The 144,179-nt window shown below is 42.1% G+C and overlaps 1 protein-coding gene across 1 annotated transcript; it reads right to left on the reverse strand.

Annotated features, from left to right (window-relative positions):
• Positions 1-5,193: 5,193 nt before the first annotated feature.
• LOC141114447 (proton channel OTOP2-like) lies at positions 5,194-118,567 on the reverse strand. Its single transcript, XM_073608122.1, has 6 exons — positions 117,915-118,567; positions 78,982-79,118; positions 61,083-61,141; positions 54,893-55,041; positions 16,083-16,942; positions 5,194-8,229 (listed from the first exon to the last, which is right to left on the reverse strand). The coding sequence occupies exons 1-6, from the start codon at positions 118,240-118,242 to the stop codon at positions 8,059-8,061; spliced, it is 1,704 nt and encodes a 567-aa protein (XP_073464223.1). The 5' UTR covers positions 118,243-118,567; the 3' UTR covers positions 5,194-8,058.
• Positions 118,568-144,179: the final 25,612 nt, after the last annotated feature.

Raw genomic sequence — 144,179 nt, forward strand, 5'->3', positions numbered from 1 at the left:
TTCAGTCTTGTCTCCCGCCCTATCACAATCTCTGTCGTTATGGGACACTCTCAGAAAGAACCCCTCCCTAGTATCGCAAAGCAAACCCCTATCCCACCTGTTCCGTAATCCCGCCTTCCCACCGGGTATGGACATAAAAGCATTTCAGTGGTGGCTGGACAGGGGAATGTACCGGATCGGGAACTATTTTACCGCAGCTGGGCCAATATCCCTTAACCATTGTGTAAAACATCTGGATCTCCCCAATTCGGAGCGGTTCAGATTCTTTCAAATTTCGCATTTTCTACAATCAGCCTGGGTTGAGAAACCGGAACCTCCGAAATTCACCCCATACGAATTATGGTGTGGGGGTCTCATGGAGCAGAGGGGGGGCATCTCCTTAATCTACTCTTCGCTTGCTACCACTGATAGGAAAGCAACATTTATGCTGGCTTGGGAGAGGGATTTACAGGACACATGGGACCTAGACCACTGGCACACAACCTTCTTCCGATCCTTCAAGGGCATTTATAATATCTCCTTGATTGAAGCTAGCCTTAAGGTAATCACCAGGTGGTACTTAACCCCATCCTGGCTTTCTTTGATGCATCCCTCGATCTCCCCCCTATGCTTTCGCGGATGTCACATGAAAGGCTTCATGATACATATATGGTGGGAATGCCCGAAAATCAGGATCTTTTGGCAAAAAATATTTTACACCATTTCCAAAGTAACAGGTAAGACCGTTCCCAAGTCTCCTCTAATTGCTCTTCTCAATCACCCCATACCGGGGATCTCAAAATCTTCACAAAAATTAGTATTTTTTATTCTTCTGGGAGCTAAAATTACCCTAGCTAAAGCATGGAAGTAGACATCAATTTCTATCTTAGCGGCAAAACGGAAAGTGTCATGGATAATGACACAGGAAAAATTAGTAAGCTCTATCCTAGACACCTCAGCTCAGTATGAGAAGACTTGGGAACCATGGTCCAAATATATAGGAATGGGGGAACACCCAAATTCTTAGAAATAGCACTCTAATAGAGGTGGGTTTGCCCAGCAGACGGCCACATTCCTACATTATCTAGACACTACAGCAATACTTCACCTCTCTCCTCTTCGTTCCTCTTTCTTCTCCTTCTCCTCATCCCATCTTTTCATCACCTCTGGCTGGTTATAAAGGGAATCAACCCCTTCAGTTGGTTTACACTGGAGGGATCAATAGTAGAATACTTCACTAAGTAGAATGTCCCTATGTTCAAAATACACAGATTAGCATATATATTTATGTTTCTTGACTAAGCAACGCCTCCGCCAGAGGGATAGTCAGTATAAGGTTGAAATGTTTTTAGAATAGCATGCTTTTGTTTCTACCAAGGTTTAATTGGTCCGTATACTTACTTTGTTTTTACATTGCTCAGTCATTAGGCCTTTAGAGGATGGACCCCATTCCTCTCTCCGGCACAGTGTGAACCCATATAGGGGTGCTGGCGGAGGAATTGGATAGTAACTCTAAGTCAAATCACAAAAGCCGGTTTAGACACGGACGAGTTAATATCAGACCCGAGGTATCACCAATTTCACCTAATGTTTGATGTAACTCAAGTTTACAAGATGTCACCAAGCTACAACATACCATGGTTATGTCTATTTTTGGCTTGTTAACATTTATGATGTGTAACTACAGCTTGCAAATGTATTTTATTTCTTTTCAAAAACCAATAAAAATCTTTTACAACAGAAATATAATAAGTAGTCAGGAAATTGGATGCGCAATTTATACTCCTTGAAAATCCAAAGGTGATCCTTGGATTTTGGGCCACTCTATATGGCTAGACTGTGATAAAGCATCCCCATACTCAGGAGGAGTAACAGAATGTGTTTTGGGATGTAATTGTATGTCTATGCTATGTGTGAGAAATAACAAAAAAAAATACTTTGTGAACAAAAAGAAATGATCTAATTTCTTAAATTTACAAATAAATTGTGGCAAAAAAATACAACTTTAAAAATTCACCATATCTCTTACTAAATACCTTGTACTGTCTACTTTCGAAAAAAAAGGGGTCATTTGGGGGGTATCTGTACTGTCCTGGCATTTTAGGACCTCACAAAATCATATAGGCAGTCAGTACATCAGAACGGATAAATTCAAATATATATACCATAGTTTGTGGACTCTATAACTTTCACAAACTAAAATAATATAAGTAATATACATTGATATACATTGATTTATTTTTTTGGTTTTTTTTTCACCAGAAATGTAGCAGAATAACTTTAGCCTAAACTGTATGAAGAACAATTTTTTATTTGCAAAGTTTTATAACAGAAACTAAGAAAAACTTTTTTTTTTTCAAAATATTTTTGTCAGAAAGTGGTTAATGTGTCCCTTGTTCCTTATTCTAACCCTTTGCTTCCTTATAATGTTGTGGCCCAGTCTGCTCCTGTTCTTTACCCTTATGTGACCTCCCATGTCAGAATTGACAGTGAAGTTAAGGTGGATATACTGGATTTGGGCACATTCCTCTTATGTAATGGCACATCTTACAAGAGAAATGTTCCTCTGCTGATAGTCTGGACCGGTACACTTATGAAGCAGTTTCTGTCGGCTTTAGCTGTTTTTTTGGCTTGGCTGATGGTGTGCTTCTGTTTGGCATGAATCTTGGTTTAAGCATGTAGCTACAAAAACATGTTCTTCTGGAATTGTTCCCTGAGGTTGTGTCTATTGTTATTTGCGTTTGTCATTTTTGCAACAAAATGATCTTGCTGCACACGGATAATAAAGGTGTTTTGTATTCGGTTAATTGTTTATCCAAGACCCTTCCTATTTTCAGGTTACTTTGTCATTTGGTTTTGTGCTGTTTGCAATTCAATATTTGGCCAAAGGCCTGTTACCTTCATGGCAGTTCTAACTCTAATTGCTGATGCTTTGTCTTGCCAACAATTTTCAGTCTTCAGGAACCTGGCCAGATTATTTGTGGCACCTGATCTGGTCTGTGATGTCTTCTTTTATTGACTGTTCAGTCTCCAAATCTGTTTATAGTTTCTCTTCTTCCTATTTTTCCTCACTTTTTGCTGCTTTACCTGAACTTGCATTTACCTTTGACTTGTCACTTTCTACAAAGTGAATGCTCACACTAAGGCCCCTTTCACACTGGGGCGGTAGGGGGCGTCGGCGGTAAAACAGCGATATTTTTATTTTCCCCCGCTGGCGGCCGAAAAAGGGTTAAAACCCCTCGTATACCGCGGTATAGCCGCGCTGTCCCATTGATTTCAATGGGCAGGAGCGGTTTAGGAGCGGTGAATACACCGCTCCTTCACCGTTCCAAAGATGCGGCTGACAGGAGATTTTTTCTTCTCCTGCCAGCGCACCGCTTCAGTGTGAAAGCCCTCGGGCTTTCACACTGAACAAACAGCGGAGGCTGTTTAGGGGCAGTTTGCAGGTGCTATTTTTAGCGCAATAACGCCTGCAAACCGCCCCAGTGTGAAAGGGGCCTTACACTACACAAATGCTTGCTTGGTCCTTTTTCAGAAAAATGCACCCAGCCCCCTCCTTGCTTAATTATGTTGCTGTCAAATCCATTAGGTCCTTAAAGTAAGGGCTAGTTCACCTTTTCAGAAAAAATCAAAAGGTGAACTAACACTGTACACCTGCTCTATCCCTCCTTGTCCCCACTGTACTTACCACCATGGTTGCTGAGCTGTCAATGCCCACACAGCCAGTTCAGCAGTCCGGGGATTTGAAATCCCCACTCTTCTCACTCTTCTCTCTGCAGGGCTTCCAAGACAGATCAGAGCAATGTACTGTGCCGTTACTGACCAACCCTTTTTTTACACAAAGAGAATTTTTCATCTCATTGATAATTTATACTTTATGGCATTTATTCAAGGGGGTAGGTCTGTGCAGTCCCATTAGAAGGGGACACTGACAGTAATTATGTGATGGACCAACATAAAGTGGCACATATAATTGTGAAGTGGAAGGAAAATGATAAATGGTTTTCAACATTTTTTACAAATAAATATCTGAAAAGTGTGGTGTGCATTTATTCAGCCCATCTAGAGAGAATTTTTTGCCCGTTCTTCTTTGAAAAATAGCTCAAGCTCTGTCAGATTGGATGGAGCAGCAATCTTTGAACAGCAATTTTCAAGTCTTGCCACAGATTCTCGATTGGATTTAGGTCTGGACTTTGACTGGGCCATTCTAACATGAATATATAACATCTAACACGTGAATATGCTTTGATCTAAACTATTCCATTGTAGCTCTGGCTGTATGTTTAGAGTCTTGTTCTGCTGGAAGTTGAACCTCTGCCCCAGTCTTAAGTCTTTTGCTCGAACAGGTTTTCTTGTAAGATTGCCCTGTATTTGGCTCCATCCATTTCCCATCAACTCTGACCAGCTTCCCTGTCCCTGCTGAAGAAAAGCATCCCCACAACATGATGCTGCCACCACCATGTTTCATAGTGCGGATGATGTGTTCTGGGTGATGTACAGTGTTAGTTTTCCACCACACATAGCGTTTTGCTTTTAGGCCAAAAAGTTCAATTTTGGCCTCATCTGACCAGAGCACCTTCTTCCACGTGTTTGCTGTGTCCCTCACGTGGCTTCTTACAAACTGCAAACAGGACTTCTTATGGCTTTCTTTCAACAATGGCTTTCTTCTTGCCACTCTTCCATAAAGGCCAGATTTGTGGAGTGCACGACTAATAGTTGTCTTGTGGACAGATTCTCCCACCTGAGCTGTGGATCTCTGCAGCTCCTCCAGGTTACCATGGGCCACTTGGCTGCTTCTCTGGTTAATGCTCTCCTTGCCCGGCCGGTCAGTTTAGGTGGCCATGTCTTGGTAAGTTTGCAGCTGTGTCCTACTTAGGGCCGGGAGATTTTCTAAAGAAAAAAAATCTTTGATTCTCTTAAAAAAAACTCGATTCACAATTCGAATCGAGTTTTTTTTTCTTTGGAAACCGCGCCGGTCCCGAGGCGCTGCGGGCATGAGCTCTTAGGCGAGGCCGCGGCTTTGGCTTAGTCCACGTCCTCCGGCTCCGTGGACCAGGCCGAAGCCGCGGCCTCACCTAAAAAATCCAAAAAAACGATTTGCTTACATTTTGAATCGATTTGACCTCTCAACTCGATTCAAGATTTAAATCGATTTTTTCCCCAGCCCTAGTCATACTCTTTCCATTTCATACTCTTTCCAAATTTAGGATGATGGATTGAACAGTGCTCCAAGAGATGTTTAAAGCTCGAGCTAGTTTTTTTTATAATCTAGCCCTGCTTTAAACTCCTCCACAACTTTATCCATGACCTGTCTGGTGTGTTCCCTGGCCTTCATGATACTGTTTGTTCACTAAGGTTCTCTAACAAACCTCTGAGGGCTTCACAGAACAGCTGTATTTATACTGAGATTAAATTACACACAGGTGGACTCTATATACTAATTAGGTGACTGAAGGCAATTGGTCCAGCTAGATTTTAGTTAGGGCTATCAGAGTAAAGAAGGATAAATAGAAATGCATGCCACACTTTTCAGATATTTATTTGTAAAAAAATTTTGAAAACCATTTATCATTTTCCTTCCACATCACAATTATGTGCCACTTTGTGATGGTCTATTACATTAAATCCATTTATGTTTTTGGTTGTAACATGACAAAACGTGGAAAATTTCAAGGGGTATGAATACTTTTTCAAGGCACTGTATGTAATAACACATAAAAAGACACCTAAATATTTAATGATACCTTAGACAGGCATATATATTATTTTTTTTTTTTAGATTGCCAGCCCAGTATTCAGGGTAAAACACTCATCTTAACCCTGATCTCCCCTTTCCCTTCCCAACCAGGGTTTTATATCCCTCTCTGTCTATATGTCCCAAGCAGTAGGAGTCGGCCACATGAGTTCCTCTCATTGAGACATACTGTACATCTGACTATTAACCACTTGCCGCCCGCCCTATTACAAAATGACGGCGGCAAAGTGGTTTGATATTCCTGACCGGACATCATATGATGTGATCAGGAATATCGAGCCGCCGCGTGCCCCCGGGGGTGCGCATCATGGCGATCGTTGTTGCGGGGTGTCAGTCTGACACCCCGCAACACCGATCTAGGTAAAGAGTCTCTGACGGAGACTCTTTACCACGTGATCAGCCGTGTCCAATCACGACTGATCACGATGTAAATAGGAAGAGCCAGTAATCAGCTTTTCCTCACTCACGTCTGACAGACGCAAGTAGAGGAGAGCCGATCGGCTGCTCTCCTGACAGGGGGGATCTGTGCTGATTGTTTATCAGCACAGTCCCCCCTCGGATCCTGCCCAGGACCACCAGGGAAGCCATCCACACTGGACCACCAGGTATGCCCCTAGACCCCCAGGGAAATACCACTATGTGCCCAGGCAGCTGCCAATCAGTGCCCACTCCAATGCCTACCACTGCCAGTGCCACCAGGGATGCCTATCAGTGCCTCATATCAGTGCCGCGTATCAGTGCCCATCAGTGCCACGTATCAGTGCCCAGCAGTGCCGCCCATCAGTGCCTATCAGTGCCGCCTATCAGTGCCACCCTATCAGTGCCCAGCAGTGCCGCCTTTCAGTGCCCAGCAGTGTTGCCTATCAGTGCAAAGCAGTGCCAACCAGTGCCACCCAGTGCCGCCCATCAGTGCTGCCTATCAATGCCCATCAGTGCTGCATATCAGTGCCACCCATCAGTGCCGCCTACCAGTGCCCATCATCAGTGCCCGCTCATTGGTGCCACCTCATCGGTGCCGCCGTATCAGTGCCTGTCAGTGCCGCCTTATCAGTGCTCATCAGTGAAAGAGAAAACTTATTTATTTACAAATTTTTTTAAAAGAAACAAAAGCAAAACTTTTATTTTTTTCAAAATTTTCGGTCTTTTTTTATTTGTTTAGCAAAAAATAAAAACCGCAGAGGTGATCAAATACCACCAAAAGAAAGCTCTATTTGTGGGAACAAAATGATAAAAATTTAGTTTGGGTACAGTGATGGATGACCGCGCAATTGTCATCCAAACTGCGACAGCACTGAAAGCTAAAAATTGGTCTGTGCAGGAAGGTGTCTAAGTGCCCTGTATTGCAGTGGTTAAAATCAATGCATGTCAAATCACTAATTTTTTGGAATTATCATGCATTTTTATGCATATTGAGTAATTGGTTATTTTTTTATGTTGTAGACACACACATAAGATGATCCACATTTTCCTGATGAAGCAGGTAGAAAACCTGTACAATGCATTGCAGATTACCACACCCTCACCCAAGAGCTGAATCTGGCAAATGTACAAGGGAGGATTAAATCCTCATTCCATTAGGGATGTATCTATTTACACTCTGGTGTAACACTTGGAATTTGTTTGTGGATTATCTATATTAATTGATTGGATTATATGAATTCATTGCTATATATATATATATATATATATATATATATATATATATATATATATATATAAATTGATGTTACGTTTTTGCGATATAGGATTGATACACATGTTGAGATGTTCAGGGTTTTATGAATTTCTGTAGAACTATATGTTATGGACTTAAAAGTTCCATATTTTCCTTGCCTTCCTGATTTACTTTACAATTGGGGATGTAGTGCATGCACAGTATAGTTACCCCTAGTAGTTCTCAATCAAAAAAAAAAGTTTTGCCTATATACTGTATATCAACTTTGAAAAACTTCAGAACAGATTATAATATTCTTTATTAATATCAAACTTCTAATGAAATAAATTGGTATATGTAAAGGATGCAAAAAAAAATCCACTATTCCCTAAACCTTCTAGACAGTTGATATTAAAGCTAACATTATAGTAAGAAGTTAGAGAAAATATGGAAAAATGTGCGCAAGAGAAGAGAACAATTTGCTCTAGATTCATGATAACTCAACCAGTGGCTCTAAAATACTTCAAACAAGGTCCATATTTTTATAAGCCCTTTTCATCTCAGCAGGTTCTTCTCCTTTGAAACTCCAAGGTCTGTTGACACATTACCCATTCAAGTTGTTGTATAGAAAAGTCTTGTGTTTCAGACAGCAGAAAATATTGCAGACCTTCTAGGCCGTGCTATATAGTTCCAGCAGACTGGCAGCAGCGTGCATTCGGTAAAAAATTCCAAAGGGAAGGCAAATATTGGTAATTATAGCCCACATAGAAAATCCATAAAAATCCACCTCCAGTCCTGTGTCAAACCTGATCCGAGCTCCAAAGGCTGGCATAATCCAGAACTGTGGGAATAGGACAAGTATGTCAATAAATAACTCTATAGGCAATGACTGCTATAAAAAGTCATATATAATATCCCATGTAATGACTTTGACTGGGACATAATACTGACATTTACAAGACCTCCATATCTTCAAGAGCACAAGAGCGTAACTATAAGATCCTCGCCAGGTGGTATCACTGCCCTACTACCTTACATAAAATAGACCTGTCCATTCCAAACATCTGCTGGAGATGTTTTTAAGGCACCATGACTCACATTTGGAGAACTTGCCCGCTCATAACTCCTTTCTGCAACAAAATACTTCACCTCTGCTATGATTTAATTGGGGACAAAATTGTTAGATCTCCTCTCATTACATTGCTTTCGATGATGCCTGGATCCTATAAACAAAATTTAAAAAGTCTTCTCCAACACTTCTTGACTTCCGCATGTACTGTTATTGCCAGGGCTTCGCAAAAACCACAGCCCCTGTCCTTTGTGGATTGGGCCTGTGAAATGGATTCTATTGGCCATCTAGAAAGGTTGATCTCTTGGAAGACAGATAAAACTGTTGATTATACCTTGACTTGGTACGTCTGAAATCACTTTCAATATTCCTCTAAATTCGCCTCCTACCTTTGATCTCCCTGGCATAATATTTGTTATCTTTCTTGGATCCCTGGTTTTGTCTTCCTTCACAGTGCTTGGGTCACACCCTTCTTCTCTCCCCACCCCCTTTTCTCTCCTCCCTTCTCATTTTAATTTTTTCTCTTTCTCTACCCTCTCTTTTCTCCCCTCATTTGTGCTTGTCTACCCATGTTTCCTGGTTATTATGTCATTCACACTTTTATACGTTTGTCTGGTTATAACCATACAGTTATTATGTAAACACCTTGGGAGGGTTTCTTTATTGTTTTGGTTGTTGAAAGCCCTCTTCTGATGAATATTCTTCAGGGCCTTCTATGTTGTTGGTACAGGCATTCTGTTGAAATCTCACTTTACGCAAATTTTGGATGATTACTCACGGCCCACTTACTAGGGTGGATATGCTCCTTTGTTATCTACCTATCAGGAGATTACCATGCTGTACTTTGACATGCTTTATGTACTAGTATATACTGTGTTTCCCCAAAAATAAGAACTACCCTGGAAATAAGACCTACTGTGATTTTCAGGGAGGGCTGCAATATAAGCCCTACCCCGAAAAAAAAAAAAGCCCTAGTTTTAAAATCCTAGAATCCACTCTATTACAATATTATATAATGTAAGCTGTGTATGTTTCTGTAATCTAATTGTGCCAAATACCTTCAGTACAGCTCAGCTGACCTCCCGCTGCTCACCTCCTCTTCTCCCAGCTATCAGCGGGGGATGAGCTCAGGTGGGTCACGGAAGCACAGAGCGGTATTTTCCACCACTTTTACTTGGTTCCACTGGGGATTCCTCACAGCTAGAGAGTGAGAGGGGGAGAGAAGACAGCACATGACATGACCTACCCCGAAAATAAGCCCTACTGTGTCTTTTGCTGCCAAAGTTAATATAAGACCAGGGCTTATTTTCGCTTATATCCTACTGTTACTGCTATATGTGCTGTACTGAATACGGATCTCATCCTGAACAAAACTCAATAAACAAAGATTAAACATAAAAAGTCATATATAGCTATTCGGGATGATTTCCCTCACTTCTTGTCCCTGTGACACCTGCAAAAATATTTGGGAACACCAGGACAAGGAGGCACAGACATCAATAAAAACAAACAATCCTTCCCGCTTTACTAAAAGAGTGTTTTTGTTACCGTCCCCATTGGAAAAAATTTCTATCACAGGGATGCTCACAGTAAAGTGTAAATCCTTCCCTGCTATACCAAAAAAATGCCTTGAGCTTGGATTTAAACTTTTTCACATTACAGCTGAATTGCTTGTTGGGAAAACTGAATACTTGTGCAGACTTTTGTCAAAAGAGAGAGTTTCACCATATCACGTGTCATCACCGGGTGACCCCGCCCCCCTCTGACGCATGGGGACATCCCTATGGCTTCCCCTGTAGCGTCAAAGGGGGGCGGGGCCACCCGGTCCGCCCCCCTCTGATGCACGGGGACATTCCTATGGCTTCCCCATAGCGTCTGAGGGGGCGGGGCCACCCAGTCCACCCCCTCTTACTCACAGGGACATCCTTATGGCTTCCCCCGTAGTGTCCAAGGGGGCGGGGCCACCTGGTCCGCCCCCCTCTGACGCTACGGGAACCGGGCAAGGGTTGTGGGGATGAAGCCATTCTCCCCATCAACATGGGGGCAAGGTGCTTTGGGGGGTTACCCCAAAGCACCCTCCCAATGTTGAGGGCATGTGGCCTGGTACGGTTCAGGAGGGGGGCGCTCTCTCGTCCCCCCTCTTCTCCTACGGCCTGCCAGGTTGCGTGCTCGGATAAGAGTCTGGTGTGGATTTTTGGGGGGACCCCAAACCATTTTTTTTTTAAATTTTGGCGCGGGGTTCCCCTTAAAATCCATACCAGATCTAAAGGGCCTGGTATGGAATTTAGGGGGAACCCCACCCATTTTTTTTTTTCATTTTGGTTCGGGGTTCCCCTGTGGGGGAATCCCATGCCGTTTTTATCAATGAACTTTTATGTGTATAGCCGTGAGTAGTTTTAAATGACTTTTTTCCTTTAGAAATGTCATTTTGCTGTCAGACTGTTCTAAACACGGGAAACATGCGCCACTTTACAGGCATACTATAGACACCCCCCAGGTACGAAATTTAAAGGAATATTACACTTTTATTGTTTCACTTTAAGCATTATTAAAATCACTGCTCTTGAAAAAATGTCCGTTTTTAAAACTTTTTTTTGCATTGATACATGTCCCCTGGGGCAGGACACAGGTCCCCAAACACTTTTCATGACAATAACTTGCATATTAACCTTTAAAATTAGCACTTTTGATTTCTCCCATAGACTTTTAAAGGGTGTTCCGTGGCTTTCGAATTTGCCGCGAACACCCCAAATTGTTTGCTATTCGGCGAACAGCCAATGTTCAAGTTGAACTCATGTTCAACCTGAACATAAAGCCCATCCCTAGTCCACAGCTATTCCTGCCAGAGCCCCAGCATCAGGCATGGAGTAATTAGTGGAGTTATTTGAACACAGTGTCAGCCACTTGCTCCTTGACGAAGCACAGCCATTACTCGATTCAGATGTTGGTTCTGAGTCTGAGGTTGAAGAAGGCAGGAACATGAGCCTGCAGAGAGGGGAGAACACTGGTACACAAATTGGCAGTCATGTTCCCCCAGCCGCAGCATATTGCCAAGTTGTCTCCAGTGGTAATGAGGATGGAGGAGATGATAATGATGAGGTCACTGACTCAACTTGGGTGCCGGATAGAGCAGAGGAGGAAAGTGAGAGTGAGGCACAACCCCAACGAGGCAGCCATCGTGGAAGAGTAGAGAGCAGACACCTTATTCCATCACATTGTGGAGCTGTTATCTCCCGGCCCACTTCCCACAGCTCAGCTGTCTGGGCCTTTTTTAGTACATGTGCAGCCGATTGCACTGTTGCTATTTGCAAACTTTGTCTCAAGCGCATCACGCGTGGCAAAAACACCAACCATTTGGGTACCCCATGCTTGACATGGCATTTAACTTCCCACCTCTCAGCCCATTGGCAAAAGCATCTAAAAGCCACACAAAAGGGGCACAAATCTGTCCCTCCTCCTTACTCACCTAAGTCTGTTCTTGCTATACCTCTCAACAGCCTCCACTGACAGGGATGATGGTATAGCACAGGGTGTCCCAGGTCCTTGCAGCACATCAGCCAGCAGCACACCACCAGCTGTAGACTATAGCTGTCAAATTTCTCTGCCCCATTTCCTGCAGCAGAAAAAAAATACAGTCCCTGCCACTCACATGCCCAGCATCTAAATGCAAGCTTGTCAAAGTTGCTGGCTCTACAACTTCAGCCTTTCCGCCTTTCTGGTGGCAGGTTCCCAGTCCATGTCACTTTTCAGGTAAGGCCAATCCATCTTTCTACCATCATGTGAAAGGCAATGTTGTGGCATCGTTGGGCAAGGCAGTCAGCTGCAATGTCCACGTTACTTCTGACACGTGGTCAAGCAAGCATGGGCAGGGAGGATATATTACATTCAGAGCACACTAGGTAACTCTGCTTGCAACTCAGAAGGATGCAGGACAGGGCTCAGTGCTGCAGCTTGTTGTGCCCCCACATATCCATACAGCTGGTGATGATGCTAGATTTGTCAGCTCTACCCCCTTCTCCTCCTCCATGCCCTCCTCTGCTGAATTGTCCTATGAACCTCCAGTACCCCCTTAGCATTCAAAGGGCTATTCAATGAGTCAGGCTAAAAGGTGCCATAAAGTGCTTCAGCTGGGGTGTCTAGGGGACAGGAACCACACCGGAGTAGAGATTCTTGCAGCTCTCCAGGGACAGGCCCAGAAGTGGTTCATGCCACACCAGCTGGAGCCAGGAATGGTGGTGTGTGATAATGGCACAAACCTCCTGTCTGCCCATAGACAGGGAAAGTTGACACGTGCCATGCCTGGCACACGTCCTCAGTTTGGTGGTACAACGTTTCCTAAATAGGTACCCAGGGTTGGAAGATCTAGTAAAGCAGGCCAGAAGAGTGTGTAGCCATTTTAGGCAGTCATGCACAGCCAGTGCTCAGTTGGCTGAAATTCAGCGGGAATTCCACCTGCCGGTAAACCTCCTGATTTGTGACATGCCCACCAGGTGGAACTTGACTTTGGCAATGCTGCAGTGGCTGCACATGCAGCAGAGGGCTGTCAAGGAGTACCTGTGAGAATATGGCAGGCTCAGGCCCGCTCGGCTTTTTTTTCCCTACGCCAATGTCTGCTCATAAAGGATGCATGCACTGTACTGTCACCATCTGAGGAGGCCACAAGGATGGTGAGCCGTGACAATGCATGCATCAGTGACACAATCCCTGTTGTATTCCTGCTGGAGCAGACTCTGCATGGCATTATGGAGAGGGCACTCAAGGCAGAGCAGTGGGAGGAAGAGTAGGACTTCCTTTCCTCACAAGGCCCACTTTATGCAGACGCCATTGTTCCTATGCCACAGAACACACAAGAGGAGAGAGAAGAGGAGGAGGCGGAGGAGGATTCTGTCAGTTTCAGGGGTATTGAGGCAGAGGAAGACATACGTCCAGCAGTAAGAGATGGTTTTCCATCCGCAGAACCCTTGGGAGTAGTACGTGGCTGGGAGGAGGCAGTTCCAGATACTCTAATTCTCAGTGACTCAGAGAAATCTGCTTCTCATGCCTCTGCAAATTTGTGGTGCATGGGCTCCCTCATGTTTCAAAGCCTGCAAAAGGACCCAAGAATACGTGCTGTAAAGGAGAAAGATCACTATTGGTTGGCAACACACCTTGACCACCTTTATAAGGGGAAAATTTCAGAACTCATCCCGTCCCCACAGAGAGTGCAGAGGATGAAGTCTTTGGAGGACACCTTAAAGAGAAGTTTATCAAACACTTTTCCCTACTCTGGTAGGTTACAGTTACGTCATTTTGAGGCTTCTGTTGGTCAAGAGAGGAGCGGTGGAAAATGCTAAGTGATGCATTTCTCATTTTTTTTTAGTCCTCGCCACCCAGGGCTGTCAGCTTCCACATCCCATTGGCAGCGTCTGCATGATATGGTTGACTATTATCTAGGGTCGAAAACTGAGATGGAGAGCTTTCCAGTCGACGATCCACTGGCTTACTGGGTCATGAGAATAGACCACTGCCTGGAACTTGACCAGTATGCTATTGAGCTGCTGGGCTGCCCTGCATCCAGTGTGCTTTCCGAATGGGCATTCAGTGCTGCTGGAGGTTTTGTTTCTGATCACAGAATGCGTCTGTCCACAGACTCGGTGGACCGTCTGACTTTTATCAAAATGAATCAGTCCTGGATTACCAGCAGCTATGAAGCCCCTGTTGCCAATGTCGCCGATTAAGTGTTTTTGGGATGTGCAGGAATCTCTGCAGGACTTCTAGGCTGCCTAGTGTTGTGGGTGTTGATTTCATCTGGAAGAATGCTTTTGGTGTAGGCTTTATTGGCACAATTAACACCCTAAGACCAATTTTTCCGCACCTGTTTGATAGGTTCACATCATTACAATGTTTGACAGCAAGGCCAATTCTTGCTTTCATTAAGAGTACCTCTATAGGGTTACGGTGTGAAGGCACCACAGACACCCAAAGAACAATCTTTCCACACCCATTACAGAAGTAGAAATCCAAAGTCTGTGGTAAAGACACCAGAATTTATCCAAAAAATCTCTCATCTTGTTCCCCGTGAACTACATTGAGGCCTCATCAAACAGACTGGCTCCCCAAGCCGTTGCTTAAAAAATAAAGAAAGCTTGCTGGAAAAATATCATCATTTTGGGCTTTATAAATGCATTTATTGCTGCAGCAGCTTCTATACAGGTGTTTTAAAAAAAGGGCAGAGACTGCTTAGCTATATGAAGCAGCCCTGGGTATGGCAGTGGTCTGCACTCATAGGGCAGTGCCATCTGGTGAAATAGGAAAGCTGGGACATCATAGTCAATTGCTGCTCCCTGCATGATGTGCCCTCTCTCTCTAGGCTTCTGCCACTCTCTTGCTCAAAAATGTAAAAAATAAGAAATATAAAAATGTGAAAAAAACAAACACAATAAAAAAAAAACTACAAGGTGGGCCCAGCAGTAAAGTTCTAGCTGACACACAAAAAGCTAGTCCTAAAAAGGACTGTTGGTTCTATGCACTGTGAACATAGGGAGTTAAACAGTAATATGTAATACACAACACTACAATTTAAGATAACATAGCACAATACAGCACTTTGTATAGCGCTGTATATAACACTATATACCAATTTATAGCATAACTATATCTCCCTAATCACACACTCTCAGCTCTCCCTATCTATTCTGACACACAGAGGCAAAGGCTACTTGGAACCTTGCCTTTTTAAAATGTTACTAAACCCACAACAGTAAAATCAGTCTGTATATGCAGTAAAGAAAGCTTGTTATAAACACTGTGGAACCTAAGAAGTTAATCCTCTGCATTGTGTAAAAAGGCTGTTTGATTCTGTCCTCTCTGATCCTCCCCTTCTTCCACAGTCCCCAATCTATCTCCTGATAGTACAGAGCCTTGGAGGCACTCTACACACTTTCAGTTTGGTGTGTATTGCTAGAGAGTTTTTTTTCTTGGGAGTGCTTGTGATCAGCACAGCAATCAGCACTGTCCAGAAAGAGGGTTAGGAGTCCTCACAGGACAGTCAGAGTAGATTGAAATCTCCTCCTACAAGCTTTAACCAGACACTCTTGGAAGTCATAAGACTGCTATGAGAAAAGGTATTTAGCAGTTTATATTTACTAAAATAATTGCATTTCCATGTTCTGTGTGCTGTGGGATACCAGATATAGTGAATGCAGGGTCCTTGGTTTAGAATTATTATTATACAAGCTTTATATAGCGCCAACAGTTTGCGCAGCCCTTTACAATGTTAGGGCAAACAGTAACGCTTTTAGGGAGGAGACTTGAGAGTGGCAGTAAAAGAAATTTTGGGCTGGAGATGCAAAAAGTATAAATCTGACGTTTCCTAAAGGAGTAGAGGATGTTCACTTAGTAAAGTTCATATTGAATACCCAATCATGCCAGAAAACAAAATAATTGCATTGGACATGATTGGATGAATAAAGCTTCACCTTATGCACCAAGCAAAGTGAACATTCGGTTTGCAAAGTGAAAGTTCTCTATTCCTTTAATAAATCAGTTTCTGTGGTTCCAGCAGGAAATATATTTTAAATAACATCTTTACTACTGAATGAAATTAGCCTATTTATGGCTAGGATACAAAGACATGAATTACTTACAATAAGGTTACAGAGGAAGAGAAACAAGTAAACATCCTTCATTGTTTTTCTTTTTTTCAGATGCCTCTTAATGTGCTGAGTCAGGGTTTCTCTTCTTGGTGTGCTCGGTTTTTCTGGAGGGCTTGTTAGGGACAATCTGCTTTCCTTCTCTGGACTTCTACCTCTCATAGAATCATGTTGTTCCACAGCCCTGGGGTGACTTGTTCCCTGGAGAGCATTAAGTAAGTTGGGAGGCGGAAGTCGGTGCAGGCCTTCTATTATAAAAACATTTTGAAGAGAGTGTTGAATAATCATGAGTACAGAATAGGAAAGGGTTAAACCACACAGAAGGATAAAGGGAACCGTGGATGCCATGGCTATAATAGAATAGTAAGAAATTGCATATTGGCCTAATGTTGCCAACAAGAGTAGAACTGTATCTAAGGTCCGACTTGGGTTCTTCTGATTGTCCATGTTTCTCTTATCGAGCCTGAAAATTACAATTCCCACCACATTGGCCAGACACATAAGAACAAGGCTAATCACATGAAAGTAGTAGAAAGCAGTCAATGATAGCCATTTTTTTTGAGAATTCCCTCTACCCAGTTCATATAAGATAAACATTACTAGGCCTGTAATAAGAACGCCCAAACCAGAAAAGAGGCCTAGAAGCGGGATGTGTTGACGAACCCCTGGCCCCAGTCCATGGTGAAAAGAAGCATTTTCATCAATCTGGCGTCCGACATTCTTCCACATGATATAGATCATTGCTGCAGCAAAAAGGTTGTACTCGATATTGAGGGGGTACAGGTAAATATAAACTGTTTTGTCAACTCCACATTTGTACAAACATTCACATCTCTTCTCATGTTCATTTACATCTGTTGAGAAAAGTAGCATGGAATTGTAAGAAAACACATGTCCAGTTTCATAGAGAAAACCTAGTATTCAAAATTAGACAAAATACTTTACGTTGGGTTCACACTTATGTCAATTGGATGTTGGTTTCCCTGCATCCAATTCACACGACAGGCGACTGTGACCGGCTCTCAACGGAGCTGGTTCACACATCTCCGGGCGGTCGCAGCCCACACTGGAAAAGGGTTCTGTGCGTCTTTGGCTCAGTTTCACATTCAGACCTGATTCACACCTGAAACAAGAACCGGGATGCACCGGACCCCTACTGCGATCCGCGGCCACAGCTATTGTGAACCTAGACTAATACACAGAGAATTCATCTCATTTCTTGACCCTTTGACAGCAGGACAGGAAATTAACCGTGGTTGTCACTAGCACAGGAAATCAGAGACAGAAATAATAAAGATGGAGCAGAGATAGGCAACCAAACACAAGTGCCAGGGCAGTCACACAATGTCGTTTTCAGCGGCACCTGGAAGATTGTCCTGTGCCATATGTACAGGCTTAGACTGGCCAATCTGAGGACCGGAGCATCATCTGGGCCCATGCTCTCTACAAATACAAATATCTAAAAAGGGTGGAATTAACAGCTGACTAGGATCTCAATTACAGTGCTTGACCTGCCCCTCTGTGCTTGCCCCCCCCCCCCACCCCCATAATGTTTCAGAGAAGCCCACCTTATATCACTGACATTCAGGCCCTGACCCTCCTCCCAGTACCAGTTTGGGCCTGCCTGTGGCTGCTGGTGTAATTAAAGTGGGGTTCCACCCAAAAAAACAAACATACCTGAAAAATTCTAAAAAAAAAAAAAACAAAAAAAAATTGGATATTTTTTTTTTTTTTTACTTACCTCTAAATGCCTGTTGCTAGGTGGTCCCTCGTAGTCTGCCTCTTCCTTTACCTGGGCTGGTGACATCACTTCCCCCTCGGCACAGGAAGGGCTCCGCTCTGTTCCCTTCCTCCTGTTAATCATCTTTTTTTTTTTTTTTTAACAGAGAAACTGTTAATCATCTTTGACCCATTACAGGTCCCAGGTGATTGAGCGGCCAATCACGGCGCGCGCGCCGCTCGCGCATGCGCAGTGGGTGCCAGGCTGTGAAGCCACAGCCCGGCGCCCACAGTTGAAATGCCGGCGCCGACGAGCGGAGGGGGGGGGACGAGCGGGGCTTCGATCCCCCGCATCGCTAGACCCAGGGACAGGTAAGTGTCCAATTAAAAGTCAGCAGCTGCAGTATTTGTAGCTGCTGACTTTTAATTTTTTTTTTTTTTAATAGACCCCCTGGGTGGAACCCCACTTTAAGCAGGAATTAATGTAAAATGACTGTGATTCTAATGGTGCAGAAACTGAGGCTGTTCTGAGGTCACAATGTACAAGAATGGAGGGGAAACTGAGATCTTAAAGTAATTGTAAATGATCACCTTGTAAAACAACTCATTCAGTTTAACCACTTGCATAGCTCCCAACTGTCACTGATTTGGAGGGACTATCCCTGATTTGGAACAAAGTCCCTCTGTCCCTCATTCCTCCTCATTTGTCCCTCATTTTGGTCTGATCTATATATTTGTATATAAAATGCACTTTTTATCTTTCAAAAAGTGTTTCCCAGTGCTAAACCTTTCATCCAGTTTCTAAATTGCTGCATTTGTAAATTTCAAAAGCCAAAATAAAGGAATAGTGGTGGTAACAAAAAAGCACTTGTGGGTTTCACTAATCATTTTTTTTTCATATAACTCTCCTTTAAGGGGGTGTGTCCTATGCCTACATACTTTTGGTAATAGGTGTCCCTCGTTCCCATCTCAATAAGTTGGGAGGTATGTACTTGCCCTCCAGAAGATTTACCCCCCTTTCACGACCGGGCCATTTTTTGCAATATGGCACTGTGTTACTTTAACTGACAATTGGGTGGTCGTGCGACAATGTTTCTCTACAAATAGAGCTTTCTTTTGGTGGTATTTGATCACCTCTGCGGTTTTAATTATTTGCGCTATAAACAAAAAAAGACCGACGATTTTGAAAAAAAAACAATATTTTTTACCTTTTGCTATAAAACATATCCAATGAAAAAATCTAATTTCTTCATAAATTTCGGCCAAAATGTATTCTGCTATATGTTTTTGATTTAAAAAAAAGTCCAGATAAGAGTATATTGGTTTGCGCAAAAGACTGTGGGATATTTATTTTGATTTTATGTTTTTTTACTAGTAATGGTGGTAATCAGCGACTTACAGCAGGACTGTGATACTGCTGCGGACAAATCAGACACTGACTTTTTGGGGCTCAGTGACACTAATACAGTGATCAGTGCTAAAAAATATGCACTGTCACTGTACTAATGACACTGGCTGGGAAGGGGTTAACATTTGGGGCAATCAAAGGGTTAAATGTGTTCCTAGCCAGTGATTGTGTACTGTGTGGGAGATGTTTTTACTAAGGGAAGACAAAGATCCATGTCTCTACTTTGCAAGAACACAGAATCAATGCCTTCCCTTGTCACAGAACGGCAATCAGCTTTGTTTGTATACTGAATAATCGTCGGGTGCTGGCAGACATCAAGTCGTTGCTACCCGCCGCTGAGCTCCCGCTGTGTGTGATCACAGTGAGAGCGAGCCACCGTCGGCGAACATTTGTGCCCCAGACCCGGAAGTGTCAGGTCACGTACTAGGTACGTGATCTGACACAGAGCGCCCTGCTGCAGTATATTTACGATGGATGGTCCACAAGTGGTTAAAATAGAAATGAAAAGCAAAACATTTGTGTATACATCCCCCTTTTTATATAAGTAATTGCATTTCCTCTGTTCTCAGTTGCATAATGGCTGGGGAGGAAAAACAGCAGAGAAAAATGTCAGTCCCATTAGCGGTAACCCCGAGCCACACTCGGGATTACATTGCAGGATCCTGCTGCGGTGTTACTTACCTTGTCCCCAGGATCCTGCGATGTCCCCCGCTGTGTCTGCGGGCTCTGTCTCCTCCGAAGCCTCTCCGTGCCAGGCTCTGTTCCCTGCGAGAGTTGCGACGCACGGGGGCGGAGCCTGGCGGCAAATTCAAAAAAATGTACAGACCATAACACATACAGTACTGTAATCTTACAGATTACAGTACTGTATGAAATTATTTCACATCCCTTTTATCCCCAGTGCTTTGGCCCATGCCCTGCATGCAGTTTTATATGATATATATTGTTCTTTTTGCCTGGAAACTGGAGATTGTCCATAGCAACCAAAAAGTGTCCCTTTATGTCAAAAGTGGCTTTAGACCAGCTAGAAAACAGCGATAGTAAATTAGAACACTTGCAGAATTGAGCGATAGTGAATCGTGGGGAAATTTATTTTATTATTATTATATTATTATTTTTTTAAATTATTTATATTTATTTATTATATTATAATTTATGTTTTTGTGTTTCAAACTTCATCATACCCGGGATATCTACTAGACTCTTGTTTGGACAGATCTAAGTGTGTTATTGTGAAGAATTACAGGCCTACAATATAAAACGCCAAATTTCCATGCAAAATAATTGTACTGCTTTCAGTACCCAAAATCCGAAATAATCATACCGCCAGGGAGGTTAAAGGGGTTGTAAACCCTCATGTTTTTTCACCTTAATGCATTCTATGCATTAAGGTGAAAAAACACCTGGCAGTGACTGGCCCCCCAGCCCTCCCCCCCCCCCATTTTACTTACCTGAGCCCTGTAATTTTCCACGCCGGAGACGCGCTTTTCCTCTGCCCAGGTTTCTCGGCTCTTGATTGGATAGATTGATAGCAGCGCAGCCATTGGCTCCCGCTGCTGTCAATCAAATCCAATGACGAGTGCACCGGAGGCAGGGCCGAGTCCTACATTCGGAGTCTATGAACACTGAATGCTGGACTCGGGAGCGCACCCAAGATAACCCCCGGGAGAACGCTTCTCCTAGGGGGTTATCTGATGTGGGGAGGAGCTGCGAGAGCTGCCGAGAGACCCCAGAAGTCGAGTATTGGGGTCACTCTGTGCAAAATGAACTGCACAGTGGAGGTAAGTAGAACATGTTTGTTTTTTTTTTTTTTAATCGAAGCTTTACAATCACTTTAAGCTTCCCATTAAAAGGCTGTGCAGGGGTGGGGGGTGTAAGGACATGTCTGACCATTGGAGGAGAGCAGGCTGAGTTCTCAGCATAGCTAGAGAACTGACCAGGGTGTATTCTCCTGCTTAGTGTGGTCAGTTTTTAATAGGAAAGCAGAGGGACTGGCAGCAACACGAGGGATTTCACACAAAGGAAGCAATACAAAGAGAACAGGATATTTTTTCATACAAGTACATATGAAATTCTGTGGTAACATATTCTTTAAGGTGCAAGAATTGGGAGAGATCTGTGGTCTGAAAGTGCAGGTATTGGGTCTGATCTGAGGTATAATGGTACAGGAATTGGGGCCAATCTGAGGTATAATGGTACAGGAATTGGGGCCGATCTGAGGTATAATGGTACAGGAATTTGGACCGATCTGAGGTCTACTGAGTGCTATTGTTCACTGACATGTTGGTTTTCTAATTCTTTTAAACTGGCAGAACGGGCTCTGAGGAATGCAGGGCAGGGAGCTAGGAGCATCTTCAGGCTCTTTCATGCAGGTTCCAGTCCACACAAGAGATGTATATTCACCGCTGTTTTATGAAAGACAAATTATGTTTTTTCTTTCCTTCCTGAAAAGTGTAGGCTCTGTTAAAATCTCATGCTTTGCTCCAATATTTGGTATTTCAAGAGTATGGTATAGATGTTAATTGGGGACCCAAAGTAGAAAAAAACAAAAAACAAAAAAAAAACAGGATGGAGCCCCTCAGATTTCAGACCTTTATTCGAACATGCAGCCTAGCAGGCCAAAGCACCTTGACCCCATGTCGACGAGGACAAGGGCCTCTTCCCCACAACCCTGACTTAGTGGTGGTGGGGGTCTGGAGGTATGGAGCTAATCGGAATCTGGTGCAATAAGGGGAGAAAAAGATAAGCCCCCCCATGTGAATGAGTAAAGGATACATAGAACCCCTACTCATTCACAAAAAAGTGAACAATAAATAAAAACACACCCAGTTCATAAAAAAATATCCCACAATGTACATCAATCTTCAGTCGAGTCATCCTGCAACGCAGTTCCAAGTCAATCATGATAAATCATGCTCACCTACCTGCCAAAAAAGACAACCAATTGTCCATGAATGACAGCTCTGGTGGATGACAACTAAGCAAGAACAAAGAGGCGTGGTCTCCAGGATGACATCATTGACTAAACTTAGACGTGAGCATATTTGGACAGTGATGTCACCCAGAAGACCACACCCCATTGCTTATACTTAGCTGTCATCCGCTGGAGTTGTCATGTGAGATCAAACAGTCGCCAGGGTTGGACATGTTGGCAATCAACAGATTTTTTCACTTTCAGCCAGTTGGTGGGCATCATTGATCATGACTAAAATGAATCTGCATCACTGAATATGATTGACAGTGGTCCTTGCACTTTTTGTCAAAATTTGTATGTGTTTTTATTTGCTTTTCTCTTCTCTTGTGAATGAGTAAGGTAGGGGTATTATGTACTTACTCATTCACATGAGGAGGCCGGTAAAGGGTGCCCCTTTATTGTTTATTCCAGTAAGCCCCCCAAACACAGGAATCCCCACAATCACTGGGCCCATCAGGTCCCGTACAGTATAACGTTTTTCATATATACCGTATTTATCGACGTATAACACGCACCGGCGTATAACACGCACCCCAATTTAGGAGGGAATTTTAAGGAAAAAAAAACTTTTAGGAGGGAAGTTGAAGGGAAAAAAACTTACATTTAAATGCCCATCATTACAGCCTTCTCAGTGCAGCCTTGCCAGTGCAGCCATGTCAGTGCAACCTTGTCAGTGCAGCCTTCCCCACTGCAGCCCTGTCAGTGCAGCCATGTCAGTGCAGCCATGTCAGTGCAGCCTTGTCAGTGCAGCCTTCCCCAGTGTCCATTGCAGCCTTGCCCCAGTGCAGCCTTGCCCCAGTGCAGCTTTGCCCCAGTCCAGCCTTGCCCCAGTCCAGCCTTGCCCCAGTCCAGCCTTGCAGCTCGCTGAGCTTCAAAATCGCCGACCGCGATTTGAAAATGGCGCCGCCGGTGCCGAAATACACAGAGCCGGTCCTCGGCTCTTCTCGGCGGCTCTCATTCACTTTCGGCTCCACTCGGGATGGGCGTGACAGTGAGCGGAGCTATCTGAACCTAGCCGAGTACACTCGGCTAGGTTCGGGCGGCGCTCAAGTGAAGCCGAAAGTGGCCGAGAAGAGCCGAGGACCGCACCGTGTATTTCGGCGCCGGCGGCGCCATTTTCAAATCGCGATCGGCGATTTTTTTAGATCTGACAGCGGGGGATCGCAGGGGATCGGCGTATAACACGCACCCGCGATTTTCCCCTGATTTTAAGGGGAAAAAAGTGCGTGTTATACGCCGATAAATACGGTATATATATACACACAGCACTGTGCAAACGTTTTAGGCAGGTGTGAAGAAATGGTAAGTAGGAATGCTTTCAAAAATATGTATTTTATTGTTTATTTTTATCAATTTACAAAATGCAAAGTGAGGGAACAGAAGAAAAATCTAAATCAAATTAATATTTGGTGTAACTACCCTTTGGCGTGAAACCAGCATCTTACCCTTCGAAGGCTTTGTACTTTTGGCATACAGGTGAAAGAATATATATTGCGCTACTGGAATAGAAAGAAAATATTGTCAGGATCCAGGGCCGCCATCGAGGGGGTACAGCTGATACACATGTACCGGGACCCTAGCATCTGGAGGGGCCCGGGGCCCGGCAACCAGGAAGTGTGCAGGAGAGAGGAGCTGCAGGAGACATAGTGCAGGAGAGGTGCCGGAGGCTAAGCACAGTAAGCTGGCAGGGCTGGGACTCGGGAGATGTTATGAGGCAGGGACTTAAAAGCCTTTCAGTTGCTCAATGGCTGAGGAGGCAGGCTGCTCCGCCTCATGCTGCCTCCTTAGCCAATAGGTACACAAGGTGGACTGTCCATCACTGCAGAGCCTCGTGCTTCCCGTGTTGGCGGGACAGATTTCCTCTGCAAAGAAGCTGCTGCAGAGATCGAGGCGAGTGAAAAAAACTTTCCCTGAAGCTGCTAGAAGACATGTACAGTACACAGCCTGTGCTCCCCTGTTAATATCAATCTCTGTATTGCCAGCCCTATTGCTGTCCTTTTAGCAGAGTGAAAGTAACTTCACACATGTGTAGCATAGGTGTCAGCTAATGTCACCATGGTAAAAGGACAGCAATATGGGTAGCATCACAGTGACTGTTATTAGTCCAGGTTCACTAAACTAGTCAATGCCCTAAAAAACAATCCATACGTATTGTTTTTCAGGCCCCTTTCACATGAGTGGCCTGATCGGGTCCCCCCTGTCTTGTTTTTGAGGCAAACTTGATCGGACCAAAAACTGTGTAAGGGGCTCCAAAATATTTGATGGCGGCCCTGTCAGGATCACTTAGTGCTCCTGCTCCTCATTCCAGCATCCGTGTGTTGGCTGTTGCATTCCCCCTGTCTGTGTTCACCTGCAAGCTGATTGATCTGGTTAGTCACCTGATATAAGCATACTGAACACTCTATCCCTTGCATGTGATAGAGACAGAGTTACCTGCATTGAGATAGTTGTGACATTCGTGACATTATCACAAGCCTTTAACAAAAAATTTCTGTCAAGATGAACACTACACAGGCCCATTTATTTGCTGAGGAAATTTGCAAACTGACTCACCAAGTCCAGGAACTGTCTGTGCGTGTAAATGCACCTCCAGCTGTAACGCAGGAGCCAGAGCCCAAAGTTAACCCGCCTGACCGTTTTTCTGGTGATCCCCATGTGTTTTCTAACTTTAAGCTCAAGCCACACTCCTCTGGTTCTGAAGCACAGCGGGTCAGCGTGATTATTACATGGTTGCAATGGGATCCCCAGTCTTGGACGTTTAGTCTCCCCGCAGGTGACCCAGTCAGAGGGTCAGTTGAAACCTTTTTCAAAGCCTTAGGATTACTCTATGATGATCCTGATCGTGCCCATTCAGCTGAAGCTAACCTTAGGTCTCTACGTCAGGATAAACACACCGCTGAACAATACAGTTCTGATTTGCGTCGCTGGGCACCTGAGGGTGGAATGACTGAGCTCTGAGAAGCCAGTTCAGGTTAGGTTTATCAGACTCTATCAAAGACTCCTTAGTACACTACCCTGAACCAAAGTCATTGAATGAAGCCATGCAAGTAGCCATCTTTATTGACAGGCGTTTACCGGAAAAGCGTACAGAGAGGTTTGTTTCTTTGCCCCCCAGTACGCTGCCCACCTTTTCTTCATTTTCTGAGCCCTCGCAACCTCCCCAGGAGAATGAGCCCATGCAAATTAGCGCTACCCATTTATCCTCTGGGGAAAAGACTAGAAGGAGATCTCAAGGTCTCTGCTTATATTGTGGCAACCAGGGCCACTTTGTCGCCAGCTGTCCTAATAAGCTGAGAAACACCAAGAGTCTAGTGCGGGTGGGGCCTGCTTCCATAGACCATACTGTGTGTTCCTCCCAGAGATGGCTTATTTGTTCCTGCACAACTTAGTTCTGCCAAGTTTTCTTACCACCTCGCCGCTTTCATTGATTCTGGTGCTGGTAGCAACTTCATTGATAGGGACCTAGCACACAGTCTACAGATTACGGTGACTAAAGTGCACAAACCCTTCTCAGTCTTAGCCATTGATAATTCTCCCATGTCCATGGGCCTGGTGATCTTGTGTACGGTACCTATTACACTGACCATTGGTGAATTTCACAGGGAGACAATCAGCTTCTCTCTGATCTCCTCTCCTGCTTATCCCCTTATCTTGGGGTATCCCTGGCTTAAACTTCACAACCTGCACATAGACTGGGCTGCAGAGGAGGTTGGTTCCTGGTCCCAGACCTGCAGCCAGATTTGCATAAACCGCTGACCAGTTGCCCATGTATAACTCTTGTGTGGCCAGTACCAGTCACGTGCCTTTATTACAGTCCTATTCAGATCCTGATCATGACAACGTTTCCAAATGTGACTACAGTTTACATAATTATGTGCCTTTATATGACTCTGTTAAAACAAAAGATGCTAACAAGTCTATTGAATTTTCTACATGTCACCTCTCCAGCCAATTGCCACAGCCTGAATCCTCTCCTCCTAGAAACCAAGCTTGAAACCAGCATCCTACCCATCCTTACCTACCCATCCGTTGTCTCGTAGCCTTGAGCACTGTTTGGAAACTTCCTCAGAAGTCAAGTCACCTGGAATACCCCTACCTTTGCCTATCACTAAACTCCCTTGGACGCACAGCCAAGCTAACTTATCCGCAAATTCCACTGTCGCTACACCTGGTGATGTGATTCAGACAGTCGCTACACCTGGCGATGCGGCCCAGACGGCCACTGCATCAGTTATGCCAGTCCAGCCCATGCTCATTGAGCTTCCTTTTTTTCTTATTCAGGACTTTCTGGTGATGCGATTCAGACAGTGGCTACGCTTAGCGATGCAGCTCAGTCGGCCACTGCAGCAATTGTGCAGGTCCGGCCCATGCCCAATGAGTGTCATGCTTTTGCTTATTCAGGGCTTTCTGAAACCTGGCCTCACTCTACTTCTACTACACCCATTCTGACCGGTCTAAGAGGTTCAAACCACCCTTTGGATAAACTGCCTCATTCGGCCAGGTGGGGCTTTCAAATTTTTTTTCAGGGCTCTCTGTGTTCTGCTCATGTTTCAGCTGTCCAGCTTGACCCCTGTGACACACCCCCTGCTAACCAGCCTGACCTCGTGGATCCACGGACCTCTGCCCAGTCTGATGGTCTTGTGCTGGATGTCCAGCTTGTCTTTGAGGGTTCGGGGGCCCCTCCTCAGAGGGGGGTAATGTCATTATCACTTAGTGCCCCTGCTCCTCATTCCAGCATCTGGGTGTTGGCTGTTGCATTCCCCCTGTCTGTGTTTACCTGCAAGGTGATTGATCTGGTCAGTCACCTGATACAAGCAAACCGAACACTCTATCCCTTGCTTGTGATAGAGACAGAGTTGTCTGCATTGAGGTAGACGTGACATTCGTGATATTTATAAAGTACCTTTGTCCAAAATGCTAATGGGACAGCTAGAAAAATGGAGACAACCTTGGACTTTCATGGTACGGTATAGACTTACAATGCTGAAGCAGCTTTTATAAAAATACTAATTTATTGAAAAAAACATAAAGAAGAAATTCTTAAAAAGATACCCACAGAGGTAGAAATGTAACATACAAAAAGTACAGAGTATCCCATAACAAGCGACACCCTCAAAACAATCAAATTCCTCTGAAAAGAACTGGAAAAGGCATAGATGTATCATCCCATTGAGGGAAATTGAGTATTCATCTTTATCCACTTGTAGACTCTACATGTTTCATGCTAAACTGCTTCTTCAGGAGTATAGTTCAGAGGAATATTTTTTTTTTAAAAAGAAAACATACATATAAAAAATCTTCATATTGTAAAACAAGGTAATACAATAGAGCTGGAGGATTAGAGGACCACCAAGTAACTGCCACAATGGAATAGACTGGAATATGGTAAAGGAAACACCACAGCTAAGGATCTGGTTATAACTAGGGATGAGCCCACATTGGGTGTTCGCCGAACAGTGAACATTATGCGGTGTTCGCGGCAAATTCGAAAAGCCGTATAACACCGTTAAAGTCTATGGGACACTAACATAAAGGCTTATATGCAAGTTATTGCCATAAAAAGTGTATGGGAACCCGGGTCCTGCCCCAGGGGACATGTATCAATGCAAAAGAAAGTTTTAAAAACGGACGTTTTTTCGGGAGCAGTGATTTTAATAATGCTTAAAGTGTAACTTTAAAAATAAAAAAATACTTCCTTTAAATATCATGCCTGGGGGTTGTCCTTAGTATGCCTGTAAAGTAGCACATTTTTCCTGTGTTTAGAACAGTACCGCAGCACAATTACGTTTCTAAAGGAAAAAAAGTAATTTAAACTGCTTGAGGCTGTAATGAATTGTCGGATCCCGGTATAGATAAAAATCATTGAAAAAGATGGCATGGGGACCCGGGTCCTGCCCCAGGGGACATGTATCAATGCAAAAAAAAGTTTTAAAAATGGCCAATTTTTCAGGAGCAGTGATTTTAATAATGCTTAAAGTGAAACAATAAAAATGAAATATTCCTTATCAGAATCTGGAAGCCCCCTTTAACAAGGGGACCCCCAGATCCTGGCCCCCCCCATGTGAATGGGTATGGGGTACGTTGTACCCCTACTAATTCACCAAAAAAAAGTGTCACAATAGTAAAAATGACACTTTGGGACAAGTCCTTTATTAAAAAATAAAAAAATCCATCTTCGACTACAGCGCACGATGGACCAAAAAAATGTTAAAAAATAAAATAAATAAAAAACAACTGCGCCTCCATGGGAGGCTCCCGCTGACTGACACTTCTTCCCAATGACAGCTGCTATATAGCTAAGAGCGGGGCCACCCGCTGATGTAAACGGGTGACCCCGCCTTCCTCTGGCGATACGTGGCGTCCGAGGGGGGCGGGGTCATCCATTTAGGTTACTGGGTGGCCCCGCCTTCCTCTGACATCACGTGGCGTCAGAGGGGGGTCATCCATTTACGTCACAGGGTGGCCCTGCCCTCAGCTATATAACAGCTGTCATCAGGAAGAAGCGTCAGTCGGCGGGAGCCTCCCATGGAGGCGGAGTTGTTGTGTTTTTTTTTTTCCTTTTTTCGGTCTGTTGGTTACTGCAATCGGAGATGGATTTACATCGCGGGGCATTTTTATTTTTTCATTATTTTATAGAGGACTTGTCCCAAAATGTCTCCTGTCATTTTTACTATTTTTGACACTTTTTTTGGTGAATTAGTAGGGGTAAAATGTACCCCATACCCATTCACATAGGGGGGGCAGGATCTAGGTGTTAAAGGGGGCTTCCATATTCTGATAAGCCCCCCGCCCACAGACCCCCGCAACCACCGGGCACAACATCCTCCCCATGTTGAGGGCACGTGGCCTGGTATGCTTCAGGAGGGGGGGCGCTCTCATCCCCCCCTCTTTTCCTGTGGCCTGCCAGGCTGCGTGCTCAGCAAAGGGTCTGGTATGGATTTTGGGGGGACCCCTACGCCATTTAAAAAAAAAAAATGGCGCAGAGTTCCTCTTAATATTAATACCAGACCCAAAGGTCCTGGTAATGGACTGAGGGGAGGGGGACCCATGCCGTTTTTTCCAATGAATTATTTCTATATTGCTGGAATCCAACAATACATTACAGCCGCGATCAGTTTTAAATGACTTTTTTTCCTTTAGAAATGTAATTTTGCTGTGGTATTGTTCTAAACAAGGGAAAAATTTTCTACTTTACAGGCATACTAAGGACACCCCCCAGGCATGATATTTAAAGGAATATTTCATTTTTATTGTTTCGCTTTAAGCATTATTAAAATCACTGCTCCTGAAAAAACTGCAGTTTTTGAAACTGTTTTTTGCATTAATACATGTCCCCTGGGGCAGGACCCGGGTCCCCATGCCGTTTCCTTCAATGATTTTTATCTATATTGCCTGGATCCAGCAATACATTACAGCTGCGATCAGTTTTTAAATACTTTTTTTTCCTTTAGAAATGTCATTTTGCTGTGGTACTGCTCTAAACACGGGGAAAATGCGCTACTTTACAGGCATACTAAGGACAACCCCCAGGCACGATATTTGGTATAAGAAAAAGACTCACCAGGATGCCTGTTCAATAGGTACACATCACCACCATGAAAACCGCAGCTCACAGACCAGGGGAAACAAGTTATAGTATACAGACAGGCGCCAGGTGAATGAAAGTATTGGTGCTTTTTGACTGTGGTTGTGAGACCTTCCACCATTGTGGCAGTTACATGGTGGTCTGCCTCTAATCCTGTAGCTCTATTGTATTACCTTGTTTTACAAAATGAAGATTTTTGATATGTATGTTTTCTTTTAGAAAAAATATTTCTCGGAACTATACTCCTGAAAAAGTGGTTTACGGCGAAACATGTAGAGTCTACAACTGGATAAAGATGAATACTCAATTTCCCTCAATGGATTGATCAAGCTATGCCTTTTCCAGTTCTTATCAGAGGAATTTGATTGTTTTGAAAGTATTGCTTGTTATGGGATAATCTGTACTTTTTATATGTTACATGTCTGCCCCGGTGGGTATCTTTTTAAGAATTTCTTCTTTATGTTTTTTTCAATACATTTTTATTTTTATAAAAGCTGCTTCAGCATTGCAAGTCTATACTGTTCCATGAAAGTCCAAGGTTGCCTCCATTTTCTATTTGTCCCATTAGCATTTAGGACGAAGGTACTTTATATTTTCTCTCTATTCCAGTAGTGCAATATATATTCTTTGATATCTTGGGCGGATAATACACCCAGAGGCGCATTTATACTCTAGCTACTGTTATGTTGTCTTATATTCTATAAATGTTTTTATACCACTTCTTGTCTGTGTGTATACATAGTGTCCCTCTTAGAGAAAATAAATAATTGGTTTGACCCTGCTGATACCTGTGGGTACAGGACCGTTTGGTTAGGATGGACCTTCTTGGCATGGCCTGGACGGTCTTTATGTCCACTATTCAATCAAATTGTGAATCATATAAAAAGGATGATGGTGATCTTACTCTCTATTTAGGTAGTCTCCTGAAATGTAAATCACACCTCCATTGGCACATAGGTTACTTTCAGCAATATATTAGAGCCCTTGCACACTAGGGCGGTTTGCAGGCGCTATTGCGCTAATAATAGCGCCTGCAAACCGCCCCAAAAGTGCCGCTGCATGTATTCCTGTGTGAAAGCCCCGAGGGCTTGCACACTGGAGCGATGCTCTGGCAGGACGGTAATAAAAGTCCTGCTAGCAGCATCTTCGGAGCGGTGAAGGATATACCGCTCCTTTACCGCTCCTGCCCATTGAAATCAATGGGACGGCGCGGCTATACCGCCGGCAATGCGCCTCTGCAGAGGCGCTTTGCGGTGGTTTTTAACCCTTTCTCGGCCGCTAGCGGGGGGTAAAACCGCCCCGCTAGCGGCCGCATACCGACGGTAAAACGCCGCTATTAATAGCGGCGTTTTACCGCCGATGCCGCCCCCGCCCCAGTGTGCAAGGGCTCTTAGGGAGGATATTAACCCCCAGGGGCTACATCTCCAAACTTTCCCAACTATCAAAAATCCTACGGAGGTATTCAAGAAATCATGGGAACAGGTCCTGACAGCTAGAAGTAAGGAACTTATGATATTATTAGTTAAACATTATACCTTGGATATGAATCTCCTGGATAAAGAGGTTGACTCCCTCACTATCAGCATGTTTTTGAATTACATAATTTCAGTGCCAAATGGAAAGAGATTAGAGAACATTTGGAAACAATGAATAAAGACATTGTCATAAAAAAAAAAATACATTTATTATGGACAAACTGGCCTTTTCACAGGACTATGCATATAAGTGGGCTAATAGAGGTGGGGGGGAGGGGTCATGGCAGGAAATTCAATACACCTGCTCAATCACAGATGGATGAAACTACCAAATCTGACTCATCACAGTCTATGTTTTCTCTTCCACGGGCACACAGTCGTCCTTCAGGAGGACAGGCATCACATCCTTATAAGTGCATTCGGCGCGGTGGTGGGTACTCACTTTCTGATCCCAAGCACAAAAAATGTCCCGAGGTATCTTCTCACTCGAGGGAACAGGCTACTAGTAGCAATTTAACACCAGTTCTGCAGGGCATCCTGTCCAAGGGTGCCTCTAACACTAGCTGCCAGAATAGATCACCTACACCTACAGGTAATTTTTTAGATCCAGCCATAGCATTACAGGAGGCTAAAAAACAAGGAAATCTGAGCACCTTTGTCTTTCGTCCATCCAATTCTCAGGACCCACAGGCCAACCTGAGCTAAATATCATTAATTTAACCACCATTCAACTCAGTCTGGTACAAATGTCCGTATTACAACTTGGTCTGGGGTTTTGTCCAGCGCAACCCATTCATAGATCAGAAACTATCAAAGATTTATATTTATTTGCATGCAGATTAACCTAGAAATTTATGTTTGATTCAGAATGCAATCAGAAGAAATTAGAAAAAGAATTTACCGAACAAATCAAACACTTTACAATAAATGAGTTTAGAGCACTCAGGGATCTGATGCTCCTGTATTAGGAAAGCTCTGGTGAGGCACCTGTTCCCCCCTGAGATCTCGGATAACGTTAAACACATGTCTACCACAGTCACTGGCACTCGTTTTAAACCCAAATCCTGTCACTTCCCAGATTTGTTGACATGGCCCAATGTTTGGGCATTTGTTCAGCTCACGATTAGGGATTTGAAATCTAAACAGTGGTGTAGGCCGGAAACCAACCTTACTACTGATCAGTCTCAAGCACTGAAGATGCTTCACTCTCAGGATGATATTGTAATTAAACCCTCTGATAAGGGTGGGAATATTGTTCTCATGTCCCACCCTCAATATCAAAAGATGTGTGTAAACGTTCTCAGGAATCATGAGTGGTACTATTGGATAGGGAGTTAGCAAATCCCCATTTATGTTAACGAATTACGTGTATTATGCACCAATGCCTATTTTGAGTGGTTGATTGATCAAAAAACCTTAGATTAGATTCCCAAATTTCCACGTTTGGCAATTTTCTATGCTCTCCCTAAGGTGCAAAAGGACCTCTCCAACCCTCTGGGTAGACCTATCACTTCTGGGAATGAATCCCTTGCTGAAAAAGCCAGTAGATACGTTGATTCCTTTCTAATGCCTCATGTGATTTGTCTACCTTCCTATATCCATGATACATTGGATCTTTTGAAACATATAGAGGGGACTCATGTTCCCCCGGAGGCCTCTATAGATATAGAGGCCTTGTACTCTAGTATCCTGCACAAGCAGTGCATCTGGGTAAATGAGTCCTTTCTTATGGAGCAGGATAGGACTAGTTGGCGTCACAACCATTTTGTACTGGATCTACTCACATTCATATTAACCAGAAATCATTTTACTTTCATGGATAAGATCTACTTGCAATTGCAAGGAGTGGCAATGGGCACTTGCTGTGCCCCATCTTATGCAAATCTACCTTGGAGTCTGGGAAAGGTGGATCTTTGCCAATGACAACTTTGGATTTTGGTTGACAAAGGTACTATACTGGTTTCACTATACTGATGATCTGATAATTATTTGGACAGGATCCAGGGAAGGGCTCCTATGCTTTCTGGAGGCTCTTAACACAAATGAATTTAACCTTAGATTCACACATACCTTCAATACGCATCAGGTGTCCTTTCTGGATCTAACCATTACCATCGATGAGAATTGATACATTGTGACTGACCTATATCGTAAGCCGAGTTCAGGTAATGCATGCATCCAGTTCGCACCCTGCCCCACTAATTAGGAGCATACCTTTTGCGCATTATTTGCGCCTCCATATAAATTGTTCCTCGGATGAGGATTTTTTCTATCAATCTGGGTTGTTACAAAATAGGTTACTAGCTAGGGGTTATTGAAAATCCCTATTGTGAAGCCTTTAACAAAGCCAGACTAGGACCCAGATCGCAACTGCTTTACAAGAGTGCTCCTAAGATTATGGCCAACACGGTCAAATTTATTACACTTTTTTAACCCCCTCTACAATCTCTACGTTCATCCATTTCTTGACACTGGCACCTATTGGCTGAAGACCATACGCTATCAACCTCCAAATTATTTTTAAGGTGGGCTATCTCTTTGCACGACAGCCTAACAACGAGTCACTATCAAAATAGAACTGATTCTCCTTCCTGCCCTCATAGGGGGACTTATGCCCTGTATACACGATCAGACTTTCCGACGGAAAATGTGCGATCGGAGCTTGTTGTCAGAAATTCCGACCTTATATGGGCTCCATCGGACTTTTTACCATTGGAATTTCCGACACACAAAGTTTGAGAGCTGGCTTTAAAATTTTCTGACAACAAAATCCGTTTGCGTAAATTCTGATCGTGTGTAGACAATTCCGACACACAAAGTTCCACGCATGCTCGGAATCAAGCAGAAGAGCAGCACTGGCTATTGAACTTCATTTTTCTCAGCTCGTCATATGTGTTGTACGTCACCATGTTCTTGACGTTCGGAATTTCCAACCAACTTTGTGTGACCATGTGTATACGAGTTTGAGCCAACATCCGTCGGAAAAAATTCGATGGATTTTGTTGTCAGAATGTGCAATCGTGTGTACAGTGCATAATCGTTGTGGGATTTGTAGTCGTTGCCTCTGGGTAATGGAAGGCAGAGGTATCCGTTTAGCTAATGTTCAACAAGGGGACCCCCAGATCCCACCCCCCCCCCCTGTGTGAAATGGTAAGGTGGTACAAAAGTACCCCTACCATTTCACTAAAAAACTGTCAAAAATGTTAAAAATGACAAGAGACAGTTTTTGACAATTCCTTTATTTAAATGCTTCTTCTTTCTTCTATCTTCCTTCATCTTCTTCTTCTTCTTCTTCTTCTGGTTCTTCTGGCTCTTCTGGATCTTCCTCCGGCGTTCTCGTCCAGCATCTCCCCTGCGGCGTCTTCTATCTTCTTCTCCTCGGGCCGCTCCGCACCCATGGCATGGGGGAGGCTTCCGCTCTTCTCTTCATCTTCTTCTTCATCTTCATCTTCTTCTTTCCTTCTTCTTTTCTTCTTTTCTTCTTTTCTTCTTCTTCTCTTCTTTTCTTCTTTTCTTCTTCTCTTCTTCTCTTCTTCATTTTCTTCTCCGGGCCACTCCGCATCCATGCTGGCATGGAGGGAGGCTCCCGCTGTGTGACGGCGTCTCCTCGTCTGACGGTTCTTAAATAACGGGGGGCGGGCCACCCGGTGACCCTGCCCCCCTCTGACGCACGAGACATGACAGGACTTCCCTGTGGCATTCCCCGTGACATCACAGGGAAGTCCCGTCAAGTCACCGTGCGTCAGAGGGAGAGGGGTCACCGGGTGGCCCCGCCCCCGTTATTTAAGAACCGTCAGATGAAGAGACGCCGTCACACAGCGGGAGCCTCCCTCCATGCCAGCATGGATCCGGAGCGGCCTGGAGAAGAAAATGAAGACGAGAAGAAAAGAAAAAGATGAAGAAGACGATGAAGAAGATGAAGAGAAGAGCGGGAGCCTCCCCCCATGCCATGGGTGTGGAGCGGCCCAAGGAGAAGAAGATAGAAGACGCCGCGGAGCAGATGCTGGACGAGAACGCCGGAGGAAGAACCAGAAGAGCCAGAAGAACCAGAAGAAGAAGAAGATGAAGGAAGATAGAAGAAAGAAGAAGCATTTAAATAAAGGAATTGTCAAAAACTGTCTCTTGTCATTTTTAACATTTTTGACAGCTTTTTAGTGAAATGGTAGGGGTACTTTTGTACCTCCTTCCCATTTCACACAGGGGGGGGCCGGGATCTGGGGGTCCCCTTGTTAAAGGGGGCTTCCAGATTCCGAAAAGCCCCCCGCCCGCAGACCCCCACAACCACCGGCCAGGGTTGTGGGGATGAGGCCCTTGTCCTCATCAACATGGGGACAAGGTGTTTTGGGGGGCTACCCCAAAGCACCCTCCCAATGTTGAGGGCATGTGGCCTGGTACGGTTCAGGAGGGGGGGCGCTCTCTCGTCCCCCCCTCTTTTCCTGCGGCCTGCCAGGTTGCGTGCTCGGATAAGGATCTGGTAGTTTTAAATGGCTTTTTTCCTTCGAAATGTCATTTTGCTGTCAGACTGTTCTAAACACGGGAAACATGCGTCCCTTTACAGGCATATTATAGACACCCCCCAGGTACGAAACTTAAAGGGATATTACACTTTTATTGTTTGACTTTAAGCATTATTAAAATCACTGCTCCTGAAAAAACGGCCGTTTTTAAAACTTTTTTTTGCATTGATCCATGTCCCCTGGGGCAGGACCCAGGTCCCCAAACACTTTTTATGACAATAACTTTCATATAAGCCTTTAAAATTAGCACTTTTGATTATTCATGTTCGTGTCCCATAGACTTTAACGGCGTTCGCGTGTTCGAACGAACTTTTTTCCTGTTCGCATGTTCTGGTGCGAACCAAACAGTGGGGTATTCGGCTCATCTATGATGAAAAAGGACCTGGGGGTCCTTGTAGATGATAGGCTCAGCAATGGCATGCAATGCCAAGCTGCTGCTAACAAAGCAAACAGAATATTGGCATACATTAAAAAGGGGATCAACTCCAGAGAAAAAAACGATAATTCTCCCACTCTACAAGACTCTGGTCCGGCCTCACCTAGAATAAGCTGTCCAGTTCTGGGCACCAGTCCTCAGGAAGGATGTACTGGAAATGGAGCGAGTACAACGAAGGGCAACAAAGCTAATAAAGGGTCTGGAGGATCATAGTTATGAGGAAAGGTTGCGAGCACTGAACTTATTCTCTCTGGAGAAGAGAGGCTTGAGAGGGGATATGATTTCAATATACAAATACCGTACTGGTGACCCCACAATAGAAATAAAACATTTTCGCAGAGGACAGTTTAACAAGACTCGTGGCCACTCATTAAAATTAGAAGAAAAGAGGTTTAACCTTAAACTACGTAGAGGGTTCTTTACTGTAAGAGCGGCAAGGATGTGGAATTCCCTTCCACAGGCGGTGGTCTCAGCGGGGAGCATCGATAGCTTCAAGAAACTATTAGATAAGCACCTGAATGACCGCAACATACAGGGATATACAATGTAATACTGACACATAATCACACATAGGTTGGACTTCATGGACTTGTTTCTTTTTTCAACCTCACCTACTATGTAACTATGTGTATTTTTCATAAATTTTTACTCTTATGTAGCTTGATTCACCAGATATGGGCCTCCATTTCCTCTGTTGGGTTGTCCGGCCCTTGAGTGTCTCCCGTTTTCCGGGCGAGTGTGTGATTCCCCATCCTGATGGTCATCTTCGGTTTGTCCACTAGATGGCACCAATAGATTTCCGTTCCATGTGGGGATGGGCGCACAGCGTCATTCCAGGGAATACCTCTGGGATGCGCCATGCTGCGGTACTGCGCATGCTCTGTCTGAGATTGTGTCCAGTGACGTCATTCATTGGCGCCTCTGCGCCATGCTGACGTCATTAACTGGACAGATGCCAGGTGTCTATATAATGGGAACTTGTTTCCCATGGTCTGTGAGCGGCGGTTTTCATGGCGGTGACGTGTACCTATTGAACAGGCATCCTGGTGAGTGTTTTTCTTATACCACTCAGCTATCTCTGGTTGATTTCATAGGGTCAGTGGTGGTTAGGTCCTTCAGTTGATCTTGAACTGTATGTTTTGCCTTTCTAGGGATTGATGGTAGGCTTATGTTTGGTATAACCAGATCCTTAACCGTAGTGTTTCCTTCACTATATTCCAGTCTATTCCTGTGCTGCTTGATCCCTGGTCGAACATATGTTTTTTGAATTGGATGTTCTATGGCCTAAGTGGGCTGACTGATTCCTTTGAGTCAGGTGAGTGGGAGGTGTACTTCATAGGTTCCTCCTGTATACATGTTGACTTATGTGTCACTATATTCGTTTGTGTATCTTATATGGCCGTTTCAACTTGGCTAGTGAACAGTTCACCATTAGCCCGGAGCCCTCTATTTTAGGAGTATACTTTCTCCCTCACCCCGCCATACCGCCTGCTACCCTATGAAGATTATTGTAGGTGTGTATTGCCATGTGTATCAATTTTCTTATGTGTTTAATTGGCCTTATTATATGAGCTGGGTCCAGGGAATGATGGAACTCCCCCGTCCCTGTTATAGACCACTTTTGAAACAGCTACAGTGGGGACGGAAAGTATTCAGACCCCCTTAAATTTTTCACTCTTGGTTATATTGCAACCATTTGCTAAAATCATTTAAGTTCATTTTTTTCCTCATTAATGTACACACAGCACCCCATATTGACAGAAAAACACAGAATTGTTGACATTTTTGCAGATTTATTAAAAAAGCAAAACTGAAATATCACATGGTCCTAAGAATGCAGACCCTTTGCTCAGCATTTAGTAGAAGCACCCTTTTGATCTAATACAGCCATGAGTCTTTTTGGGAAAGATGCAACAAGTTTTTCACACCTGGATTTGGGGATCCTCTGCCATTCCTCCTTGCAGATCCTCTCCAGTTCTGTCAGGTTGGATGGTAAATGTTGGTGGACAGCCATTTTTAGGTCTCTCCAGAGATGCTCAATTGGGTTTAAGTCAGGGCTCTGGCTGGGCCATTCAAAAACAGTCACGGAGTTGTTGTGAAGCCACTCCTTCCTTATTTTAGCTGTGTGCTTAGGGTCATTGTCTTGTTGGAAGGTAAACCTTCGGCCCAGTCTGAGGTCCTGAGCACTCTGGAGAAGGTTTTCGTCCAGCCCTGTACTTGGCCGCATTCATCTTTCCCTTGATTGCAACCAATCGTTCTGTCCATGCAGCTGAAAAACACCCCCACAGCATGATGCTGCCACCACCATGCTTCACTGTTGGGACTGTATTGGACAGGTGATGAGCAGTGCCTGGTTTTCTCCACACATACCACGTAGAATTAAGCCCAAAAAGTTCTATCTTGGTCTCATCAGACCAGAGAATCTTATTTCTCACCATCTTGAAGTGCTTCAGGTGTTTTTTAGCAAACTCCATGCGGGCTTTCATGTGTCTTGCACAGAGGAGAGGCTTCTGTCAGGCCATTCTGCCACAAAGCCCTGACTGGTGGAGGGCCGCAGTGATGGTTGACTTTCTACAACTTTCTCCCATCTCCCGACTGCATCTCTGGAGCTCAACCACAGTGATCTTTGGGTTCTTCTTTACCTCTCTCACCAAGGCTCTTCTCCCCCGTTAGCTCAGTTTGGCCGGACGGCCAGCTCTAGGAAGGGTTCTGGTCATCCCAAATGTCTTCCATTTTTAGGATTATGGAGGCCACTGTGCTCTTAGGAACCTTAAGTGCAGCAGAAATTTTTTTGTAACCTTGGCCAGATCTGTACCTTGCCACAATTCTGTCTCTGAGCTCTTCAGGCAGTTCCTTTGATCTCATGATTCTCATTTGCTCTGACATGCACTGTGAGCTGTAAGGTCATATATAGAAAGGTGTGTGGCTTTCCTAATCAAGTCCAATCAGTATAATCAAACACAGCTGGACTCAAATGAAGGTGTAGAACCATCTCAAGGATGATCAGAAGAAAAGGACAGCACCTGAGTTAAATATATGACTATCACAGCAAAGGGTCTGAATACTTAGGACCATGTGATATTTCAGTTTTTCTTTTTTAATAAATCTGCAAAAATGGCAACAATTCTGTGTTTTTCTGTCAAAATGGGGTGCTGTGTGTACATTAATGAGGAAAAAAAATCAACAAATGATTTTAGCAAATGGTTGCAATATAACAAAGAGTGAAAAATGTAAGGGGGTCTGAATACTTTCCGCCCCCACTGTATATTGGTGCTTTGGCCTTATGCTATAATTTTCTTTTTTCTTTATTAAACAGCTTTTTAAATCTTTTCTATCTTCACCTGGCTCCCACACTCGCCTGGGAGACTGCTGGCCTTCACGGCCTTTGAGATGTCCAATGTGCTGGTGCCGGCCCTGCTGGTGAGTATCAGGGCCCATAGGACCTTTTCCTTCTGGTGATCACATCATTTGGGTATTAATGAATGTATTTATCATCTGTGGTGCTTTTTGACTGTGGTTGTGAGACCTTCCACCATTGTGGCAGTTACTTGGTGGTCCGCCTCTAATCCTGCAGCTCTGCTGTATTACCTTATTTTACAATATAAAGATTTTTGATATGTATGTTTTCTTTTAGAAAAAAAATTCCTCTGAACTTTTCTCCTGAAGAAGCCATTTACTGCAAAACATGTAGAGTCTACAACTGGATAAAGATGAATACTTAATTTCCCTCAATGGGCTGATACATCTATGCCCTTTCCAGTTCTTATCAGAGGAAATTGATTGTTTCGAGGGTGCTGCTTGTTATGGAATACTCCATACTTTTTATGTTACATGTCTGCCCCTGTGGGTATCTTTTTAAGAATTTCTTCTTTATGTTTTTTTCAATAAATGTTTCTTTTTATAAAAGCTGCTCAGCATTGTAAGTCTATACTGTATGTAAAAATGTGGAGAGGGTGTAAAAAACCTTCTCTTCTCAGACACATGTTATGTCAACAGTGTCTTAGGCGTTTTGTTCAAAAGTTCAGTAGCCAGACTGTCTTTAAACAAAGTGTGAGTTTATTTGGTCACACTTGGCAATTACTTGAAAATATATACAAAGTTAAATTCTTCTTACAGCTTGATGTAGTAAAACAAAAATAATAATAGGAACAAAAACTTGTATCAAGAAGGTTCAAGAGATGTCTCAGCTCCGTTGGTGCTTTTCTATGTCAGAGAGATGTCCACTCTAGCAGCTGTTTGTGAGGTAGGCTGTATTTAGGCCTAATGTAAACAATATGTCTTCTGTAGAGTAAGAATGCGTGTGTCCTTCTTCTTTATGTGTGTGAAAAAGTAGCGAAGTCCTTCTGTGTGTGAGTATAGGACATGTGTTGTGTTGTGTCGTGTAGTGAAGTGTAGTGAAGTGTGTGGTGCGTCCTGAAGTGAAGTGTCACTCTGTTTTTATACTATTTCAAATCAACTAGTCAGCAGACTAAAGTCATAGCCATATACGGCTAGAACTAAAAATGAAATGATCATATTCGTGATTATTCTAAATATTCTCTTTGCCAACAGCTGACACGTCTCTTAAACCTCTTTGATTGTCAGTAACACACAACAGTTTCTTATAAAAAACTCAAGGTGAATGACCTTTCCAAATGGCCAAATTCTTGTAATGGATATCTTTTAAACTACAGAAATGCAATTCTGTACCAAACCTTACAAATGCATATTAAACTATAATTGGATACATATATAAATATATACTACTTCACACAAACTCAATCTAACTAACTAATTAAATAACTATATCAAATAACTAACTATATTATGGATAATATGTTTTTACCTTTAAAAAGATCTTTACAATAAAGTTTATGACAGATATACTGAGTATATTCTTATCTGTGAAATCACTGACCTACTGACCTTAGTCATTAACTCAGTACATGTAGAACAACTGTTACAAAAATGACATGCACACAACCTAGCTATTTCAAGATTTGTCTTATGCTGAGCTGAGTGAGCTTTTTCAAAGTCAAAGCATAAAAGGGAACCCAGACTGCATACTTACAGATCTTGATTATAAAGCCAAATTAATATAATTATTCTACAATCCCCCCTGAATATAATTTATTATATTAACTAAATCACGCACACTCCATTTATGGCCCTTTCATACACATTTTGAATCAGTTGCTCCAGATGTACCACAGCTCATCATAGCATCAGATAAGCCAGAAGTAATTTTCCGACTAAAAATACCTGTCATAATTTTTTCACCTTTTTTCATTTCTTCCTTAATCAATTCATAAAATTGTTTCATTCTAACCATAATACAGATTTGAAATAAAATACATAATATCATGATAATAAATATAATAACTATAGGATGCAATAATATATTTCCGGCAGCTGTTGTCACTGAGGTATTTCCTCAAACTAAAACATTCCTGCTGATTACATCCTACCCATTTAGTTCTTATTTTTACCAATTATTTTTATTTATTTTATTACCAATTCTTTAGAAACAAAAAGTATAATTCCAATGTACCTTAAAAATAACAAAATAATCTTTCCAATTGGCATTCCAATTGACATCTCTGTTTGCATCCCTGGTACCTTCAGATCTTTAATTCTTAACCATAACTTTAGCTACTGGAATAAATTACTAAACATACTCATAAGAAGTAGAAATCTCATTCAAGACATCATTTCTATTTCAATTTAGCAAAGGCCTAGCCATAATTTGTGAACAAACTTCTGAAATACCTGTACCTGTTTGCAAAGTTTGCAACCACACTTCTTTCTATACAACAGATTATATAAAAATAATCTCAAAAGACATCCTGTCATTAACTCAAAAAGTTAACAAACCTTGTGTTTAAAAAATAATAAAGTTTTTAAACTAAGACTATAACAGGTAAATAAGTCACCCAATCTTTACCTTATTCTTGAATCATCTTACCCTATTTAGACTTTATAATACTAATCATACGTACTACAATACCTGAGTACTTAAGATGATAAGAAACAAAATCTTTACTAAATACCTAAAATTGCATACATGTCCTGCAAAATTTTAAATCATTATCTGATTCCATGGTTTGAAATCCAACCCCAATGGAATATGACATCAGTTCACAACAACTTAGCTTTTGTTAAAAATATTATTTTTTCTAGAATAACCTCAATTAATTTATCAAAAAGAAACATTAACTAAAAAAAACAACATCCTAATATCCTCCTTTAGTAGGTGGAAAAAACTAATATAATCAATCTATATAGATTTGCCAAATCCCTCAATACTTTGTAGTATCAGGTTACTCTTTCCTATTGGATTGCTCTATAAACAAATAAAACACTATTCAGAAGTTTGATGACAAAGTGTTCTAAAATGAGTAGTTCAGAATTTCTTTCATTAGCTTAAACAAAAAAATCAATCAATCAGTCAGTCAGGTACCTGGATATGCAAAAAGAAATATTTTCATTTAAAAATAACTCTATCCATTATTGTTGAAATCAATTATTTTTTTTTTTTTACAATAAATTTTATCTCCATAATCAATCTGTACTGACTCTAAGACAAAATTTCATAGTCCCCCTCTTTATCCTGTGACTAATATTAAATCTTGTAAAAGAATAATCTTACCAGATTATTGTATTTTTTCCTTTACACTGACAATTTAGGTTGGGCTTTCCCAAATATTCTATTTCTGAAAGAAATGTGATCATGTTGAAATTTATTTTCAGAACTAAAAACATCCCTCTCATACAGTATGATTGAATGAACCACACATGCCTGTCACTCTGACTGCTAAACAAACACATGGCAGTCTTAAGATCAGCTTTCAATGCAGACACCTACAGAAAGTTTAATATTGTCATTCCATTGTGCCAATATTTGGATCCATCTATAGAAGCACAAGAAATTCTTTCCCAATAAATGTCCACTAAAAGTTGACAAAGTGACTTTTTCATGATTAATTTACACAACTGTGGTTCTATCCCTCACACTGCATCTATTTATTCCCCATGTATTTTTAAATACCACTACAACTGATCTTTTTAACATCCAATTGCCACTAGACAAAGCTGTGTGCATTGACACCTTCTGTTTTCCTTGTAATAACACCTTTAGTGTAACATAAGATGTTTTCAAAACAAATGGTGCAAAACCCACAATGTCTCTGATCTGTAGCATTGGACAATGCACTTCTAACACATTTTTTATACATACCAATGAAATTGTCTCATCACCCACATACACTTAAATGTAAAATGGCTGAGAGAGATCTCTATATTAATCAAAAATACTAAATTAATAAGGGCTTTCTTTAGATCTTCAAATTATTGTATACAAGTTCTCTCTTGTAATTAAAAATATTTGCCCTACAGTAAGCCTATATAATTCATTAAAATTTACTCAGACAAATACTTTGTCTAGAAAAATCTCAATGAACTCTTGAGAAAAGTTATTAAGACCCAAAAAATCTTATTTTTTTAAAAACAATTACTTTAATAAGTAATAATACCTTTTAAAAATGTATTTTTTCTCATCCATGAACCCTCTTCCAGATATTTGGAAGACTTTGATCCACAGAAGTGAAAACTGTCATGACATGATGACTAGTCTGTGTAACTTGATCTGCATTTCTCTGTTGGCAATACACTCCTCGCATGTCACAAACTCTTCAGAGAATGATCTGTTACAATCAGTTTAGCTATCATGCTTTGTATACAATACACTGTACAATTCGGTAACAATCTAGTTTTTCGTTTTTAAAATGTTTAACCTTTTTACCACTTTTTTAAACATATTTTGTTTGTACATCTGCCAAAAATCATGTACACTACGTTATATGACTTTCCTGATTATAGTAATGACAAAAAAATTGTATAGAGGACAATCTCGTGAAACTCACAGATTGGATCCTGCCCAAAAACTGCGATTGGCCATATCCCCGAGAAAACTCCTCCCTCAATCAAAGTCCTTACTTTTACCAGAAATACTAATTTACAAAGACTATTAACAATTGCTATTTTTACAATTTTTTTAGATTGAACAAAACTTTCATATTTTTATATTTTCTCTGGGTAGTTTTAAATAAATTAGAACAATCTACTACTTTTAATTTAATAACCAAATCCAAGTTTGGAATTTTTGTAAAAATTGTTCAATCCTTAACTTATTATTTCCTACAACCAAATCTATAGGATTTTTGTAAGACACTAAACACCATGTTAATTTCCATAATCTCAATTTCATACAGTTCTTTCCACAATCTTAATCAATACTTTTTCTCTGAAAACTTTTTCTGCCCCCTATTTATATGTTTTAAAATGACCACGTGTAATAACACACATTTTCTGTTGTTCAGGGCTAAAATATTCATAAACATCATAAACATTTACATGCAGCATTAAACTTAGTTTCCTTATTTAATAACTTCTTTACACTCTGGCATTAATTAATTACCTTACTACTGCATGTATTCCTGATGGTACAGGAAAATACTTCTGAGCCTTGAGATGTTAACCATCCCATGTTACCCTTTTTATATAAACAAACACACTCACCCCTTGTTAGTATGATAGTCCTTGTGTGCACTTAAAAAAAACAAGAGATGAATAATGTCCTTTAAATTTGTTGTTCGTTGCCTTTTCTTTCGTTTGTTGCTTTTTCTTTCTTTTGTTGCGTTTTCTTTCTTTCGTTGCTTCTTCTTTCCTTTGTTGCCTTTTCTTGGAAGAATCATTTTCTTGTAGCTTTTTGCCTTGTTCCTTGTATTGTGTGCTGTAGTGTGCTTTAGTGTGCTTTAGTGTTCTTGCCTGTTGATTTTTCTTTACCTGCTTCTTGGACTTTCCATCTTCAAACATCAAAATCCGACTTTCATCTTAGCTCACCCAAATAGTACATACATTTGCCTGTTGTACCTCAATGGTAGCTTTTTCAAATAACGTGAAGTCTCAGTTCCTGATTCAACATTTTTTCTTATTGGGCAACTACCCAATATTTTCTTATGTGAGACTTTCTCACCTTCTTAGGAACTAACCTTGGCAGAAATCTTCACGTACGTAACGTTACGTTTTCACAAACAAAGTCTTGGATTTCCAAACAATAGCTTGAAGCATACCGTCCAAATGGCCTTGTCAATCAACTTCGTAGGCTGGGTCTTCCTTTTTTTTTTTTTTCTTCAAAGTTACAAACTTTGGCTAGAGGTGAGAAAACAGACATAGAAAAACTCACCCGCGACTTTTATTGAACTGTTGTCCACATCTGACGCAAACGCCTCCTTCTAGGTTCTTTACTTAGTTTCTTCTTGGAGCTTGTTCTTCCTCCATATTTGATTATCAGATGCCATATCTTATTTAGAAGAATTTCTTGTCTTTAGCTGGCTCAGTTCCTTGGACCTTGCATCCTTGTCTGATGGAACACAAACGCCGCTTTCTAGGTTCTTTGATCGTTTTTTCCCGAGACTTGATCAATCATGAAAATGTGTGAGTCTCCCCCCTTTGTCAAGGAGCAGGGAAAAAAACTGGACTGGCTGGCAATCGCCAATGTAAAAATGTGGAGAGGGTGTAAAAAACCTTCTCTTCTCAGACACATGTTATGTCAACAGTGTCTTAGGCGTTTTGTTCAAAAGTTCAGTAGCCAGACTGTCTTTAAACAAAGTGTGAGTTTATTTGGTCACACTTGGCAATTACTTGAAAATATATACAAAGTTAAATTCTTCTTACAGCTTGATGTAGTAAAACAAAAATAATAATAGGAACAAAAACTTGTATCAAGAAGGTTCAAGAGATGTCTCAGCTCCGTTGGTGCTTTTCTATGTCAGAGAGATGTCCACTCTAGCAGCTGTTTGTGAGGTAGGCTGTATTTAGGCCTAATGTAAACAATATGTCTTCTGTAGAGTAAGAATGCGTGTGTCCTTCTTCTTTATGTGTGTGAAAAAGTAGCGAAGTCCTTCTGTGTGTGAGTATAGGACATGTGTTGTGTTGTGTCGTGTAGTGAAGTGTAGTGAAGTGTGTGGTGCGTCCTGAAGTGAAGTGTCACTCTGTTTTTATACTATTTCAAATCAACTAGTCAGCAGACTAAAGTCATAGCCATATACGGCTAGAACTAAAAATGAAATGATCATATTCGTGATTATTCTAAATATTCTCTTTGCCAACAGCTGACACGTCTCTTAAACCTCTTTGATTGTCAGTAACACACAACAGTTTCTTATAAAAAACTCAAGGTGAATGACCTTTCCAAATGGCCAAATTCTTGTAATGGATATCTTTTAAACTACAGAAATGCAATTCTGTACCAAACCTTACAAATGCATATTAAACTATAATTGGATACATATATAAATATATACTACTTCACACAAACTCAATCTAACTAACTAATTAAATAACTATATCAAATAACTAACTATATTATGGATAATATGTTTTTACCTTTAAAAAGATCTTTACAATAAAGTTTATGACAGATATACTGAGTATATTCTTATCTGTGAAATCACTGACCTACTGACCTTAGTCATTAACTCAGCACATGTAGAACAACTGTTACAAAAATGACATGCACACAACCTAGCTATTTCAAGATTTGTCTTATGCTGAGCTGAGTGAGCTTTTTCAAAGTCAAAGCATAAAAGGGAACCCAGACTGCATACTTACAGATCTTGATTATAAAGCCAAATTAATATAATTATTCTACACTGTACCATGAAAGTCCAAGGTTGCCTCCATTTTTCTAGTTGTCCCATTTTCATACAGGTGTATTAGCGTGTGCTAATGGGCATCAATTTCATATGTAGGTTGAAACAGAGCCATTAACTGAAAGAGAAACAGCTGTGTAGGAGACTTAAAACTGGGTCAGGTACAGCCAAACTCTGCTACTAAAGTAAGGTTGCGGAGGCCAGTTTCATGTCACAGGTCATGCACCATGGCAAGACTGAGCACAGCAACAAGACACAAGGCAGTTATACTGCATAAGCAAGGTCTTTTCCAGGCAAAGATTTCAAAGCAGACTGGGGTTTCAAGATGTGCTGTTCAAGCTCTTTTGAAGAAGCACAAAGAAATGGGCAATGTTGAGGTCTGTAGATGCAGTGATCAGCCAAGGAAACGTAATGCAGCAGATGAAAGACACACCATACTTACTTTCCTTCGACATCGGAAGATGTCCAGCAGTACCATCAGCACAGAACTGGCGGAAACCAGTGGGACCCAGGTACACCCATCTACTGTCCAGAGAAGTCTGGCCAGAAGTTGTCTTTATGGAAGAGTTGCAGCCAAAAAGCCAAACCTCTGACATGGAAACAAGGCTAAGTGACTCAACTATACATGAAAACATAGGAACTGGGGTGCAGAAAAATGGTAGAGGGTGCTCTGGACTGATGAGTCAAAATATGAAATATTTGGCTGCAACAGGAGGCAGTTTGTTCACTGAATGGCTGGAGAGTGGTACAATAATGAGTGTCTGCAGGCAACAGTGATACATGGTGGAGGTTCCTTGCAAGTTTGGGGCTGCATTTCTATAATTGGGGTTGGAAATTTGGTCAGGATCAATGGTATCCTCAATGCTGAGAAATACAGATACTTATCAATCATGCCATACCACCAGGGAGGCATGTGATTGGCCCCAAATTTATTCTGCTGCAGTCCTGGAAGTGATAGTTTGGCCCCCAAAGAGCCCTTATCTCAGTCTGTGTGGAATTACATGAAGAGACAGAAGGATTTAAGGCAGCTTAAATCCATAGAAGGTCTGTGGTTAGTTCTCCAAAATGTTTGGAACAACGTACCTGCCGAGTTCCTTCAAAAACTGTGTGCAAATGTACCTAGAAAAATTTATGCTGGTTTGAAGGCAAAGGGTGGTCACCCCAAATATTGATTTTCTTTGGATTTCTCTTCTATTCATTTACTTTAAATTTTGTTAATTGGGGGGGACCCCTACACCATTTATTTTAAAACTTTGGCGCAAGGTTCCCCTTAAAATCCATACTAGACCTGAAGGGTCCGGTATGGATTTTGGGCGGAACCCCTATGCCATTTTTTTTTTAATTTGGTGCAGGGTTCCCCTTAATTTCCATATCACTAAGGGTCTGGTATGGATTTTAGGGGGACCCCCTCGCAATTTCTTTTTTAAATTTTGATTCGGGGTTCCCCTTGATATTCATACCAAACCCAAAGGGCCTGGTAATGGACTGGGGGGGATCCCATGCTCTTTTTTTCAATTATCTATATCTATATTGCCGAGACTCGACAATTCATTACAGCCACGATCAGTTTTAAATGACAATTTTTCCTTTAGAAATGTCATTTTGCTGTGTTACTGTTCTAAACACGGGAAAAATGTGCCACTTTACAGGCATACTATAGACACCCCCCAGGCACGATATTTAAAGGGATATTTCATTTTTATTGTTTTACTTTAAGCATTAAAAAAATCACTGCTCCCGAAAAAACGGCTGTTTTTTAAAAACATTTTTGGGGCAGGACCCGGGTACCAAAACACTTTTTATGACAATAACTTGCATAAAAGCCTTTTAAATTAGCACTTTTGATTTTTCATGTTAGCGTCCCATAGACTTTAACGGTGTTCCGGCAGCTTTCGAATTTGCCGCGAACACCTCATATTGTTAGACTTGAACATCGGGCTCATCCCTACTATGTAAATTCAGAACATTGGGTGCAGGCCTAAGGCCCTTGTTCTGTATTGCTGTCTACCTGTGCTGTTATTTTTGGAGTCTGCTGAGCTTTTTGCATATTGTTCCGGGGTGTCCTGTGCCCTAACCCTCTTTCCTAAATGTTTCTCCTGTTGTGAGCAATAAACTCACTTTTGCATCCTAAAGGTGTCTGGCGCGCATCTTTTTCTACAAATGTCAATATCTCAATGTGGAAAGATATCATGCTGGATATCTATACTGATATGGACTGAGTAATGTGTTCGGAATGAAAGGATACCACATCGTTTGATGGAAATGTATATAATCAACCTACAGAGGGCTGCATTCAAAGACACCCCAAAAATCAAAGTGAAAAAATTATGCAGCAGGCTAGTTCATTTTGCTGAAATTTCATTGCAGCAACTCAAAATGGTACTCAGTAGTTTGTATGGGCCCCACGTTCTTGTGTGCATGCCTGACAAAGTCGGGGCATGCTCCTAATGAGACGACAGATGGTGTCCTGGGGTATTTCCTCACAGATCTGGACCAAGGCATCACTGAGCTCCTGAACAGACTAAGCTGCAACCTGGTGGCATTGGATGGACTGAAACATAATGTCCCAGTCCCAGAGGTGTTCTATTGGATTTCAAGCGAGCGTGGGGGCCATTCAATGCTATCAATTCCTTCATCCTCCATGAACTGGTTGCATACTCTAGGGCGCCTGCGGAGCGACATCGGAGCCGATGCGCATGCCCGGCAACCGCGATGTTCGCCGGGCACCCGCGATTGCTCCTGAGAAAGACAGAACGGAGATCTGTCAATGTAAATAGACAGATCCCCATTCTGTCAGGAGTAAGGAGACATATGAAATGTTCATACTGGTTATGAACAGCGATCGTTCTCCTCCTCCAGGCAGTCCCATCCCCCCACAGTTAGAAACACTCCCTAGGACACACATTTAACCCCTTGATCGCCCCTTAGTTTTAACCATCTCACCTGCCAATGACATTTATACAGCAATCAGTGGCTATTTTTACTGTCACTGGTCAAAAGTGTCCAATCTGTCTGCCACAGTCCCGCTAAAAATCGCTGATCACCACCATTACTAGTAAAAAATAAGAATAATAAAAATGCCATAAATCTATCCCCTATTTTGTAGACGCTATAAATTTAGCGCAAACCAATCAATATACGCTTATTGCGATTTGTTTTTACCAAAAATATGTAGAAGAATACATATCAGCCTAAACTGAGGAAGAAATCTGTATTTGTTTTTTTGGGATATTCATTTTAGCAAAAAGTCAAAAATGTATATATATTTCTTTTTTAAATTGTCGGTCTTTTTTTGTTTATAGCCCAAAAAAATAAAAACCTCAGAGGTGATCAAATACCACCAAAATAAACCTCTATTTGTGGGAAAAAATACATAAATTTTGTTTGGGTAAAGCACGACCACGCAATTGTCAATTAAAGCGACACAGTGCTGTATCGCAAAAAATGGCCTCTCCTCACTTTATAAACCTATAAACAAATTTCACATTTCAAAATGGTCTTAGGGGTGGTTTACATGTGTGCACTGCGGTTATTGTGCATCCCATTATTATGCACATTTTACATTGTAAAACATACAGTTACAGTATGTTTTTAGCCACTTTAAAATTGAGCTCTACAAAAAGGTATGTTTTGATGAAAGGGCTTTAAAAATGCAGAATGCAGGCCAAAACGCACACTCTCAAGAGTTCAATGATAGCGCAGCTAAACATGCATGTAAAACACGCGTTAAAACATGATGCACAAAAACTGTACTGCACATATACAGTATGAACTTTAAAATCATTATCTTTAATTTTTTTTTTTAATTATCTTTAATTTAAAAAACAGAATTATAGTGAATTTTAATCTTTGAAGGACAATTATAATAAAGCATTGAAAAATAATTTACTTGTATAGGCATACAGTAATTAAAGTAGAACTATGGGAAATAAAAAAATTACATATGTGATGCATTCTGTCACCTGCATTACCATTATAGTTTTATTTTTTCTGTGTCCCCACGTAACAGTTTTAATGCCTTATGGTCCTTATGATTCATTTCCTTTAAGAGGGTGATGCTGTGGACTCTGATGTGAAATAGTACAGTGGCATTCTCACCCAGAGTAGCATGGAGCCACTCATACATGGATTGAACTTCGGTTGGTTCAGCAGGGACTGGCATAAATTCAATCCATGTATGAGCTGGCTGGTTGTACACAAACCTCCTCTTCTAGGGTCCTCTGCTGGCACTCCTGGACCCTCCCCCCCATCTGAGCACCCCCAAAGCAAACTGCTTGCTTAAGGGGCAAGGTAGCCATCAGAAATTGTTGGGCTCCTTACAAAGCTTTATTCCTGGGCCCCCCCGTGCCTGACCACCAACATTCTACAGGGCTTGATCATGAGCCATCTCACCGAATCCACAGATCGGCCACCTCACCTGTACGCACTCAGCCCCCCTTCAATCCTGTATTCACGTCAGCCCCCCTCAATCCTGTATATATGCCAGCCCCTCTCACACCTGTATATATGTCAGCCCCACCCCCCCACACCTGTATATATGTCAGCCCCCCACCTGTATATATATCAGCCCCCCCACACCTGTATATATGTCAGCCCCCTCACACCTGTATATGTCAACCCCCCTCACACCTGTATATATGCCAGCCCCTCCACACACCTGCATATATGTCACTCCCCCACACCTTTATATATGTCAGCCCCCCTCACACCAGTATATGTCAGCCCCCCACAACTCTATATATGGCAGCCCCTCTCACACCTGTATATATGTCAGCCCCACCCCCCCACACCTGTATATCTGTCAGCCCCCCACCTGTATATATATCAGCCCCCCCACACCTGTATATATGTCAGCCCCCCTCACACCTGTATATGTCAACCCCCCTCACACCTGTATATATGCCAGCCCCCCCCACCCACCTGTATATATGTCATTCCCCCACACCTTTATATATGTCAGCCCCCCTCACACCAGTATATGTCAGCCCCCACAACTCTATATATGGCAGCCCCCGCACACCCGTATATATGTCAGCCCCCCTCACACCTTTATATGTCAACCCCCTCACACCTGTATATATGCCTGCCCCCCACACACCTGTATATATGCCAGCCCCCCTCACACCTGTATATATGTCAGCCCCCCCCACACCTGTATATATGTCAGCCCCCCTAACACCTGTATATATGTCAACCCCCCTCACACCTGTATATGTGTCAGCCCCCCCACACACCTGTATATATGCCATTCTCCCTCACACCTGTATATATGTCAGCCCCCCCACACCTCTATATATGTCAGCCCCCCTCACACCTGTGTATATGTGCCAGCCCCCCTCACACCTGTATATATGTCAGCCCCCCACCTGTATATATGTGTATAGTGAAATATCTGCGTTACCCTTGAAATCGTAAATTGACCTAAAATTAGCAAAAAAAATTACATAAAAATGTAAAACAAAATGAAAAATGATAACAAAATCACTAAAATAGTGATGCGACTTAAATAGCCTAAATATTCAGCTTATAGAAATGTGGGTAAAGTGAAAGTGCGCAACCAAAATATTAATATGTGCAAAAGTGTTCCAAAAGGTGAAACCGTGATGTCGGACACTCAGCAAAATCACTCTGGTGCTTCTGTTCAGAAGATAAAATAAACAGCGCAGCTTACCAGATTTGGTGGATCTCAAGTTATAGTGATCAAAAACGCTCATCCAGGGATAACTCAGCCTAGGAATACTCCTCCAAGGGCTCATCCAATACAGGGATCCTCTCTATACAGTGGGCTCTCTGATAGTATGATATTCCTCACAATTACGGCGGTAACTCTCTCCCAGTAATCATATTGGGACATATTAAATCATAGAAAGAAAAGGCTTCATGGTGCAGTACTCCAGTTTTAAAATTTATTTGAAAACTTCGTAGGCATTGACATATAAAGAGCGGTAAAACAGTACTTTCAAACAGCCGTGGCTCAAGCCAGCCAGCTGGTGCGTGGTGACGTCAACAACTGGTGCTCGACACGATGCGTTTCCCCATAAAAGGCATCGACTGGGAACCTGAGTGTCTGACATCACGGTTTCACCTATTGGAGCACTGTGTGGACTTTATTATCATTCATATTTATGTTTCATCTCATACAATCTATGCACATATTAATATTTTGGTTACGCACTTTCACTTTACCCACACCTGTATATAGAACAGCTCCCCTCACACCTGTATATATGTCAGCCCCCCTCACACCTATATATATGTCAATCCCCCCACCTGTATATATATGTTAGGCCCACACATACACAAATCTGTAAACACACAAGCCTCTGGCCCTTCCCTGTACACAAACAGCCCCCTCCCTTTCCTTCACAGCCCCTACTTATAAAGGAAATCTTCCTACCTAGTCCCAGCTCGTTTTCACAAAGCTGACATGTTGTTGACACAGAGGAGCACAGTACAGGCAGCTTACACGAGGGGTGCACATGCACATAGTAGCCAGAGGTTGCAGTAAAGAGCTCGATGTCTGAGCTCAATGACACAGAGAGCAGCAGAAGCTGCAAGATCATTTCTATAGTTCACAACACGGCTTCCCTTCACCTGTCCTGCCTTCTTTTGGCCCAGGGGTCTCGTGGGCCCCTTACAGTTATATCGGCTGTACCCCCCTGATGGTTACACTGTCTAGGGGCACTTGTGCATGCTCTCTCCCGAGCCACTCGTAAAGGTAAAAACCCGTCAGCCTTTAGATCCACTTTAATGTAAGCTCATGCTAAAGTTATCTTGCATACTCTTCTGCAATTGGGAGCCCTTCTATAAATCTGTGACTGGGAGCTTGTGGTCACAGTGACAACAGTGAAGCATTTGAGCATGTTCCTGACACAAAACATCATATATATATATATATATATATATATATATATATATATATATATGTAGCAGCAGGTAGTAAAGCACACTTCCATGCTGCCACATACACTATATTACCAAACGTATTGGGATGCCTGCCTTTCAAAGCACATGAATGTTAATGGCATCCCAGTCTTAGTCCATAGGGTTCAAAATTGAGTTGGCCCACCCTTTGCATCTATAACAGCTTAAACTCTTCTGGGAAGGCTGTCCACAAGGTTTAGGAGTGTGTCTATGGGAATGTCCAGAAGCGCATTTGTGAGGTCAGGCACTGGTGTGGACGAGAAGGCCTGGCTCGCAGTCTCCACTCTAATTCGTCCTAAAGGTGTTCTATCGGGTTGAGGTTGTGCAGGCTAGTTAAGCTCATCCATGTCTTTATGGACCTTGCTTTGTGCACTGGTCCAAATCATTTGGTGGAGGAGGGATCATGGTGTGGGGTTGTTTTTCAGGGGTTGGGCTTGACCCCTTAGTTCCAGTGATGGGAACTCTTAAGGCGTCAGTATACCAAGACATTTTGGACAACTTCATGCTTCCAACTTTGTGGAAACAGTTTGGGGATGGCCCCTTCCTGTCCCAACATGACTGCACACCAGTGCACAGAGCAAGGTCCATAAAGACATGGATGAACGGGTTTGAGGTGGAGGATCTTGACTAGCCTGCACAGAGTCTTGACCTCAACCCAATAGAACACCTTTGGGATGAACTAGAGTGGAGACTGCGAGCCAGGCCTTCTTGTTCACATCAATGCCTGACCTCACAAATGCGCTTCTGGAAGAACGGTCAAACCTTCCCATAGACACTCCTAAACCTTGTTGACAGCCTTCCCAGAAGAGTTGAAGCTGTTATAGCTGCAAAGGGTGGGCCAAATCAATATTGAACCCTACAGATTAAGACTGGGATGCCATTGAAGTTCATGTGCATCCCAATTCTTTTGGTACTATAGTGTACCTAAATCACATTTGCCTCTAGCTTAGTTTCAGAGTTTTAGGTGTGAATATTGTTGTGGCTTCAGGGCGATTGCTCATGTGGGGACAGAAAGATCACAATTCTAGCAATTAAGTGGAAGAAAGAAAATGTCAATGTAAAAAAATGTTCTTACCTTGATGTTCACTTAGAGTACTGGTATTTGTTTTAGAATAATTTCCCTTAAAGTACTCCTCTAGTTCAATTGTATGATGTCTGGATTCTTCAGTCACCATGATAATCCAAATAGTTAGATTTACCATCAACAGAATCATCAGAAAACACCTGAAAAGATATATAGCTCAGTTACATAAACCGACTTCTCTAAACATAATGTAAAACTAAGATATATTTTTATAGCCAGAAACACAATAATCTTATTTTCCAATGCAGTGGTGAAAGAACTGTGCCACTCCAACATAAATTGAAGCCTAAGGCCACAATGGTCCCCATTACCAGCTGGTAGGTCAGAGTCCTGAGAAATGTTGTGTTCCTCTCCCACATTCATCCAACAAGGAGGTATAATGGGGTGTCAGGGAAGGACTGGGAACCTTTGGTCTTAGGAGCAAATGAACCAACTAACCATTCTATGATAGAGACAGATTTCTGTGGTCTAAAGAAAGTGTATCATGCAAAATGTGTCATGATACCACATTGTTTGGTGGGCATTTTGAGAGTGGGTGCATGCTCCTAAAGAACATGCTTTTGTGACCTTTTTTTTTTAGATCTTCCAGCACCAACCTTTAGGCAGGTTGGAATGTTCTAGTTAGTTGCTGCCCAGCCAGGAGGGAAAGAGTTAACTCAGTTCCCACACTCTGTGAGCTTTGTCTCTCTTTCCCTGTGCTGTAAATAAAAGGGGGGAGGGCTCTGCTCTCAGTCTGTCAGCCTGCATAGGAAACAAGTCCAGACAAGCCACAGCATGTGAGTACCAGCTGCTTACTGAAGAAGGCCCCATTCATACTGGTGGAGTCTGCCAGCGGATCCACTCGCTCAGCAGGGGATTTATCCACTGATCCCTGCTGAGCAGGCGGATGACAGGTTTGTGTCCGCTCCACTGATACAGAGCGGACACCGCCTGCTGTTCTCTATGGGCTTTTGGTTTGAAACGGACTGCCTGTCCATTTGCAATCCGACTGTCATCTGATCCAATCCACCAGATGGATAGGGAATGGATTCCCAACTAATTTTAGCGGACAGGATCGGATTGATGTCCGATGATATCCTCTGCTCCATAGGAAACTATGAATGGTCTGATCGGGTCCGCCTGAAAAACTGACAGGCGGACCTGATTAGTCCATCAGTGTGAAAGGGGCCAAAGAGAGAAGGGGGATTGCTGGTGAGGCAGGAAACAAAATGGCTGAATTTAGAACAAGATGGATGCTGATATTAATGATATTGATGCTGTTATTTTGACTTGTTTTTCACTTGTAAGGTTACACAGAAGACTACTGACATGTAGAAGTTTCCAGAGACACCTGTTTCTAAACTACCCCCCATCCCCCCCTTCTCTTCCTGTAAATACTATACATAGTTTGTGTAGCGGTGTGTTGCCACTAGTTACTAACATCCATGCATATTCACCCTGCTGACAGACATCCATACGTCACACTTGTAGACAATGAAAAGTCTTTTGCTTTGTTGTGTTGTTTTATTTGGGGGATTGAACTTGGTTGGGGGATAGGGAAATGGGATGCCCATAGAACAAATTGATATTTGCAATGTTATAGCGGATCCAGCTTAATATTGACAAATGTCACTAGTGGTTATGCTTTACATTTCCTTGAATAAGACAAAAAATGGTGGACTCTAATCTTGACAGCGTTACTTCAGACCAATCTCCTCCTCTGCACTTTCCCTGCAGACTTGTAACTCCAGAACACTTCTCCTGCACAACACTTTCCTGTCACAGCATTAGACATCTTGTCCCACCATCTTGAGCTGACTAGGCCTCCCTCTGAATAAGTCCTAGGAGTAGATTCGCTTGATGATTCTTAATAGGCCAGGGGCCTTCAATACCCCTTCTTGACGGCCCTGAACATTTAGTTGAAAAACATATTTGATGAAAGACTACTGATCCCAGTAAACCTGACTTTCAAATCTTGTGTCCTCTGGCTGCAACGATTTGACCCAAAACCCCACAGTCTCTCCTCTGGCTCTGCACCCAGCTTCCCTGGCATGCCTCTTCCAGATCTCCACTGTGCCTCACTCACCGACTCCTGCCTTGAGTCCTTCCTGAAGGATTTGCCCAGACCATGCAGACCGACTGCTTCTCCAGCTCCTGTTCCAGGACAGCTCTCCATGACCATATAAGGAGAGGCTCCCTCCCAGCTCCCGAGCTCCTCCACCTGAGGTGCACCCCCCCCAGATGGGGGTGTTCCTTCTGCACGCAGCCTAGCACTCCATCCTTCAGTTCACCCAGCCGACAACTCCTCCCTAGCACGCTGACCATGAGTATATGTAGGAGGTCTGCCCCCTGCCAATCCTTGTTGGGGATTGGTCAGGGCTCCTCACATGTACTCCATGTCACTCCAACTCTCAGCCCTGCCCCTCTTCTAGAGCATTCTCGCTGAAAGCAGGGGAGGCGCCCAAAAACTGAAGCACATGTTGTAAATGCCTATAAGGTCCAAAGTTTGTTTACCTGAAGAGTCTGTTTGTCTGGAGTCCCTCACTGGTATCCCAAAAAACATAGAGCAGTTTCCTACTTCATTTCTACCTGCAGTCCCCCCTAAAGACACAGATAAGATGTTTCCTCCAGCTGCTGCTTTTCCCAGGGCTCTCTGCCTCTCTGGGAGTCCCTGTTTCTGCTTGACACCTGTGTCCTAGAGCCTTCCACATGTAGGGGGATTGCCAGGACACGCTGTCCTCCCTCAAGATCGAATAGGGACTTTGCCACAAGTCTGTAGTTAGAGCTCAGGGGTGTTAGGAAAGAACTGTGCTATATGTTGATCTGTTATCTTGTGATTCTTATTATGCTGCATTACTCAAGTAAAGTTTTGAAACTTTGCCTATGCCTGTCTGAAGTTACTAACGGGGGGTAATGCAAGTAACCGGGACCTACTGTATAGTCTACAGTTGGGTCACTAGCACATTGGGGTATGAAGACATCAGTATAAAGAATGAATCCAGTGTGAAGCTACAATGGTTACCAAGGGTAATGGAGGTCTAGCAAGTGAACTGTTAAGCATGTTCATGTGGCAAGTGGGATAGCCTTTTGCAGTGAGGGCAATGTTGTTGGCACTCCTTCTGCAGCAATCCATCTCCCATAGCAACCGGAGCAGATTTGCACCACCGGGGCCCTCAGCCTGTGCACAGGTATGGAAGAATTATTCTAGTGCATGCATGGAGCTCAGTTTATTTCTTCAAGTGTATACGAAGCTCGGCACAAGTAAAGGTACACCCTGTGCCAGTGGGCCCAGGCAAGTAACCCTGTTCTATGTGCCCAGCGTGGCACCTACTCCTCCTACAAGCTTTCTCTATACCGCTTGGCATTTGGTCACAAGCTCTCAGAGATGCAAAGAAAGCTAGTGCTGGCACATCTGCCTCTGTCCTTTTGACAAACTTCGTGATCAAAGGTCTGGGCAGACAACTATATAATAGCACTGACTGTAGAGCCTGTTCTGGCTGATGTCTGAATGATAAAATATATCCAGTCAGTGCCACCAGCCTGTTGTGGAAATTTTATTATGTGTGTTTTATGGATTGTTGTCGTCTGTCTCCCTCTCCGTCTGATTTAACCAAGGAGCGCTCTAGCAGAGTGCACTTGGGTTGAATCGGGACCAACGGTAAAACCGTGGGTATGAAAACCTTCTCATGGGCTTGGAGACATGTTCTCTGTGTGTGTGGGCGTTTGCCAGTTTGTAAGTATCAAGCGCAAAGTGCTGGGCTTCTTCCCTTCAAATGTCTATGCACATTAGAGAAGCGAAGCCCGTATAATGAGAGAAATATATTATTATATCTCTGTTGTGGCTATGCTATCCCTTTTGGATACATATCTGCTTTAATAAGAGGGCATTGATATCTGCCTTGTTAATATACTCGTACCGTATATTGACAACACCAGTAGCAATGTCCCCGCAGATCTTCTCAGGCGTGTAAGAACAAGTAGAATGATCTTACTAGATACTGGTTACTCTGAGCAGTATTGAGTGGGCTCCATGCTGACTAAGATGGTGGATGTGGCTGGGCGAAGAGCAGTGTACATGCCTCAAGTGGATGAGACATGTGCACTTCTCCCTCCCACTCCTGTGGATGCCCTCCCCTTTAGTGTAATTTCCTGTGTAGTGTCATTTCCTCTGATGTAATTTAGTATGGAGGAAGCGTTTGGCTGTTGGGGCCATGACTTCCTGTTTGTCACTTCCTTTTTTTGTTGTCCATGAATAAAAGTCAAGAGCCTGTGCCCAGGAGAGGCAGATGAAGGAGCGATGCAGCTAAGATGGTGCTTATGTCTGTTTATTGGGGAAATGCGGGAGACACGGGTTGTTTAAAGATGCATTATACTGAAAAGCTGCAAGGGCGCTTAATAGTACAAAAGAGTATCATGGTTTGTCCACGACACAGCCAAACATATGTTGTTAAAGCAGCAATAAAGGTTTTAAAAAAACAAAACAAAACAAACCCTGCAAGGTTAAGGCATCACGTGCTAGTATGCATCGCACACTAGCACATTATGAAAGTCTTACCTTGAAACAAAGCCCTCCAGCGGCGCACTGTCACCACTGCAAAGGCTTCCATCTTCACCCGGTCTTCCTTCCAGGTTCACAGACTGTAGCCGCTTGAATGGCTAAGCTGCTATGAAGTCATTCCCGCACATGTGGGACCTGAAAGCTCTATTTAGAAAACCTATGGTGCTCTGTGAATCCTGTCACAGTGTACCCTATAGGTTTATCTGTCAAATACATATTTTAAGTAAATAAAAAAGATATAAAACATCAATGTATAAAATTGTAAAAAAAATAAAAAAATAAAAAAAACAAAAGCTGTAGCTTCTGTTTAATGTGGCACTGAATGTTACTCCCTGTTTACATTTGACATTGGAATGCTAGATCTCAGTGTTTGACAATTTAATTATTTAAAGCCTTTTCATGTGGCTAAATCTCTATGACATCATAAGCAGAATTAAGTATACTGTGGAATAAGAAATTAAGTTTGTACAGACTAAATATATTCCTGTTTAATTAGTATTAATTAATTAATTACATTTTCCTTGAATGACGTGGTTTGATTTTATGAAACGCTTTACAATAAATAGTAGACAAAGATTCAAGTTCACATGATTTACGTATGGCAGCATTATTCCAGGGCAATGTGCATCAGCACAGAAGCTTATTTTTCCTTTGAGAAGGCATTTGACAGGGTGATTTGCAAACAGGAGATTATGGGAGACAGGGGCTTTGACACTGTCACCCCATCACACAAAGTTCTTGTGGTTGAGTTCTTTGCAATGCTGTGTACATATTAACTGTGTTCCTTGTCTGTGTGCACAGATGTGTACACCCAAAGATCCTTTTTATCCTTTGACAATAACTGATTGATAGATCTTCAACTATCAACCCTTGAGCTACATTATACATTGTATAATTGGTTTTTCAAGATTATAATTTTATACTTTGGGTAATTAGAGCGCATCAGGCAGTTGTTGCTGACATTTCACCTAACAGACTATTTTTTTCATCCTTAAAAAAAAAAAGAAGTGAATAGCTTGCATATAAATGCCCTCCCATGACATCACACACATTTACTGCACTCCTCTGTCCTCATAGATAAAATAAAAGTTAGGCATATGTTGGATAGGCATATTATCCCTGATTAAAACTATTCTGTTTCTGGCAAATTTTACACTGCTGTATCCTCTGTTGTATGTTTTTTTTGCTAATATTTAAACTCTTTATGCATTTCTAATAGGTAAATGAAAATAGTCAGTATAACTTAAAGATTATCTAGGGTCAAAATATAAACTATTATATTATTTTCCACATTTCACAAAAAAAGCAGTGATTTTTTTTTTAATTAATTAATTAATTTATTTTTAAGGATAAGGATGTAATTTCCCTCCTTGCTTCTATAAAAAAAAAAAAAAAAAAAAAATACACAGACACACAGACTCAGAAATTTGAAAATTTGGAAATTCGAAATTTGGAAATTCGAAAATTTGGAAATTCGAAATTTCAGAAATTGAAAAATTCGGAAATTTTGGAATTAACGAATTTGTCAAAACTAAAGGAATTGCACATGTCTAATGCAGAACCTCTGCCTCTCTTTGGAAGTAGGGGGCTGCTTTGGTGCATATATCTATCCTGACCCAAACACATTTTCTGATCCCTACTTACCTGGTAGCATTTAAATAGATCTGGACACAATGTTTGCAGGAGATCCAAAGAAAACATGTCTGCAAGAAAATCAGAACTTGCTTAAAGAATACTGCAACATTTATTTAAAACGTTTACAATGTAAAATAAATGAAATCTTTTCCATGTAAAGAGCAAGTATACTTTCAAGGAGCATTAATCCATGTTTTCTTCTCCCTCCTGACCTAAACCATGCTCTCCCCAGATGCATACTTACCTATATTCTGCAGTCACAGGCTTCCACAGTATTTATACCCATCGTGGAAAATTTTCCTTGTGCTGTCTGTGCTTGCACAGTGGTTTTCCTTAGGCTTCTATGGGACTGTCTCCTGTGGTTGGAAATGCTCAGGATGACCTAGGGTCATTTATTAAGCCTCATGCAAACAGGATGTTTATTCAACTCTAGTAGAACCAGCAGCGTTTTTGCAGGAGCGGATTGTCACTTGCCGAGTCCCACAGTGAAGTCAGGCAGCAGAGAGATGATGTAATCTCTCTGTTGCCTGCGGCTACACAGTGAGGGTGGAACTGCAGTGATGCAGGTGCGGGTGGTGAGAGATGATGTCATCTCTCTACCCCCCCCCCGCCGGCCCGCTGATTGACCAGCCCGCCCGCACTTTCCCTCCCTCTCCACCTCCCCCCTATATCATCGCGTACGTGATGACATCAACGCTACACGTTCATTACAGGACACGATCGCATGGTGCATGCACGGACGTTCCTCTATATAATCATCAAAAGCGCGCCTGCTAGATGCGGCTGCCGCTCATGCGGAGGCCCGCACACATACGCAATGGCGGCCAAGGTAAACCATTGTTTGCAGTTTAATCAGCCCTCTGCTCCACTGGCTGTTAACTTGCCCAATGTGTTAGATCTATGATAAGCCTCATTTGCACCCTTGAAAAAGTCACGTGCCCAGTGACGATACGCGTGGGGAGTAGGAGCCGGTAATGCTCTTCTCAGTGTGCAGTCTGTAAGTGAGCAGCAGCACGGAGGAGCACGGAGCTGAGTCTGACCATATAATTGGAGAATGCGATATATGACACTGAGATCATGTGAGTGAATCAATTGGAGTCTTTACTGCATGTAATATTGGATGATTTGTGCGCAATGGTATTTTCCCAAACTTGTATTCCATATGGGGGAGAGCACTAAAACCAGAAAGTAACCGTTCTCAGCCAGCGGATCTAATGAACTAAGCTCATCCACCACTGATCCATCCTGACTCAAAAAGCCCTGATCAAAACGGAGAGGAGGTATCACTTTCACTTCTAATTAGCAAACCAACCACTATTTCCATTTGAGGTGTATTGGATTATATACTAACTCACATCTATATACACAATTTAAAAAAAAAATTTTTACATGATATTTTGCACTATCTCACAAGAACACTGGTTGAAATATATTTTTCAAAAATCTTTTGTGGAAAAATTCCCGGGAGGTCTTTCATTATTAAGGAAATCACATATGAAAACTTTGAACACAGTGTATTCAGTTATATATTTTTTATATTTTGATGTGGTTTTTTTACTGATTATATTTTGTAATGAGTTTGAAACAATGTATTCAATTTTAGAAAGTGTTGTGTCAGCACAATAAGGTAGAAGGACAGCAATGAGATAATACGAGCGCATCACATTATTTATTTTTATTTGCAAGTGGGGTGTCACTGATTGCAGCTGAATTATCTTGTTATTTATTTATTTATGCATTTATTTATATATTATCACTTCATTCTCACATAATTTATAGATATATTTTCACTTCAGCGCTTTAGTAACCTTACCACTGAAATTCTCATTTATTATGATAGCGTGACTAGCATTCATTCTCCAAACACATTTTATATACATTCACATACAGGTTGGTTTGGCTTTCTTTCCAAAAAAGCTTACTCTAAATATATTCCCTAACCAATCCTGATATAAAACTCTGTCATGGTAGTAATATATATATTTTACCATGCTAGTCATGGAATCTCACTGTCTCTAGTCTACCTTTATGTGTTTATCCCTTTTTTTCAGGCTTAACCATCCCCTCCATCTGTACACTGATTACCAAGCCCTATTCTGGGCAAATCTATGACCTCAGCTGAGAAGTCCCCATTCTGTGCTCTCTGGGATGGTCGCTACTTTTTGTGGATCCTTGTGAGGGACATTGCGGGCCTCAGGGGTTACCACCCATTTGGGCGATACATATATAGGTAAGAGCTTTCAATCGAAGCAGCCACAATATTAATTCCTTTGATTTTATTTTTGTATGATACAGCATTGGTATGTATGCACTGTTGAGATGTATAGATACGTGTATATTCTGTTACATGCTCCTGATGTGTGCTCTGTTTTATTATATAGTGTCTTCAATCTCATGACTCCCTCTATTCCCCTGAATAAGAGATATATTACCACATTTTCAAAACGCGTTGGGATGCATGAGGAACTATTCCATGCCTTCTGTTAAGCTCTTTATGAGCCTGGTATATCATAAATGTTAATATGTATTTTTGTATTTCTACGGTGATGTTCTGCACCAATACCTTTCTCTTAACACTTTAATAAACTTTATTTGAATATTTTTATCAAAACAAGTGTCAATTAGACTCTGCCCTTAAAGTCCCATAGTATTGGGGGGTACTTTTTTCTCCATACATAAAATGTAGAGATGTTGGCAACACGCTCAGGAGACAAAGTCTCTATATGGTGGTTTTCCTCTGTTAAGCTCAACTGCCGACTGTCCTGTTTGCCAGCTCACCCGCTGACTGGCCCGCCCTCTCACTCAACCACCTACCCACCCGCCCGCTCACTCACCCACTGACTGGGCTGGCCTGCCTGCTCACTTACAGGCCCATCACTAATTTCTCAGTGGGGGTTGGGCAATTGCCTGTTGCCTCTCCCTGGATCCGCCCCTGTCCTGGACGCACTTGCAGTGTTTTTCTTTTCCTGCCTCTACAAGCCCTTGCCACTAAACACTGCTAAAAGCCTGTGTGTGCATGGACACATAGGCTAACATGCAGGGAAGTATAGAGGCAGACACCCCTAGGAACAGCTGTAAAAACATCCAGTGTGCACAAGGCCTAAAATCTATGATAATCTACTGTGTATGTGCAGTGTAAAACCATTTTGGGATTCCTCAGTCATGGGATGCAGGTATGTATCTGGGGAGGGGGGTATTTTAGGTCAGTTTTTTTTTTTGCACTTTGTCAGAAATGAATATCTGATAATGTGAATCAAGATTCATCACAAGGCATCATGAATTTTTTGTGAGAATTCCACACATGTCCTGTTGTGCCATCAAGTGAAGGGAAATTAAACACAGCAAAAAATGTACACATGGATTCTGACCATTCCCTACTACAGGGGTCAGCAGCCTTTTTGCACTTAAGGACCGGATTCACGTGAATTTGCACTTAAGGACCAGATTCACGTGAATACATGGAAGGCCGCATTCACCTGCTAATAAATCAAGATAATAATAATCCTAACATACTAATAATAACAGCCCCCTGTACCACTGGACCTCTTTACATTACACAGCCCTGCACCCGGGTTCCCTTAACATTACACAGCCCCCTGCACCTCTGGGCCCCTTTACATTACACAGACCCTGCACCTCTGGTCCCCTTTACATTACACAGCCCCCTGCACCTCTGGTTCCCTTTTACATTACACAGCCCCCTGAACCTCTGGACCCATTTACATTAAACTGCCTTGGACCCTGGTTCCCTTCACATTACACAGCCCCCTGCACCTCTGGACCCCTTTACATTACACAGCCCCGCACCTCTGGAACCCTTTACATTACACAGTCCCCCTCTGGTTCCCTTTTACATTACAACACCCCTGCAGCTCTGGACTCCTTTACATTACACAGCCCCCGCACCTCTGGACCCCTTTACATTACACAGCCCCCCCTCTGGTTCCCTTTTACATTATACAGCCCCCTGCACCTCTGGACCCCATTACACAGACCCCGCACCTCTGAACCCCTTTACATTACACATCCCTGCACCTCTGGACCCATTTACATTACACAGCCCCCATATCTCTGGATCCCTTTACACAAACCCCCCTGCACATCACACAGCCACCTCTGCATATTAAACATCCCCCCTGCATATTACACAGCCCCCCTACACACACACCCAGCATATTACACAGCCTCCCCCCACAGCTCTGCCCTTTCCTACCTTGCCCCATGCAGAGAGGGAGACAGAGCAGAGCAGGAAGCTGAATGGGAACATGGGAAAGACACACAGTAGCACTGATAAGACAGCGGGACCTTCCGGAGGTAAATTTTCATATTAACAAGCTGGTGATTGATTGCTAGGACCACCTAGAAACCAATCACCTGGAAAGTTAACTCCGGAAGCTCCGGCTGTCTTATTAGCGCTGCTGTGTGTCTCTCCTGTGTTCTCATACAGCTTCCTGCTCCCTGGTCCGCTTTGCTCTTACTTAAAATGTCCGCAGGCCGGGTGCACGTGAATTCATCACGTGCACTAGGGATGAGCCGAACACCCCCCGGTTCGGTTCTCAGCAGAACCTGCGAATGGACCGAAAGTGCGCGTGAACTTTAGAACCCCATTAAAGTCTATGGGACTCGAACGTTCGAAATCAAAATTGCTAATTTTAAAGGCTAATATGCATGGTATTGACCCAGGGGACATGTATCAATGCAAAAAAAAGTTTTAAAAACGTCCATTTTTTTGGGAGCAGTGATTTTAATGATGCTTAAAGTGAAAAAAGAAGTGAAATATTCCTTTAAATATCGTACCTGGGGGTGTCTATAGTATGCCTGTAAAGTGGTGCGTGTTTCCTGTGCTTAGAACAGTCCCTGCACAAAATGACATTTTAAAAGGAATAAAAGTCATTTAAAACTGCTTGCAACTTTAATGTAATGTCGGGTCCCGGCAATATGGATGAGAATCAGTGAGACAAACGGCATGGGTACCCCCGCCCCCCCCCCCCCCCCAGTCCATTACCAGGCCCTTTGGGTCTTGTATGGATATTAAGGGGAACCCCGCACCCAAATTAAAAAAGGAAAGGCGTGGGGCCCCCAGGCCCTATATACTCTAAACAGCAGTATACAGGCGGTGCAAACAAGACAGGGACTGTAGGTTTGTTGTTAAGCAGAATCTGTTTGTAATTTTGAACTGGTACATTTTTAAAGTGTAGCTCCAGCCAAAAAATCTATTTTTAAGCTTTTTGGAAAACATAGGGAAGGGTTATCATCCCTGTAACATTTGTTTTGCTGTCTGTGCACCTCTTCAGAAGATTTCACCTCACTTTCTGTCCCAATGACAAATGTTTTTTGAAAATTTGGGGTCTTTAGTGAAACAAGGATTGGTGATAAAGCATCAGTGGAGAGGAGACACGTTTTTCCCATATTAACTCTTACAGGAGAGAATTTCCCTTCCTAGGGGTATATTTCATCTCACTTCCTGCTGTCTCCTTCCGTTTGCAAGTAGGAGTCGTTTGTAAGTTGGATGTTTGAAAGTAGGGGCCTGCCCTATATACTCTGGGGCCTTAGGTGTTGGTGTTGCCACAACACTGTAAGCCAGCACAGTTACTCTTGGTGGGAGCAGGAACGGGCCCTACTGTGAAATATTAGATCAAAAATTGTAATTACATGCCATTGTTGAATAGGGGCAGAAAAATTGGGCCTTTGGTGGTGGTGGTGCTGGTGCCACAACACTAAGTCCTCACAGTTACTCTTGGTGGGCGCTGGAACGGGCGCTGCTGTGAAATATTATATCAAGAATTGTAATTACATGCACCTGTTGAACAGGGGCAGAAAAATTGGGCCTTTGGTGGTGGTGGTGTTGCCACAACACTGTAAGCCCTCACAGTTACTCTTGGTGGGCGCAGGAATGGGCCCTGCTGTGAAATATTAGATCAAGATTTGTAATTACATGTCCCTGTTGAACAGGGGCAGAAAAATTGGGCCTTGGGCACTGGTGCTGGTGCCACAACACTGCAACCGCTCACAGATACTCTAGTTGAGCGCAGCAACGAACCTTCCTGCCAGAGGCGGCTCTAGACTTTGTGAGGCCTTAGGCAAAACTTAGACATGAGGCCCCACTCACTCCCATAATGGGAAAAATAATTCAAGGGATGAAAATGAACTGTATTAGGAGTGTACAGTATAGGGGAGTGGACAGTACAGGGGGTAGGTAAGTGGGCATAATAAAGATATATTTTCCTCAAGCAGAGCTGCACAGGGAAGCTGCTCTCACAGATCCTACCTATTCTGGTAGGCTGCCACAAAGAGAGAAATAAAGGGGGATGGGTGGAGAAGGAAGGAAGGAAGGAAAGAGAAAAAGAGAGAAAGAAAGATGGAAGGAAAGATGGAAGGAAAGATGGAAGGAAAGAAAGAAAGAGAAAAAAAAGATGGAAGGAAAGAAAGAAAGAGAAAGAAATATGAATGGAAAGAAAGAAAGAGAAAGAAAGATGTAAGGAAAGAAAGAGAAAGATGTAAGGAAAGAAAGAAAGAGAAAAGAAAAATGGAAGGAAGGAAAGAAAGAAAGAGAAAGAAAGATGGAAGGAAGGAAGGAAAGAAAGAAAGAGTAAGAAAGATGGAAGGAAGGAAGAAAGAGAAAGAAAGAGAAAGAAAGATGGATGTAAGGAAAGAAAGAAAGAGAAAGAAAGATGGATGTAAAGAAAGAAAGAAAGAGAAAGAAAGATGGATGTAAGGAAAGAAAGAAAGAGAAAGAAAGATGGATGTAAGGAAAGAAAGAAAGAGAAAGAAAGATGGATGTAAGGAAAGAAAGAAAGAGAAAGAAAGATGGATGTAAGGAAAGAAAGAAAGAGAAAGAAAGATGGATGTAAGGAAAGAAAGAAAGAAAGAAAGAAAAATGGATGTAAGGAAAGAAAGAAAGAGAAAGAAAGATGGATGTAAGGAAAGAAAGACAGAGAAAGAAAGATGGATGTAAGGAAATAGAGAAAGAAAGAAAAATGGAAGGAAAGAAAGAAAGAAAAATGATAGGAAAGAAAGAAAGAAAGAAAGAAAGAAAGAAAGAAAGAAAGAAAGAAAGAAAGAAAGAAAGAAAGAAAGAAAGAAAGAAAGAAAGAAAGAAGCGTTCGGTCCGGAGTCCTCTGGGTCACTAAGGACGACATGATCCGCAGCCACCTACTCCCAGCCACGTACAAGTCCATGTGTTTCTTGGGACTGATCCCTTAAAAACTGCTGCTGATGCTGAGTGCCAGGCTCCACCTTCATGCTGACACAATCCTCCTCCTCCTCTTCCTGTGTGATCGGCAGGCATGCAGGAACACTGTCTGGATAAAGGGGCCTTGAGAGGTAAGAAAGTCCTCCTCTTCCTCCCTCTGTTCTGCCTCAAGTGCCATGTCCAATATTCCACGCAGCGTGTGCTCCAACAGGTGGACAAGAGGTACAGTGTCACTGATGCATGCACTGTCACTGCTCACCATCCTTGTGGCCTCCTCAAATGGTGACAGGACAGTGCATGCATCCCTGATCATAGCCCACTGGCATGGGGGAAAAAACCAAGGCCCCCTGACTTTGTCCTGGTGCCATAGTTGCATAGGTACTCATTGCTGGCCCTCTGCTGCATGTGCAGCCGTTGCATGCAGCATGGCCAACGTTGAGTTCCACCTAGTGGGCATGTCACAGATTAGGCGGTTCTTGGGCAGGTTAAATTCCTTTTGGAGGTCAGCCAGCCCAGCACTGGCATTATATGACCTGCGGAAATGCACACAGACTTTCCTGGCCTGCCTCAGGACATCTTGTAAGGCAGGGTACCTGCCCAAGAACCGCTGCACCACCAAGTTAAGGACGTGAGCCAAACAGGGCACATGGATCAGTTGTCCCTGTCGGAGGGCGGAGAGGAAGTTGGTGCCATTGTCGCAAACCACCATACCTGCCTTAAGCTGGCGTGGCGTCAACCACCTCTGAAACTGCCCCTGCAGAGCTGACAGAATCTCTGCCCCAGTGTGGCTCCTGTCCCCCAAGCACACCAGTTCAAGCACTGCATGGCATCTTTTTGCCTGCGTACTTGCGTAGCCCCTTGAACGCCTACGGAGCACTGCTGGTTCCGAGGACAAATCAGCACAGGAAGAGGCTATGGAGGAAGAAGAAGAGGAGGGGGTGGAGGTGTGGCAGAATCACCACCAGTAGAAAAGTAGAATTTTGGAGGCGTGGTGGCGGAACAACCTCCAACATTGAGCCGAGGGAAGAGGCCGCGTTGGCAGCTGCTTTGCTAGACAAAGTACCCTGAGCCTGGGTGAGAGAGGATGAGGACGGCTTGGTCATCCACTCTACCAAGTCTTCCGCATGTTGCGGCTCAACATGGCCAGCTGCCGAAAAAAGGATAAGCGTGTCCCACGGCCACGTACTGATGAGGATGCATCGTCTCCACGACCAGCACTGTTGCCTCTAGACACAGAGCCTGCTTGCCCTCTTTTATTGGCTTGTGACTGTCTGCCTCTCCTTGTTGGCCTTCCAGTCTGTAACTGTAAATACTGTAGCTGCCTGCCTGTGGTATTAATAGGATTTAGAAGAACACCACCAATTTTCTTCAGGTAGCTTTAGGTGCACACTGTGCACAGGACACAGTGCACTAACTGTAAATACTGTAGCTGCCTGCCTGTGGTATTAATAGGAGCAGAACAACAGCAATTGTCTTCAGGTAGCTTTAGGTGCACACTGTGCAGAGGACACAGTACACTAACTGTAAATACTGTAGCTGCCTGCTTGTGGTATTAATAGGATCAGAAGAACATCACCAATTTTCTTAAGGTAGCTTTACGTGCACACTGTGCAGAGGACGCAGTACACTAACTTGTAAATACTGCAGCTGCCTGCAGTACTAATAGGATCAGAAGAACACTACCAATTTTCTTCCGGTAGCTTTAGGTGCACACTGTGCAGAGGATGCACTACACTAACTTGTAAATACTGCAGCTACCTGCGGAACTAATAGGATCAGAAGAACACCACCAATTTTCTTCAGGTAGCTGTAAATACTGTAAAAACACCTGCCTGCCTGTCAGTAGGAAGAGAATAACAGGAACGGATCTAGCTAAACTGAATACAGTATATATATATATATATATATATATATATATATATATATATATATATATATATACTGTATATACAACACCTAGGATGTATATATATATATATATATATATATATATACACACACACAATACACTGTAAGTGCAGCTAACTGACTCTCCTGCCTACTCTAACTTAAATCAAATGACACTGTCTCTCTCTCTCTCTATCTCTCTCTCAACGCCGGAACACGCTACACGGGGCCGACGTGCAGGCGGCCTTATATAGTGTGGGGCGCTTACTAAACCCCCTATGCCATAATTGGCCAAAGCCACCCTGGCTTTGGCCAATTACGGCTCTCTGTACAGACGGCACTGTGATTGGCTAAGCATGCGGGTCATAGTGCATGCTTGGCCAATTATCAGCCAGCAATGCACTGCGATGCCTCAGTGAATTATGGGCCATGACGCGCCACTCGATTTTGGCACGAACGGCCCATATCGTTCCTAATTCGACGAACGGTCGAACATGTGATGTTCGACTCGAATTTGAAGCTCATCCCTAACGTGCACTGACAAGCCAAACATATATCAGTGGCAGGCCGGGTGCGGCCCTTGGGCTGTAGGTTGCCGACCCCTGCCCTACTATATCCAAAAAAGAAAGGCAATTGGTGGAACGGGAACTGGGTAAAGCGTAAAGCGTAGTTTGCTGAATGTTGTCTAAACTCTTAAAAAAAGTTCACATATCTGAACCTCATAAGAATCTTTGTTAACCAAATTTTGTAATTTTTTTTCCCAAGGTAAATTTTACGTTTTTGGTAAAAAAAAAAAGGGGCACTACCATGGGGGACATGCTCCAATGCAAAAAATGCTTTTAAAAATAGCATTCAATGGGGTGTGGGTCTTTTATTGCGATCTAAAGGGCAACAATATAAATACAAAAATCGCTTTGATTAATGTGCTTATTAGTGTTGGGAGAACGGTTTGGCCCTGTTCACCTGTTCGACAACTGAATTATCAGGGCATTCGACCGTTTGTTTGGCCTGCCGAACGACCACAATGCACTGCGCTACTGCACAGTGCATTGGAAGCCCTGATTGGCTGAAGCAATGAAAGCTTTGCCCAATAAGGGTAAATAGCACTCCCAGAGCCTTGATTGGAAATTGTCATGATGACTCTTTCCATTCATGACTCATTGCTCTTAGTCCCTCTTATGCCGCGTACACACGGTCAGACTTTCCGACGTAAAATGTGCAATCGGAGCTTGTTGTCGGAAATTCCGTGTGTAGGCTCCATCAGACAGTTTCCATTGGAATTTCCGTCGCACAAAATTTGAGATCTGGTTCTCAAATTTTCCGACAACAAAATCTGTTTGCGTAAATTCTTTCCAATCGTGTGTACACAATTGCAATGCATGCTCGGAATCAAGCAGAAGAGCCGCACTGGCTATTGAACTTTTTTTTTCTCGGCTCGTCGTACGTGTTGTACGTCACCGCGTTCTTGACGTTTGGAATTTCCGACCAACTTTGTGTGACCGCGTGTATGCAAGACAAGTTTGAGCCAACATCCGTCGGAAAAAATCCATGTATTTTGTTGTCGGAATGTCCGATCAATGTCCGATAGTGTGTACGGGGCATTAGTGTAAAGTATCAGTTTAGTGTGAATCTAGTGATAGTGCAGCATTAGTGTAGAGCTACCATTCATTTTTACTTTAGTGTCACTTTAGTGTGAATCTAGTGATAGTGCAGCGTGAGTGTAGTGCGACCATCCCTTTTTTCACTTTAGTGTAATTTTATTTTCTCAAGGCAGGTTTCCTGCAGTATATGTCAGTGCGTTTCTGCATGTTTACTGCAGTATTTTGCAGTGCGTTAGTGCACATTTAATGCAGTATATATTCAGTGCATTATTGCACGTTTACAGCAGTATATTGCAGTGCGTTAGTGCACGTTTAATGCAGTATCTTTCAGTGCGTTATTGCACGTTTACCACAGAATATTGCAGTGCGTTAGTGCACATTTAACGCAGTATATTTCAGTGCGTTGGTGCACATTTACCGCAGTATATTGCAGTGTATTAGTGCACATTTACAGCAGTATATTTCAGTGCGTTATTGTAGGTTTACCGCAGTATATTTCAGTGAGTTAGTGCGAGCTTAATGCAGTATATTTCAGTGCGTTACTGTGCGTTTACTGCAGTATATTGCACTGTGTTTGTGCACGTTTAATGCAGTATATTTCAGTTTGTTGCTGTACATTTACTGCAGTATATTGCAGTGTGTTGGTGCATGTTTAACGTAGTAGATTTCAGTGCTTTAGTGCACGTTTACCGCAGGATATTGCAGTGCGTCAGTGCAGTTTTATGGCAGTATATTGTAGTGTGTCAGTGGAGTGTGTCAGTGGAGTGAGTACTCAAGTTAAAGTGCACCAAACACCACTTTCCGTTGATTAAAGTGCATCCACGTACACATTTCCCCAGCTTTATAACATTTTGTTAATAAGCCCCCCATCATGTCTGGGAGGCCAACTAGGAGAGGTAGATGTTACCATGGCATTGTGAGGGAGCCAGCAGCATCTATGTCCACAGGCAAAGGTGGACATGGTCCGTCCTCAGGCAGGGCATCATTTCCTCGGTTTAGTGATGTTGCTCATGCTATTCAGCCACAGCATGTAGAGGAGGTGGTAGACTGGCTTACTAAAGCATCCTCATCCTCTGTCACTCAAGGAGAGACTAGTGTGCAGTCCACCGCAGCTGTGCTTATTCTGCCTCCTTGTCCACAGCTACTCCTGCCATAGCCCCAGCATTAGGCATGGAGGCATCAGCTGGGTTATTGGAACACCGCATCAGCCACTTGGAAGATAGGAACATGAGCCTACAGAGAGGGGAGAACACTGGTAAACAACAAATTGGCAGTCATGTTCCCCCAGCCGCAGCATATTGCTAAGTTGGCTCCAGTGATGATGAAGATGGAGGGAATGATGATGATGATGATAAGGTCACTTATGGGACTTGGGTGCCCCCTTCTGTGAATTTTCAGAATGTGCTGTACCACAATGGCAGGATCCCAGACGCTATTTCTTTGCACATAAGGCCATTCCAGCTCTGTACAATCATGTGGAAGGCAATGTTGTGGAATCGTTGGACAAGGCAGTCAGCAGCAAGGTCCACCTTACTACTGTCCAGCAAGTATGGTAAGGGATGATATATCCCTGGGTAACTCTGCTTGCAACTTGGAAGGATACAGGACAGGGCTCAGTTCTGCAGCTTGCTGTGCCGCCAGCTACTGGTGATGATGCAAGATTTGTCAGCTCCACCCACTCCTCCCCCTCCATGCCCTCCTCGGCTGAATTATCCTAGAACCACCAGTACCCCCTAAGCGTTCAAGGGGCTATTCAATGTGTTAGGCTAAAATGTGCCATGCAGTGCTTCAGCTTGTATGTGTTGAAGACAGGAGCCACACCGGAGCAGAGATTTTTGCAGCTCTGAAGGGGCAGGCCCAGAGGTGGTTCACAACAACTGGAGCCAGAATTGGTTGTGTGTGGCAATGGCACAAACCTCCTGTCCGCCTGTAGACAGGGAAAGTTGACACATGTCCTCAATTTGGTGGTGCAGCGTTTCTTAAATAGGTACCCAGGGTTGGAAGATCTGCTAAAGCAGGCCAGAAGATTCTGTAGCCACTTCAGGCAGTTATACACAGCCAGGGCTTGGTTGGCTGAAATTCAGGGGGAATTCCACTTGCCCGTAAACCGCCTGCTTTGTGACGTGCCCACCAGGTAGAACTCGATTTTGGCAATGCTGCAGTATCTGTACATGCAGCAGAGTGCCTTCAATGAGTACCTGTGTGAGTATGGCACAAAAACAGGCTCAGGCTGGCTTGGCTTTTTTCCCCACTGCAATGGCTGCTGATAAAGGATGCATGCACTGTACTGCCACTATTTGAGGAGGCCACAAGGATGGTGAGCCGTGACAATGTATGCATCAGTGACACAATCCCTGTTGTGTTCCTGCTAGAGCAGACTCTGCATGGCAATATGGACAGGGTACTAGAGGCAGAGCAGCAGGAGGAAGCGGAGGACTTCCTTTCCTCTCAAGGCCCACTTTATGCGAACACCATTCTTGCGACGCCACACAACACACAAGAGGAGAGGGAGGAGGAGGCATTGATGCAAAGGAATACATAATTTCTTAATAGAGGGTTTTCCATCCCCAGAACCATTGGGAGCAGTACGTGGCTGGGAGGAGGCAGTTCCAGATACTGTAATCCTCAGTGACCCCTAGAAGTCTGCTTCTCATTCCTCCGCAAACTTGCAGTGCATGGGCTCCTTCATTTTTCAAAGCCTGCGAACAGACACAAGAATACGTGGCACCAAAGAGAAGGATCATTATTGGTTGGCAACCCTCCTTGACCACCGTTACAAGGGGAAAGTCTCGGAACTCATCCCATCCCCACAGAGGGAGCAGAAGATGAAGTATCTTGAGGACACCTTAAAGAGGAGTTTATGTAACGCCTTTCTAGATTCTGGTAGGTTACAGTCTGGTGGAAAACATAGTTTTTTTTTTTTAACCATAGCTTTTTATTGAAATTTTCACAAAGCATCAATACAGAAGAGTAAGAAAGATAAGAAATTAACATTTCTTACTGATCATTATAATGTATGTTAAAGACTTACATCGAAGGTCACATTGATACAACAGTTGTTATGTTGAAACTTAAACACTAATGCTGCGTACACACGAGCGGAATGTCCGACAGAAAAAGTCAGACGGAAGCTTTTCATCGTATATTCCGATCGTGTGTATGTCTCATCTGACTTTTTTTTCGAAAATTCTGACAGACCTAGAAATAGAACATGTTTTAAATATTTCCAACGGAACCAATTTCTAATCGGGAAAACTGCTCGTCTTTATGCTGTTCCGACGGACCAAAAACGACGCATGCTCTGAAGCAAGTATGAGACGGAAGCTATTGGCTACTGGCTATTGAACTTCCTTTTTCTAGTCCCGTCGTACGTGCTGTATGTCACCGCGTTCTTGATGATCGGACTTTGGTGTGATCATGTGTACGCAAGACAGTTTCAGCGGAATTCCGTCGGAAAAACCTTCAGAGTTTATTCAGCGGAATTCCGTCGGAAAAACCTTCAGAGTTTATTCCGACGGGGAAACCGGTCGCATGTACGTGGCATTACTGTGATGTTGGCACTACTCTACTGGTGTCGGCAACGTCTCCACACCCGGGCACCCCAACTCGGGAACCAGCTGTGTCATGGGTTGGGAGGCAGCTCGGACAACGATCATCTGTTAGTACTTGTGTTTTGTGTATAACGGAAGACAATATTGTATATCACAGAACTAAAATCTTGGAATCATGCTTACTAATTAGACATTATGCTGTGACATTTCCTCGCATGACATTGGTTATTTACAAAGGTAATAATAGTGTACCAATGCTAGTATCAAGGGGCACATGAAATAGGTGTATGTTTGACTTAGGGGGAAATTTCAGTTCCTTGGTTTGAGATTTGGGAAGGCAACAAGTTCAATTCTATTAGGAGATTGCACTTTCTGGTGCTGTGCTTCGTTGATCAGCGATCCATGGTTCCCAATTTTGGTAGAAAGAGATGGTTTCAAGTTGGCTTTAGCAAAAGAGAACTCCAATTGGAAATATGTGTTCAACAGGTTAATGAGTCCGACATGGTGGGTTGATGTGGTGATTTCCATTATTCGCCAGTGCTAGACAAGCGGCTATTAGTATATGAGTTGTCAGTAATCTGAGTCGTCTCGGCCACTTGGGTATCGTCAGACATAGGAGAAGATCCAGTGGGGTTAATGGTGAGGAAACATTGCAGACAGAGGAGATGAAGGTAGATACGTCTTACCAGTATCTTTTAATTTTAGGGCAGTCCCACCATATGTGCTGCAAGGTTTCCATTTCATTGCATCTTCTCCAACATTGAGGTGATGTTGAGGGGTATATTGCAGCCAGCCTGGTCGGAGTGAAATACCACTTGTGGAACAATTTTTGTGGGGATTCCCAATGGGAGATACAATGGTATACCCGAAGAGGAAGGGTTAGGGCTTGATGCCACACTGTCGGCGGGGAGTCTGTAAAAGATGACCAGAAGTTGATTGACGATGAAGATTGGTCTGAGGCAGGTGTAGTTATTAGTTTGTATACCAATTAGATTCCTTTAACTGATGGAGCAGGGGTTTCGTAGAATTTTAAGATAGTTACCATTGGAGAGTCTTCATCTATGATATCAATTTCGGAGAGGGTTGATCAAATTCTAAGGTATAAGAAGAATGTCTTAGTAGGGATGTTGAATGTTTGTTGCAAATGTGAGAATGGATGTATCCCTGAGGCGGATATTAGTTGTCCTAAGTTGTTGAGTCCTTTTTGTATCCAGGTTTTGAGAGGCAGGTCCGGAGATAGCAGTTCTATTGCTTGGATAGGAAGCCTGGAAAGAATAGATCTGGGTAATCCTTTGGCTCGTTGTATGGAGACTGACCATACCCGTAGTGCTGCTGTTACAGTGTGTAGATAATGATGTCGTGGCTTGAGATTGAGCAAGGTATAGAATTAGAGTGTGTTCCATGTTGGCATTAAGAGCTGTGGATTCAATTTGGGTCCATGTTTTGTTAGAAATAGGTGACCACCATTCTCTGAGTTGGTCCAGTACAACTGCTCTATAGTATGCCTGGACATTGGGGGGCTCCCATTCCTCCATTTTGTACAGGGGTAAGGAGAGTGTCCTTCCTGAGTCTGGGCTTTTTGTATTGCTAAATAAATGTGTTGATTATCCCTTGTAGAGTTTTTAGTTGGGTGGGTAGAAAGGGTAATGGGATAGTGCAAAACGTATACAGAATGTGGGGAAACAGAAACATTTTTGATTGAGCTATTCTACCTGCCCAAGAGACAGTGAAATGATTCAGTTCTTTGGATATGCGCAGAAGCTTTTCTTGGAGGTCATCATAGTTCACTTTTAACAGTGTCCTGCTCTGGAAAGTTAGGTGAATTCCTAAGTATGGGAGTGATGAGTTTGCGGACTATGTGAAGGGTGTTTCTTTTGTTATAATATGTTTGGTCTGAGGGTCTCTACCTAAGCTTAACATAGTGGATTTGCCGTGGTTTATTTTGTAGCAGGAAACTGAGCTGAAGTGTTGTAAGGTTTTTTGAACAGCTGGGAGGGATGATTTGGGATTGGTTAAGGTGATGATAACATCATCTATGTAAAGGCCTAATTTGTGTTCTACGTCCCCAATTTTGATACCCAATATCGCCAAAGTCGACCTGATGGATTGTGCAAGGGGTTCCATTACCATGGTAAAGTTTTTCAAGGGGGAAAGTGGGCAAACTTGTCTTGTGCCAATAGTGATTTCAAAGGGGTCCTCCGGAAAACGTAGTTTTGAGGCTTCTGTTGGTCAAGAGAGGAGCGGTGGAGAAGGGGGCTGCCTCAGTGATGTTTTTCAAAAAAATTTTTGTCCTCTGCACCCAGTGCTGTCAGCTTCCACATCTCATCGGCACCATCTGCATCATATGGTGGGAAAATTTCTAGGTGCCAAAACAGACATGGAGAGCTTTCCAGTTGATGGTCCACTGGGTTACTTGGTCATGAGAATTGACCACTGGCCAGAACATGCCCAGTATGCAATTGAGCTGCTGGGCTGCCCTGCATGGTTACGGTGTGAAGGCACCACTAACACCCAAAGGCCAATTTTTCCGCACCTGTTACTTCTATTCAAAGTCTGTGAAAAAGACACCAGAATGTATCCAAAAAATCTCTAATCCTGTTCAAGTGCACTAAGTGGCCTCATCATACAGACTGGCTCCCCAAGCTGTTGTTTACAAAATAAAGAAAGCTTAAATGAAAAATGTAATTTTTTTCAGCTTTATAAATGTCATTATTGCTGCAGCAGGTTCTATACATGATACAGACTTTACAGGCAGACTAAGGGGACCCCTGGGCACTATATTTAAAGGAATTATTCATTTTTATTGTTATTTCTCATTTTAATGGTTTCACTTTAAGCACTGCTCATTTAAAAATGATGTTTTTTATAAACTTTTTTTCATTCATACAGTTCCCCCAGGGCAGCACCTGGACCCCCATAACCACTGTATGCCCAATTACTTGCATATAAGTCTTTAAAATGGGCACTTTGGATTTTTCCAGTTGGGGTCCCGTAGACTTCATTGGGGTTCGTTATTCAGTTCCGAACTTTTCAATAGTTCAGCCGCGAAACCAAATCGGGGGCCGCTTGGCCCATGTCTAGTGCTTAAATGTGGCGTGAGGTGATCATCAAGGCACAGATCGTCCTGCAAGTGGGTCATCATTTATAGTGAATAATGTTGGATCCATATCACTGGGTGAAGTGATTGATGTTGGATTTACATCATGGGACATTTTTTGTAAAATAAAGGACATTTACTACATTGCAGTGGTACTACGTACCGTTTTCATTCACATGGGGGAAGGCAGGATATCTGGGGGTACCCTCATTTTTAAGTGGGCTTCTGGATTCTGAGAAATCCCCCACCTCCACAGACCACACATCCACTGAGCCAGGGATCTGATCATATATTATATAAATCATTGACCTTCTCAGGATCCCCTGCAATGTGAAACAAGCCAGTCAGCTGAAAGCGGTCTTTTAGTAGCGGTAGTGATGCTGTTACTAAATCAATGACTTCTGGTTGCAGCAACTGGAGGTTCGGGCAGACTGGTGAACTAGCCATATCTGGCCTTTCAGTTCACACATTCAGTGAACAGCCTTGGTTTGGGTTGAACTCATAATTGATCCAGACCTAGAGCTCTTCTGCCTGCAACATATTTTTGTGCATACTGCAAAATGAAAAGATTTTTTCATACCTGAACAATGATGAAGAGAGCCTCTATGACAGGTTGCATCAATTTCATGGGTGTTGCACAGTCCTTGTACTCAGCTGTGTATGCAATCTTAAAAGAGGTCATAATAAGTGCACCAACGCCAAAGAGAATGATTCCCACTGCAAGGATAATAAATAATGAGTAACAGTTAAAACGCAAGTTACAAGGTAAGTGGATATATTAAATTATATGAGATTTTTTTTATATAGACACCTCACATTTTTGTAAATATTTTATTATATCTTTTCATGTGACAACACTGAAGAAATACACTTTACTACAATGTAAAGTAGTGAGTGTACAGCTTGTATAACAATGTAAATTTGCTGTCCCCTCAAAATAACTCAACACACAGCCATTAATGTCTAAACCGCTGGCAACAAAAGTGAGTGCCCCCCTAAGTGCAAAAATGTTCAAATTGGTCCCAATTAGTCATTTTCCCTCTCAGGTGTCATGTGACTCGTTAGTGTTACAAGGTCTCAGGTGTGAATGGGGAGCAAGTGTGTTAAATTTGGTGTTATCTCTCTCACTCTCTCATACTGGTCACTGGAAGTTCAACATGGCACCTCATGGCAAAGAACTTTCTGAGGATCTGAAAAAAAAGAATTGTAGCTCTACATAAAGATGGTCTAGGCTATAAGAAGATTGTCAAGACCCTTAAACTGAGCTGCAGCACGGTTGCCAAGACCATACAGCAGTTTAACAGGACTGGTTCCACTCAGAACAGGCCTCGCCATGGTCGATCAACAAAGAAGTTGAGTGCACATGCTCACTGTCATATCCAGAGGTTGTCTTTGGGAAATAAACGTACGAGTGCTGCCAGCATTGCTACAGAGGTTGAAGTGGTGGGGGGTCAGCCTGTCAGTGCTCAAATTATACGCCGTACACTTCATCAAATTGTTCTGCATGGCTGTCATCCCAGAAGCAAGGCTCTTCTGAAGATGATGCACAAGAAAGCCCGCACACAGTTTGCTGAAGACAAGCAGACTAAGGACATGAATTACTGGAACCATGTCCTGTGGTCTGAGGAGACCAAGATAAACTTATTTGGTTCAGATGGTGTCAAGCATGTGTGGCTGCAACCAGGTGAGGAGTACAAAGACATGATGCTGGATAGATGCCTGATTATCAGCAAGCAGGGATGGACCCTTCTCGGCCAGGTTGGAATGTCGTACATTGTGTGGTAGGAAGCGACTGTACCCTCTCAGAACAGAGAGGTTCATCAGGCCCAGGAGGAAGAGAGCATAGCGTGCATCTTTTATGCTCTTCCCAGCATTGTCCCTGATGATAGCAAAGATCCCTGGGATATGAAATCCGGGTGCATAGTCATACAGAGTAATTGCCATTCTGAGGAACTACTGATCCCACAGTCCCTTTGGATCGACTCCCAGATATATGAGGTCAGTTGGTGATGCTGGGCATTAGAGGGACAATACAGTACATATAAATGATGGAGAATCACCATGCTTTGCCATTATAGTCCATATAGTCCACATTGCTACATGTGAATTTGTGGAATGTGCTGTACCACAGTGGCAGGTTCCAAAATAATTTTTTTTCATGTAAGGCCATTCCAGCTCTCTATTGTCATGTGGAAGGCAATGTTTTGGCCTCGTTGGACAGGGCGGTCAGCACCAAGGTTCATATTATTGCTGACTCATGGTCCAGCAGGCATGGTCAGGGACGTTACCTTTCCTTCACGAAGCACTGGGTAACTCTGCTGGCAACTGGGAAGGATGCAGGACAGGGTTCAGTGTTGGAGCTTGTTCCACCACCACGCCTCCAAAAGCATTCAAGGGACTATGCAAGCAAGTCAGGCTAAAAGATGCCATGCAGTGCTTCATTTGTTCTGCCTAGGAAACAGGAGCCAAACTGGGGCAGAGATTCTGTCAGCTCTGCAGGGGCAGGTCCAGAGGTGATTGATGCCATGGCAGCTTGAGCCAGGAATGGTTGTATGCGACAATGGTTCCAACCTTATCTCCACCCTCCGACAGGGACATTTGACACATGTTCCATGCTTTGCACACGTCCTGAATTTGGGGGTGCAGCATTTCTTGACCAGGTACCCAGGTTTACAAGATTTCCTGAGGAAGGCCAGAATAGTCTGTGGTCATTTACGGTGGTCATACAATGCCAGTGCTCAGCTGGCTGACATCCAACGGGAATTCAACCTGCCCACTAGGCAATGCTGCAGCGGCTGCACAGACAGCAGAGGGCCATCAATGAGTACCTGTGTGAGTATGGCACCAGAACAGGTCACGGGAGCTTGGCTTCTTTTCGCCATGCCATTAGCAACTGATAAAGGATGCATGCACTGTTCTGTCACCATTTGAGGAGGCTACAAGGATGTGAGCAGCGACAATGCATGCATCAGTGACACTGTCCCTCTAGTCTTCCTGCTGGAGCACGTGCTCCAGCTGCAAGGGCTCTTGAGGCAGAACAGTGGGAGGAAGAGGAGGACTTCCTTTCCTCTCAAGGCCCCCTTTATGGAGATAGCATTCCTGCGGGGCCGCCAAACACACAAGAAGAAGAGGAGGAGGAGGATTGTGGCACCATGGATGTAGAGGATAACACGCAGCAGTCTTCAAGGGATGGTTTTCAGTCCCCAGAAACCCAAGGAGTTGTGTGTGGCTGGGAGGAGGTAGTTCCTAAAAATGTCATCCTTAGTGACCCAGGGGACTCAGAATCTACGAAAGGACCTTAGGATTCATGGTATCAAGAAGAGGGATCATTACTGGCTGGCAACCCTTCTTGATCCATGTTACAATGGTAAAGTTGCAGAGCTCATCCTGCCTTCGCAGAGGGAGCAGAGGATGAAGCATCTCCAGGATGCCTTGAAGAAAAGTTTGTGTACTGCAGTTCAGAGTATATAGTGCAATCAGTGTAGTATACTACAAGTGATGTAACCGAGTGACCCTGCCCCCTTCTGATGTCATGTGACATCAGAGGGGGGTGGGATCATTTTGTTTCATCAGCGGGTGGCCCCGCCCTTGCCTATATAACAGCTGTTACAGCCAAAAGACAGCAGTCGGCGAAGGCCTCCCATGGCGGTTGAGTTTATTAGTTTTTTTTTCTATTTTTCGGGTCCGTCGGGTGGCTTGATTGACAATGGATGTACATCGCGGGACACTTTTTTTTTTAAATAAAGGAATTGTCAAAAACTGTCTATTGTGGTTTTTATTTCTTGACACTTTTTTGGGTGAATGGGTAGGGGTACAGTGTACTCCATGCCCATTCACATAGAGGGGGCCGGGATCTGGGAGCCCCCTTGTTAAAGGGGGCTTCCAGATTCCGATAATCCCCCCACCCACAGACCCCCACAACCACCAGGCCAGGGTTGTGGGGACGAGGCCCTTGTCCCCATAAACATGGGGGCAAGGTGCTTTGGGGGACCCAAAAGCACCCTCCCCATGTTGAGGGCAAGTGGCCTGGTATGGTTCAGGAGAAGGGGGGTAGGGTTCGCTTGTCTCCCCCCCTTTCCTGGTCTGCCAGGCTGCTTGCTCAGATAAGGGTCTGGTATGGATTTTGGGGGAGATCTCACGACAATTTTTTTTTAAACTTCGGCGTAGATTTCCCCTTAAAATCTATGCCAGACCCAAAGGGCCTGTTATGGATTTTGAGGGGGACCCCATGCTGTTTTTTTTTTAAAATGTTGGCGTTGAGTTCCCCTTAAAATCAATACCAGACCCAAAGGGCCTGGTATGGACGGGGGGGGGGGAACCCGTTCCAATTTTTTCCTTGATTTTTCATCTATATTGCTGGGAGCTGGCAATACATTACAGCCGCGAGCAAGTTTAAATTACATTTTTTCCTTTAGAAATGTAATTTTGCTCCAGCACTGTTCTAGACATCGCACAGATGCACCACTTTACTGTAAAGGAACTTTACTTTAAAGGAATATTTCATTTTTATTGTTTCACTTTAAGCATTATTAAAATCACTGCTCCTGAAAAAACGCTAATTTTAAAAACTTTTTTTTGCATTGATACATGTCCCCTGGGGCAATACCCGGGTCCCCATACACTTTTTATGGCAATAACTTGCATATAAGCCTATAAAATTAGCACTTTTGATTTTTCATGTTCGTGTCCCATAGACTTTAATAGGGTTCGCATGTTCGCTCAAACTTTTTGCCTGTTCACATGTTCTGGTGTGAACCGAATCGGGAGGTGTTTGGCCCATCCCTAGCTATAACAGTTTCAACTCTTCTGGGAAGGCTGTCCACAAGGTTTAGGAGTGTGTCTATGGGAATGTTTGACCATTCTTCCAGAAGTGCATTTGTGAGGTCAGGCATTGATGTTGGACAAGAAGGCCTGGCTTGCAGTCTCCACTCTAATTCCTCCCAAAGGTGTTCTATCGGGTAGAGGTCAGGACTCTGTGCAGGCCAATCAAGTTCCTCTACCCAAAACTCACTCTTTTGTTCAGGGCAGCCATCAGAAATTGTTGGGCCCCTTACACAGCTTTAGGCGTGCCCCCCCAAGCCTGACCACCAACAGTCCCCAGGGCTTCCCCACGGGCCATCTCACCGAATCCACACACCGTCCACCTCACCTGTATGCACTCAGCCCCCCCCCTTAATCCTGTATATATGCCAACCCCCCTCACACCTGTGTATTTGTCAGCCCCCCCACACACACACACCTTTATATATGTCAGCCCCCCCAAACCTGTAAATATGCCAGCCCCCCACACCTGTATATATGTCAGCCCCCCTCACACCTGTATATATGTCAGCCCCACACATACCCAAATCTATAAACAAACAAAGCTCTGGCCCCTCCCTGTACACAAACAGCCCCCCTCCCTTTCTTTCACAGCCCTTACTTGTAAAGGAAACCTTCCTACCTAATCCCAGCTCATTTTCACAAAGCTGACATGTTGCTGGCACAGAGGAGCATAGTACAGGCAGCTCACACGAGGGGTGCACATAGTACCCAGAGGTGGCAGTAAAAAGCTCAATGTGTATTAAATCATGAGTAGTAAATAAAGAAAAATATGTATGCGTGAAAATAAACCAAAATATCATGCTACGCTGTAAAGTCCTAAATACTAGAAAATGTGTATAGCAATGGAATGCAAGACACGAAAAATCAAATTAACAGTGAAATAAAACATCAGATGACATCTAATGAAAACTTATACTCTCAACCACTGTGAGAAAATTGAGGCGCCTCAGATGACGAAACGCGTAAGTGGTGGTCACGTGGTGCGCATATGTCGCTTCTGTGTGGCTTTTGCTTGAGACTTCCGGTTTTTGGTAGGCAGGCTGTGGAACGCTGTTGCTGCGGCGATTGGCTTTGAGCCAGACGGTGGAGCACTGTCAGCTCCATTTTAAATAACTGTTTTTTTACAATAAACATTGTTTTTTTGGATTTACGCTATGAGGCTCCTCTTTTTTCACAATATATGGATATATTTCGGTGGGGATTATTAAGAGGACATCACTGGCATATTGGAAAATGAGAAAAGGACACCGTGGTGAGGAACATTGATCGCTAAGGAACATCATTGCTGGATCCCAATCTACATGCCTATTACCCCTGCAGGGGTTAGGCGCTCTGGTGAGTGAGGGCATGATTGGGGGTGCAACAGAAGACGGGGAGCACTTGTCACAGTATTATATCAAGATTTTTTATTGAATTTTTTGGATTAATATATTACAGCCTTTTTTCAGACTTTCCATATTTTTTAGGACACTGTAAAAGCATTTTGTAATTTTTTACTTTTTACTTTTTATTTTTACACATTTTTTAAACACTGTTTACACTGATTATCACTATTTTGGTATTTTTGTCATTTTCTCACAGTAGTTGAGAGTATAAGTTTTCATTAGATGTCATCTGATGTTTTATTTCACTGTTAATTTGATTTTTCGTGTATTGCATTCCATTGATATACACATTTTCTAGTATTTAGGACTTTACACTGTAGCATGAGATTTTGGTGTATTTTCACGCATACATATTTTTCTTTATTTAATACTCATGATTTAATACACATTTGTACACATTTTTTGAACAGCGCCAATTCCCCTATCAGAGTATCTCGGTTATTTTGAATTTCACCTAGGTGATTTTCTGTGTTTGGGGGGGCTGCAGTTCCTTTCCCTTGTCCTAAGCGCGGAATAATTGATTTTTATTTTAGTAAAAAGCTCAATGTCTTAGCTCAATGACACAGAGAGCAGCAGAAGCTGCGAGATCATTTCTATAATTCACAACACGGCTTCCCTTCATCTGTCCTGCCTTCTTCTGGTCCGGGCGGGCCCCTTATAGTTGTATCGGCTGTACCCACCTGATGGCGGCCCTGCTTATGTTCACTCCATCCAACAGTTGACCTTGTTTGAAGAGGGAACACTTACTCCAAGCCTGAATCATAGAGTGTGTAAAGGTGCTTATACACTAGTAGACTTTCTAATGAGCATTCATACGAAAATTCTTTGTACATTTGATGACTGGATGAATGTCATTCAAACGTACTTCAAAATTTCAATTTATTTTAACATTTGATTTTAGAATGAATGCAATTTCCAGAACAAAAACCATATATACTAATAGCAATTCAATAATCTGAGAACATTTTTCCATCCTATACTTTTAAATTTTCTCAACACTGCAGTCAAAACCAAACAACAATTTTACCCTACTGACAATTAGGCAATCAAATGAACATTCTTAAAGCAAAACATTTTGAACAAAATTCTACTAGTGTATAGGCAGCGTAGCCTCCCTGGCGGTATTCCCGAGTGTGGCTCGGGGTTAAAATTCAGTACCATTAGCGGTAACCCCGAGCCACACTCGGGATCGCATTGCAGGATCCTGGGGCGGCGTTACTTACCTTGTCCCCGGGATCCTGCGATGTCCCCCGCAGTGTCCGAGGGCTCCGTCCTCCTCCGAAGCCTCTCCGTGCCAGGCTCCGTTCCCTGCGAGCGGCGCGACGCACGGGGGCGGAGCCTGGCGGCAAATTCAAAAAAATGTCAAAATCATAACACATACAGTACTGTAATCTTACAGATTACAGTACTGTATGAAATGATTTCACATCCCTTTTGTCCCCAGTGCTCTGGCCCATGCCCTGCATGCAGTTTTACATGATATACACTGTTCTTTCTGCCTGGAAACTGGAGATTGTCCATAGCAACCAAAAAGTGTCCCTTTACGTCAAAAGTGGCTTTAGACCAGCTAGAAAACAGCGATAGTAAATTAGAACACTTGCAGAATTGAGCGATAGTGAATTGTGGGGAAATTTATTTTATTACTATTTTTTTTAATTTTTTTTAATTATTTATTTTTATTTATTATATTATAATTTATGTTTTTGTGTTTCAAACTTTATCATACCCGGGATATCTACTAGACTCTGGTTTGGACAGATTTAAGTGTGTTATTGTTAAGATTTACAGACCTACAATATAAAACGCCAAATTTCCATGCAAAATAATTGTACCGCTTTCAGCACCTAAAATCCGAAAGAATCATACCGCCAGGGAGGTTAAAGGGGTTGTAAACCCTCGTGTTTTTTTCACCTTAATGCATCCACTGCATTAAGGTGAAAAAACTTCTGGCAGTGACGGCCTCCCCAGCCCCCCTGTTTTACTGACCTGAGCCTCGTATTTCCCGATCATTCAGAGGTCAATACATGTGCAGAGGAGAGGATCTGAGCCTTTGACGTTGCGCAGCCACGGTGGTGAGCGAGCGGACGCTCCCAATACATGTAACAAGCGATTTTTGTTTTTATATCTAGTAAGTGTCCTCTTTTAGCAGGGTTTTAAATAAAAGTTTTATAGCAGAGAGCACTATGTCAGCTGTGTTTTTGATTACATGATACATGAGTCCCTAGAAGTGGAGGAACAGCTGAATAATCTCAGAGATCAACTCCCTATGTGTGAAGGATACATTGGGTGGAGTGGAGATTGTGAAAGGGAGAAATTGAACAGCTGAGTCCTGAGAGAAAGAAAAGACGTTTGGGGAGTGAAAATAGAGAGTTCATTTGAGTCTTCCTGACTCATCCTTGATATATAAATTTTTTTTTAAAGTGTAGTGATTTCAATTAAAGTGTATAGCGACTGCTTTGCACTTGATTAATTTAGGGTGGCACTGATTGTTTCACACATTTGTACTTCTCATTCATTCACTGCTCTGTAAAGGTGAGGCTGCAGAGAAATTATTTATTTATTTTTTCTTTTATTTTTTTAAATTTTTATTTTTTATTTTTACACTGTTCTTTAAAAAAAATGTGTCATTTTTATTCCTATTACAAGGAATGTAAACATCCCTTGTAATAGAAAAAAAAAGAATGACAGGACCTCTTTAAACAGCCGACATATAACGACGGCGGGCGGTCGGCAAGTGGTTAAAAGATTTTTCGTTTGGAACAGCCAGCGCATTTTAGGGGCTCAGCACTCCCCCTTCATCAGGGCTAAAAACAGGATGATGCAGGCACTTGGATTGGAAAGGCCTTAGGTAATGCTTGCCACTTCTAAAGTCCCTTTCCTTTGTCTTCTGATGTTTTGCAATTTTAATATTGGGATGTTGGTGCAAAACATTTTATGTCTCATCTCATCATTGTACACTGCATATATGTATTTGTTCAGGTCTTGCATTGTCATCATTTGATACTTTTTGGTTGTGCAGTTTATTCCTCTGGTGCTTTAAAAATCTGTGGAATATTTTCAATAATTTTCTGATTGATTTACCATTGTTCATTCTTTTTCACACCCATCTGTGGCAATGAACTTTACTATAACTTACACAGTTTGGTTTCATTTTTATGGTGCATTTGTATTGCTGTGTCTTGGAGATTTTATAATATATATATATATATACACAAAGTATATATACACACATAAGTATCTGCAGCCACCTGCTCATCCCAGACTTGTGTGTCAAAGATTTCAGAGCTGTTGTGGGTACAAGAACAGAGGACCCAACACATCAAGAGGTTCCTTCAGAGGTAAGCGTTACATTTATTTAAAGAAAAAATAAATAATGTTTGCCTTAAAGTGGAAGTAAACTTCTATCTCCAACTTGTACCTATAGGTAAGCCTATAATAAGGCTTACCTATAGGTACTGTAAATGTCTCTTAAATGTGCACCGTTTAGGATATATTTACTATATATGCAACCAATGACATCATCAGCTCATGTGCTCCTTTGGAGCCCTGTGCCGTACATGACGGCTCTGGCCAGTCACACAGCCGGAGTCCACGGACCCGGAAGGAAGATGGGTGAAAATGGACAGTGCCTTCAGCAGTGCTGGAATGCTTCATTTTTTAGGTCAGTTTCACTAGCACATTATGCCTTTACCTTGCAGGTAAGAAAAAAACAACTCGCCCAGCGGTCTACATCCCCTTCAACTGGCATCATATGAAGATAAAGTCACCCTCTTTGATCTGAATTTGAGTTAAAATAATGTAGCATACATTTAGCTGAAATAAAAGAAACATCAGCACAAGGGTCATAACTAAAGCTGGATAGACACTATACAATTTGCTTTAGATTTTTTCCTTTAGAATTACCAAAACCATATAATAGGAACACTATTTCACTTTCAAATTGTATGCAATCAGGTAGACCCTTGCACTACATAGTTGAAGGTAAATCTAAAGGAAATCGAACAACAAAAATTGTATAGTGTGTATCTGGCTTTACTGTTAGTATGGTGTGTCTTATGCTGATTCCCTTCTTCTGTTCTATACCACCACTGCCACCATAATCTTTAGTGCAGTGGGGGTTAGTACAACTAAATGGCAGTCCGGACGTCATATCAAGAGAGCTTGAGTAAGTACACTTTTTGCTGCCCGATCCACCTTTCAAAAAAGTCATACTATATCTATTTTGAATGACACAGGATCTATAACTGGAGATCAGGCAGATGATTAATAGCTCTGTCCCCTCCATTCATAGATTCATTTATTCCTTTTATGGTAATAGGGTTTGGGCAGGGCCGGTGCTACCACTAGGCAAACTAGGCAGCTGCCTAGGGCGCACTGCTGCCTAGGGCGCCCGGCCACTGGTGTTCCTACTCTCTTCTCTCTGCAGAAAGCAACTAAGTCTCAGCATAAGTAGGCAGTCGCCACTCCGTTCGCGCATAGCGTCAGAGGTGGCAGAGGACTGTGTCTGTGTCCTGACTCCTGAATGAATGGGAGCAAGCAAACATTCATTGATGGGCACTGGTAGGCTGCATTGATGGGTGCTGGTAGGCTGCATTTGATGGGCGCTTGTGAGGCTGCATTTGATGGGAGCTGGTGGGCTGCATTGATGGGCGCAGGTAGGCTGCATTGATGGGCGCTGGTGAGGCTGCATTTCATGGGCGTTGGTGGGCTGCATTTCATGGGCAGTTCAATAAAAAGTTGGGGTATACATGAGCAGGGAAAAGGGGTGGGGTCAGGGGTGGAGCCAGAGGGGGCGGCAAAATGAAGTTTCACCTAGGGTGTCAAAATTCCTTGCACCAGTACTGGGTTTGGGAGGTTGGACGGAGGAAGACATCCCAAAAAAGTGGACGTATTACCACAAGGGACACATCATACTAACTGTAAGACTTGTCCCTTGGGTTGATTTTTATGTTTTTGATTTTAGCTAAGCTTAGACTTTAATGTTGTTACATAGTACGGTATTTCACAATTAAGATACTGAACAGTGTTCTGAAGCTCTGTTTTACACAGAAGTGGCTGCAGCCACTGCTGTAAGAGCCTGTGATGAGAGGAAGCGCCAGCGGGGGAGAGCGATACGGTGTGCATCATGGTTGCATGCCAATCTAATTTGATTAAGTGTTTTTTTAGCCACACCTGTCACGCCCAAAGTCCACAGCTGCTTAAGTAGGAGCAGGTTTAATTTTGTCACAATCCTACTTTGTCTCATAATCAGTTTTGTTGGTCCTGTTTAGGATTGGCTTTCAATCACAATTTCTCCTCTTTCCTCTCTCCTTTTCACACTCAATTCACCATTACTTTCACATAATGGTATAGAGTGAGCTGGTGTGTACTATTATCTTGACCCTCCATATAACCATCTCATTCAATTCTCCTATTTTTTTATATTTTTATACTTTGTATATGTATATCTTCGGAATATTACAAGGCCTCTATTTGCATATATGGTATGCATGGAGACTTATGCCTTTCAGTTGGCTAATTGACTATTTATTCGATTAATAATCCTTTAATCTTTTTTACACATTATGGGCGTATTACTTAGTCTATTTCTGGATTCTTACTACAGGTGTGGCCTGCCCTCCGGCCGATCTTTTGACTTAGCAGGGGGTGACCTCTAGTGTGACTTCTCGTAAGTCACATCGTTGGACTACTGCCCCATGTTTGGTTGCTGTAGCGGTGGAGGTGCCTTGGGACCCCTTGGGGAAAGAGAAAAAGTAACTTTTAAAGGGATCTCCACGTAGGAGGCTTCCTTTTTTCCTTGCCAAACATACATTGTTGGGTAACTATATTACATGTATGCACCGTATATTAATTTAATTGTGCGTAAGTACATTTTTACATATGTACCTATATCATATATTTCTTAGCAGACTGACCCTCTGAAGAAGACCCTTGGCATATGGGTTGAAACGGGTCAGCTCACTTTTCATATCGTCAACATTTCTTGTCTAATGTTGTTATGAAATTTTGTCTGCAAATGTATGTTTAGCCCAACAAGTTTGAAAGTACTTCCTACTGGAGCTCATTGTTTTAACCTCTATGCCATGTGTTAAAATAAATACGTCTATTTTTTCATATACCATTGACCCAATCTTTTTACTTTGCTGCCTAAAAACCCCACCCTGGGGAAACTCTTCTCTTTTGTTTTCATCTTCAGGGGTGAGCAGCATTTTTTCTCCTCCCTTTGTGTCTTCTCTTTGTTTTATATTTTTGAGTCGTTAAACACCCCTTTCCCCTTTGACACATGAGAGTTGAGACCAGGGGCGGACTGACCATCGGGCAGTTCGGACGCTGACCGAGGGCCCGTGGCCAGTAGGGGGCCCCATGGCAGCTTCCACTTCGGGACCCAATCTACCCGTCAGCTAGCTGTGATTGACGGGCTGATCGGGTCTCTGCTCACTGCTAAGAGACTGCAGTGTATACACACACTTCGTGATGCGCTCCTCCTCCTCCCCGCCGGCCCCTCCTTCCCTCCCGTCCACCCCAGGTGCTTGTATCTGTCGTCACCTCGGACGGACAGAAAAGAGGAGGGGCCGGCAAGGAGGAGGAGGAGCGCATCACGAGAGGTCTGTATACAGCCGCTTCCCGCGCTACTCTGCATGTAGGAAGGAAAGTGCAGCAGCTTGTACCACGTGCTGCTATTAGAAAGTTGCTGCACAGCTTCCCACCCACAGTGTCCCCCTGTGCCCCCCACCTCCCCACAGTGTCCCCCACCTCCCCACAGTGTCCTCCTGTGCCCCCCACCTCCCCACAGTGTCCCCCTGTGCCCCCCCACCTCCCCACAGTGTCCCCCTGTGCCCCCCCACCTCCCCACAGTGTCCTCCTGTGCCCCCCACCTCCCCACAGTGTCCTCCTGTGCCCCCCACCTCCCCACAGTGCCCCCCTGTGTGCCCTCCACCCCCACAGTGACCCCCTGTGCCCCCCACCTCCCCACAGTGACCCCCACCTCCCCACAGTGTCCCCCTGTGCCCCCCACCTCCCCACAGTGACCCCCACCTCCCCACAGTGTCCCCCTGTGCCCCCACAGTGTCCCCCTGTGCCCCCCACCTCCCCACAGTGTCCTCCTGTGCCCCCCACCTCCCCACAGTGCCCCCTGTGCCCTCCACCCCCCACAGTGACCCCCTGTGCCCCCCACCTCCCCACAGTGACCCCCCACCTCCCCACAGTGTCCCCCTGTGCCCCACAGTGACCCCCACCTCCACACAGTGTCCCCCTGTGCCTCCCACCTCCCCACAGTGACCCCCTGTGCTCCCACCTCCCCACAGTGCCCCCCTGTGCTCCCCACAGTGCCCTCCACCTCCCCACAGTGTCCCCCTGTACCCCCCACCTCCCCACAGTGTCCTCCTGTGCCCCCCACCTCCCCACAGTGCCCCCCTGTGTGCCCTCCACCCCCACAGTGACCCCCTGTGCCCCCCACCTCCCCACAGTGACCCCCACCTCCCCACAGTGTCCCCCTGTGCCCCCCACCTCCCCACAGTGACCCCCACTTCTCCACAGTGTCCCCCTGTGCCCCCCACCTTCCCACAGTGACCCCCTGTGCCCCCCACCTCCCCACAGTGATCCCCTGTGCCCCCCCACCTCCCCACAGTGTCCCCATGTGCCCCCCACCTCCCCACAGTGCCCCCTTGTGCCCCCCACCTCCCCACAGTGTCCCCCTGTGCCCCCCCACCTCCCCACAGTGCCCCCCTGTGCCCCCCACCTCCCCACAGTGTCCCCATGTGCCCCCTTGTGCCCCCCACCTCCCCCCTCCCCACAGTGCCCCCCTGTGCCCTCCACCTCCCCACAGTGTCCCCCTGTGCCCCCCCACCTTCCCCCTGTGCACCCCACAGTGCCCCCCTGTGCCATCCACCTCCCCCCTCCCCACAGTGCCCCCCTGTGCCCTCCACCCCCCCCACAGTGCCCCCCTGTGCCCTCACCTCCCCACAGTGCCCCCCTGTGCCCTCCACCTCCCCACAGTGTCCCCCTGTGCCCCCACCTCCCCACAGTGTCCCCCTGTGCCCCCCACCTCCCCACAGTGCCCCCCTGTGCCCTCCACCTCCCCCCCACAGTGCCCTCCACCCCCCACAGTGTCCCCCTGTGCCCTCCACCTCCCCACAGTATCTCCCTGTGCCCTTCACCCCCCACAGTGTCCCCCTGTGTTTTCCATCCCCCCCCCCCATGGTGTCTCCCTGTGCCACTCACACACAGTGTCCCCCTGTGCCCTCCACCCACCTACAGTGTCCCCCTGTGCCCTCCAACCCCCCCCCATGGTGTCTCCCTGTGTCCTCCACCCCCACTGTGTCGCCTTCCCCCCTGATGGCTACCCTGAAAGACACTGTGTTAAGTCTGGAGGATCCCAGTGCTCTACTGTGTGCCCTGTGTTTTGGTTTGTGCCCTGCTATTTGCCCTACTGCGTGCCCCATGGCCTGTGATGTGCCCTGCTAGTGTACCCCCTTATGTGCCCTACTCTGTGCCCCTTGCCCTGTGATGTGGCTTGTGATGTGCCCTGCTGTGTACCGCCTGTTGTGCTCTACTGTGTGCCCTGTAATGTGCTCTGTGTGCCCCATGCCCTGGGATGTGTGCCCTGATGTGTACCGCCTGTGTCCTGTTCCCAAGGATGTGCCCTACTGTGTGCCCTGCTGTGTGCCCTACTATTTGCCACATGCCCTGTGATGTGCAGCACGCTCCCTGCTGTGTATCTCCTGATGTGCTCTGTGATGTGCCCCGCTGTGTACCCACTGATGTGCCCTGTACCCTCTGTGATGCACCATGCTGTGCTCAATAATGTGCCCTGATGTGTACAGCATAATAAACCCTGCTGGGTGCCCCATTATGTGTCCTGTGATGTGCCCCATGCCCTGTGCCCCATGATGTGCCCCGTGCTCTGCAGTGTGCCATGTGATGTGCCTTACTGTGTGCCCCATGTAAGTGGGGCTTTGTGTAGGTGCGGCTTGCATGTGGGCGGAGACACAGGGGGCCCCATGATCTTCTATTGCCCGGGGGCCCCATGAGTTGTCAGTCCGCCCCTGGTTGAGACATGAGCTTCAGAATGTAAGACTACTCTTTCGTTTATTGTTGATACCTGCATGATATAATTAACAGTTGATGTCAATATGAGTAATTTCCAGGGAGATGAGTGGGTCAATCTTATGTCAGGCTACGAGACAGATTTTGAACAGGGGGATCGAGTAAAAACTGTCATCTCATCCCTCTTTTAGAAATTGAATAGAGTACTTGAGAAAAAATCTGCACTTTTCTGGCATGTTAAATCCTTAGACAGATATAGCAAGGAGAAGATCAACCCTTTGGGACTTCGGGTCCAAATTTTTCCCAATTTGGATCAAATTAGCACTGAATGCAAAAAAGGAGTGGGAAGCTAATCTAAATGCATGCTCCCAGGAAATGATGGCTATCCTTACCCGAGAATACAACAAACAAATGGTATTGTTGGATACAGAAATTAACAACATAGACCTTTTGTGCAACACGCTCTCTATTTGGAGCTGCAGGCGAACCTTCGGGACGGCCTGTCGGTCTACAATAGGGGTGTCTTGCAGAAAAAAAGAGTCGAAATTCTGGACGGACCAAACTGCCTTCTCGGAAGGACGAGCATATAAATGGAATACTAATCCCCCAAAAAATCTAAAAAATAAGTACCATATATCGCAACAACAATCCAATAACATGAATAGCATGTTGAGGCCCCAGAACTGATCTAATCCCGGTCAAAACCAAAAAACACAACCTAAAGGAAGGGGTAAATTTAAAAGGAGCCGCAACAACAGAGGCTCCCCAGAGCAAGATGGTAAAAAGCGTACTGTTGAGACCATTGCGGAGGGTGACTCTAGTGCTCCCATTTGTGAGCACACAACACCCTCCAGGTCTAAACATGATACATCAAATATAGGCATAGACCCCTCATCTTCCAACATCCTAACAAGTATGACATATACAAACCAATCAGTAGGACGCTCTAAATCCAGGCTTCAGAACCCTTTAAACCGGGTACGGGGATCCTCCTCACCCCAAACAAACAGGGGAGTAGGGAATCTGGACGCCTATATCACGTGGATTCAATAGAATCCTTCAGCGTGAATAATATGTCGTCCCATTCCTCCCGAAATTGACGTACTGTCACGTGGACTGACTTTTTGCCCACAGGAGAACTTCGATATATTCGAAGTAGTCACTGACCTGCAGCTCTTTGCATGTCAGCTGTTACTTAAGAGCCTTCATGCAAAGACTGACACTAACATCGATATCACTGATTGAGACAGTTTTAGTATGAGGGAATTTAAGGCCTTATGTGACCTGACACTCCTATTTCAGGAAAATAACATCTTAGACCTCATAGATCAAATTGATTTGGAAACTTTACTCGAAAATGCCAATGAACCTACACAGAATCCTACAATAAGCTTTAAGAAACCCTCTGGTAAATTTCCTCCCCTTAGTTTGAATCCAAGTATAGAGACCTTTGTTAAACACTTAGAGATATTTCCAAACTTCCACGTAAAAAAATATGTCCTCAAAATCTAACTGTTGACGAATCCAAGTCTGTTGATTCTTTATGCAACAATGCTAAAATAACAATAAAACCATCGGATAAGGGAGGCAACGTGGTCCTGATGGACAATCAGGATTACGTACGCATGTGCCAAGACATCCTAGATAATGGGGAGTGGTATAAAACCATCCCCCATTAAATTCATACAAACTTCGTATACCAAGTTTTATGATTTGATCCAGTCGGCTTTCAAAAGAGGGGTGATTACGAAAGACCAATATGAGTTTATTAGGATAAAGCACCCACAGGTGGCTACGTTTTACAGCCTACCCAAAATTCATAAATGTCAGACAAAACCTCCCAGACGACCAATTGTCTCCGGGAACAGAGGAATATCCAAGAATTTGAGCAAGGTAATCGACTCCTTTCTACAATCGTTTGTCCTGTGTATGCCCTCTTTTTTGAAGGACACAATACACCTGCTCCAATTGATCAAGGAAATAACTCTCCCAGCGAATTCACTTCTGGTAGCCTTTGATGTTGAGGCCCTGTACAGCTCGATCCCCCATAACAATGGGATCGCAGCTGTACGGGCACTCCTTCAGCAGAGCCATAAATATGATGAAGCACTGAATGAATTTATCATTGATGGGCTTGATTATATTTTACATCACAATTTTTTTTTTTGTCTTCAACAACTCCCACTACCTCCAGGTGCAGGGCGTGGCCATGGGCACTTGTTGTGCCCCGGCCTACGCCAACCTGTACCTGGGGGAGTGGGAGAGAGCCCTCCTAGGTGACGGGGACCTCGTCATGTATACGAGCCACATTTTTTGTGGCTACGATACATTGATGACGTCCTCCTCATCTAGGAGTGCTCTGAGGAAATGCTACTAATGTTTTTTGATTTTATCAACCAGAATAAACACAATCTAAAGTTCACCATGACTTACGACCGCGATCAAATGACCTTTTTGGACGTACAGTTGAGGCGCACCTCTGAGGGCCAAATTTCTTTCGTACTCCATCACGTGACATGTGATGATATGCGTGGGGAGAAGGAGTCAGTGACGTCTTCGCATAGTGTTCGGCAAACACAGTGATAGTTGTATGAGTGGTGATGCTGTCTGACCATTATAATAAAATGATTCAGCTACTGCAAATACGTCAGTGGATTACATTGTTTGCCCAGTCTTGTAGCATTTAAAAACACTGCACAATGATGGTTTTTCTTTTATCTTTATGTGTTACCTTTCAAATGTAATTCGTCATGCAACTGTGATCTGTGAGAATTAAAATACAAGCAAGTTCATCAAAGGCAAGTGATTGGACATTTAGACCTCAGCTGGATTAACACAAACAGACACTATTTATTGCTTTTTTTTTCTTTTTTTTTCCCATCTACATATATCTAGGGATGCGTGTTCCCTTATATGTTTTTTGATGCATCTATTTGCATTTATTCACTTTATTGATTGCTATATTTATTTGCACCTATTCACTTTACTGATTGTGATATCAGGGTATATGTTTTTTTTTTGCATTTATTCCTTTTTTCCTTACTGGACATACATTGTTGGGTAACTATATTACATGTATGCACTGTATATTAATTTCATTGTGCGTAAGTAAATTTTTACATATGTACCTATATCATATATTTCTTAGCAGACTGACCCTCTGAAGAAGACTCTTGGCATATGGGTTGAAATGCGTCAGGCTCACTTTTCATATTGTTGACATTTCTTGTCTAATGTTGTTAAAATAAATACGTCTATTTTTTCATATACCATTGACCCAATCTTTTTACTTTGCTGCCTAAAAACCCCACCCTGGGGAAATTCTTCTCTTTTGTTAGGATTGGCTTTCTGTACAATAGAATTTATAAATGTCTATAATTTCCTTAATTTTTATTACTCCCTACTAGGGTGAGATCCCAGTTCAGGTTCAGACCATACTTTCCTTGTTCGAGCATTAACCTGCTTGATGGGAGTCAAACATCATTTATAGTAGCAGTTGTGTATGACAGCTTCCTTCTTTCCACGCCAATGGTTGTTAAGGAAGCAGTCAGTGCCAGCACCCACCACATCCTTAGCAACCAGTGATGTCACCTGACTCAATTCAATCGCTGGGCAGGAATTACCAGCCAAGAAAACAAAGAGGCAGGGGTAGTGGTCATATTTATTCAGTGATGTTAGCACTATCCCCTCCCCTTTGTTTACATTCCAAGTGACAGTTTGAAGGCTGAAATTAGTGTGCATTAGTCAGCAGGTGTACATGGACTGGCTGGATCTACTTAATTGAACAATGTCATACTTGCCAACTGTCCCGAATTTCCCAGGACATTCCCGGGATTCAGACCTTTTTCTCGATTTTTGCGATTCCCGAGAAATGTCCCGGGAAATCCTTGTTTTCCCGATTTTTCGCCAATGCTAGAGACAAGGTCTCCACCAGCTGCCATGTTACAGAAGGCCAGAACTCCGAGAACAAACAAGAGGCCCTGTGGCTGCCAATAGAAATTGAGCTGCAGCACCGCCCACCCCCAGCCCCGCTGCCGGTCTGTCTGTGACCTGTTGTGGGAAAGGTCGCGGGGCAGGGGGGGTGGCGCCACAACTCAATTTATATTACCAGCCACCTGGACGGCTCCGCCTATTTTGTTCCACTTTACTTCATTCTGGTGTGCTGTAATGGTGGCGGAGAGAGACTCCGCTACTGGGGGATACCTGATGTAAGGGGGGCTGCTCCACTGGGGGATACCTGGTCTAAGGGTGGCTGCACCACTGGGGGATACCTGATCTAAGGGGGGCTGCTCCACTGGGGGATACCTGATCTAAGGGGGCTGCTTCTGATGTAAGGGGGGCTGTTCCACAGGGGGATACCTGATGTAAACGGGGGCTGCTCCACTGGGGGATGCCTTATTTAAGGGGGGCTGCTCCACTGGGGGATACCTGATGTAAGGGGGGGGCTGCTCCACTGGGGGATACCTGATGTAAGGGGGGCTGCTCCACTTGGGGATACCTGATGTAAGGGGGCTGCTAAACTGGGGAATACCTGATGTAAGGGGGGCTGCTCCACTGGGGGATATCTGATCTAAGGGGGGCTGCTCCACTGGGGGTTACCTGATGTAAGGGGGGGGTTGCTCCACTGGGAGATACCTGATCTAAGGGGGGCTGCTCCACGGGGAGATATCTCATCTAAGGGGGGCTGCTCCACTGAGGATAACTGATGTAAGGGGGCTGCTCCACTGATGTAAGGGGGGCTTCTCCACTGGGGGATACCTGATGTAAGGGGGGCTACCTGATGAAAGGGGGGCTGCTCCACTGGGGGATACCTGATGAAAGGGGGCTCCACTGGGGGATATCTGATGAAAGGAGGACACCGCTGGGGGGATACCTGATGTAAGGGGGACACCTATGGGGGGATACCTGATGTAAGGGGGACATCGCTGGGGGATACCTGATGTAAGGGGGACACCGCTGAGGGATACCTGATGTAAAGGGAGGCTCCACTGGGGGATACCTGATGTAGGGGGGGCTCCACTGAGTGACACCTGATGCAAGGGGGACACCTCTGGGGGATACCTGATCTAAGGGTGGCTGCTTCACTGGGGGATACCTGATGTAAGGGGGGCTGCTCCACTGGGGGGTACCTGATCTAAGGGGGGGCTGCTCCACTGGGGGGTACCTGATCTAAGGGTGGCTGCTCCACTGGGGGATACCTGATCTAAGGGTGGCTGCTCCACTGGGGGATACCGGATGTAAGGGGGGCTGCTCCACTGGGGGATACCTGATGTAAGGGGGGCTGCTCCACTAGGGAATACCTGATGTAAGGGGGGCTGCTCCAATGGGGGACACCTGATGTAAGGGGGCTGCTCCACGGGGGGATAACTGATGTAAGGTGGGCTTCTCCCTTGGGGGATATCTGATTTAGGGGGGGCTGCTCCACTGGGGGACACCTGATGTAAGGGGGCTGCTCCACTGGGGACTCCTGATGTAAGGGGGCTGCTCCACTGGCGATTCCTGATGAAAGGGGGCTTCACTGGGGGATACCTGTTGTAAGGGGGGCTGCTCTACTGGGGGATACCTGATTTAAAGGGGACACCGCTGGGGGATGCCTGATGTAAAGGGGGGGGCTCCACTGGGGGATACCTGATGTAAGAAGGGTTCTAATGGGGGATACCTGATGTAAGGGGGACACCGCTGAGGGATACCTCATGTAAAGGGGGGGCTCCACTGGGGGATACCTGATGTAAAAGGGGCTCCACTGGGGGACACCTGATGTAAGGGGGACACCGCTGGGGGATACCTGATGTAAAGGGGACACCGCTGAGGGATACCTGATGTAAGGGGGACACCGCTGAGGGATACCTGATGTAAAGGGGGGCTCCACTGGGGGATACCTGATGTAAAAGGGGCTCCACTGGGGGACACCTGATGTAAGGGAGATACCGCTGGGGGATACCTGATGCCGGGTGTAAGGAGGGACTCTACTGGGAATGCCTGGTGTAAAGAGGGACTCTACTGGGAATGCATGGTGTAAAGAGGGACTCTACTGGGAATGCATGGTGTAAAGAGGGACTCTACTGGGAATGCCTGGTATAAGGAGGGACTCTGCTGGGAATGCCTGGTGTAAAGAGGGACTCTACTGGGAATGCCTGGTGTAAAGAGGGACTCTACTGGGAATGCCTGGTGTAAGGAGGGACTCTGCTGGGGACACCTGAGGTAAGGAGGGACTCTACTGGGAATGTCTGATGTAAGAAGGGACTCTGCTGGGGACACCTGATGTAAGGAGGGACTCCGCTGGTGACACCTGATGTAAGGAGGAACTCTGTTGGGAATGCCTGGTGTAAAGAGGGACTCTGCTGGTGACACCTGATGGCATCTGGTGGCAGGCGACGTGACACACTCAGGGCTTCCACTGATTCTACATTATGGTGAGTTGAACTATTTCATTTTATATTACAATGTAATAATAGTAATCATGTGCTTCAATCATCCTGACACCATAACAACCATGGTGCCGGGATGATTGAAGCGCTAACACCAGGTGTTTGGAGTATCTTTATCTGCTGATTGTTAAACTTTCTGAAATACACATATTTCTATTGCGGTGTAGGATCTGGGCCTGCTGTCCCTCCATCCCTTTCTTTCTCTCTCTTTCTCCCTTTGTTTCTCCCTCCATCCCTCGCTCATCTCAGACTCTAACCACATACCCTCTGAGTCACGCACCTTTGAGCCACGCCCAATATTTAGCTTAAACAACGCCCATTGTTCGCATTTTTATTTCCCCCACTACGTCACACCTACAAACGAATGCCCCACACCCTAATTATGATAATACTCCACCCACAGACAAAAAAAGTGTCCCTATATTTTTTTTTTTACAATGTTGGTAACTATGCAATGTGATTTACAATGGATTTACAAAAAAACTTTTTTTTTTTATTTAATAAAGGACAGATCAAAAAGTGTGCATCTTTATTTACTATTTATATATTTTTTGCAAATGAGTAGGGGTATGTACCTTTGACTCATACACATAGAGGGAGGGGGGTGGTCTTCTGGGGCCCCCCCTTTTTTTAAGAGGGCTTTCCAGATTCTAATGAACCCCCCACCCCTACCCCCCAAACCACTGGGCCAGGTGGAGGAAGAGGCCCTTATCCTCACCAACATGGCAAGGTACTCTCCCCATGTTCAGGACATGTATGTACAGAAGGGGGTTAAACACTCACCCCCTTTTCTTTCCTTGCCAGCCAGGCTACAGGCTTTGAGAAGGGTCTGGTAAAGATTTGGGGGGGGGGGGGGGATCTTTTTGTCTTCTTTTTTTGTGTGGGGTTCTTCCCATAAATTCCTACCAGACCTGAAGGTTCTAGTATAGAATTTTGGGGTATCCTAAACCACTTTTTCTGTGTGAGGTCTCCCATTGCCAGCTCTACCAAATCCTCAACAGAATGAAGCAACTGGGAACTGCCATTTACCAGCAGTTAAACAGATTTTTTTTTTCTTTAGAAATGTCAGTTTTGCTGTAGTAGATTGTATACATTGTACAGATATGCAACTTCACAGGCAAGTTAAGGGCATTCCCCAGGGCAAGTTATTGAAAAGGAATTATGCAATTAATAATATACACTTAAAGCAATACTAAAAACACTTCTCACCAAGAGGAATTTTTTTTTTTAATTTTGTTTCGGTACGTAGAAACAGAAAAGTGATTGCAGAAAAAAAGACCATCAAGTCTGACACAATTTTTTAAAATGTATTTATGTATTGTGGGTAGGGGGGTTGTTTTTAATATAGATTTAGGTTTGCCCTAAGCATGTTTGAAGCCACTTATGGGCGGCACAGTGGCACAGTGGTGTAGTGGTTAGCACTTTTGTCTAAGCAGTAAGAAGGGTCGCTGGTTCAAATCCCAACCATGACACTACCTGCCTGGAGTTTGCATGTTCTCCCTGTGCCTGCGTGGGTTTCCTCCGGGTACTCCGGTTTCCTCTCACACTCCAAAGACATGCTGGTAGGTTAATTGGATCCTGTCTAAATTGTCCCTAGTATGTATGAATGTGAAATTTAGGGACCTTAGATTGTAAGCTCCTTGAGGGTAGGCACTGATGTGAATGTACAATGTATATGTAAAGCGCTGCGTAAATTGACGGCGCTATATAAGTAACTGAAATTAAAAAAAAAAAAAAAAAAACTTATTGTTGACTGACTTACTGTCTGCTGGAAGTCTATTCCAAGCCTTAATTACTCTTTAAGTAAAATAAAATAATACCTTCTGTGTATTTTAAAAAATTTTCCTCCTGCTGGTTTGAGGTCATGTCCACGTTCTTGATCTTGGTTTCATACTGAAAATACTGCCTTCCTGAACCTTATTCACCCCCTTGATGTACTTAAAAGTTTCAAGCATAGTTCCCCCTTTGCCGTCTTTCCTCCAGACTGCACATATTAGGTTCCTGAAGGGTAGTGCTCCACCCACCATGCCATTTTTTTGACAACCCCTAGCCTATTAGTCTTAAAAATGGCCATTACAGATTTCTAAGATGTATCTCTCATTGACCTCAAAGGGGTCAAAAATCGGCACACTAACATCAGTAAAGTTTGGCGAATACCCAGGTATGTTCAGCTCATAACTATTCCCTACCATGGGCTATTAGTAAAAGAAGCTTGTCACAACAGACACTGACAGTAGCCAATGCTAATTGCAAAAGTAACAACTGTATTTTTGTTTTAGGGATTTATTGTATAACTAAAAGGCAAAACCTTTTTTTTTAAGTTTTGGACACAGTGAATATGGGTTAGAACACCTGTCAGTTTTTATTGCTGTTTGTGCCCCTGTTACAAAGATTCACCCTCTCTATTTGTCCTGTTAATCATTAGCATTGAAAGTGAAAGTAAAAGAAAATCCCAAATTGTGGGTTGTCCTCAGGAGTAATAGAGGGGAAATCTTCCAATGGGGACACTGGTTACGGGTCCCCAAGAGATCCCCCTAATTTACAGGGATTGCCTCTCACTTCCTGTTTGGCTATGGGACAGAAAGTGGAAATCTCCTCAATAGGACACAGATGGCAAAAATAAACCTTACAGCGGTTATAACCCTCCCTTTATTACTCTATCCAAAATGAAAAAAAAAATTCCCTATAGTGCTATGTAAAGCAGTAAGATCTCCTTTGCATTGTTCCTGGATCCATGCTGACCTACTTTGGAGTCTCTTTTTTTCCCACTACAAACTGTAGCTTTAGGCCCGGGTTCACACTGGTGCGACATGCGCTCTGACTATGAGAGCACATGTGCGATGACATAAAAAAACAGTGTTTCCCTATGAGCGCCATCTTAATTCGATCTGACTTAGAAAAAGTCGTTCCTGCACTACTTTGTTGCGACTTGGAAGTCGTGTAAAACTTTCCCCATATTAACTGATCTGACATGTGACATGCAACTTGTGCTCTGCGATTAAGTGTATGCAATGTTAGCAATGTAAAATTCCCCCCAAAAATGACTTGAGCCCCCCTAAATCCCAAAGAGCTTGGTATGGATTTTGAGGGGAAACCCCACACCATAAAAATGGTGTGGGTCCCCCCAAAATCCAAACCACACCTTTATCCAAGCATGCAGCCCGGTAGGTCAGGAAAGGGGGGGGGGCAAACAAGCGCCCTCCTCCTGAACCATACCAGGCCACATGCCCTCAACATGGGGGGGTGGGTGTTTTGGGACAGGGGGGCTCTGCCCCCTCACCCTAAAGCACCTTGTCTCTATGTTGATGGGGACGAGGGCCTCTTCCCCACAACCCTGGCTGGTGGTTGTGGGGTTCTGCGGGTAGGGGGCTTATCAGAATCTGGAAGCCCTCTTTAAGAAAGGGGGCCATCCTATCCCGCCCCACCCTGGGCCCCCAAATTCCGATATGCCCCCTGCCCGCAGACCCCCACAGCCACCAGCCAGAGTTGTGGGGAAGAGGCCATTATCCCCATCAACATAGGGACAATGTGCTTTAAGGCAGGGGGAGTAGAGCCCCCCTGCCTCAAAGCACCCACTCCCCCATGTTGAGGGCATGTGACCCGATATGGTTCAGGAAGGAGGGCGCTCACTCGCCCCCCCCCTTTCCTGACCTGCTAGCCGCATGCTCGGATAAGGGTTTGGTATGGATTTAGACGGGACCCCACGCAGTTTTTTTTTATTCAGTTTTGGCATGGGGTTCCCCCTCAAGATCCATATCAGACTCAAAGGACCTGGTATGGGGGGGCTCCTGACGCCGTTTTCTTTTTTATCAGTTTGGCATGAGGTTTAATCCTAACCAGAACCAAAGGAATTGTTTCGATTGGTCAAAGGACAAGTCTCAGTCATCTCAAAGTTGGATCAAAATCAGATCCCGTTCGTTGAAGTTGCATTAAAGTCAGACCTGAAGTCGCAGGGCAAAGTCAGATCAGAAGTCGTGCCAGTGTGAACCGAGCCTCACACCTGCTGTTGCATTCTAGTTCAAAATGCAAAAAAAGGAGTGGGATCCCTTTCTAATTGCTGCAATTAGTGTACAGAGCAGTAGCGGTGCGTCCATTAAGGGCACACAGGTGCCGCCCCCTCTGTCACGCCACCCCCCTATGAATAATGGATAGATTCATGCATAGTATGAATCTATCCATGGCCACTGCCGCTACCCCCTACTCAGGTGCCAGGACCCTTTTCGGACGCCGGGCGCCTGAATAACAGCGGCGGACGTGTTTTTTAAAGCACCTGATTAGAACCATAGGCTCTAATAGGCTTCAAAAAAGGTGGACTGCGAGCGCAGAGCATTGTGCTCGCAGTCCACCCAGGTGTGTTATAAAAGCAAATGAATATTCGCTTCTCTAACACTGAACCGCCTCTCAGCCAATCAGGAGGCGCGAGTCTAATACCTGTCAACTGATTGGCTGAAGGAACAGGCTCTCCAATAGGACGCCTAGCAGAAGAGACGCATGGGAGGACAGAGAACCATGGAGGATGCAGGAGCCATCGCCTGACCTGCTGCCTGACCTGCCACCATGATGGGGTAAGTGTGTGCCAGTCAGATGGCAAGTGGGAAGGGGGGGGTCACAGTGGCTGCATATGATGGGCACAGGCTGCATATGATGGGCACAAAAGCAGCATATGATGGGCACAGGCTGCAAATGATGGGCACAGAAGCTGCATATGATGGGCACAGAGGCTGCATATGATGGGCACAGAGGCTGCATATAATGGGCACAGAGGCTGCATATAATGGGCACAGAGGCTGCATATAATGGGCACAGGCTGCATATGATGGGCACAGAGGCTGTATGATGGGCACAGGCTGCATACGATGGGTATAGAGGCTGTATATGATGGGCACAGAGGCTGCATTTTATGGGCACAGTGGCTGCATTTTATATGTATAGTGGCTGCATTTTATGGGCACAATGGCTGCATTTTATGAGCACAGTGGCTGCATTTGATGGGCTCAGTGGCTGCAGTTTATGGGGCACAGTGGCTGCATTTTATGGGCACAGTGGCTGATGACACAGTGGCTGCATTTCATGGGGTACAGTGGCTGCAATTGATGGCATAGTGGCTGCATTTTATGGGCACAGTGGCTGCAATTGATGTTTTATTTTCAGTATTTTTGCAGAATGTGTCAGTTTGTTTGTGCCCCCCCCCCCCCCAAAAAAAAATTTAAGCACCAGCCGCCAATGGTACAGAGCAAAGAATCCTGAGGGAACATCTCACCACTGAACCCTTAAAGGTAAAAGAGGCATATTAAGCATTTTCAATTGTATCTCTAGCTACAACTTATTTGTTTAGTTTTACAATAAAATCAGGTTTGGTTAGAACCCCTGTTTTTTCTGTGAGAGATTTTTCTCTCACTTCCTGTTCTGTTGACATTAGGATCTGTACCTTAAATGAGGGGCAACCTTTCTAACATAGACACAATGGCAATAAAATCATTCATTTGTATAAAGAGGAATATACAGTAGAACCTATAATTAGCTGTTTTTCACTGTACATGTCCCCATTGAAGATTTCCCTTCACTTCCTGCCACTATGGAGTTGTTCTCACCAAGGCATGAAGTGAAAGGAAAGGAAATCGCCTCAAGGGGAAACAAATAAAAAAATGACAGGTGTTTAAACTATTCCCCAAAAAAGTTTTGGCTAAGTCAGAACTAGACTGCAGCCAATATTGATGTTTGCATATGTAGCACACTCCTAGATAGGTAGCTAGTAGGGTTGCCACCTTTTCTATAAGCCAAACCCGAACACTTTAGTGGCACATGGAAATTTTTTTTTTTGTAGTATACGCTGTAGGATTGGAAAAGACCTGGGACACTTTTGGGTGTGTTAAAGAGAGGACAGTAATACGGTGCTCAAAGCTTGCCATGACGAACAGTAGGTGGGGCCAAATTGAGTTAACAGGAGGAGGGGCTCCTTCCCGCTGACCGTACGCACATCTGCATACTTGGCTTTCCGGGGTTATACCGGGATGATACCCGCAGCTGTAGGCATCCTCCCGGTACCGTTGTTTCGAGCCGGCGATCGGCTACCCGTATATAACAACCGATGCGGCTAAAAGCCGCTCGGCTGTTATACCGGAGGAGCGGGAGGGGACATCCCCCCCCCTCCCGCCGCCTCCCGCCGCTCTTACCGGGCCTCCCGTGCCTTCGGGAAGCCCGGTGTCCAATCGGCCACCTTCGGCGGCTGGGGACAGGCTGGAACGAAGCTGTGGGCGGCTTCGTTCCAGCCTTCTCAATGTAAACACGGAAGCGACATCATGACGTCACTTCCCGTTTACTCGGCTGCCAATGGCGCCAGTTTTAAAAAAATATACAGTGTTCAGAATCGCCATTTTCGGCGATCTGAATACTGTGAAGTGCAAAGGAGGGATCGGGGGTCACAAGGGATGTTTACATTCCTTGTGACAGCAATAAAATAAAAAAATAAAAAATGTTTTTTTTAAACACAATTTACAAGTATAAAAAAAAATAAAATTAAAAAAAAAACAACATTTTTTTAAAGCGCCCCCGTCCCTGCGAGCTCGCGCAGCGAAGAAAACACATACGGTAGTCGCGCCCGAATATGTAAACGGTGTTCAAATCACACATGTGAGATATCGCCGTGATCGTCAGAGCGAGAGCAATAATTCTAGCCCTAGACCTCCTCTGTAACTCAAACCTGGTAACCGTAAAAAAAATTTAAAGCGTCGCCTATGGAAATTCATAGGTACCGTAGTTTGTCGCCATTCCACGAGTGCGTGCATTCATAAAGGGTGACATGTTTGGTATCTATTTACTCGGCATGACATCATCTTTCACATTATACAAAAAAATTGGGGTAACTTTACTGTTTGGATTTTTAAAAATTCATGAAAGTGTCCCTTTTCCAAAAATTTGCGTTTAAAACACGGCTGCACAAATACCGTGTGATATAAAATATTGCAACAATCGCCATTTTATTCTCTAGATTCTCTGCTAAAAAAATATATATAATGTTTGGGAACTCTAAGTAATTTTCTAGCAAAAAATACTGATTTTAACTTTTAAACACCACATTTCAAAAATAAGCTTAGTCATGAAAGGGTTAAAGGGCATGGTTAAAAAAACAAAAGCATTCTTGTACCCTTAAAATATGCTTAGATTGCTGTATCGCAAGTAAGAGTCTCACACACACCCTGATACTTTTGGCAGGTGTTGTACCTTGTGAAGTGCAACCCATCCAAATGAATGGGGTGCTCTGTAAATGCCCCACAACTGCTTGCAATGCTTGTGGTTGCAGTGGTTAAAGCAGGTGGTAAGGAGGTGATACCATCTTTCAAATGCTCTCTGAACACGGATAGCTCTTCAGCGATCAAAGCACTTGAGAACAGAGTGTGATGCAGAGAACCACAGCACACAGGTGGCATTCCTCTGCAGGTTGTACTGTGTTACATCTGGAAAAATAGAAAAGGATCTGATTTCTCATGAATCATTAAACCATTTAAAATGAAAACATGCGTGTTGACATGTAGTGCGCTGTGGTGTGAGGGAGTCAACCAGCATGACAGATCATAAGCTATAGGGATGACACAAAGCTCACCCGTCACTGCACACATGGTGTAGGCAGCACTGGCACATTGACAGCGATTGTCACTGGAAGGGGCGGAGCGGCAATTTTCTCATACAGTAGCTAAAGAACGGAGCACAGAGTAAGCTGGCTGTCAAACAAATGTTGCAGCTGCTGCTGTCGTTACAGGAACCCAGGCATGCTCTGCCTACAGGGAGCTTGGGGAGGCACAGTCCTGTGTAAATAATGTGTCTGGGTTTCAAACAGACTGAAACCCGGACACATGATTCAAAACCCGGACTGTCTGGGTTAATCCAAGACAGGTGGCAACCCTAGTTGCTAGAATGTTAGATACATTTGGTCTTTTTAGGCTCCTCTGTAGTCATTGGAGCAGTGGTTGATTTCTTTTGGTTGTTATGGGTTTCACAGGCTGCAGGTTTGATTTCTCTACCCTGCCTTTCAGAAAGTTCTGGAACATAAGAGCGGAGCATGTCAAATGGGCATGAATATTTATGGTGCTGCATCCAAGCCCTGGGGAGGTGTGCCCAGATGATGGCTGAGGAGCACATAAGTATTCAGAGCTGTAGAACAGCAGTGTCTTTCTGTACAAGGGATTCCACCTGTTCAGGTGGGGTGTGGCTATCCCCTACCTACATTAATTCTGCTGTTTCAATTTGCTATTCATCAAGGTCCAGGCTGTGGCAGAGCCGGGGGCCTACATCAGAGAGGGTATCAGACAGCCTGAAACTTACCTAAGGATCCAGTCTGTATAGTTTCACTGGAAGACACTTGGAGAAAGCTGAAAGGGCACAGGTCCTCTCTTGGCCTCAGTACATTTTTTCTGATCAAGGTGACTGTGTACTATTGGAATTGCTGGGCCTTGTAGTTCCTCTCCTGAGAGGTACATACTGACCAGTCCCCTCTACTATTCTGGAAAGACTTTGAGCCAAGTAATTCCTCTTCTAAGAGGTACATACATTAGTCTCCTCTAGTTTCTCCAGTCCTTTAAAGCTGGATCAATGAGTAAATGACTCAGAGCCACAAGAAAAGTCCAGGATAGACGTTCTCAGTGTGGTTTGAGGTTCTGTACTGAGGTCTGAAGGGGGTGTGGAGGGGGTGTGAAGGATTGATCTGAGGTCTAAAGAGGGACTGGTCATGGGAGTTTAAAGTGGACTCATTTGAGGTCTGAAGGGAGGTTTAAGTTTTCTGAGATGGGGTCTGAAGGGGTACCAAGGGGACGTGTCTGAGGTCTAAAGGATAGTTTAAGGTGACTGAGGACTGAATTAGAAGGGGGAGCTGATATGGGGTACTACCAGAAGAAATTGCCTCCACTGCTTGAGCAATAGTCCAACAACTGCCGCTGCTATTAACGCCTAGCCTGATGCTTTTAGTAAATGTGCCAAGGGAATGCCTGTGTCACCAACCTCTTACATGCCCCTTTTTGCTCTTGTGTCCCTCTGACATCTGCAGCCAGCAAAAATGGAGCTTTTAAATATACTCCCGCGCTGGACATTGCTGCACACCAATGCCGCGCTAAGCCCCGCCCCTTCTGTCACATCGCACCCCCCCTCTTTTCAAAAGAGGGTTTTCCAGTGCAAGCGTGGGTCTCCTATCCGACGGGATCGGCGTGTGTGTGTGTCGGGGGGGTGGCGAGGAGGAGACCTGTGACAAGCTGCCGTGCAGAGGCGGAGAAAAAACGGAGCGGCATCGCCGATCGTTTTGGCTTCCCCCTATTCAGGGAGAGGGGGAGAGTATTGCCCAGGTGGGGGGTTTTTAGTGGAAAAACATCCCCCCAATCTTACCGGAGGGTTGAGCTGCTCGCCGGAGGGAAGCCTGCTGCTTCTACTGACACAGTGTTATCTTTGTGGAAAGCATGAAAAGGTACGTGCTCTATACAGCCCCCACTGGTGACTCTTAGGCATGACAACATTTTACTTTTTTTAAAGGAGACATTTCATAAGAAAATTAAAAAATTCCTTAGAAACCTCCACTTACCTTTCCCGCCGCAGGGATTTCTGTGGTAAAACCAACAGACCCAATCTTCACCCCTCATGGTGTGCTCCGTTACAAAACTTTCAGGAACCGGGGAACCCACACTCCTGGACCTGTAAGGCACCTGCCAGTAAAAACTTTCTGGCTGAAAACACCAAAGTACTGGATTCCGGGGTCCAGCTCTCTAAAAAGAGAAGCGATACGGGCTAAACCTCATTTCTTCCGCCACGAGGCCCGGGTACCATTCAATTCGGTCTGAAAAGACACTTTGAATGGATCCGGCTGCATAGCTAGCCCTAGCAAGGATTGCTCCAGTGGAGCTCAGCACAGCACATCTTTACTCGTGACCAACACCTTAGACACTGGCGAAAAAACTGAGGTACTTCCAGTAGTGGGAGGGGTTATATAGGGAGGCAACTTCCTGTTTAGGGTGTGCCAGTGTCCATCACCTGAAGGTAGCCTATAACCCACATAGTAATTACTATGGCTCTGGCTCTGTGTCCCGTGATGTATGATTAAGAAAAGCCAAATTTTATATTTGGTAGCACACCCCTTGGAAAAAATAACTGAAATCAATTGCTTCCTGTAACCACTGAGTTTCTTACACCTCCCTACTGAAATTTTGGACCACTCTTCTTTCGCCAACTGCTCCAGGTGTCTCGGATTGGAAGGGTTCCTTTTCCCAACTGCTGTTTTGAGAGCTCTCCACAGCTCTATGGGATTTAGATCTGGACTCATTCCTGACCAGTTCAGTACTCTCCAGCGCTTTTGTCTTAAACCATTTCTAGGTGCTTTTAGATGTGTGCCTTTGGTAATTGTCCTGTTGTAAGGCACATTACCTCTGAGAGAGACCTAACTTTCTGACACTGGGCCCTACATTGGACCCCAGAAATATTTGGTAGTCTTCAGATTTCATAATGCCATGCACATAGTCATGGCATTCAGTGCCTGAAGCAGCAAAGCAACCCCAAAACATCAGTGAACCTCCACAAAGTTAGACTTTAGGGACTGTATTCTTTTCTTCAAAGGCCTCGTTTCTTTTTCTGAAAACAGTAGAAAGATGGACTTTACCAAAAAGCTGTAATTTTGTTTAGTCTGTCCACAGAACATTCTCCCAAAAGGATTTTGGCTTCCTCAGGTAAGTTTTGGCAAACTGATACATTTTTCTCTCGTCCATGTAAGGGAGATTAGCTATAGTGTACTGTAAACTTCTTAACCATGTTGCGAACAGTGGACACAGAAACATTAAGAACTATTGAGATGTACCGTATTTATCGGCGTATAACACGCACTTTTTTCCCCTTAAAATCAGGGGAAAATCGCGGGTACGTGTTATACGCCGATCCCCTGCGAACCCGAGCTGTCAGATCTTCAAAATCGCTGACCGCGATTTGAAAATGGTGCCGCCGGCGCCGAAATACACAGAGCTGGTCCTCGGCTCTTCTCGGCCACTTTCGGCTTCACTCGAGCGCCGCCCGAACCTAGCCGAATGTACTCGGCTAGGTTTGGATAGCTCCGCTCACAGTCACGCCCATCCCGGGCGGGACTACGAGTGGAGCCGAAAGTGAACGAGAGCCGCCGAGAAGAGCCGAGGACCGGCTCTGTGTATTTCGGCACCGGCGGCGCCATTTTCGAATCGCGGTCGGCGATTTTGAAGCCCAGGATGGCAGGGGATCACAGGATCCAAGGCTGCACTGGGGCAAGGCTGCACTGGGGCAGGCTGCACTGACGAGGCTGCACTGGGGCAGGCTGCACTGACGAGGCTGCACTGGGGCAGGCTGCACTGACGAGGCTGCACTGGGGCAGGCTGCACTGACGAGGCTGCACTGGGGCAGGCTGCACTGACGAGGCTGCACTGGGGAAGGCTGCACTGACGAGGCTGCACTGGGGAAGGCTGCACTGACGAGGCTGCACTGGGGAAGGCTGCACTGACAAGGCTGCACTAACAAGGCTGCACTGACATGGCTGCACTGGGGCAAGGCTGCACTGAGAAGGCTGCAATGATGGGCATTTAAATGTAAGTTTTTTCCCTTCAACTTCCCTCCTAAAAGTTTTTTTTTTTCCTTAAAATTCCCACCTAAACTTGGGGTGCGTGTTATACGCCGGCGCGTGTTATACGCCGATAAATACGGTACTTGTAATCTTGAGACTGTCCATGCTTTTCAACAATTTTTGTTCTTAAATCCTCAGACAATTATGTGCTGCTCTTTCTCTTCTTCATGCTCCGTGTGGCACACAGAAACACAACAGAAAGGTTGAGTCAATTTTTCATCATTTTAACTGGTTGCCAGTGTGATTTCTATATTGTCAGCACCTGTTAATTGATACAGGTGAGTTAATTGCAAATTACAGGAGCATCACAAATGTGGAATTTAATTATTTCTTACAATTTTGAGATGGTGCTAATAATTTTGTCCAGTCCATTTTTGGAGTTTTTGCATGGAATGTGTCAGATTTGGCTTTTTGTTTCGCCACCTTTTTGTGTCATACCAAAATAAACAAAAGAAATAAACATGAGCATTTCTAATTGCAACAACTCTAGGTGAAGTGGTAAATTATCTGACAGAAATGCAGAAGTGCCAATATTTTTGGGCCATGACTGTAGGATAGTAGTTAAATCAGGATATACCAAACCACATTTAAAACATCTAATATCTCCCTTATTCAACACTATAATATATTTTTCAACAGAAATGTATGGCCTATTCATAAATGTCAAATATAACTTTCTCAGATCAGTGCTAATTGTGATCTCCATTGTGATAATCCATAGGCACTAAGCAACTTTTCACATTGGGCCGACTTAGCATGCAATTTGACATGTCAATGGCACTGTCCGAATCGGTGTGACGCCGCAGCGGTTCCCAAAAGTAGCTAATGTACTACTTTTGGCGACTTCGGGGGCGATTTGAAAAGGCATCTGTGCATGAACCCGCACAGATGTCTGTCAAATCACCCCTGAAGTCGGACTGCATTGCCGGTTTGAAATTGTGCGAGTTCAACTGATTTCTAACCCACATTCAGTGTGAACCTAGGCTAAATCTTGTATTTCCTCCACATGGAGGGTATAACTTGCGTCTATTTAGCTTGTGATTGTCTAGCACCTTAGAGTGGTTGTAAAGGCTGAAGGTTTTTTACCTTCATGCATTCTATGCATGAGGGTAAAAAACCTTCAATGTGCTGCTCCCCCCATAACCCCCCCCATTACTCACCTGAGCCGATCGCAATCCAGTGATGTGCGCAAGAGCCTTGGTTGTCCCGGGTCTCTCTCTCCTCATTGGCTCCTATTGCTGTCAATCACAGCTGGTAAACCAATGAAGAGAGAGTGGGGGCGTGGCTAAGCCACAGCTCTGTCTTATGGACACATAGAGCAGGGCTCGGGAGCGAGCACGCACTTATGCCCCCATAGTTTTGTAACACACCAACAGATAGCAGCACAAGGCTGCACGCATAGTCACAGGGAGCACCGACCTTCATAAGTCAGTGCGCTGAAAGACATTATCCTGTGTACATTGAGAGCTTTGCAACAGGTGCTATTCTGACCAAGTGCGTTACCACGTCTGCTATTTCATCATGGACAGCAATGATGTCACTGATGAAAATGGCGATAATGCAATGAGTCATCCAAGGTGTTTTGAGTGGCGCACATGCTTCAAGAACAGAAGATCATCACAGGAAGAGGACGAGAGATTAGGAAAACCTTCAACAAGCTCAACCGCTGAAAATGTTGAAACCATTCAGCAAATTGTGCATGATGATTCTCAGAGAAAAAGCACACGTGCCATTCAAGACACACCTTGAACGACTCAATGCAGCATTGCTGTAAATTTGCAGAATTATGTCACACATCTCTGTGGCAGATTTGCCCAGTTTCACACAGAATTTTACGTTTGCCCTTTGTTCTAACTTGCTGTCCATGATGAAATAGCAGACATGGTAACGCACGTGGTCAGAATAGCACCTTTTGCACAGCTCCCAATGTACACAGGATGATGTTTTTTGGAAAACCAACTTATGAAGGTCGGTGTACCCTGTGACTGTCCGTACAGCCTTGTGCTGTCATCTGTCTCGAAACGAATAAAGAACTTTTTATTAGCACCAGGTATTTCCCTTTTTTTTCCGCTGATATAAAAAAAAAACACTGCCAGGACTTCTGTAAGTTTCTCCTCTCACTGCACTAGGAAAAAAATATGACCTAATAGCCATGCATATGAAAGCCTAATTAAAGAACATGATATTATACCACCAAATGTTCGAGGCCTGCCTTAGCTGCCCACAAGTTTTTTATTTATTTATTTTAGCTCTTTTCCCCTTCCAAATGAATCAATTGAACTTTATCTAGTTTCTTAATGTCTTGCTTATGATAATAAGACAAAAGGAGGGGAAAGGATTAAATAAAATGTCACAAGCTTTTCTAAAATTCCAGTCTTTATTAATGCAATGTGTCCACTTAGTGACAGAAGAAGTCCTCTCCATCTATCCAACAACTTTAATATCCCTTCAATAACTGGCAGACACTATAGTTTAAGCTAGGACAGTGGGAAGCCACCACCTCAGGGTCTAGGTTTTAATACCAAGACAATATTAACTGCTAAAATATCCTTTGGGAATTGATTATCTCAAATCATTATGCATGTATTTTTATATTGTACTGTACATGAAAAAAATAAGGAAAACCACTGATCACGTTTTGTATTCTCCTTAATATACTATTGCACATCTATTTGTCTTAAAGTGGAGTTCCACCCAAAAATGGAACTTCCGCTTTAAGGAAGAGGTGACCTCCTGACATGCCACATTTGTCATATCATTTGTTTGGGGGGGGGGGAGCGGAAACCCTCAAAAAAGAGGGTTCCAACTCCCACTTCCTTCCTGGGCTCCGTGGAGCCGGAAGTCATTTCGCCTCTCCCCCCCTCCCTCTGGGCAATCATCTGGGACACGTCACAGGTCCCAGATGATTGCCCGGCCGCAGAGAGTAGGGGAAGATGAGCGGGACTTCGTACGTCCACACCTTAAACTCCGCTTTAAGGAAAATCATACAACTTATGAATCCTGTCTTTGGCAGATTTGCTTGCTTTTAAAGGCATTTTAAAAAAGGGGAAAAGGTTAGTGTATGGATAAAAAGAGTCTTCCACGATATAGGATTACATGGAAAATCGCTAACATTTTTAGATCTAAAAAAAAATTGCAGATTATTTAAGTGAATCCCCTTGTTTTGCATAATCAGCTCTGTGAAGCTTGAGAGAGGCTGATTACAGCATCCTTAAAATGGGTTTTGGAACAACCTCTATAGCCCTCCAGACAAAATAAATATTTTAACTTTGGACTGAAAAAGGGTTATAACCTCTGTAAGGTTGTATTGCCTTCTGTGACTATGTTGGGGAGATTTCGCTTCCTGTGCTAGTGACCACAACTCAACATTCTAAAACTATGTTTTGGTTATAGTTGGGCTTTATTTATTAGGTTCTAATCTGAATGTGTTTTTATTCGTAGTGAGAGTTATTGTTTAAAGCAGCCATTCTCAACCAGGGTTCTGTGGAACCCTAGGGTTCCTTCAGAGATGGTTAGGGGTTTCATGAGCTGTTGCTAACTGATTTCCCATATAATGGTGTGCCTGCATAGTTCCAGGTCCAACACCAATTGGCAGAGCTAGTGGCATGTCTGTAGGGGTGGTATTATGACCACCACTGTAAGGGCAGCATTCTTCCCACTGACCACCACCAATGCAAAGGGCATTTTCCTAATAAACTAAACTTAAAGGATAAGTTCATGTTTCTTAAAAAAAACAAAAAATTTTCAGGTAAAAAAATGTGCATTTAATGTTTTTTAGGGGCCTGTAAAGCTTTGAATCCACAATTAGCAGATCACAGGTACAATCTCAGGGTCCTGCAGATTGTCAGGGTATCTGTCTGCTCATACCTCTTACAGACAGGCAGTTACTGAATGACTGGAAGAATCAATAAACTAGAGCGCTCAACAGCACCCTGGTAGTTCATTGAGAGCTACAAGTCGTCAGCTGCAAAGCCTGTCGGTAGGTGTAGTTCATTCCTTCACAGATCTCTGTGAATGAATGACGCAGCAGTATAGGTGGAGCCCTGCATGGCTGTTTTCTTTTAAAATGGTGACAATGGGTGTTGGGAGAAGATGTAAAATGTTACCAAAGGTGAACTTATCCTTTAACCGCTTCCCGACCGCCTCACACACATATACATATATATATATATATATATATATATATAGATTAATTTACCTGTACGTTGCCCTTTAAGAGGCGGCTTGCGGGTGCATGAGCGCGCCTGCCGGGAGCTCCGTGACCGTGATCGCGGGTCCCGCGGACTCGATGTACACAGGGATACTCGCGATCGTCTCACGGTGAGGAAGAATGGGGGGATGCTAATGTAAACAAGCATCTCCCCGTTCTGCCTAATGACACTCTCACTGATCACCGCTCCCTGTAATCGGGAGTGGTGATCAGTGTAGTGTCACACACAGCCCCTCCCCCCGCTGTTAGAATCACTACCTAGGACACACTTAACCCCTACAGTGCCACCTAGTGGTTAACCCCTTCACTGCCAGTCACATTTACACAGTAAGCAAAGCATTTTTAATCGCACTGATCGCTGTATAAATGTGAATGGTCCCAAAATCGCGCCAAAATTGTCCGACATGTCCGCCATAATGTCACAGTCATGATAAAAATCGCTGATCAACGCCATTACTAGTAAAAAAAAAAAAAATTATCAATAAAAATGCCATAAAACTATCCCCTATTTTGTAGACGCTATAACTTTTGCGCAAACCAATCAATAAACACTTATTGCGATTTTTTTTTTTTTTACCAAAAATATGTAGAAGAATACGTATCGGCCTAAAGTGAGGGGAAAAAAATGTTTTTTTTTATATATTTTTGGGGATATTTACTATAACAAAAGTAAAAAATAATGAGTTTTTTTCAAAATTGTCGCTATTTTTTTGTTTAAAGCGCAAAAAATAAAAACCGCAAAAGGTGATCAAATACCACCAAAAGAAAGCTCTATTTGTGGGAAAAAGTTCACCTTTGGAACATGTTACACCCATTATTTAGGATGTAACAAATAACATGATCCAGCTTGTGATCCACTCACCCCTTCCCCTTGTAACAGTGGGCAGGGATCCTTGCCCCTGCAGTCGCTGTCATATTTTAAAATTGGTGTGTCTGTGCGGTGGTCCACCTGCACAGTGGCGTTATTCATTCACAGCAGTCTGTGAATGAAGAAACTACAAGTCCCAACTGAAACTGCGCAGATTGATTGTGGTCCTCAATGACTGCGAGGGAGCTGATGAGCACCCTCATAGTCCATTGACACACACTTCCTCCAGCTTTCAAACAGAATGCCCGTTCAGAGGTATGGGCAAGAAAGCTGGAGGAAGCGTGTGCAGAAGCTTACATTGCAACTGTAATCTACTTAGGCTTTGCAGGCTCCTGTAGGAAAAAAAAATACTAAATGCAAAATATGTGCATTTATTCTTTCTAAAAGGAGAACTTAGCCTTTAATTACGCTTGTAGTCTAATCTTTTATAGTTAGTGCCAACTGTTGGCTGGTGACAACAATAATGGAGGTGAGTTTTATATATATTTAGTTTTTAATAAAATGGGATTTGTATTGCAGTTATTGTCTCTGTGGGGTGAGTTCTCTTCTCTTTCTGTCGCAGGTGAGCAGAGATCTCGCCATCATAAGGGAAATTCTCCATTAGACAGTATTCTCTAGAACAATTGTCTCATTTAAAAAAAGTTTCTTGCTATTCCTGTTCTAATTACAACAAATTTTGGATTTCCTTTTACTTTCAGCCCTGGAGGCAGTGATAGCCATGAAGACAAACAGAGAGGATGAATCTCCCCCCCCCCGTGGCCGTGGGGACGCTTACAGCAATAAGACATGTCAGAGCTTCTAACCTTTTCCCTACTTTATCCAAAATGTATCTAAAGCCAGCATATTTTTTACTTTTACTTTAAAATAAGCTAATAAATATAATGAAAATGGGTTAAGTGGTGTTTACATATCAAATTTCCATAATTCTAGGAGCTACACCTCTACAGCTAAAAGATACAGCTTGGCCTTAGTACACAGGATAACAGAAATACATATATTAAAACATAGGCCAAGTTATAAATTATAGATGCAGTATTTGAACACAGAATTAAAAACTTTAGATACTTTAAAAATGATTAAAGGAAAGCAAAGCAACAATAACATCAGCTGTAAATGTTGACTAGCAGGAGGAATTAACTGACCTCTCATCCATATTGGACCTGCCTGGCAATCCTTATAGAGAACTGCATCTTTGTTCTTCCAGGTGAAGAACATTTGGAAAAGCATCCACAAAATACAGATGGCCATCATGATAGTTATAAATATGAGAAAGTCTCTTTCAAAAATGTCAATATCCTCAGTGAACACACAAGTTAGCAAAGCACAGCTGAAGAGAAAGACATTGGAGCCCACCAAACCAGAGAGTAGACGACTTCCTTTTTTCCAGTCATTTTGGTCTTTCTCCTCTTTGACAGTTGACTCATCTTCTGGTTGTTTACCAGTTGTGTTCAAATCTGGATTATCCTCCATTGCAGGTTCAAAGGGAGTCAGTCTTCATGTGTGAGTGCAATCTGCTTCACAAATGCCCACTGTGCATCTTCTACATATATGTCAAGTCCTTTACTTGGGTTGCTCTTCAGTTGGTGGATAAATTCCCTTCTCCTGTCCTAACTTGCTCTGTTGTTTTTTTTTTATGTTTAATCACCGTATTATGTGGATTTCAATACCAGAACATTAGTACATTTGAGCAGCTAAGACATAGCCAAACATTTTTGATGACATAAGGCAGCGTGATGAGAATCCACAGAGAGAAAGGAGGAGTTGAAATATAAATATTCAAAGCTTCTCATGATCATTTTGAAATGTTCTGCCAGGTAACAATGCTGGAGGCAAAGGTGTGGTGCAATTATGTTACAAAATCCACCTGACGTATATGTGTTTTATAAAAGTAAATCAGAGTGTTACATCCAAAAAAATTTTTTATTTTAAAGTCAAAGTACAGGCTGTCATCTAGCGATTAACGCAGATCCAAAAATGTGTTGTCTTTGGATGCAGACCGGTGGTTGTGCAACCTGTAACCCTTGTTCTTATCCTAATTTTAAATATTACCAGAGAATGTTTAACTGGAAGCTACCGTGGGGAATTTGAGTTTGACTTCTAAGCCAACTATAAACAGTTAAGGGAAAAAAATTCTAACAGCAATATAAACTATTCATAGGTAAATATATACCTGTATGAAGCTCACTGAATGTAGTGATGCCCAAGTAAATCTTCCAGGAGGCTTGTCATTTGAAACAATTAAGTATTTTATTTGCAAATGTTTCAGTGGGAATAAGATGGGTTAGCGACCTTAGACTGCCTGGGGAGAGGGAGGTACAGTATATATACTGTATATATCTTTAAATCTTGACTTAAAGTTTGCCCTATTTAGTAGGTTACCTTTCATTTCAGAAATTCCTATTTTTTGGAGTGTTTTGTAGGCTATATTACATATGATGATTTACATGTGTTTCACTCATGAAATTTGGTGCAAGTACTGTATGATGTCAAATGTATAATCGCAGCTGTACAGAACCAGCTAATAATAGATTTTCAAAATTTTATCTGCCATACTTGACATTTGACTGGTCTTCTTGCAGCAGCCCCTTCTGGCCATCACTAGAAGGAGCAGAGACTTCATCTAAAGACTTTGGGTATAACTCATGCACAGGACTTCCCTATCCTTCTGTGCCGGCCTTGCCAGGACTAACAGGACTTGCCAGGTCTAACAGCAGGGCCCTGCTGGGCCCTATGTGAATGAGTTCTGCAAACAGTACGTTCAGGCATCTTTCATAACACTGCATTTTGTTGTAGTGCTCATGTGCAGATTAACCCATGCTTAAGCCTATTTCTGACATTTGTTGCTTACAAGTTAAAATCCATATTTTTTGCCAGAAAATTACTTAGAACCCCCAAACTATATATATATATATATATATATATATATATATATATATATATATATATATATATATAATATTTATTAGCAGAGACCCTAGAGAATAAAATGGCGATTGTTGCAATATTTTATGTCACACTGTATTTGGGCAGCGGTCTTTCATACGCAATTTTTTGGGAAAAAAGACACTTTCATGAATTAAAAAAAAAAAAATTAAACAGTAAAGTTAGCCCAATGTTTTGTATAATGTCAAAGATGATGTTACGTCGAGCAAATAGATACCTAACATGTCATGCTTTGAAATTGTGCACACTCGTGGAATGGAAAAAACTACGGTACTTAAAAATCTCCATAGGCGACGCTTTAGAAAAAAAAAAAGTTACGGGTACCAGGTTAAATTTGCTTGCTAGAATTTGGATGCTAGAATTATTGCTCTCACTCGGATGATCGTGGCGATACCTCACATGTGTGATTTGAACACCATTTACATTTGAGGGCGCAAGTTATGCATGCATATGCACGCTTTAAAAAGATTTTTTTTTCTTATTTATTTTGTTTATTTTTACATTATCCCTTTAAAAAAATTCTGATCACTTTTATTGCTGTCACAAGGAATGTAAACATCCCTTGCGACAGTAATAGGTGGTGACAGGTACTCTTCATGGAGGGATCGGGAGTCTAAAAGACCCGATCCCTCCTTTGCACTGAAAAGTATTCAGATCACCAAAAACTGGGATTCTGAATACTGTAATTTTTTTCAAAACGGGGCCATTGGCAGCCGAGTAAACTAGAAGTGACATTGTGATGTCGCTTACGGGATTTTACATAGAAAACTCGATCAAAGCCCTTTCCGGCTTCCTTCCAGTCCCGCCCTAGCCGGCGGAAGTGCCAGATCGTGGCTCAGGTCTCCAGGTGGGACGGGAAGGGGAGGTATAACCGCTCCAGGAAGGTCAAACGATAGTAAACCTCTTCACCAGTTTAGAAGCCACAGGTGCTGGCAATGCATATAGCAATAGATAGGAAGTAGTTCTGGACAGCCACACTCCGAAAAAATTGCCTTTTATTCAAAAAAACGAAATCAAAAGTACATGCCACAGCAAAACAGAAGAGCTGATGCATTTCACAGTACAAACAGTGCTTAATCATAGCTAACAATCACAAAAGTGAAAATTAAATACTTTTTGTTGAAGCCCATGTGACCAAATAATTGGTTAATTGGTTAATTAATTCACATGTGAATAAAAAACAATTTAATTAGCCACCAAGGGCTTCAACAAGTACTGTGAGCATAAACACTCCTTACCTCTAATGCCCCGTACACACAGTCGGACTTTGTTCGGACATTCCGACAACAAAATCCTAGGATTGTTGGCTCAAACTTGTCTTGCATACACACGGTCACACAAAGTTGTCGGAAAATCCGATCGTTCTAAACGCGGTGACGTAAAACACGTACGTCGGGACTATAAACGGGGCAGTGGCCAATAGCTTTCATCTCTATTTATTCTGAGCATGCGTGGCACTTTGTCCGTCGGATTTGTGTACACACGATCGGAATTTCCGACAACGGATTTTGTTGTCGGAAAATTTTATAGCCTGCTCTCAAACTTTTGTGTGTCGGAAAATCCGATGGAAAATGTGTGATGGAGCCCACACACGGTCGGAATTTCCGACAACAAGGTCCTATCACACATTTTCCATCAGAAAATCCGACCTTGTGTACGGGGCACAAGTGTGATTGAAAAAAGAGACATAAAGTGCTCAAAATAGATTCATGTGCAGAAATATCAGTGAAATGACAATCATGTGAATAGTAAATGATGTAAAGGGTGAACATGTGAAAAACATGAGTACTCGTGCAAGTGATAAATATGTGTATATGAAATAAATGAAATAATAATGTAGAAATGTAAATCGATTTGGATGAACCAATGGTGTATGAGTGACTAGTGACTGGTAAATCAGTGTTGAATAAATGTATTCATGTATATATTCAAACATATTAAGTTAGAGAATAACTTTTACGTGTAAACATCACTATATTATCCTGATAGAATTGAATATTATCTACCCGGTTTGTGTATATATATATACTAATAAAAGTGCATAGTGCAAGTGAATACAAATATCAATGGATATATGTGTACGAGAAAGAGAAGAAAATATACATGAATGCATGAATAAGCATGTGTGTGTGTTATGAAATACCAATGGGTATCAGCGTAAAAAAATGTTTTATATTTATGCTCCCTTGGTGGACTCACGTAATAACCTCTTTCTGCTTATGCATGAATGTACCAACTGTATAGGCTTTATAATGATAATCTAAAATAAGTATATTAAATAAGAAGTATACATATAAGGTAACCATTGTATTGAAATTAAAACCACTTATACTTAGTATCATAATTCAATGTCATAAATCTTATAAACATATGAACAAATAAACACTTAAAATCTGCACCAGAATCTATAATGTGCACTAATGGACACCTAGACCCACTTAGTTCTGTACACACGAGACTCATTTAGAACGAATAAATGAATTATTTCATAAAGTACACATATCGAGTATCGTAAGTGTAACTCTCTGAACACTCCAAAGAGCGGGGAAAAGATGTTCGTATAAAGATAAACTTAAATCTGATTGTACTATACTGTAGCAAACAGGGTAATGAACATAATCCCTCTCTATTTGAAACTGCAGACAATAATTAGAAACCTAGAGGATGAGTTGTGTATAAATTAGAGACTGTCCTGCAAAAAAGCGCGGCCGTGTGTCTAGGCAAACAAGCCTGATATCCATCAGCCAATCGTATCCAAAAAACAGCCTCAATCCCCATACACCATGCAATCACCTAACATACGATAGCGGCATAAAAACCATGACTAAAGGGACCAGGCCGCATCTAATGAAAGTGAAAAATGGAGATTGATGATGAAGCAATGGTGATAAACAAAAACGTAAAAATGACCTAATAGCAGGAAGAAAGAAACCAAAATAAAGTAAATGAAATGAAATTAAATGACTCGTGTACAACTAGATCCAGTTTGTGGACCCACATAATAATATTATCACTACGTGAAATAATGTGTTGGTCTAATATTCAGTGTGAATCAACCTGGTGCAACCAAGCACCACACAATCACACGGCACATGATTGTATATGATATGTTAGATAAAGCCCAACATAGCTGAATTCATAACTAGTGGGCCATTCAATTTAAAGTTACAGAGGGAGCCTTTGGCTATAATTATTGCTCTCACTCGGACAATCGCTGCGATACCTCACATGTGTTATTTGAACACCATTTACATTTGAGGGCGCAAGTTATGCATGCGTTTTCTTTGCTGAGCAAGCACGGGGGCGCTTTAAAAAGATTTTTTTTTTTCTTATTTATTTTGTTTTATTTTTACATTATCCCTTTAAGAAAAAATTCTGATCACTTTTATTGCTGTCACAAGGAACGTAAACATCCCTTGCGACAGTAATAGGTGGTGACAGGTACTCTTTATGGAGGGATCTAAAAGACCCCAAATCCCTCCTTTGCACTTAAAAGTATTCAGATCACCAAAAACTAAGATTCTGAATTCTGTCATTTTTTTTCAAAACGGGGCCATTGGCAGCCGAGTAAACCGGAAGTGACGTTGTGACGTTGCATCCAGGATTTTACATAGGAGACTCAATCAAAGCCATTTCCGGCTTCCTTCCAGTCCCACCCTAGCCGGCGGAAGTGTCAGATCGTGGCTCAGGTCTCCAGGTGGGACAGGAGGCCTGGGAACAGCGGCAGAATGCGGCGGGAGGGGAGGCAGATGTCCCCTACCGCTCCTTTAGGATAGCAGCTGAGTGGCCTTTAGCCGCATCGGTTGTTATCACTAAAAGGCCAACTGCCCGCTCTAAAATGGTACCTGCAGCTGCAGGCATCACCCCAGTATAACCCCTTCAAGCCACAAACGCAAATTTGCATACGGTTGTCGCTAAGGGGTTAAATTGCATGTCCTTTTAACTGCACGTGTGAGATGTGCACCCACCCCCTTTCTGCCCAGGCCAATTTTCAGCTTTCAGCGCTGTCACACTTTAAATGGCAATTATGCGGTCATGCTACACTGTACCCAAACAAAATTGTTATTTTTGTTTTCACACAAATAGAGCTTTCTTTTGGTGGGATTTAACCACTTCAATACTGGGCACTTTCCCCCCTTCCTGCCCAGGCCAATTTTCAGCTTTCAGTGCGGTCACACTTTGAATGACAATTGTGCAGTCATACAACACTGTACCCAAACTAAATTTTTATTATTTTCTTCCCACAAAATTCTTTTGGTTGTATTTGATCACCACTGTTTTTTTTTTTTATTTTTTGCTAAACAAACTAAAAAAGACCAAACTTTTTGAAAAAAAAAAAAGTTTTTCTTTGTTTCTGTTATAAAATTTAGCTTTCTCCTTCACTGATGGGCACTGATGAGGCTATACTAATGAGCACTGATGAGGAGGCACTGATATTTAACACTGATGGGCACCGATAGCACTGATGAGGAGGCACTGAAAGGCGTTACTGATGGGCACAGATTGGCACTTTGAAGGGCATTGATTGGCATTTTGTTGGGCACTAATTGGCATTTTGGTGGGCACCTCGGATGGGGGCTGTGCTGATAATCAATGCGCTGATTATTAGCACAGACCCACCCTCTCTGTCAGGAGAGCCACCAATTGGCTCTCCCTTTCAGTGCAAACCAAGGAAAGCTGTTTACCAGATAATGGAACCACATTGCGGACGTCGAACTGCAATTGGGCAGGTGGCAAGTGGTTAATCAATGCTAAATAAACAAAAAGAACCCGAAAATTAAAAAAAAAAAGTTTACATAGTTTGTTATAAAATTTTGCGAGCAGGTAATTTCTCTTTAACTGATGTGTGCTGATAAGGCTGCACTGATGGGCACTGATAGACTGCACTGATGGGCATTGATGAGGCGGCACTGATAAGGAGGCACTGATAGGCAGCACTGACAGGCGGCACTAATAGGCGAAACTGATAGATGGCACTGATGGGTGGCACTGATGGGCCTTGATAGGCGGCACTGATAGGTTTTCAGGGCTGACTCAGCCCTTCCTTCTCTGAGCTGGCCGCTCAGCTGTCAGCTAATTGCCAGCTCTCATCTCTCTCCACAGTTAACCAGCTGTTGTGGATCTGCTCGTCAGTCCCGCCTACTTAAAGATCTCCTGCTCACTTCATTCCTGCCTTCGCCTGGGTCACATCACAAGAAACCATCTCCTGCATTCCTGTTTAAAGACTGGCTTTGCTGACATCCCTTCTGGCTCCTTATCCTGCTTGCTGTTCCTCTACTTAGATCCCTGACTTCTGGCCTGGCTGATTACCGGATCTGGTTACTGAACTCTGGCTTGGCTGACTACCCGATCCGGTTACTGGACTCTGGCTATGCTTTGACTACGCTTACTCTATTTACCTTTTTATTTTTATTAATAAACAAGTGTGATTTTACTGTACTTCTGTCTCGGCCTGGTTTATGGTTTCTGATGGCAGGCGAAGGCCATGATTTCAGAAGATACAGTCAATCCACTTGTTGGTAATATTTTTTCCAGATTGGATGAGCAAGATCACCGCATGGATCAGTTTACCATGGCGTTACAAACGCTCCAGAGTTGCACGGATCACCTGGAATCCCCCACCATCCCTGCTGCTGCGCCAGTCTCTGTGCAGGCAACCGCCTTGAGTATTACCACTATAAGAGGTATGTCTGGTTCCACCCCGCTTCCCCAGCAATTTGGGGGTGATCAAGTTCAATGCAGAGGGTTTCTCAACCAAGTTGAGATATTATCAGGAACCATGAATCAGACCAAGACAGAGTAAGCATAGTCAAAACAAGCCAGAGTTCAGTAACTGGATCGGGTAGTCAGCCAAGCAAATGTCAGAGAGCCAGAGATAAACATATTAGTACAGCAAGCAGCATCAGGAGCCAGAAGGAACGTCGGCCAAGCAAGTCTTCAAAAGGAACGCAGGAGAAAGTCTTTGTGATGTTGACAAAGGCGAAGGCAGAGATTCAGTGAGCTGGACGACTTAAAGTAGGCAGGACTGACGGGCAGAATCAACAGCTGGGTAACTGTGGAGAGAGATGGGAGCTGGCAATTAGCCGACGGCTGAGTGGCCAGCTCATAGAAGGAAGGGCTGAGCCCAGCCCTGACAAGGCCCAACGATGGAGCCTTGGGGTACCCCAAAGAAAGAGGAAGGGGAGTGGAGAAGATGGAGTTGTAAGTGACACTGAAAGTGCACTGAGGTAGGTAGGAGGAGAACCAGGATAAAGCAGAATCACGGAGGCCAAGGGAGTGTAATTTGCTGAGGAGGAGCAGGTGGTCAACTGTGTCAAAGGCAGCAGAGAAGTCTAAAAGTAAGAGTATGGAGTAGTGCCCATTGGTTTTAGCAGTTAGTAGGTCATTGGTGAGTTTTTGTAGGGCAGTTTCAGTAGAATGTTGTGAGCGGAAGCCAGACTGTAGGGGGTTGAGAAGGTTGTTGTCTGAGAGGTAGCGACTCATTTGGTCATGGACAAGGTGTTCGATGAGCTTGGAGGCAAATGCGAGCAGGGAGATGGGTCTTAAGTTATTCAAACAGGTGGGGTCTAGTGAGGGTTTTTTGAGTATGGGGATAACCAGTGCATGTTTGAGCGGGGAAGGAAAGGTGCTGGAGGAGAGGGAGAAGTTGAAGATGTGGGTTACTGAGTTGAGGATAGAGTGGGAAGGTGGTCGCAGTAATTGAGTGGACAGGGTCCAGGGACAAATAATGAGGTGGGCCATGGAGAGGAGTTTATCAACTTCATCTGTGGTAACTGGGCAAAAGAAGGAGAGTATTGAGTGTGGTGTTGGACCCGATGTGTTGGGTATGGGAGGAATTTGAATGCTGGATATCTCCTTGCGAATTGTGGCGATTTTGCTATTGAAATGGTTGGCAATCTGTTGAGCGGTAAGCAAGTTGGTGGGTGGGGTAGAGAGGGGTGAAGTAAGGAATTAAGGGTAGAAAATAGTTGATGAGGTTTGGATGAGAGTGTTGTAATAGGTTTGTTTAGCAGTGTGGAGGCAGGAGTTGTATTTGAGAAGGGCAGATTTGTAGAGGGTACGTTCCATTTGTTGAACATTACGTTCCATTTGTTTAGCTGCAGCATTCATTATTTTGGATAATTCGTATTCGTTACGTTCACTAACAGGCAAATTTGAAATTCCAATATCTGAAATTTCAATATCTATAATTTAATAGTTAGTAATAGTTATTATTAGTTAGTTGTTATTTCAGATTTTGAAATTTTGGTGTTTTCTAATTTTACGATTTTTGTTCTTATTTTCAGATTTTTGTTCATTTGAAATTTTGAAATTGGCAATGAGAGAACTAGAGATTGGTAAGTACCAGTCGTGGTTGTCCAGAATGTCTGTGCACATTTGGATGCAGTCCATGTTGTCTTGGATGACAATATTGCCGCCTTTGTCAGCCGGTTTTATTGTGATCTCTGAGTTTGACATTACATTTTTTAAGGGCCTGTGATTCAGCTTTGGTCAGGTTACCTGCCGAATGGGCTGCAACCTCAATCTCTTGGATGTCTTTGGAGACAGCTTTGAGAAAAGTTGCAGCACTGGGGTTGGAACAAGGGGCTGGATACCAATTTGACTTTTTCTTTGAACTGATAAAGGAAGAAGACATAGGGGAGGAAGAGGAAGTCGCACCCTCAACCTCAGCAAGAATTGTTTCAAGATTGATAGATTCTGCTGAGTCATCAGAGTAGTTTTCCTCTAATAGGGCTGATCAATTGCCTCAAGTTCCTGTTGTGTATAAGACCCCTTTCACACCAAGCCACCTATAGCGTCGGCGGTAAAACGCCGCTATTTTTAGCTGCGTTTTACCGTCGCTTTTACCCCCCGCTAGCGGCCGAGAAAGGGTTAAAACCACCCGCAATGCGCCGCAATAGCGGCGTTTTGCCAGTGGTATCCCAGCGCTGCCCCATTGATTTCAATGGGGAGCAGCGGTGGAGGAGCGGTAAGCACACCGCTCCTTCACCGCTTCAAAGAAGCTGCTGGCAGGACTTTTCCTGACGTCCTGCCAGTGTACCGCTCCGGTGTGAATGCCCTCAGGCTTTCACACTGGAAACAATGGAGCAGCTGTTTGAGGGCGGGTTGCAGGCGCTATTTTTAACGCTATAGCGCCTGCAAAATGCCCTCGGTGTGAAAGAGGTCTAAGTTAGACCAACACCAATCCCTTTTTTGGTGAACAAACTTTTTACTAATAGGTTACATATAAAAAGATGGATATCCTTGATTGTTTCATAATAAAAAATAACAGTAAAAAAATTATAAAACCAGTAAAAAAACCTAAAACCAGTAAAAATAAAACCAGTAGAAAAATAATAAAACCAGTAAAAAACTAAAACCCATAAAAAAAAAATAAAAAACAGTAAAAAAAATATATAAAACCAGTAAAAAAAATATATAAAACCAGTAAAAAAAATACATAAAACCAGTAAATAAATAAATGAAAACAGTAAAAAAAAAAAACTTTACATTGTTTTACTTTTTTTAATTAAAAAATATAAAAATACAATAAAAAATTTAAATCAGTAAAAAAAATAAAACCAGAAAAAACTAAAACCAGTAAAAAAAATAAATAAATAAAAACAATAAAAAAATTTATAAAACCAGTAAAAAAATAAAACCAGTAAATAAATTAATAAAAACAGCACAAAAAAGTAAAAAAAATAAAGCCAGTAAATAATAATAAAACCAGTAAAAAAACTGTAAAAAATAAATAAAACCAGTCATAACATTACAAAACCAGTAAAAAGAACAATAAAACCAGTGAAAAATGAAAACCAGTAAAAAAAAAAAAAAAAAACAAAAAAAAATTAAAACAGTAAAAGAAATCATAAAACCAGTAAATAAATAAACAAAAACAGTAAAAAAATAAAACCAGGAAAAAAATATTATAAAATCAGTAAAAAAAATATTTTTTAAAATTTTTTAATTAAAAAAATATAAAAATACAAAAAAAAAATAAAACCAGTAAAAAAATAAAAAAAAAATTATAAAACCAGTAAAAAAATAAAACCAGTAAATAAATTAATAAAAACAGTACAAAAAAGTAAAAAAAATAAAAAAATAAAAACCAGTAAAAAAAATGTAAAAATAATAAAACCAGTTAAAAAAAACCCCAGTCAAATAAAAATAAAACCAGTAAATAAATTCTAAAACCAGTAAAAAAAAAAAAATTTTCTTTTTTTTATTTAAAAAATACAATTAAAAAAAGTAAAAAAAAAAAATAAAGCCAGTAAATAATAAAACCAGTAAAAAAACTGTAAAAAATAAATAAAATCAGTCATAAAATTACAAAACCAGTAAAAAGAACAATAAAACCAGTGAAAAATTAAAACTAGTAAAAAAAAAACAATAAATAAAAACAGTAAAAGAAATCATAAAACCAGTAAAAAAAATAAAACCAGGAAAAAAATATTATAAAACCAGTAAAAAAATATTAAACCAGTAAAAAAATATTGTTTTACTTTTTTAATTAAAACAAATCTAAAAATACAAAAAAAATAAAACCAGTAAAAAATAATAAAACCAGTTAAAAAAAAAAAAAAAACCCAGTAAAATAAAAAAAGTAAAAAATAATAAAACCAGTAAAAAAATAATAAAACCAGTTAAAAGAAACAGTAAAAATAAAACCAGTAAAAAAACAATAAAAAACAACCAGTAAAAAAATAATACCAGTAAAAAAATAAAACCAGTAAAAACAATAAAACCAGTAAAAAAAATAATTCAACCAATAAAAAGAAAATAAAAAAGTTTTTATTATTATTATTTATTATTTATTTATTTTAAAAAACTGTAAAAAAAACTAGTAAAAAATCAAACCAGTAAAAAAGACAACCAGTAAAAAAAATTAAAACCAGTAAAGAAATAAAGCTAGTAAAAAAAAAAAAATTAGTAAAAAATGAAACCAGTAATAAAATTATAAAATCAGTAAAAAAAATTCTAAAACCAGTAAAAAAATATGAATCCAGTAAATAAAATAACAGTAAAAAAATAAAAACCAGTAAAATAAAAAAACAGTAAAAAATAAAAAAAACAGTAAATAAATAATAAAACTAGTAAAAAAAATTATAAAATCAGTAAAAATAAAATAAAACCAGCAAATAAATAAAACCAGTAAAAAAATAAAAACCAGTAAATTAAAAAAATTGCAAAAAATAATAAAACTGGGGTTGGAACAAGGGGCTGGATACCAATTTGACTTTTTCTTTGAACTGATAAAGGAAGAAGACATAGTGGAGGAAGAGGAAATCGCACCCTCAACCTCAGCAAGAATTGTTTCAAGATTGATAGATTCTGCTGAGTCAGAGTAGTTTTCCTCTAATAGGGCTGATCAATTGCCTCAAGTTCCTGTTGTGTATAAGACCCCTTTCACTCCGAGCCGCCTATATCGTCGGCGGTAAAACGCCGCTATTTTTAGCGGCGTTATACTGTCGGATTTGCGGCGCATTTCGCCTGCTAGCGGGGCGCTTTTAAATAAAAACCAGTAAAAAATGTAAAAATAATAAAACCAGTTAAAAAAAAAGTAAATTAAAAATAAAACCAGTAAATAAATTCTAAAACCAGTCAAAAAAATAAAATCAGTAAAAAAAAAACTCTTTTTCTTTAATTTAGAAAATACAATTAAAAAAAACAGTAAAAAAAAGCCAGTAAAAAATAATAAAACCAGTAAAAAAATTAGTAAAAAATAAAATAAAACCAGTAAAAATAATTTGTAAAAAATAAAACCAGTATTAAAATTACAAAACCAGTAAAAAGAACAAAAAAAACAGTAAAAAACTAGAACCAGTAATAAAAAACCAAATAAATAAAAACAGTAAAAGAAATCATAAAACCAGTAAAAAAAATAAAACCAGGAAATAAAAAACTGTAAAAAAAACTGTAAAAAAAATAAAACCAGGAAAAAAATATTATAAAACCAGTATAAAAATATTAAAGCAGTAAAAAAATTTTATTTTTTTTTTTACTTTTTTAATTTAAAAAAAAATATAAAAATACAAAAAAAAATAAAACCAGTAAAAAAATAAAACCAGTAAACAAATAGTAAAAAATAAAACCAGTAATAAAATTACAAAACCTGTATAAAAAATAAAACCAGAAAATAAATAAATAACTGAAATCAGTAAAAAACACATTTGAAAACCCAGTAAAATAAAAAAAATTTAAAAATAATAAAACCAGTAAAAAAATAACAAAACCAGTAACAAAATAATAAAACCAGTTAATAAACTGTAAACAAAACTAGTAAAAAATCAAACCAGTAAAAAAGACAACCAGTAAAAAAATTAAAACCAGTAAAGAAATAAAGCCAGTAAAAAATAATAAAACCAGTAGAAAAATTATAAAATCAGTAAAAAATAAAACCAGTAATAAAATTATAAAATCAGTAAAAAAAATGATAAAACCAGTAAACATGTAAATCTAGTAAATAAACAACCAGTCAAAAAAAATAAAACCAGTAAGAAAAAAATGATTCAACCAATAAAAAGAAAATAAAAAAGTTTTTATTATTATTAATTCATTACGTTCCATTTGTTTAGCTGCGGCATTCATTATTTTGGATAATTTGTATCTTCTGTAAATTCGTATTTGTTACGTTCACTACTAACAGCCAAATTTGAACGGAAATTCCAATATCTATAATTTAATAGTTAGTAATAGTTATTATTAGTTAGTTATTTCCGATTTTGAAATTTTTAGGTTTTCTAATTTTCAGATTTTTGTTCTTATTTTCAGATTTTTGTTCTTTTGAAATTTTGAAATCCGCAATGAGAGACCTGGAGATTGGTATGTACCAGTCACGGTTGTCCAGAATGTCTGTGCACATTTGGATGTAGTCCATGTTGTCTTGGATGACAATATTGCCGCCTTTGTCAGCCGGTTTTATTGTGATCTCTGAGTTTGACCAGTAAATTAAAAATAAAACCAGTAAATAAATTCTAAAACCAGTCAAAACAATATAGAACCAGTAAAAAAACTTTTTCTTTTTCTTTAATTAAAAAAATATAAAAAATACAATTTAAAAAACAGTAAAAAAAATAAAGCCAGTAAAAAAAAATAATAAAACCAGTAAAAAAACTGTAAAAAAAAAAATAAAACCAGTAAAAATAATTTGTAAAAAATAAAACCAGTATTAAAATTACAAAACCAGTAAAAAAACTAGAACCAGTAAAAAAAAAAAAAAAATAAAAACAGTAAAAGAAATCATAAAACCAGTAAAAAAAATAAATAAAACCAGTAAATAAATAAAAACCAGTAAAAAAATATTATAAAACCAGTATAAAAAAAATTTAAACCTGTAAAAATGTTTATTTTTTTTACTTTTTTAATTTAAAAAATATAAAAATACAAAAAATAAAACCAGTAAAAAAAATAAAACCAGTAAAAAAATAGTAAAAAATAAAACCAGTAATAAAATTACAAAACCGGTATAAAAAATAAAACCAGAAAATAAATAAATACATAAAATCAGTAAAAAAAAAAAATTAAAAAACCCACTAAAATAAAAAAATTAAAAAATAATAAAACCAGTAAAAAAATAACAAAACCAATAACAAAATAATAAAACAAGTTAAAAAAAATGTAAAAAAAAAACTAGTAAAAAATCAAACCAGTAAAAAAGACAACCAGTAAAAAAAATTAAAACCAGTAAAGAAATAAAGCCAGTAAAAAAATAATAAAACCAGTAGAAAAATAAAGCCAGTAAAAAAAAATCAGTAAAAATGAAACCAGTAATAAAATGATAAAATCAGTAAAAAAAATATAAAACCAGTAAAAAAATATAAAACAGTAAATAAGTAAAAAAAAATAAAAACCAGTAAAATCAAAAAAACAGTAACATAATAAAACCAGTAAAAAAAGAGTAAATAAATAAAACCAGTAAAAAAAAAAAAAAAAAAAAGTAAAAAAATAATAATAAAACCAGTAACAAAATAATAAAACCAGTTAAAAGAAACAGTAAAAATAAAACCAGTAAAAAAAACAAACCAATAAAAAAACAACCAGTAAAAAAAATAAAAGCAGTAAAAAAAATTAAGCCAGTAAAAAAATAATTCAACCAATAAAAAGAAAATAAAAGTTTTTATTATTATTATTTATTTATTTAAAAAAACTGTAAAAAAACTAGTAAAAAATCAAACCAGTAAAAAAGACAACCAGTAAAAAAAAAACAGTAAAGAAATAAAGTAAAAAAAAAAAACAGTAAAAAAAAAAATCAGTAAAAATGAAACCAGTAATAAAATTATAAAATCAGGAAAAAATATAAAACCAGTAAAAAAAATATGAATCCAGTAAATAAATTTAAAAAAAACAGTAAAAAAAATAAAAACCAGTAAAATGAAAAAAAGTAAAAAAAAAAAAAAAAAAAAAACAGTAAATAAATAATAAAACCAGTAATAAAAATAAAACCAGTAAATAAATAAAAAACTGTAAAAAATAAAAAATAATAAAACCAGTAAAAAAAAAATAATAAAACCAGTTAAAAGAAACAGTAAAAATAAAATCAGTAAAAAAAATAAATAAACAATAAAAAAAAACAGTAAAAAAAGTAATACCAGTAAAAAGAAATAAAACCAGTAAAAAAAAATAATTCAACCAATAAAAAGAAAATAAAAAAGTTTTTATTATTATTTATTATTATTAATTAATTATGTTCCATTTGTTTAGCTGCGGCATTCATTATTTTGGATAATTTGTATCTTCGGTAAATTCGTATTTTTTACGTTCACTACTAACAGCCAAATTTGAACGGAAATTCCAATATCTATAATTTAATAGTTAGTAATAGTTATTATTAGTTAGTTATTTCCGATTTTGAAATTTTGAGGTTTTCTAATTTTCAGAACTTTGTTCTTATTTTCAGATTTTTGTTCTTTTGAAATTTTGAAATCCGCAATGAGAGACCTGGAGATAGGTATGTACCAGTCACGGTTGTCCAGAATGTCTGTGCACATTTGGATGTAGTCCATGTTGTCTTGGATGACAATATTGCGATCTCTGAGTTTGACATTACATTTTTTAAGGGCCTGTGATTCAACTTTAGTCAGGTTACCTGCCGAATGGGCTGCAACCTTAATCTCTTGGATGTTTTTGGAGACAGCTTTGAGAAAAGTTGCAGCACTGGGGTTGGAACAAGGGGCTGGATACCAATTTGACTTTTTCTTTGAACTGATAAAGGAAGAAGACATAGGGGAGGAAGAGGAGATCGCACCCTCAACCTCAGCAAGAATTGTTTCAAGATTGATAGATTCTGCCGAGTCATCAGAGTAGTTTTCCTCTAATAGGGCTGATCAATTGCCTCAAGTTCCTGTTGTGTAGAAGACCCCTTTCACACGAGCTGCCTATAGCGTCGGCGGTAAAACGCTGCTATTTTTAGCTGCATTTTACTGTCGGATTTGCGGCGCATTTCGCCCACTAGCGGGGAGCTTTTACACAGGCCCGGATTTACTCCCTTTGCCGCCCCAAGGCCGGGCCCTTCAATGCCGCCCCCCCCCCCCACACACACACACACACACACACACACACACACCTACACACCACCAGAAAGAGCCCCCAGACATAATACGGTCAAAGACTGCAGACATGATACAAGAGATGGTCAGAGACTGCAGACATAATACAGGAGACGGTCAGAGACTACAGACATGATACAGGAGACGGTCAGAGACTGCAGACATAGTACAGGAGATGATCAGAGACTGCAAACATGATACAGGAGATGATCAGAGACTGCAGACATGATACAGGAGACGGTCAGAGACTGCAGACATAGTACAGGAGATGATCAGAGACTGCAGACATAATACAGGAGATGATCAGAGACTGCATAGTACAGGAGACGGTCAGAGGCTGCAGTTCCTATGGACATTAGTAAATAATGGCCGATCGGCCCTCTCACCTGACCCAGCGATACAGCAACGGTTCCTCTGATCAGGAGTCAGCTCACTCTGAATTGCCCGTGGCGACTCCGCTGGGTAGCACCCAGATCTGTATTCCTGCAATGACTCCATTCCTTTCTCCGCCAGGGATGGCACCAGGCTGTGTGGCTTTCCCTCTGGTGGCACAGGGCAGCGGGGTTCTCTCTCTAATGGTTTTCCCTCAGCAGTGTCCTCTCCCTCTGGAGCCCTGGGTGTACTTTCCTGGGTGTAGACCCCCCCAGGACAAACCACCCCCCTCCATTAGTACAGACCACCCCAGGACAAACCCCCCTCCCTTCATTAATACAGACCCCCCCAGGACAAACCCCCCTCCCTTCATTAGTACAGATCCCCCCAGGACAAACCCCCCTCCCTTCATTAGTACAGACCCCCCCAGGACAAACCCCCCTCCCTTTATTAGTACAGACCCCCCCAGGACAAACCCCCCTCCCTTCATTAGTACAGACCCCCCAGGACAAACCCCCCTCCCTTCATTAGTACAGACCCCCCCAGGACAAACCCCCCTCCCTTCATTAGTACAGACCCCCCCCAGGACAAACCCCCCTCCCTTCATTAGTACAGACTCCCCCCAGGACAAACCCCCCTCCCTTCATTAGTACAGACCCCCCCAGGACAAACCCCCCTCCCTTCATTAGTACAGACTCCCCCCAGGACAAACCCCCCTCCCTTCATTAGTACAGACCCCCCCCAGGACAAACCCCCCTCCCTTCATTAGTACAAACCCCCCTACCTTCATTAGTACAGATCCCCCCAGGACAAACCCCCTCCCTTCATTAGTACAGACCCCCCCAGGACAAACCCCCCTCCCTACATTAGTAAAGACCCCCCCAGGACAAACCCCCCTCCCTTCATTAGTACAGACCCCCCCCAGGACAAACCCCCCTCCCTTCATTAGTACAGACCCCCCCAGGACAAACCCTCCTCCCTTCATTAGTACAGACCCCCCAGGACAAACGCCCCTCTATTAGTACAAACCCCCCAGGACAACCCCCCTCCATTAGTACAAACCCCCCTCCAAGACAACCCCCCCTCCATTAGTACAAACCCCCCAGGTCAACCCCCCCTCCATTAGTACAAACCCCCCCGGACAACTCCCCCTCCATTAGTACAACCCCCCCAGGACAACCCCCTCTCCATTAGTACAACCCCCCCAGGTCAACCCCCTCCATTAGCACAGACCCCCCAGGACAAACCACCCCTCCCTTCATTAGTACAGACCCCCCAGGACAAACCCCCCTCCATTAGTACAGACCCCCAGGGCAAACCCCCCCTTCATTAGTACAAACCCCCCCGGACAACCCCCCTCCCCTTCATTAGTACAGACATCCCAAGACAAACCCCCCTCCATTAGTACAGACCCCCAGGGCAAACCCCCCCTTCATTAGTACAAACCCCCCCGGACAAACCCCCCCCCTCCATTAGTGCAGATATCCCAGGACAAACCCCCCTTCACTAGTACAGACCCCCAGGACAACCCCCCCTCCATTAGTGCAGACATCCCAGGACAAACCCCCCCTTCACTAGTACAGACCCCTAGGACAACCCCCCCTCCATTAGTGCAGACATCCCAGGACAAACCCCCCCCTCCATAAGTGTACAGATGGAGACAGGCTTGGACGGGAGTGAGAGACACAGGAGAACACGCCCCCCCCCCGCACAGAGACCAGCCGCTCCGATCTCCGGCGGCTACTCTCCTTTGACAGGAGGAGGGAGGGGGGACAGGCTTGAGCCTCGAAAAAACCAGCAGCGGCGGCGGTGACCTGCGGAGGAAGCCGCCTCAGTCTGGACACAGAGAGGAAGAGGAGGGAGAGGAGCACTCTAGTGCTTCAGCGCCCCCACTTCTCTGGCACCCGGGTGCGCTGCATCACATGCTGCTATGTTAATGTGGGGGGCGGCCGAGAATTCTTTGCAGGAGCGGCGCCGCCCCTGTACCACTGCCGCCCCGAGGCCTGGCCTCGGTGGCCTTGTGGGAAATCCGGCCCTGCTTTTACACCCCCGCTAGCGGCTGAGAAACGGTTAAAACCGCCCGCAATGCGCCGAAATAGCGGCGTTTTGCCGGTGGTATCCCAGCGCTGCCCCATTGATTTCAATGGGGAGCAGCGGTAAACACACCGCTCCTTAAAAGAAGCTGCTGGCAGGACTTTTCCTGACGTCCTGCCAGTGCACCGCTCCGGGGTGAAAGCCCTCAGGCTTTCACACTGGAAACAATGGAGCAGCTGTTTGAGGGCGGATTGCAGGCGCTATTTTTAACGCTATAGTGCCTGCAAAATGCCCTCGGTGTGAAAGGGGTCTAAGTTAGACCAACACCAATCCTTTTTTGGCGAACAAACTTTTTATGAATAGGTTACATATAAAAAGATGGATATCCTTGATTGTTTCATAATAAAAAATAACAGTAAAAAAGTTATAAAACCAGCAAAAAAACAATAAAACCAGTAGAAAAATAATAAAACCAGTAAAAAATAAATGAATAAAAACAGTAAAAAAAACTGCAAAAAAAAATAAAACCAGTAAAAAAAATTATAAAATCAGTATAAAAAATAAAACCAGAAAATAAATAAATTAAATCAGTAAAAAAAACACATTAAAAAAACTCAGTAAAATAAAAAAAGTAAAAAATAATAAAACCAGTAAAAAAAATAATAAAACGAGTAACAAAATAATAAAACCAGTTTAAAAAAAAACTGTAAAAAAAAACTAGTAAAAAATCAAACCAGTAAAAAAGACAACCAGTAAAAAAATTAAAACCAGTAAAGAAATAAAGCCAGTAAAAAAAAGTAAAAAAAAAAAATCAGTAAAAAATGAAACCAGTAATAAAATTATAAAATCAGTAAAAATATAAAACCAGTAAAAAATATAAATCCAGTAAATAAATTTAAAAAAAACTGTAAAAAATATAAAAACCAGTAAAATAAAAAAAAAAAACAGTAAAAAAAAACAAAAAACAGTAAATAAATAATAAAACCAGTAATAAAATTATAAAACCAGTAAAAAAAAATTATAAAATCAGCAAAAAAAAAAATAAAACCAGTAAATAAATAAAACCAGTAAAAAAAAATAAAAAACAGTATATTAAAAAAACTGTAAAAAATAATAAAACCAGTAAAAAAAATAATAAAACCAGTAACAAAATAATAAAACCAGTTAAAAGAAACAGTAAAAATAAAACCAGTAAAAAAAAAAAATAATTCAACCAAAGAAGCTCCTTCACCGCTTCAAAGAAGCTGCTGGCAGGACTTTTCCTGATGTCCTGCCAGTGCACCGCTCCGGTGTGAAAGCCCTCTGGCTTTCACACTGGAAACAATGGAGCAGCTGTTTGAGGGTGGATTGCAGGCGCTATTTTTAACGCTATAGCGCCTGCAAAATGCCCTCGGTGTGAAAGGGGTCTAAGTTAGACCAGCACCAATCCCTTTTTTGGCGAACAAACTTTTTATCAATAGGTTACATATAAAAAGATGGATATCCTTGATTGTTTCATAATAAAAAATAACAGTAAAAAAATTATAAAACCACTAAAAAAAAACTAAACCCAGTAAAAATAAAATCAGTAACAAAATTATAAAACCAGTAAAGACAACAATAAAACCAGTAGAAAAATAATAAAACCAGTAAAAAACTAAAACCTGTAAAAAATAAATAAATAAAAACAGTAAAAAGATTATAAAACCAGTAAAAAAAATACATAAAATCAGTAAATAAATGAAAACCGAAAAAAAAAAAAAAAAAAAAACTTTACTTTTTTTACTTTTTTAAATTAAAAAATATAAAAATACAATAAAAAAATTAAAATCAGTAAAAAAAATAAAACCAGTAAAAAACTAAATCCATTAAAGAAATATTTTTTAAAAAATTATAAAACCAGTTAAAAAAATAAAACCAGTAAATAAATTAATAAAAACCGTACAAAAAAAAATTAAAAAATAAAAACCAGTAAAAAATGTAAAAACAATAAAACCAGCTAAAAAAACAGTAAATTAAAAATAAAACCAGTAAATAAATTCTAAAACCAGTCAAAAAAATATAAAACCAGTAAAAAAAACTTTTTCTTTAATTTAAAAAATATAAAAAGTACAATTAAAAAAAAATAGTAAAAAAATAAAGCCAGTAAAAAAATAATAAAACCAGTAAAAAAACTGTAAAAAAATAAAAACCAGGAAAAAAATATTATAAAACCAGTATAAAAAAATATTAAAAGCAGTAAAAATTTTTAATTTTTTAAACTTTTTTAATTTAAAAAAATATAACAATACAAAAAAAAGTAAAAAAAAAATAAAACCAGTAAACAAATAGTAAAAAATAAAACCAGTTATAAAATTACAAAACCGGTATAAAAAAAAAACAGAAAATAAATAAATAAATGAAATCAGTAAAAAAAACATTTAAAAACAAAGTAAAATAAAAAAATTAAAAAATAAAACCAGTAAAAAAAATAACAAAACCAGTAACAAAATAATAAAACAAGTTAAAAAACTGTAAAAAAAACTAGTAAAAAAATCAAACCAGTAAAAAAGACAACCAGTAAAAAAAATTAAAACCAGTAAAGAAATAAAGCCAGTAAAAAATAATAAAACCAGTAGAAAAATTATAAAACCAGTAAAAAATAAAGCCAGTAAAAAAAAAATCAGTAAAAAATGAGACAGTAATAAAATGATAAAATCAGTAAAAAAAATTATAAAACCAGTAACAAAATAATAAAACCAGTTAAAAGAAACAGTAAAAATAAAACCAGTAAAAAAACAAACCAATAAAAAAAACAGACAAAAACAACCAGTAAAAAAAACCTGTAAAAAAATAAAACCAGTAAAAACAATAAAACCAGTAAAAAAAATAATTCAACCAATAAAAAGAAAATAAAAAAGTTTTTATTTTTATTTATTATTATTAATTCATTACGTTCCATTTGTTTAGCTGCGGCATTCATTATTTTGGATAAATTGTTTCTTCGGTAAATTCGTATTTGTCACGTTTACTACTAACAGCCATAGTTGAACGGAAATTCCAATATCTATAATTTAATAGTAATAGTTATTATTAGTTAGTTATTATTTCGGATTGTGAAATTTTGGGGTTTTCTAATTTTCAGATTTTTGTTCTTTTGAAATCCACAATGAGAGAACTGGAGATTGGTATGTACCAGTCACGGTTGTCCAGAATGTCTTTGCACATTTGAATGTAGTCCATGTTGTCTTGGATGACAATATTGCCGCCTTTGTCAGCCGGTTTTATTGTGATTTCTGAGTTTGACATTACATTTTTTAAGGGCCTGTGATTCAGCTTTGGTCAGGTTACCTGCCGACTGGGTTGCAACCTTAAAGTGGAGTTCCACCCACTTTTACAACTCTTCAGCATCCCTCACTAAACTGTGCACTGTAAAAAAATTGGATATTTTTTAAAAAATGTTCTCAACACTAAGAGTCGGTTCACACGGGGGCGACTTGTCAGGTGACCTAGCCGCCTGACAAGTCGCCTCCCGTTCTGTACAATGGAACCGTTCTAATCGGAGCGACGCAAGTCGCTCCGACTTAGAAGTAAGGTTCCTGTACTACTTTGGTGGCGACTTGCATAGACTTCTATACAGAAGTCGTCTTGCAAGTCGCCGTGGCAGTCGTGTGCAGGTCGCCTCGGTGAGGCGATCTGCAAGTCGTGCCGCTTCTAGTGTGAACCGGCTCTTACTGTATATCTGCTGTATTCATTTTCACTTCCTCCTCCCTGGCCGCGGCCCATTGCATCATTTCCTGTTTGCAATGCCTTCTGAGAAGGGGCGGCAACTTCCTCTGACACTGCCGTTGCTATGGAAACCTGACCTGAAACCTATTACACTGCTTGTGCTGCACTGAGCATGTGCGAGATCTGCAAGGATGAGATCCAGGAAGAAATAGTCTGGCTTCAGATGCCCAGACTTAAGATGGCCACGGCCTGCTGTAAGTTTATAAAATAACAAACTACTGCTATAAACTAACAAAACAGACCTTAGTTTACAGACTAACTTTACTAGAATACATTAAGCTTGTGTATTATAGGGGTATTTTTATTTAAAAAGTATAATTTCGGCTGGAACACCACTTTAATCTCTTGGATGTCTTTGGAGACAGCTTTGAGAAAAGTTGCAGCACTGGGGTTGGAACAAGGGGCTGGATACCAATTTGACTTTTTCTTTGAACTGATAAAGGAAGAAGACATAGGGGAGGAAGAGGAAATCGCACCCTCAACCTCAGCAAGAATTGTTTCAAGATTGATAGATTCTGCTGAGTCATCAGAGTCATTTTCCTCTAATAGGGCTGATCAATTGCCTCAAGTTCCTGTTGTGTATAAGTTAGACCAACACCAATCCGTTTTTGGTGAACAAACTTTTTACCAACAGGTTACGTATAAAAAGATGGATATCCTTGATTGTTTCAAATTAAAAAAGAAAACAGTAAAAAAAAAAATAAAACCAGTAAAGAAATTCTAAAACCAGTAAAAAGAACAATAAAATAAGTAGAAAAATAATAAAACCAGTAAAAACTAAAACCAGTAAAAAAAAAAATTAATAAAAACCGTAAAAAAAAGTAAAAACCAGTGAAAAAAAAAATTAAAAAATAATAAAACCAGTTAAAAAAAAAAAACAGTAAAATAAAAATAAAACCAGTAAAAAAAAATAAAACCAAGAAAAAAAAATTACAAAACCAGTAAAAAGAACAATAAAACCAGTAAAAAACTAAAAACAGTAAAAAAATAAATAAATAAATAAAAACAGTAAAAAAAAAATCATAAAACCAGTAAAAAAATAAAACCAGTAAATAAATAAATAAAAACAGTAAAAAAAAACTGTAAAAAAATAAAACCAGTAAAAAAATAAATTCTGTAAATAAATAAATAAAAACAGTAAAATAAATAAATAAAAACCAGTAAAATAAAAAAGTAAAAAATAATAAAACCAGTTAAAAAAACAACCAGTAAAAAAATAAAACCAGTAAAAAAAAATTTATTTTACTTTTTTTATTTAAAAAATATAAAAATACAATAAAAAATAAAACCAGTAAAAAAAAACTGTAAAAAAAGCTATTAAAAAGCAAACCAGTAAAAAAGACAACCAGTAAAAAAAACAGTAAAAAAATAAAGCCAGTAAAAAAATAATAAAACCAGTAAAAAAAAAAAATAAAACCAGTAAAAAATAAAGCCAGTAAAAAAAAATCAGTAAAAAAAATAAAAACAGTAAATAAATAAATACAGTAATAACAATAAAAAACAGTAAAATAAAAAAAGTAAAACATAATAAAACCAGTAACATAATAAAATCTGTGATAAAATGATAAAACCAGTAAAAAAATAAAACCAGTAAATAAAAAAATAAAACCAGTAAAATAAAAAAAACAGTAAAAAAATAATAAAACCAGTAACAAAATAGTAAAACCAGTTAAAAGAAACTGTAAAAATAAAGCCAGTAAAAAAAAAAAAAAAAAAAACAATAAAAAAAACAGTAAAAAAAATATCAGTAAAAAAAAAATTAAAACCAGTAAAAATAAACAACCACTAAAAAAAAACAAAACCAGTAAAAAAATAATTCAACCAATAAAAATAAAATAAAAAAGTTTTTATTATTATTTATTATTATTAATTCATTATGTTCCATTTGTTTAGCTGCAGCATTCATTATTTTTGATAATTTGTATCTTCGGTAAATTTGTATTCGTTACGTTACCAACAAATTTGAATGGAAATTCCCATATCTATAATTTAATAGTTAGTAATAGTTATTATTAGTAAGTTATTATTTAGATATAGATTTTTGTTCTTTTGACATTTTGAAATCCGCAATGAGAGACCTGGAGATTGGTATGTACCAGTTGCGGTTGTCCAGAATGTCTGTGCACATTTGGATGTAGTCCATGTTGTCTTGGATGACAATATTGCTGCCTTTGTCAGCCGGTTTTATTGTGATCTCTGAGTTTGACCAGTAAATTAAAAATAAAACCAGTAAATAAATTCTAAAACCAGTCAAAAAAAATATAAAACCAGTAAAAAAACTTTTTCTTTAATGTAAGAAATATAAAAAATACAATTAAAAAATAGTAAAAAAAATTAAAGCCAGTAAAAAAAATATTAAAACCAGTAAAAAATAAAACCAGTAATAAAATTACAAAACCAGTAAAAAGAACAATAAAACCAGTAAAAAAACTAGAACCAGTAAAAAAATAAATAAATAAAAACAGTAAAAGAAATCATAAAACCAGTAAATAAAAACAGTAAAAAAAAAAACTGTAAAAAACTAAAACCAGGAAAAAAATATTAAACCTGTAAAAATGTTTATTTTTTTTACTTTTTTAATTTAAAAAAATATAAAAATGCAAAAAAAATAAAACCAGTAAAAAAATAGTAAAAATAAAACCAATGATAAAATTACAAAACCGGTATAAAAAATAAAACCAGAAAATAAATAAATAAATGAAATCAGTAAAAAAAAACATTTAAAAACCCAGTAAAATAAAAAAATTAAAAAATAAAACCAGTTAAAAAAACTGTAAAAAAAAAAAAAAACTAGTGAAAAAATCAAACCAGTAAAAAAGACAATCAGTAAAAAAATTAAAACCAGTATAGAAATAAAGCCAGTAAAAAAAATAATAAAACCAGTAGAAAAAGTATAAAACCAGTAAAAAAATAAATAAAATCAGTAAAAAAATAAAACCAGTAAATAAATAAAACCAGTAAAAAAAATAAAAACCAGTAAATAAAAAAAACTGTAAAAAAATAATAAAACCAGTAATTAAATAATAAAACCAGTTAAAAGAAACAGTAAAAATAAAACCAGTAAAAAAAAAAAAAAAACAATAAAGAAACAACCAGTAAAAAAAATAATACCAGTAAAAAAATAAAACCAGCAAAAATAAACAACCTTAATCTCTTGGATGTCTTTGGAGACAGCTTTGAGAAAAGTTGCAGCACTGGGGTTGGAACAAGGGGCTGGATACCAATTTTACTTTTTCTTTGAACTGATAAAGGAAGAAGACATAGTGGAGGAAGAGGAAATCGCACCCTCAACCTCAGCAAAAATTGTTTCAAGATTGATAGATTCTGCTGAGTCATCAGAGTAGTTTTCCTCTAATAGGGCTGATCAATTGCCTCAAGTTCCTGTTGTGTATAAGACCCCTTTCACACCGAGCCGCCTATAGCGTCGGCGGTAAAACGCCGCTATTTTTAGCTGCGTTTTACTGTCGGATTTGCGGCGCATTTCGCCCGCTAGTGGGGCGCTTTTACCCCCCCCCGCTAGCGGCTGAGAAAGGGTTAAAACCGCCCACAATGCGCCGCAATAGCGGCGTTTTGCCGGCGGTATCCCAGCGCTGCCCCATTGATTTCAATGGGGAGCAGCAGTGGAGGAGCGGTAAACACACCGCTCCTTCACCGCTTCAAAGAAGCTGCTGGCAGGACTTTTCCTGATGTCCTGCTAGTGCACCGCTCCGGTGTGAAAGCCCTCAGGCTTTCACACTGGAAACAATGGAGCAGCTGTTTGAGGGCGGATTGTAGGCGTTATTT

This window comes from Aquarana catesbeiana, linkage group LG12 (assembly GCF_042186555.1).
Source record: "Aquarana catesbeiana isolate 2022-GZ linkage group LG12, ASM4218655v1, whole genome shotgun sequence".
In the NCBI taxonomy this organism is placed as follows: Eukaryota; Metazoa; Chordata; class Amphibia; order Anura; family Ranidae; genus Aquarana; species Aquarana catesbeiana.

Bases quoted from the DNA above. Each gene is read 5' to 3' on its own strand.
- LOC141114447 (XM_073608122.1), bottom strand. From the start codon at position 118,242: ATGGAGGATAATCCAGATTTGAACACAACTGGTAAACAACCAGAAGAT. The intron at 61,142-78,981 runs GTATGAAAAAAT...ATTTTCTTGCAG, and splicing joins CTCTCTTCATCATTGTTCAG to ACATGTTTTCTTTGGATCTC. The intron at 55,042-61,082 runs GTAAGTAGGGAT...ATATCTTTTCAG, and splicing joins ATCTATTTAAATGCTACCAG to GTGTTTTCTGATGATTCTGT.